The sequence below is a fragment of the Callithrix jacchus genome, chromosome 8 (assembly GCF_049354715.1).
Source record: "Callithrix jacchus isolate 240 chromosome 8, calJac240_pri, whole genome shotgun sequence".
NCBI lineage: Eukaryota > Metazoa > Chordata > Mammalia > Primates > Cebidae > Callithrix > Callithrix jacchus.
The window spans coordinates 86,274,584-86,418,762 of NC_133509.1; the positions used below are offsets into that span (position 1 = coordinate 86,274,584).

General features: G+C 39.6%; 1 protein-coding gene, 1 long non-coding RNA gene and 2 other non-coding genes across 5 annotated transcripts; 3 read left to right on the plus strand and 1 right to left on the minus strand.

Moving 5' to 3' along the window:
• Positions 1 to 19,218: 19,218 nt before the first annotated feature.
• On the plus strand, positions 19,219 to 62,883 carry FRMD6 (FERM domain containing 6). Of its 2 annotated transcripts, none has more exons than XM_035260510.3 (13): positions 19,219 to 19,404; positions 29,820 to 29,910; positions 32,717 to 32,820; positions 33,808 to 33,884; positions 36,472 to 36,658; positions 39,908 to 40,063; positions 43,339 to 43,404; positions 44,281 to 44,349; positions 47,259 to 47,433; positions 52,024 to 52,359; positions 53,444 to 53,575; positions 57,895 to 57,986; positions 59,860 to 62,883. In XM_035260510.3, the coding sequence occupies exons 1-13, from the start codon at positions 19,306 to 19,308 to the stop codon at positions 60,142 to 60,144; spliced, it is 1,869 nt and encodes a 622-aa protein (XP_035116401.3). In that variant the 5' UTR covers positions 19,219 to 19,305; the 3' UTR covers positions 60,145 to 62,883. The 2 variants fall into 2 exon arrangements, with proteins under 2 accessions (XP_035116401.3, XP_035116405.3); XM_035260514.3 differs by having other exon boundaries at positions 32,717 to 32,796.
• Positions 55,559 to 55,665, plus strand: LOC118145259 (U6 spliceosomal RNA). The gene has a single exon (XR_004730387.2). It is a non-coding gene; the product is annotated as a U6 spliceosomal RNA (small nuclear RNA).
• A 6,457-nt stretch (positions 62,884 to 69,340) lies between the features above and the next one.
• LOC118145233 (U6 spliceosomal RNA) lies at positions 69,341 to 69,447 on the plus strand. Its single transcript, XR_004730361.1, has one exon. It is a non-coding gene; the product is annotated as a U6 spliceosomal RNA (small nuclear RNA).
• An 18,443-nt stretch (positions 69,448 to 87,890) lies between these two features.
• On the minus strand, positions 87,891 to 92,108 carry LOC118145120 (uncharacterized). The gene is made up of 3 exons (XR_004730289.3): positions 91,895 to 92,108; positions 90,070 to 90,257; positions 87,891 to 88,045 (listed from the first exon to the last, which is right to left on the minus strand). It is a non-coding gene; the product is annotated as an uncharacterized LOC118145120 (long non-coding RNA).
• Between the last annotated feature and the right edge of the window lie 52,071 nt (positions 92,109 to 144,179).

Genomic DNA, 144,179 nt, shown 5'->3' on the forward strand with positions numbered 1-144,179 from the left:
ACATTTTTATCATTTCTCTTAAGGGCTTTTAAAACTGTATAATGTTTTGTCTTTAAAAGTTTATTTAACAACTTGTCTCCAACTTGTGTAATCATTGCAAAACCCTCAAGGGGGTGTTAAACAAGGACTTTTGTAACAGTAGAAAGTCTTGTTAGATTGTCCAGGGGAATCTTCCTTTTACTTTGAAGTCAGTAGATTGTGCTTTTGATCTTTTTTACTTTAAAGAGTACCTGGCCCTGGAGCCTCACTTTTCTTCATTCTGCACTTGTACTGTGTGTGTGTGTCTGTGTGTGTGTGTCCCACTACAAATGCTGCTACTTCGAGTGTGTCTGGGTAGCAGCATAATCTCAGCCACCAAATTTATGTAGGGTAAAAATTAGAGTCTTAGAATCTCAAAGCCCTTTTCTGGTGTCATAAAATTTTTCACATGAAGAAAGGCATCAGAGTAAAAGTCAGGTTTTATTAGCATTTGGGTATGTTTAGTGAGTTATTTTACCATGTTTCTTAACTTTCTATTTAGAAATATAAAATATGAACTTTCTGAAAAGAGACTAGATTAAGCTAAATTTTTTTTTACCCATGGGAACTTTGGAATATAATTTAGGAAGAACAATCCCATTAAGGAGAAGCACACCTGAGTCCTACGGCTGGCTCGGTCAGCACATCTCTCAAAGTGCCAATTTCTTAACCTATAAACTTAAAGGGTTGGATGAAGTCATCTGTAAAATCTGATACAGTGATAAACTTTTCATTTGATTGTACTTTGTTACATTTATTTCCAGTTAGGAATAGATAGAAACTCAGAAATTATTTTATACTTGTCACTAGATAATAAAAACTCCTGCAAGAAATCATTAACAATACTAGGAGCTCTAAGGCTTTTCTTAGTTTCACATCCCTGAAAGCAATCATGTAGTAAGTGAAGTAATATTTTATAAGTACATGGTATGTGGTAGTTACATGGTAGTTAAACTCTGCATAGGGTCGGTAATGGATTCATCTTACGTGAAATGTAGGCAGTTATAGCAGCATTTCATACTTGCCCTGCTCTATGTATCTTTTTAAAATTTAATTATCAGTTTGTGATTATTCCAGCATTTTCAACCTCAGTACTTCTGATGTACTTTACAGAATTGTGAAATATACACATAGAAGAGTGTTTGTAATATCTGTATATTTTAAACAATAATAGTGGTGAAAGAACACCATTGTATTCACTACCAAGTTTATGAAAAAAATGTTTCTCTAGAACCTTTGAAGCTCTCTGCTCCTTTCTAAATATGTCTCCTCCTATCCAGCCTCTCCCACATTATAATTTTGAAGTTAATCGTATCTTTGCCTTTCTTTACAGTCTTATCACACATATATGTATCCCTAAATGAATCATTCATTAGTTTTGCTTTCTTTTAAACTTTCTCTTTGTTTCTTTTTGAACCTGACATTGTGAACATATGAACTTTCTATTGAAAGAAATATGATCTATCATATATATTCTTGTGTTACTTGTTTGTTTGTTTTTTTTTTTGGTAAATGTTGTTTTTGAGATTCACACTTGTTAATATGTAGCTGTAGTTCATGATTTTTCACTGCTCAATTGTTTTAATGCACCATATTTTATTTAGTATGTTGTCAGTGGGCTTTTGCATTTCTAGCTTATACATTTCCTCATTGTTAGAAGCCATTTAATTACACAGAAAATCCTTCGGCAATGTTACCAGAAAGCTAGCAACTTCTCAAATATTTAGTTCAATCTTTGTTAGAGGCCTTATGCTCTCTTTGGGAAAAAGTATTTCAGGGGAAAATAAGTAAAGTTAATGTTAAGATTCATATGTTGCTACTACATAATGAGAATTTCACAGCAAAGTCATTTTCTAGAAAACGGCAGTTCCTGTGTCAGAGGGAATTGAGTGCAAGTCCCATGAATGAGGGAATCAAAGATTTCATTGTGGAAATTAGAAGCAGATGCTTCTACATTGGAGGATTTTCCCTGACAACAGCACTTTTTGTTGGCGATGTCATGCTAGAAATTCATCTTGGTTGAAAGGAATTTTTGTGCCTGGTTGCTAAACCTGATATGACTTTTGAATACAGATGGCTGTGAAAATAGTTTCTATGGTTTAAAATTCATGAATTTTACCATTGCCTTAGTTCTTGTTGGTTGCCTATCTAGCATCTCTTCTTATGACCCCAACTTCCCAGAGGTACCCAAGTTTTCATTTTGATGTCCATGTACTTCAGGGGAAGTTAACCCACCTCCAGATTTAGTTGTGGGCCCTAGGTGGCTTAGGTTAATTCAACTATTCCCAGTCCCTGTGCAGTGCTGAGGGGCTTGTGAACTCTCCAGTCAGGTAGAGTTTCAGTTTCTTTTTTCCTTCTACATTCTTGTTGCTTTGTCCACTCTGAGAGATGCCAGCCTTAAGATGGAACTGATTTCAGGGTGCCAGAAAAAACTAGGCTCTGTATGACAAAGTGTGCCACCACATCAAACCATCTATGGCCCTACCCATTTTACTTTAGACTCTGAGTTACTTTATAAATTTCCCTCATTTTATTTAACTAGTCCTATTGTTTAACTGCTAATAGCTAACACTTATGTAGTGTTTACCATATACCATCCCCTGAAGTACATGGACATCAAAGCGAAAACTTGGGTACCTCTGGGAAGTTGGGGTCATAAGAAGAGATGCTAGATAGGCAACCAACAAGAACTAAGGCAATGGTAAAAATAGGCATTTTGCTTTAGGCTCTGAGTTACTTTTTAAATTTCCCTTATTTCATTTAACTAATCCTATTTTTTTTTTTACTACTAATAGCTAATACTTATATAGTGCTTACAATATCCTATAAAGTATGTACTGTTATAATTTCCATTTTACAGTCATGGAAGCTGAGATAGGTCAGAGACTTGTCAAAGGTTATACAGTTAGTATTAATAAATAGCTGGCTAAGAGTCAGACCCAGGCAGTTTGGCCTCAAAGTCCAGATTTGAGTTGGATATGTTTGGTACTTGCAACTTAGTGCATTCCAACCAGTATGTCTCCTTATATATTTGCTTTCACATATGTTGGCTTAACCTGACACACATGGAGACTTTCGCAGAAACTGTTTTGTGGACAGTGTTGGGGGATCATACTCTTACATTATGTGCACTAAATTTGGAGACAAGAAAAACATGTACACATTTCCTCTGTAACTCACACGCAGAGAATATTCAAGAAGCTCTGACCAACACTGACTCCCATTGTGGGGGAAAAGTGTGTCATAAAGGAACATAATTTTAATCTTAATTGCTAGGGAGAATTTATTCACATTTCTGGTGAGTAAGTCTAAATAATATATTCAACAAGTCCTACTGGGTACCTATACAGAGCCATTACTGCCCCTGGCCATTAGTGACATAAAGATGCTGACAACCTACCCTTGAGGAGACTCTGGTCCTCAGTGGGAGCAGGAGAAACACCACTGAGCTGCCTAGGAATGTGGAGGTATGCTTCACAGACCAGCATCTTGAGTTTCCAAGGAGAATGAAGATACTTTGTTTTGTTCTTTTGGAGTGAATAGGTGGGTAGGATAATATGCAAGGGATAATATTCTAGACAGAGGGAACAGCATGATCAAAAGCAAAGAAGTATGAGAGCAAGACTCGTTCAGGGATCTGTGAAGAAAAGAATTGCAGCAATTCATAACATAAACTGGAAAATGCTCACACTGAGGAGTAATGGGACCCGATAGTGAAGGATTACTTTAGTGTTCTAGTGTTAGGTGTTGTCCTGTGGATGTGCTGAACCGTTAAAGAACGTGAGCAATGGTGTGATATGTATGATCAGATATGCAGTTTAAGAGGTCACCCTGGCAGCATTGTAGGGGATGGCTTTAAGGAATTAGACAAGACAGAGAACATTTAAAAATTTAGGTGAGAACACAGTGAGGTTGTATAGTAGAGAAGAAAGCTGTTAAAAAGGCTAGACAGAGGGAGGGGTTTTTTTTTCCTTACTAAGATTATATATATTTGCTATATATAAAATGCATATTATATAATACATATTATGCATATATAAAATGCATATATAGCATATGTATATATAGCAAATAATAGAGGGCAAATAATTTTCCCAACCTTTCAGTCATTGAGGACCACTTTCATTTGTTCTTCCCCCCACCTTCCCCAGGCCTTATGTTTGGAACGATTGTCTATCAAAACAAATTAAGTCATTTGTTTTCATTTTTTCTGCTTTGTCATGTAGAGCTAAGTGTGCTATCAAAATAAGTGCTTGAAAAATAATACTAGTATTATTTAAATGAAAGATCTTTTAATTTCCCTTGAGATATTCCTGTGGGAAAATATGCCACTTTTATCAGGCTTTTTGAGATACTTAAAGATCCCCATCACTTCTTTTATGAACTTCATTGTACTAGTTGATTAACAGAATTATACTTATTACTGTTCAGTTTAGAAAGGATATATCAGACCTGGGCTTTGGAGAAATATGTTTTTAATCTCTAATATAAGACAAGTGATGATTTCATTTTCCCAAGTACCTCTATTATCATTAGCCTTTGCTTTGCCTCTGTAATCAAATAAATAGAGTGAGTATGGTGGTAGCAGAAAATTATGCCAAAGAAGAAGAGGAAAGGCTGAGTCCAGATAGCACAGGGTGCAAAACCATGACTAAAGCTGGAGAAGGTGATTCATTGGTTGAGTTAACGAGGAACAAAACTTGGAAAAACAGTCCATGGCGTATGGTACTGTGTGCCATCTGAGCGAATCTTGTTGGAAGCCTCTCAAGGTACCGAAGAAAATGCCTTCCATTGCAGGAGAATTCTCAGTAACCAGGCTTTACATCTCTTCAGTCTGAGTTTGCATGGGGCAGCAGCACAGTCTCAGGCCTCTCCACCAGGGCCCTTACCTGTATTACTTTCCACCCTTGCAATTCTTTATTATCTCCACAACATACGTGGTGTTTCCTCCCTTCATGGAATCTTTCCTGAATGCCATGCTCCTCCCAGTTTTTAGCCTTTTCTCAAATCCCATAGCTTTCACTTTACCACACAGTTTAGCATTTAAGATGTAGTTGTATCACTTCCTATTTTTTCTACTGTATTAAATTTGACTCTTGAAAGAGGATATAAACTTTCTAAGGGCTAAAATTTAGAAATGGTCTTGAGAGATAAATATGCATCAACTAACACTTTAACAAGTGCTGGAATACTCAAATATCAGTTGGTTTATGCTTGTTCGTTGACTAATGAACATGAGAATACTCATGATCCTTTTCTTGCTTTTATTGTTTTCCTCCTTGATTTAGTAGCTTTCTTTATTCCTGCTAGTCGTATTCTCAAAATTATATAGTAAAACAGGGTAATTTTTGGCTGTAGTGGGTATTTGTGATTTAGGGGGGATGTGCTCAATAAATGTTTTTAATTATTGATGTTATTTTTTATATACTATAATTTACTAATCTGTTCCTGTCTTTTGACAATACTTTAGTGGATACTTTTATTCAGAAATGTTGAATGCTTTGTTTGAATTATTTTCTTCTTATACATTCGCTACAAGTGGGATTATTGGATGAAAAGGTATGAACAGCTCTATGACTCTTACTACAAGACAAAGCCAAATTGGTGTAGTGATTTACAATGCTAACTGCAGCTTTTGATTCGATTTCACTGATTTTTCTCCCAGTTTTTAGCCTTTTCTAGTATTTATTGCAATATTAAGTTCTTTGCTGGTCTTTTTATATTCTCCCTTTTCTATAGCCAAGGACTAGCCCCTTAATGTTTTTCATTCGAGTATGATGAGCACTACTTGGCACCAATTCAAGTCCAAACTTTAACTGGAAGGTTCTTTTTTATTCCTCACCCCAAGGTTAACCTCATTGGTTAAATACAGAAGTTAAGTAATCTGTTAACTGCCAATAGGAGAAAAAAACACCATTTATTTAGATCTCAAGATACAATAAAAAATAGCATAGATAGTGACCACTACGTGTTTGCAAACAACAGTGCTTCCACTTTCTTTACATGAAAGCCAGTTGTGTTTCTTGGCAGTAAATACAGTAACACATACTGTGTATCAAGCTCTGTTCTACGTGCTTCACATTTGAGTAACCCATTTAATAATCTTCACAAGACTCTCATTTCAAAGGTGAGCAAAATTGACACAAAAAAGTACAGAGACTTGCCCAAGGATATCCAAGTGGGAAGTATCAGAGCTGGGGTTCAAACCCAAGCTGTTTGGCTCTGGAGTCCAAGCTCTTAACCAGGATATTATATTGCCTACTGCCATAGAGTGTTTCGTCTTTCAAAACTTAGCCTTTCTGTTGATTCAACAACTAGCCTGCATTTCAAGTGACAAACATAGCCACTTATAATTGTATAGTATAATAATGTTATAGTCAGATTACAGTCTCTATTAGATTGCATTTGATAATTGGCTTAGTGGGTTTCCCCTTACCTAATTTATAAAATATGCTTAAATTAAAGCTATTTTTACTAAAATTGCTATGATTACACTGTTAACTGGTCAGTTTTTTAAATTTTACATCAACCATGCTTTCCAGTTATTTTGTTTGCAGTAAAACCATTTTCTTAACAGATACTGTAATTTATTACAAACATACAATACAATAAAAGCATATTCAGCGTGATTCTGTAAAAAACATATTGTGGTCTTTCATAAGAGAACTATTCACCCACACATTAGTATTCCAGATGAGATATTCCTTTGATGTTAAAAATTACTCTTATGAATTAATTGCCTAATATGCTTTGTTTGCCTTCAATGAATTTTGCATTATTTCCATAAATCATTTACTGTGCTAGTGATTTATTTTGAATTATTTTCTTCTTTTTTTTTAATTACATTTTAGGTTTTGGGGTACATGTGCAGAACATGCAAGATAGTTGCATAGGTACACACGTGGCAGTGTGATTTGCTGCCTTCCTCCCCTTCACCCACATCTGGCATTTCTCCCCATGCTATCCCTCTCCAGCTCCCCGCCGCTGTCCCTCCCCTATTCCCCCCAATAGACCCCACTGTGTAGTGCTCCCCTCCCTGTGTCCATGTGTTCTCATTGTTCATCACCCCCCTATGAGTGAGAATATGCGATATTTCATTTTCTGTTCTTGTGTCAGTTTGCTGAGAATGATGTTCTCCAGATTCATCCATGTCCCTGCAAAGGACACGAACGCATTGTTTTTTATTGCTGCATAATATTCCATCGTGTATATGTGCCACACTTTCCCAGTCCAGTCTATCATCGATGGGCATTTGGGTTGGTTCCAGGTCTTTGCTATTGTAAATAGTGCTGCAATGAACATTTGTGTGCATGTGTCCTTATAGTAGAACGATTTATAGTCCTTTGGATGTATACCCAGTAATGGGATTGCTGGGTCAAATGGAATTTCTATTTCTAGGTCCTTGAGGAATTGCCACACTGTCTTCCACAATGGTTGAACTGATTTACACTCCCACCAGCAGTGTAAAAGTGTTCCTATTTCTCCACATCCTCTCCAGCATCTGTTGTCTCCAGATTTTTTAATGATCCCCATTCTAACTGGCGTGAGATGGTATCTCATTGTAGTTTTGATTTGCATTTCTCTAATGACCAGTGATGATGAGCATTCTTTCATATGTTTGTTGGCCTCATGTATGTCTTCTTTTGTAAAGTGTCTGTTCATATCCTTTGCCCATTTTTGGATGGGCTTGTTTGTTTTTTTCCTGTAAATCTGATTGAGTTCTTTGTAAATTCTGGATATTAGCCCTTTGTCAGATGGGTAAACTGCAAACATTTTTTCCCATTCTGTTGGTTGCCGATTCACTCTAGTGACTGTTTCTTTTGCCATGCAGAAGCTGTGGAATTTGATTAGGTCCCATTTGTCTATTTTGGCTTTTGTTGCCAATGCTTTTGGTATCTTGGTCATGAAGTCCTTGCATACTCCTATGTCCTGAATGGTTTTGCCTAGATTTTCTTCTAGGGTTTTTATGGTGTTTTTAAGTCTTTAATCCATCTGGAGTTAATTTTAGTGTAAGGTGTCAGGAAGGGGTCCAGTTTCTGCTTTCTGCATATGGCTAGCCAGTTTTCCCAACACCATTTATTAAACAGGGAATCCTTTCCCCATTGCTTGTTTTTGTCAGGTTTATCAAAGATTGTATGGTTGTAGATATGTTGTGTTGACTCTGATGCCTCTCTTCTGTTCCATTTGTCTATATCTCTGTTTTGGTAGCAGTACCATGCTGTTTTGATTACCGTAGCCTTGTAGTGTACTTTGAAGTCTGGTAGTGTGATGCCTTCTGCTGTGTTCTTTCTGCTTAGAATTGACTTGGCTATGTGGGCTCTCTTTTGGTTCCATATGAAGTTCAAGGTGGTTTTTTCCAGTTCTGTGAAGGAAGTCAATGGTAGCTTGATGGGGATAGCATTGATTCTGTAAATTACTTTGGGCAGTATGGCCATTTTCACGATATTGATTCTTCCTAGCCATGAACATGGAATGTTTCTCCATCTGTTTGTGTCCTCTCTTATTTCGTTGAGCAGTGGTTTGTAGTTTTCCTTGAAGAGGTAGGTCCCTTACGTTCCTTGTTAGTTGTATTCCTAGGTATTTTATTCTCTTTGTAGCAATTTGAATGGCAGTTGGTTCTTGATGTGGCTCTCTTTAAGTCTGTTATTGGTGTACACGGATGCTTGTGATTTTTGCACATTGATATTATATCCTGAGACTTTGCTGAAGTTGCTTATTAGTTCCAGGAGTTTTTGGGCTGAGACGATGGGGTCTTCTAGATATACTATCATGTTGTCTGCAAATAGAGACAATTTGGCTTCCTCCTTTCCTATTTGAATACCCTTTATTTCTTTTTCTTGCCTGATTTCTCTGGCTAGAACTTCCAGTACTATATTGAATAGGAGTGGTGAGAGAGGGCATCCTTGTCTAGTTCTGGATTTCAAAGGGAATGCTTCCAGTTTTTGCCCGTTCAGTATGATATTGGCTGTTGGTTTGTTGTAAAAGCTTTTATTATTTTGAGATACATTCCATCAATACCGAGTTTATTGAGGGTTTTTAGCATAAATGGCTGTTGAATTTTGTCAAAGGCCTTTTCTGCGTCAATTGAGATAATCATGTGGTTTTTGTTTTTGGTTCTGTTTATGTGGTGAATTACGTTTATAGACTTGCGTATGTTGAACCAGCCTTGCATCCCCGGGATGAATCCTACTTGATCATGGTGGATAAGCTTTTTGATGTGCTGTTGCAATTGGCTTGCCAGTATTTTATTGAAGATTTTTGCGTCTATGTTCATCATGGATATTGGCCTGAAGTTTTCTTTTCATGTTGAGTCTCTGCTGGATTTTGGTAGCAGGATGATGTTGGTCTCATAAAATGATTTGGGAAGGATTCCCTCTTTTTGGATTATTTGGAATAGTTTCAGAAGGAATGGTACCAGCTCCTCTTTGTGTGACTGGTAGAATTCGGCTGTGAACCCATCTGGACCTGGGCTTTTTTTGTGTGGTAGGCTCTTAATTGCTGCCTCAACTTCAGACCTTATTACTGGTCTATTCATAGTTTTGGCTTCCTCCTGGTTTAGGCTTGGGAGGACACAAGTGTCCAGGAATGTATCCATTTCTTCCAGGTTTACTAGTTTATGTGCATAGAGTTGTAATATTCTCCGATGATGGTTTGAATTTCTGTGGAATCTGTGGTGATTTCCCCTTCATTGTTTTTTATTGCATCTATTTGGTTATTCTCTCTTTTCTTTTTTATCAGTCTGGCTAGTGGTCTGTCTATTTTGTTGATCTTTTCAAAAAACCAGCTCTTGGGTTTATTGATTTTTTGAAGGGTTTTTGGTGTCTCTATCTCCTTCAGTTCTGCTCTGATCTTAGTTATTTCTTGTCTTCTGCTAGGTTTTGAGTGTTTTTGATCTTGCTCCTCTAGCTCTTTCAATTTTGACATTAGGGTGTCAATTTTGGATCTCCCCACTCTTCTCATGTGGGCACTTATTGCTATATATTTTCCTCTAGAGACTGCTTTAAATGTGTCCCAGAGATTCTGGTATGTTGTGTCTTCATTCTCATTGGTTTCGAAGACCTTCTTTATTTTTGCCTTCATTTCATTGTTTATCCAGTCAACATTCAAGAGCCAGTTGTTCAGTTTCCATGAAGCTGTGCAGTTCTGAGTTAGTGTCTGAATTCTGAATTCTAACTTGATTGCACTATGGTCTGAGAGACTGTTATGATTTCTGTTATTTTACATTTGCTGAGGAGTGATTTACTTCCAATTATGTGGTCAGTTTTAGAGTAGGTGTGATGTGGTGCTGAGAAGAATGTATATTCTGTGGATTTGGGGTGGAGATTTCTGTGAATGTCTATCAGGTTTGCTTGTTCCAGGTCTGAGTTCAAGTCCTGGGTATCCTTGTTAATTTTCTGTCTGGTTGATCTGTCTAATATTGACAGTGTAGTGTTAAAGTCTCCCACTATTATTGTGTGGGAGTCTAAGTCTCTTTATAAGTCATTAAGAACTTGCCTTATATATCTGGGTGCTCCTGTATTGGGTCCATATATATTTAGGATCGTTAGCTCTTCTTGTTGTATCGATCCTTTTACCATTATGTAATGTCCTTCTTTGTCTCTTTTGATCTTTGTTGATTTAAAATCTATTTTGTCAGAGACGAGAATTGTAACTCCTGCTTTATTTTGCTCTCCATTTGCTTGGTAAATCTTCCTCCATCCCTTTATTTTGAGCCTTTGTGTATCCTTGCATGTGAGATGGGTTTCCTGGATACAGCACACCGATGGGTGTTAGCTTTTTATCCAATTTGCCAGTCTGTGTCTTTTGATTGGTACATTTAGTCCATTTACATTTAGGGTTAATATTGTTATGTGTGAATTTGATAGTGGCATTTTGATGCTAGCTGGCTGTTTTGTCCATTAGTTGATGCAGATTCTTCATTTTGTTGATGCTCTTTAGCATTTGGTATGTTTTTGGAATGGCTGGTACTGGTTGTTCCTTTCTTTGTGTAGTGCCTCTTGCAGGAGCTCTTGTAAAGCAGGCCTAGTGGTGACAAAATCTCTGAGTACTTGCTTGTTCGCAAAGGATTTTATTTTTCCTTCACTTCTGAAGCTCAGTTTGGCTGGATATGAAATTCTGGGTTGAAAGTTCTTTTCTTTAAGAATGTTGAATATCGGCCCCCACTCTCTTCTGGCTTGTAGTGTTTCTGCTGAGAGATCTGCTGTGAGTCTGATGGGCTTCCCTTTGTGGGTGACCCGACCTTTCTTTCTGGCTGCCCTTAACATTTTCTCCTTCATTTCAACCCTGGTGAATCTGACAATTATGTGCCTTGGGGTTGCTCTTCTTGCGGAATATCTTTGTGATGTTCTCTCTATTTCCTGGACTTGAATATTGGCCTGCCTTGCTAGGTTGGGAGAATTATTTTCTTCTTAAGCATTCCCAATAGGTGGGATTTTTTTGGTGAAATAAATAATTTATTATTATTTTAATCCAACCACCTAAATTTTTCAGCTACACAGATTTTATCCCCCATCTTCTCTGCTTATGGTGAATAGTGACTATTCTCCTTTTTTTGGATTGGAGAGAAACTAAAACTTACAGCAGTTTTTTTTTTTTTTAAGTAAATGTCAATGTTGGTATGGCCAGAGATAGTAAACAGTGAATTAATGAATGAATGTGTCAAGCAATCAGTCAGCTTCTTGTTTGGATGGGCTGTATTAAAGAGGACTTACTCAGTTGCAAGTGGCAGAATTAGCTTAAGATTACTTGCTGGCTCACTATATGATAATTTCTGTGGATGGTTTTTGGCTTCAGACATAGCTAGATACAGCAATTCAGATGATGCAATCAGGATTTTTTCTGAGCTTCTCTTTCCTTTGCAATGATGTCCTTCTCAGGAGATTTCTTACCATGTGGCATCAAAGTTGATCACAAATAGCAATTTAAAAAGAAGAGCAGCTCTCTCCTCAGTATTTTTATCACAAATTTCATGGAGGAATTCTGGGTTTGCTTGGGTTACATGTTTGCCATTTACACAAAACACTGTGGTTGGAGAATTAACCCTGTTGGGCCAGCTCTGAGTTACATCCCTCTCCTGCATCACCACCATCAGCCAGGGTGGGGACAACACATTGTGATTGATAGCCCACTGGAAAGATGGTGCCAAGCAGACTAAAACAGATGTCCTCTACCTTTCATTCTTGGTCAGCCAGCACACATTTCAACCCATACACCCATACACACTATTTCAATACATAAAATTTCAAAGGAGTAACCACCTAATATAATACCACTTTCCTATTTACAACCAGCAATATGCTTAACTTCCCTACCCAAAAATAGACTTCCTAAAGTTTAGCTGATTTGCGACATCTGGCTCTGAGGTCTAGATCTCTGTATGAGTGTATTATTGTTAATCATTTGTAGATACTACTTCTCATGACCTGGCAACTCACGACTATTTTTAAATTTTTTTATTTTTGAGACAGAGCTTTGCTGTTACTCAGGTGGAAGTGCTGTAGCACAATCATTGCTCACTGCAGCCTTGATCTCCTGGGCTCAAGTGATTCTCTTGCCTTAGCCTCCTGAGTAGCTAATACTACAGGCATGTGCCACCATGCTCAGCCATTTTTAAAAAAAATTTTCTAGTAGAAATGGGTCTTGCTGTGTTTCCCAGACAGGTCTCAAACTCCTAACCTCAAGAAATCTTCCTGTCTTGGCCTCTCAAGGTGCTGGGATTACAGGTGTGAGTCACTGTGCCTGGCTTTGACTCTTATTTAAGGAACAGTCTTTTCAACCCAAATAACCTGATAGCTAATACTTTATATCTATTATCTCATTTAACCCTCCCAGTAATCATAGGAGGCCAATACTACAGATTTTACAGGTAAAGAATCAGATTTAGAAATCAGGTAACTTGCCAAAGGTCACATAGCAGGTGTTGTGGAATCCAAATTAAGATCCAGATTTGATTGAGGAAGGGTTAAATCTGTCTTCTTAATCAGCATTCTGTTCTTGTTGTCTCTAAACATCCAAGGCTAAGGCATATCAAAAGTGATCTTAGCCATTCCACAGTGCATTATTTGTCCACCAGAGCAATGGTTGAAAGGTGGGAAAGAGACAGCAACAAAGAATCTGATGTTCTTTCCAGAGTACTTGGCTCCAGATGACTGACAGATGTCAACTACTTTCTTTATAGGTAAAACAGTAAGTGTAAAACACACCATAAAGCAGAGAGTGTTCAATTTACTTCTAGAGTGAGATAGTAAATCTGTGGCTCCTAAATGTTTTTTTTTAAACAAATAAATGACCCTTTAAAAAAAAACCCTTAAAACACAGAGTATGCAGGCAAATTAAAAATTAGGTGTCAGTTGTTTCCAGAACAGTTTTTATATTTTCAGATATTGTTTTCAAAATAAAGGACTCTAAAGGAGCAAGCAGTTGGGGATTATGGGAGTGTATTTATGTGAGAAGTTTGGCAATATACTGTACTAAATATTAAAGTTTTAAGAAGTTAAACTTCAAAGCTATTCCAAAGCCAGAGGCCACATACATTCAAGAGGGTAAAAATTTTGTCTTTAAAGTTCAAGCTAGATTTCTGAGTTTAGTACCCAATTGCTGACCTTTAGTTGGAAAATAAGTATTTAGTAAGAATTGTATTATTACTTTGATAAAAAACAGCTGGATGGTAAAAAGTAGCCCATAATGTCTATATGGAAACCTGTAGAGCACTAGTTCTCAACCATAGGTAATTTTGCGTCCAAGGGACATTTGACGATGTCTAAGGGAATCTGAGGTTGTTACAGCTGATGGGAGTGGGGCTCCTGGCACCTAGTGAGTAGAGGCCAGGGATGGTGCTGAACATCCTATAATGTTCAGGATAGCCCCTCACTACAAAGAATATTTGGCCCAAGATGTAAATAGTGCCAAGTTTAGAAAACTCTTTGGTAGAATCTTCATGTATAGTAAGCCAAACAACTAATGTTTAATGATCATATACTATGTGCCTGTCATTGTTGATTAAACATAGTATGTAACTAGTGAAGTGACCCTGTTCTGAGAAGAGCTGAGTAGAGACAGATGAGAAAAGTAACAATTACAAGTTACTGAAGTAAGTGTTAGTGTAGAGATAGTGCTTTGGGATAACAACTGAGGAGTACTTACAAAGAGTGTTGCACAAGTAGATTATTTACAAGGAAAATCTTCTTACTGAGCATGAGTTAGTCACAGGGGCAGCCCAGATCCAAGGAGAGGGGAAGTAGATCCCACCTCTGAATGGGAAGCATGGCAGTGAGTTTTCAGGTTTCTTTAACATACCATAGGTACGTACCACTGTTGTTAACAACAGTGCCTGGAACATATTAAGTTTGTAGTAAATGCTAGCTATCATTAACACTATTATTTTCTGTTTTCTGAACAATAAGTGAGTTTTGGCATGGAAAACTCTTTCCTGGGATGGATGGATGGATGGATGGATGGATGGATGGATGGATGGATAGACGGATGGACCTATGGAAGGAAATTACATCTCTTTCTTCATTTAGATATTTCCTTAAATATTGACTCATTAGAGATGCTTCCCTTGATTAATCCTATATGAAATAGCATCCATACCACAACCATATCTCTATCAACTCTCATCTATTCTGGGCTTATTTTTCTTCCTAGTACATATCACTGTCTATGTCGTATGCTTATTGTCTGTTTCTGTTAGAGCAGGGTATTTGTTTTGTTAATGCTGTTAGTGTACTCAGCACATACAGCAGAACTTGGCAAACAGTAGGTATTGAATGAATGAATGAAAAAAAGAACAAAAAGAAATGTTTTACTAAAGACATTTTGATAACACTTTTGTGATAGGATACTATTCATTAAAGATGATACACTGTTTATTCCAGAATGATCTTAGCTACATTATTCATAGCACAGTATTTGTATACTAATGCTATTATTCATTATATCTTCCTTTGAGTTTTGCATGAGAGTTGCCCATCAAAGTATGTGTGCTCTTAGAAATCAGGGGTATTACTATCATCTTAAGCTTCTTGGCAGTGATGTGTTCTTCATTAGATGGTGAACTCATAGGTAGAGGGGGAATATTGCTTTTGTATTCTGCTTTTCAGCAAGTAAATATTACGGTACTGAGTATAACATGAGCTATATAAATGTGTGATGATTAAATTAGAAGATAGGATTCTCTGCAATACAGTTTTCCAAGATAAAATTTTGCCTGGTAATAAAGATACCATGTTGACTGTTGACATATACCTACTTAGTCATGCTTCACTTATAGTAATCTCATGAAATTACCATCCTTTTGCTTTTTTAAAGAGACAGTCCTAGAATTGAAAATCCTCCTTTGCCTCCATTCAAAATGAGACTATATTATGTAGGTAGGAAATTTCTGGTGACCTACTTTTGATTTTAAAATTAAAAAAAAAATACCATAGTTTTAGATTTAGAGAAAAGTTGCAAAGTTCATATTGAGTTTCTGTATACCCACAGGCACCCAGTTTCCCCTGTTGCTAACATCTTACATGTTTGTGATACATTTGTTACAACTAACAAATCAGTATTGATACATTGTAACTAAAATGCATACTTTTAGGGGTAGTGACCCAGTTTTAAAGCTTATTTCCCACACTTCATTAAAAATGAAATCAGTATTGAATGCCCATGGGTGGTGGCTTCCTGATTCTTAAAAGAAACTGAGTAACTTTGTAACCATTGGGACTTATGAGGAAATAAGGGACTCATAATAATGTGGGCTTAAAACTCTAGTGGGGGAATTGTATAGCTTAACATATTTTTTTTGTAAGTTGGGTATTAATAAAGAGGCTGGGTGGGGTTTGATCACTATTAAAACTGGTTTTTTGTTCCTTGGAAAATATGTTACTACAACATGTTGGGCTAAAAAGGGTTGCCCTCTAGTAGGAAATGTGTCCTCCTGTGACTGAGTTGGAATTTAGTTTAGGATGCAGAATATGTAGCAAATAGCTGTGAGGGTGACTCCCAGAATTCAAATTGGTATAAATTTAATCTAATTCTTTTCCCTAGGACTGCTCAATTTAAGATTAAGTTTTATACTGGCACATGATAGAGATAGGGCTATTTTGCCATTTCAGTGGAACCTTTTAATCAGCTTTAATGCTGTCTTGGGTAAAGTAAAAACTTAATCTCTCTCTTTAAGGGCTTTACTAGTTTGCCATCCTCAAAGCAGAGAAAGCAGCAGTGAAGTAGCACTACTTCATGTAGACTCTGCTTCTATTAAATTTGCTTCAATAATCCTCTTGCAATCATCTTTTGTGCTGCATATTTGAACCATAAAATAAGTAAAAGTTGTACCCAAATGCAAATTTCAAGTTATTTTAATGAAGTTCTGGAAACATCCCAAAGCTTAGAAGATATTTTTCCTAGTTATTTTTTTTTTTTTAATTCTGGAAAGGAGGTCAGTAGACATACCCTGCTTTAATTGGTTTAATTAGAAGTGAAAAATGATAGGACTAATTCAATTTTAAGTATAGATTTAAATAAGAATTATACTGGGATAAATATTATTTAAGGGTTTGAATTTAAGATACATTTAATCAGAGCTTATAATTTCTTTTTGAAAAGATTTATATAGCAAAAAAGAAGACTAAATGTAGGAATATATCAATATATAGGGAAAAATTTTACCATGAAATATATTTGGTAAGAAAATCATTTTAGAATTGCATCTCTAAATGGTATGCCTAAGAATATTGTTCTGTAGGACCTTAATAGATATTCATTGGGGGAAAAATGTATTGTGTGCTCAAGTAAGTTTGAGAAATAGTGCATTAAATTTAAGAAGTTGCCTGCAGGTCTTCTCAGAGCCTTAAACACTTCCTGAATTTCTAAGAGAGAACATATATAGGGTACAGTACTTTGCAAACCTATTTGACTTGTAGAAATTTATACCTTTGATAATGTTGAGGACTTTTTTTCCTATTATGATGATGTAATATCATTCACATGTATTACTTTTTCCTAATTCTTTATCTTTAAGATATTTTTCCAGTGTATTATATGCAACCCTCTGCTCAGTGCCTTCCTTCTGCTAACTAAAGTGATGGTTTTCATCTGTTGCTACACATCAGAAATAACTGGCCCTGACCTTGGAGATTCTGTATGAGTAAAAATGCCAGAATTTCTATTTCTATACCTTCTCGGGATTCTGTATTTAATTACAAACATCTGATGCAGCCAATACTGGTCCTCCAACTGATGCTTTGGAATTGGTAAACTAAAAGCATGCATTTTTTCCAGATGAATGAGTAGATTAGAGTGTAGTTTGTGGTCATAGAACATATGGGTTAACCATTCATCCTAGTGAGAACATAGCACAGGCCTCCGATTACCCCACAAGGTGATGTGCTGGCTATAAGCTAACATAAAATGATTATTATTCTTTAAGAAAAGCAGAATACTTCTAAATTGGCTTTTAGCCACCTTCCTAATAATGAAGTGTACCATATATGTGATTACCATTTGTTTTTGTTTTGAGTGATTCTTTTATAAATGATGTTTTATTTATACTTTAAAAAGAATACTAGATTATGTTTTCTAAATGTGCCAACTATCTAAGAATATATTCTTTCCCCTCCCGCTGATGAGAGTTAGACATTTAACCTTAAGCAAATTGGCCAAGATTCTATCTTATTTATGCTTTGATTTATGTGAGTATTAATGTATTTGCTGTGAAAATTGTATAGTTATATATACTCTCCTCCTAGTGAAACAGTTCCATATTCCTGGAAATGGTCTTTTACATCCTACAGTTGTAGCTGGAAAGGAATAATATGAATACTAATGGTTTAAGAGGCAACTAGACTTGACATGTCTTGGTTGAACAGTGTTCTATTAGCAAAAGTACATGAAACACTAGACACACCCATTAAAAGTAGAAAATACCCACTTCTGTTTTAAAATTATTCTGCAAGGAGACATAAAACAGAAATAACTGGTGTAATTATTGAAAATTGGAGATAAAATTTCTATTACTTGCAAACAAAATTCTCTGTCAAAAACCTGAGAAATCAAATAATACAATTAATATGTTTAATAGAACTAATTAGATATGAGGGACGTCCAAAATCCATCACACTTTTCTGTACAAATATGATTTGATATATGCGGTCTTGTTTTATCTATATATTAGTTTATGAAATAATAAATGAAAAAATTAAGTTTGCGTTATCAGGTTAAAGACTCGGGCAGGGTCTGGGCATTGTGGCTCATGCCTGTAACCCCAGCCCTTTGGGAGGCCAAGGTGGGTGGATCATGAGGTCAAGAGATAGAGATCATTCTGGCCAACATGGTGAAATCCCGTCTCTACTAAAAATATTAAAAATTATCTGGGTGTGGTGGCATGTGCCTGTAGTCCCAGTTGCTCAGGATGCTGAGACAGGAGAGTCACTTGCACCCAGGAGGTAGAGGTTGCAGTTAGTCGAGATTGCACCGCTGCACTCCAGCCTGGTGACAGAGTGAGACGCCGTCTCAAAAAAAAAAAACTAACAAAAAAAACATCAGGGGAGAAAGAGTTATAAAAACTAAGGAAGAAGAATGTTATAAAGAGGGCTTAACCAGGATAAATGTTGTAGAGAGATCAAATAAAGTGATGGGCTAGAGGTCACGGACTTCCTTTAGCAGAGCCATGTTGGTGAAATGAAGGAAGTAGAAGCCAGACCACAATGGTTGAAGAATGAATGTAATGAGAGAGCCAAGACATTTATTTGAGTTTGATAGTAATAAAAAAGAAAGAGTATTTTCTTGTTGCTGCTGTTTTTGTCATTTCATATTCAAAACCCTTTCTTTATCTCCCATGTGGGACTGAAAACTCCTCCAAGACAGCATCTCTGTTTCTGTGAGCCCTGTAGTACTTAGTACATCCTTGAATGTGAGAGGCTCTCATTGGTTATAAGTTTAACTCCTGACTGTGGATGAAAGGTTTAAAACTTTGTGGGCAAAATACAGAATGAATTTAAGTGAGTTTTCATGTATCAAGGTGGCGCTGGCTGGAGACATGCCATCCTTGGTCCCTTTGCCCACAAGAATAGTAGTGCTGTGCTTATCTTCCTGACCCCTTCTTCACAATCTTCACCGCCTTTATTCAGGAGTCTCCCCTTTGGCTTTTCTACAGCTATGAAACCCACGTAGTCAAGCACCATGATGCTTCTCCTGCAGGGCATGTGATGAGGAGGCAAGCTTGGCTTTCGTGTGCTGGGAACCTGAGGAATTGCCGAGGACCTAGAGCCCAGCCCTGACCACCAGAGAGCCCAAAACACAATGAACAAATTGAATTTCCATAACAACAGAGTCATGCAAGACCGCCGCAGCGTGTGCATTTTCCTTCCCGACGATAAATCTCTGAACATTATCATAAATGTGAGTAGATCCAGTTTTAGAAATGTTTAAGTATTATGTTTTCACCAGTGACCACATTCAACTTATGACTTGATTAAGGGTGAAATCTTTACAGAATTAGGGCAATAATAATGTGGCAGAATTGGTCCGTACATATATTAACTTAGTCCGTACATATATTAACTTAGCTTTGTGGCTTATGTGTAGCTACCGTCAATATTCTCTCACCTGGGATAGAATTAAAGAATTGTGGTTACTATATTGAAAAATAAATATTTGCTCTTTTTACACTTTTTATTGAATTATATGAATTTGTGTCTTAAGTGCTTAGAGTTGTATCTCACACACATCATTACTATTAGGTTGGTGCAAAAGTAATTGTGGCTTTTGCCATTGAAAGTAATATCAAAAACTGCAATTACTTTTGCACCAGCCTAGATAGCTTTTTTTTTTTTTTCTTGAGACTGAATCTCACTCTTTCACCCAGGCTGGAGTACAGAGGCATGGCCTTGGCTCACTGCAGCCTCAACCTCCCAGGTTCAAGACATTCTGCTTCAGCCAGCCAAGTAGCTGGGATTACAGGCACACATCACCATGCCCAGCTAATATTTTGTATTTTAGTAGAGACAGAGGTCTCACCATGTTGGCCAGGCTGGTCTCAAACTCCTGACCTCAGGTGATCTACCCACCTCAACCTCCTAAAGTGGTGGGATTGCAGGCGTGAGCCACCATGGCTGGCCTTAGATAGCTTTTTAATATGCGTCTTGATTTTATCTTAAGAGTAGCTGAAGACTAGCCTATTTCCAGGACTAGGTGCATAGGCTGTGCATTTGAACACTAAGCTGTTGCTTATGGCCTGTGAGTCATAGTCAGCTTGCTTATATAAACTCAACATTGAGGAATATGATTTTTTTAACTTTAAAAAATCAAGTTACAATTTACATACTGAAAAATATAGAAACCTTATGTGTGCAGCTCAGTGAATTTTTACAATTGTACACATGCATGTAACCATTGCCTGCTTGAAATATAGAACATTTTCAGCACCCTAGAAAGATCCTTTGTGACCCCTCCTAGTCAATATCTTCCACCTAAAGGGCAAAAACTATTCCTATCTCTGTCACCAAAGTTTAGCTAGTTTATGTATTTCATGAAGCTGAAGTTATGTATATATTCTCTTCTGGCTTCTTTTATTCAACATTTGGCCTGTGAAATTCATTCATGTGCATCTATGTGACAATAATTCTTTCTTTTCCATGGTTGTGTGATATGCCATGTACAAATACACCCAATCTATTCATCTACTGTTGATGGATAGAATACTGGGTTGTTTTAAGTTTTGGGCTATTGTAAAACTGTTATGAACATTTTATGTGTATGTACATGTAGAAATATTTCTGGGTTTATATTGAAAAGTATATTTGTGAATCATAGGTTACATTATATATATCCTTGGTAGAGACTGCCAAACAATTTTATGATAACCAGTGTCATGTCTAACATTTTTCAACCTCCGTATTATCAGTGTTCATACTCTTGCTTTCATAGATTGTATTCTGTTGGAATTAGAAGAAAAATTTTCTTAGTGCATGACTTGAATTAGTTTTCTTTCCTATATGCTACTATTTTAATTAATTAATTTATTTATTTTGAGATAGAGTCTCTCTCTCTCTCTGTTGCCCAGGCGAGAAGAGTACTGTGATGTGGACTGCAGTGAATTGTCTCACTGCAGTCTCTGCCTCCCAGGTTCAAGTGATTCTCTTGCTTCAGCTTCCCAAGTAGCTGGGACTACAGGTGCCTACCACCACGCACAGCTAATTTTTGTATTTTTAATAGAGACAGAGTTTCACTATTTTGGCCAGGCTGGTCTCCTCACCTCAAGTGATCTGTCTACCTTAGCCTTCCAAAGTGCTAGGATTATAGGCATGAACCCCCACGCCTAGCCATGTTACTATATTTTTAATCCACTTGCTATATAAAACAGTATTTCCAAATGTTATGCTGAAATTTATATGACATTTAAATAACTTTATTAAAAACTTTAAGTTTCTGCTTATTGCCATGGTCATTTTGGCTTTATTCTTGGCACCAACACAATTTCTTAATTGACTCCTGTATTCTCATATTTGTATAGGGATTGCCTGAGCATCCAGTAGGCCTGCCTGTTGGGTGAACTTTGTCATCTTTCGGGCAGAATTTCCATTGATTAGCTACATTGCTACTCAGGGTTATCTATGATTGTTTTTGGATATGTGAAGTGAGGGGGTATTATTTTGACAGCATTTGGTTTTTTTAACTGAATAAAAATTGACAATATATCTCTTTTCAGGGTGGACACTAGCAAAATAAGTTATAATCTAATCCTACTTAACATGTGAATATTCTGTTTTACTTTTTATACAGTTATATAAAAGATACCCACCAATTTAAAAAAATATACATAATAGGACATATAGCATAAGCACTTAAGAAACTTCTCTCACTTCCATTTGTCTTTTTACCTGGTGCAATATGTGTGTATGTTCTTGTGTTTGTACCACACCTTACTAACCACAGTTAAGTGAAGGCAAGACTAATCTGACTTAGTGAAGAATACTGAAAGCTGACTATAATTTTCAAAGAAATTAATTTATACTAAAATTTCAACTGAGGAAGATAGTTATAGAGAACAGACTGGAAGATAAGCAGTTCATTTGCTCCTATAGATTAGTGGTTTTGAAACTTGAATGTACATCAGAATTATTTGGGGCAGCTTACTAATATTCAGTTTGTTGGGCTCCACTCCTTAGAAATGCTGATGTAGTCTATGGCTATACCACCCTGAATGGTCCCGATCTCGTCTGATCTCAGAAGCTAAGCAGGGTCTGGGCTAGTTAGTACTTGGATGGGAGAAATGCTGATGTAGTGAGTCTGAGGTAGGACGCAAGAATCTGCATTTCATAAAATCCCCTATGCTGGGTGTAGTGGCTCACGCCTGTAATCTCAGCACTTTGAGAGTCCAAGATGGGTGGATCACGAGGTCAGGAGTTTGAGACCAGCCTGACCAACATGGCAAAACCCCATCTCTACTAAAAATACAAGAGCTAGCTGGGTGTGGTGGCGCAAGCCTATAATCCCAGCTACTCAGGAGGCTGAGGCAGGAGAACTGCTTGAACCTGGGAGGCAGAGGTTGCCATGAGCTGAGAGGTTGCAGTGAGCCAAGATCACGCCACTGCATTCCAGCCTGGGTGACAGAGCAAGACTCCATATCAAAACAAAGAAAAAAAATAAGATCCCCTAAATAGATGCTATAGATAACTCTAAAATTTGAGAGAAACAGGTAAAGATCTATGTGCCAGCAGCAACTAGTTTCTTTCACTCTCTGGAATTCTGGTTACTTGATTGTGTTTTTGGCATGCATCAGTGGCCCAGCTCTTAGAACAGTATGTGATACATAGTAAGGGCAAAATAAATGTTGGTTGTTGTTAATAATAATATTACCATCACTGCTGAGGAAAATATTGTTCTTATTTTGACTCTACAATTTACTAGATTTGTGACCTTTGGACAAGTTTCCTAAGATTATTCACTGGTTTTACTTGTAAAAGCAACTTTCCCAGTACCTGGTACCTAGTGGGTACTGAATTTGTATTAGCTTTCTTTTTGTCTTCCCTTTATAGAATAAGTAAGGAGTAGTATGGAAGTGAAAAGATGTGGATATACTTAAAACACACAGACCTGAATTCAAATCTCATATCTGAATGACATTGGGAAAGTTAATTATACCTCCCTCAACATCTTCACCTTTAAAATGAGAATAGTACTTTTGCTTCAGGGTGATTGTGAGAATTCAGGGTTAACAGCATAATTTCTGATGCATCTATAATAGCTGCTGTTATTATTTTATTCCCTAGGCAGAGATAATTTATACTTTTTCAACTCTTTTACAATGTTAGTATAATAATCTCTCTAAGATGGTTATGACTATGATCGTAGACTGTGAAGTCATATATCATGATTAAGGTGGGTTTTAGAGTGAGAGGGACCTGGGTTGAAACCCTACTCCACAACTTACTTTGCAATCTAGGGCAAATTTTCTAGTTTTTGTTTTGCTTTGTTGCTTTGGTTTCCTCATCCATGAAATAGTGATAATCTTACTCTATGCAAAGGACATTGCAAGGATTTAAAGATGTCACATGCATGAGTACTTAGTGAAGTGCCTGGCATATGTGAATTGCTTCATAAGTGAGCCCTTGAGTATCAATTTACTTGTTTTTATTTCCTTGAACTGTTTGTTCATTTCATTAGTGTACTTTGTTAATGAAATGAAGATGAAGAGTCTGAATCCCATGTAGGCCTATAGGATTTCTTATTTCAGGGTAGATATAAGGTAGGACACAGGCATGTAGACTCTTGCTATGCCCAAACTCCTCTCTAGTAAGCGGTTGGACCAAAGGAGGGACTAGGTTAAGTAGGGTGGAGGCTTCCCCACTACCAGAAAAACAATTCATGGCTGCCAATGGGCTCTCCTTTTCTAAAAAAAAGTTATCTTTTTGTTCAGAAAATAGTAGTCAATGTGTACAAAGTTTGAGTGTAATAAATTAACTGTAGCAAAAATGATTTTATTAACTAATTCTTTTCATAATTTCTGCACATATAGTTTTAACAGTGCAAGTTTGTTCCCTGACTGGTGTGGTTGATAGAATGTCACCTTTTTGCATATGGAATAAATTTAGTGTTTTGGTTATTCTGAATTCCCTGTGAGTTGCATTAGTAGAAGATATTTTAAAGGATTTTAATCATCAGGCAAATATGGAAACTTAGGACAGTTTTGGAAGTAAAGCCATGGTAAATGTAGGAGCCATAAAGATTCGAGTGATATAAATTGTGGCCAAGAGCTTTTATGTCTTCACCAAGACTAAACGATACTTTTTTTCTAGAGTATATTTTAAACATTCTTACACAATAACAAACCATTAACACTTAGGATCACATGCTATTTTAATTTAAAAGTCCATATAGAAGCTGGGCAAGGTGGCTAATGCCTGTAATCCCAGCATTTTGGGAGGCTGAGGCAGGAGAATCACTTGAGGTTAGGAGATTGAGACCAGTCTGGGCAACATAGTGAGACCCCAATCTCTACATAAAATTTAAAAATTAGCCAGGCATGGTAGTACTTGCCTATGGTCCCAACTACTTGGAAGGCAGAGTTAGCAGGATCACTTTAGCCTGGGAGGTTGAGGCTGCAGTGAGCCATGATCGTGCCACTGCACTCCAGGTTGGGCAACAGAGTGAGACCTTGTCTCAAGAAAAAAAAGTCCATATAGAGTATATTTTTACATAAAGCTTTAATTCTGTTCTTAATACCTCATACTATGTAGCACTTTTTATCATTCTCATTGCTCCTGGAGATTAAGGAATTTGAGAAATTTTACAGTCAGCTAAAACATAACCTTTAAGACTCATAATATGCAAATACAGAAAACTCAGGCTTACTTTCACAGCAGGCAAGACCTCAGAGCCATGGCCTTATTTAACTATAGTTTTTGAATAAGAGCACTGCTTACTTGATATCTGATGAAGAGCTTTACCAGTAGGCGCCAAATACTTGATTTAAACTAGCAGAACACCAATAAATGTATGGGCTGCATGGAGGAAATATATAACATTATTTGGTCTACAGTCTCACAAGGTTAAAATAGTTTATTTCCTATACATTTAGTTTGTGGTTTGGAATTTTAGCTTCTTAACTGCATTTTATCTTGGCTGCTTCTTACCAAACATTTTTAAATACAGTCAAACTAAGAATTAAATGTTCTATAAACAACATAAGATTTTAAGTTGCAGGTTTGTAGTACATAGTTGAACTTAAGAATTTTATATGACATTTGATGCCTTCTCCTCTTTATCATTGTTTAAGTTTATTTGTAAAGTAGAGTTATGATGATATGGAACTCAAAACCCAGAGGCCTGTTAAAATGAATGTTGGAAATGACCTAAGACTTCTGTAGTACAGAGATCTAGGCTGTCAGGTTATTCAAGCTAGCTGTGCACAAAGAGAATGGTAATGATTTCCCATTGACAAATGTGTTCTCCAGTGGTGTTGGTGAGTGGGATTGCATTTATGCAGTTTTCCTAAAATGCTGAATGGCATGTTTATAAAATAGTTTGCTCAGTAATTCAGGGAGTGGTCTTGGTCTCTAGTCGTGGAACAGAACGAAAGTGAGTAGGATCCTACAGGGAATCAGCTTTCTGACTTTCATTCACTGAATACTTACTGAGTGCCTACTACATATCCTGAATATAAAATAAGGCACTGAAGGGCTGTTGAATTTTGTTAAAGGCCTTTTGTGCATCTATTGAGATAATCATGTTGTTTTTGTCGTGGGTTCTATTTATGTGATGGATTATGTTTATTGATTTGCTTATGTTGAACCAGCCTTGCATCCCAGGGATGAAGCCGACTTGATCGTGGTAGATAAGCTTTTTGATTTACTGCTGGATTTGGTTTGCCAGTGTTTTATTGAGGATTTTCGCATCAATGTTCATCAGGAATATTGGCCTGAAATTTTCTTTTTTTGTTGTGTCTCTGCCAGGTTTTGGTATCAGGATGATGCTGGCCTCATAAAATGAGTTAGAAAGGATTCCCTCTTTTTCTGTTGTTAGGAATAGTTTCAGAAGGAATGGTACCACGTCCTCTTTGTACCTCTGGTAGAATTTGGCTGTGAATCCATCTGGTCCTGGACTTTTTGGTTGGTAGGCTGTTAATTACTGCCTCAATTTTAGAACTTGTTACTGATCTGTTCAGAGATTCAACTTCTGGTTTAGTCTTGGAAGGGTATATGTGTCCAGCTATTTATCCATTTCTTCTAGATTTTCTAGTTTATTTGCGTAGAGGTATTTATAGTATTCTCCAATGATAGATTGTATTTCTGTGAGAAAGGTGGTGATATCCCCTTTATCATTTTTTATTGCATCTATTTGATTCTTCTCTCTTTCCTTCTTTATTAATCTGGCTCTAGCGGTCTATCTATTTTGTTGATTTTTCAAAAATAACCAGCTCCCGGATAAAAACACCATGGCATACTATGGAGCCATAAAAAAGGTTGAGTTCATGTTCTTTGCAAGGACATGGATGCAGCTGGAAACCATCATTCTTTTTTTTTTTTTTTTTTTTGTTACCCAGGCTGGAGTGCAATGGCGCGATCTCGGCTCACCGCAACCTCCGTCTCCTGGGTTCAGGCAATTCTCCTGCCTCAGCCTCTGGAGTAGCTGGGATTACAGGCACGTGCCACCATGCCCAGCTAATTTTTTGTATTTTTTTTTTTAGTAGAGACGGGGTTTCACCATGTTGACCAGGATGGTCTCAATCTGTTGACCTCGTGATCCACCCGCCTAGGCCTCCCAAAGTGCTGGGATTACAGACTTGAGCCACCACGCCTGGCCCGGAAACCATCATTCTCAACAAACTAACACAAGAATAGAAAACCAAACACTACATGTTCCCACCCATAAGTGGGAGTTGAACAATGAGAACACGTGGACACAGGGAGGGGAACATCACACACTGGGGCCTGTTAGAGAGTTGGGGGCTAAGCAGAGGATAGTATTAGGAGAAATACCTAATGTAGATGACAGATTGATGGGTGCCAGCAAACCACCATGGCACATGTATATCTATGTAACAAACCTGCACGTTCTGCACATGTATCCCAGAACTTAAAGTCTATTAAATATAAATAAGTAAAATAAAATAAGACACTGTCCCTGCATAAGTTCCTGGTACTTCCAAGTAGCTCACTTGGGGCCACTTTGGTATTAAATATCTTCTGCTTTTTCCAGTGGGTAAGATGCTTTAGGTTGGTTCCTATTTAATAAAAATTGTGGAAATTCTTACTACAATCAGAATTATCACCAGTTCTGAATTGTTTGACTTTCAGTTTTTCAAGGGGTCTTGGCCTGTCTTTATTTTCCTGAGTTCCATATTAAGATATGATAAAGAGTTAATCAATTCAGAGTCAAATTTTTAGAATTTATTTGTTTTATTTTGTTTTGTTTTTTTGAGATGGAGTTTCACTCTTGTTACCCAGGCTGGAGTGCAATGGCTTGATCTCGGCTCACCGCAACCTCCGCCTCCTGGGTTCAGGCAATTCTCCTGCCTCAGCCTCCCTAGTAGCTGGGACTACAGGTGTGCACCACCATGCCCAGCTAATTTTTGTATTTTTAGTAGAGATGGTGTTTCACCTTGTTGACCAGGATGGTCTCGATCTCTTGACCTCGTGATCTACCTGCCTTGGCCTTCCAAAGTGCTGGGATTATAGGCATGAGCCACCGCACCCGGCCCTAGAATTTATAATAATTTAAACTAATTGTCATCATTATTGAAAAAAGAATTTGTCAAGCAAATAGTACTAATATAGGGGGAGATGCCATATGTAATGTATATAGCTAAAATGATAAACAGGTTATAACTTTAATATATATATTTAATAAAGTATTTTAATACACAAATGGGCTGTGAGTTGCTGCCTTTGCCACTATTAGTGACATGACTTTAAGTTTTCTGAGTTTTATTTTCTGTTCCTATAGAATAAATAAATTGACCTGGGTGGTTTCTTAAAGTCAGTCCAAACTCTAACAAACCTTGATAATTCTGAAGTCAACAAGATAGACTCAGCAGAATTACTGTCCCCCATAATACTTCTTTAAACATTTGAGAAAGCATTATTATGAGATTATTATTATTATTATTGAGAAAGAAAATTGTATCTTTTAAAGACTGTTTTATCATTCAGTTTTTGACTTGTCAGAATAACTTACTGCCTGAATTCTAAATTAATATGTTTGTGATTGAATTGTGCTAGGACTCATAAAAAAGAATCTGGTTTAGGCACTAAAAATATATTAGACAATAACAATGATAAATTAAAAGCTAGGCAGACTGGGCATGGTGACTCACACCTGTAATCCCAGCACTTTGAGACTCCAAGATGGGAGGATTGCTTGAGGTCAGGAGTTTAAGACTAGCCTGGGCAACATGGTAAGAGAGACCCTGTCTCTACCAAAAAAAAAAAAAAAAAGTTTGTTGAGACCCTGTCTTTAAAAAAAAAAGTCTAGACTAACTCGTTGTACAGTAAATGAGTTTTTAGGATAGACTGTTAAGAGGAAAGCTTTCCTTGAAAAGATACTTGGCTCTTAGTAGACATTCCTCAAAAGAAGATATACACATGACCTGTAGGTATATGACAAAATGGTCAGCATCACTAAATAGCAGGGAAATGTGACATCTCACACCTATTAGAATGGCTATTATCAAAAAGACAAAAGATAACAAATGTTGATGAGGTTGTGGAGAAAAGGAAACCCTTATACACTGTTGGTGGGAATTTAAATTAGTACAGACATTATGGAATGCAGCATGGGGGTTCCTCAAAAAATTAAACATGTACTACCATATGATTCAGTAACCCCATTCCTGGGTATGTACCCGAAGGAGACAAAATCATTATATCAAAGAGATATCTGCACTCCCATTTATATTGCAGTATTATTCATAATAGTCAAGATACGGAATCAACCTAAGTGTGTACCAGTGAATAAATGGATAAAGAAAATGTAGCACATATACACAGTGGAACACAATTCAGCCTTTTAAAATAAGGCATTTGCAACAATGGATAATTTGCAATTTATGGAAGATGTTAGGTTTAATGAAATAAGGCAAGCACAGAAAGACAAATCCTGCATAATCTAAAAAAAGTCTGACTTACAGAAGCAGAGAGTAGAACGGTGGTTACCTGAGGCTGAAGGGTAGAGAAACTGGCGAGATGTTAGTAAAAAAATACACTATTTCAGTTAGGAGGAATAAGTTCAAGAGATTTATTGTACAACATGGTGACTGTAGTTAATAATGATGTATACTTGAAAATTGCTAGGAATAAATTATAAGTGTTCTCACCACAAAAGTGATATGCACGTGACATAATGCATATGTTAGTCTGATTTGTCAATTCCACAGTATATACACATATCGAAACATGTTGTATAGTATAAATGTATACAATTTTTATTAGTCAATTAAAAAAAACAAATGAAAAAAAGTTTTTTTTAAAAGAAACTGGCCAAATAAATATTTTTGGTAATCTGAGTAGGCTATGCTGCTTACTTTCCGAAATTCATTTATCATTTATCGTGCACCATGGTTTCAGAGTTCTGTCTATGTATCATAAGATCTGTGAGTCTTGTACTTTATTACCATGTTGTAAAAACTGGTACTGTGATTCTTGTTACTGAAACACAGGCCCAGGTTAAAGTGATTTTGATAAAGCAGCAGTTGTTTTCTAGTGTCAGCCTGTCCTTTCAAGGAGTACATTTATGATGCGTTAAATTGCCTGATTGTGGCTCTCCATGTGAACTCAGTTGAATTGCTATTTCAAGTCATGCCTTTTTCCCTACAGGTTAAGATTCTGTGTCACCAGTTGCTGGTCCAGGTTTGTGACCTGCTCCGGCTAAAGGACTGCCACCTCTTTGGACTCAGTGTTATACAAAGTAAGTCTTAGAACCCTCTCTGATGGATTTAGCCTATTATCCCTGAGGAAATGACGTCTTATAGCTGTAACTTAAATTGGGCATATTGTTATTAAACTGTGATAGTTGAAATACCCATGAACTGATCTTCATTTTTAGTGTAGGTATAGTATTTATTTTTAACCTCAATTACTGTGTATTTTTAATAATATTTAGGATTTTAGGCATGTATTTATTATAGTTTGAACTTAAAAATTGATTCTTCTTTAGGAATCTAGATTCTATGTGTTTACTCTTCCATGTTTTAATGAAGCTAGCTTGATTTTTGTTTCCTTGCATTCAGGGAGCAGCTGGAACTCTTAAACGTAATTTAATTTGTTTTATAATTTTTGACATTTAACTGACTTCTCTTTTCAGGTTTTCTTGCTATTAGTTGTATAGTATCACAAAGTAATTATTAATATAATCTTATTTTCTGTTTTTCTCTCTCACCCCTTCTCTTTTTTCCAGTCAGACTATATGACTTGGAAAGATTGGGTCAGTTTGTTCCATATTCTTTATGAGGAGAAGATTTTTAAGTAAAGGACTTCATATAAGCTATCTTTTCTCATAACACCTTAGTTAGAGTTAAATTTCTGGGACTTCTCTAAAGCCATTTATTATAAGCTTTCTTCCTTTAAATGATATTTTTTAATTTCTCTAATTTAGTCTTTCATATATCTTTGCTCATTTTGTCAAGAAGAATTTTTTTGGTGCAGTGTATTTAATTCTGTTTTATACTTGAATGTGGACTATTTTCTACGCTGGCATTGGTTTAAATTTAAAGGCTTAAGATATCTTGGAAATCTGGCAATACATGCTTACACCTGCCAAATTGGAAAGTATATCAGTATAGGGTTGGTCAGCTGATAAACAAGGCCCTTCCCCCAAAATGTAAACTGTTTTCAGTTGCCTTTTTAGGAGAAGCTAAAGAGTATGGAGCAGAAAACACATCAGGATCCTGTGAATCAGCCATTTGCTCTTCAGTTTCTTCCTGTGATAGTTAAAACAATAAAACACAGTTGCTAAGCTCTATCCTTGTGTTAGTGCATTCTTCAGTCATTCTTTCAGGGGAGAGTCTGAGAGTGTTAAGAGGCTCTATAGATTCTAAGCAACTTTTAGTAATCCATGCTCAAAGTTAATTCTTCTTAATACAACTACTGCTAGATGCTTGTTGTTCAACAAGTCAGTCCAATAAAACCAGTTTATAACTTCCTTAGGTTTCAAAATATTTTTAAGATGTCCTTTTTTAAAAAGAGATAGTAGTATGGCGAAAGAACATTGGAACAGGAATCAGTTGACCTGGTTCTAATTCTGGTTCCACCACTAACTAGCAGTGTGGCTTTGGACATGTCACTTGACTTTTCTCAATGTCAGTTTTTTCACGTCAAATGAAAATTACTACTCCATTGGCTTTGCAGGATTAATGTGTGCTTGAGAATTCTTAAGGTGTAAAGCTCTGGTCACACTGTAGGTGGAAGAGGTATAGTGGCAGTTTATAAATATATGTATGTACTATTAGGGTGAACAATCTCAATTCTGTTCATTATTTTGCTTCCTTGGATGAGAACTCAAGCCAAACACAAATCAGTTTTGACAGGAAGGTTGTCTGGTCATGTCTATTTCATGTTTAATCAGTGATATGAGAGATGGGAGATAGTGTTAGTTGACTTAATAACTAGATTTAAGTAGCATTCCTTTTTGTGTGTCTGGGATCTCTTTCCTATCCCTTTAATTAAAATTGGTTGACTGATACGTCATTTATAACCAAGGAGTAACTTTACCCTTCCTATTTTCTTCTGGCATTTTACCAGTCAAATCCAATTTGACTTGGATTCAAAATGTAGCAAAGTGTGCACATCTTTGGAGTAATCAGAGAGACACACTTCCAGAACAGGTACATTTTTATGCAGAGCTGTTATGAAGCTGTCTCTTTAGGGATAGGAGAAAGGAATTTTAAAAAAAGATTTAAAACTTTGTACAATGTAGGAATGCCAAAGACTTCTTTTGTGAAATATCTCTCTCTTTTAAAAGATTTATCTTTGGGAAATATGAAGGTGTTTATGTTTTACCTGTTTTCACATGTTTAGATCACTTTAGCCTAGGTTTTAGCAGTCTTATTTTCTGTTCACCTTATGAACATCATCCCTTGGAAGGGATATTTTGGCATTCATCCTTGCTTTTCATAAAATTTTTCTTCTTTTTCTGTGAAATTGATCCCAAAGGCAGTGTGAGTAATGGTTTATCATTTTGTCATGCTGTGTTTTGCTATGTGTGGAACACAGACAAGAAATAAAGATCAGTCTTCACAAAATATGGGTCATACTTCTCACTTGGAAATGAGCTGATATCATCAGTGTTTTCTAATTTCTTACATAGCAATTAAGATGGTGTTTCTGCCCTGTTTCATTATTTTGTACCTGTAAGAGCAGTCTTTGAGCAGAACAAAAGTAAGTTTTCCTAAGACCGATACCCACAATGTTAGAAGTTAAACTATAAGCCATAATGACCCTAGGAACTAAGAAAAAGCAGAAGTTGGAAACTAACATTTTTCTAGATATTATATATTTTAATAGTATGTGTTCTGTATTGCAAAAGCAAAATAATTCACAAATATCTCATTAAAATCTAGTTTACAGGGCCTTTTCTAATATCTCACTGGGTTTTCTTGGCAATATGTGAATTCAGACTACATTCACAAATCTTAAGGCTGTAAAAGAAACTTGTTTCTATATTCTTTTAAAAATCCTTTCTTTAGCATCTGGTCTCCTTTTTTTTTAATATACAGATAATGAACATGTATATATGGAGTTGTCACAAAAGCTTTATAAATATTGTCCAAAAGAATGGAAAAAAGAGGCCAGCAAGGTACGACAATATGAAGTCACTTGGGTGAGATTACATTTATAAGCAAAATTATTTTGATTTTAAAAAATTTTATTTTAGCTGTTATACATTAGAAGAAACCTGTAAGCAATACTTTGTATAGTAGAAAATGGGAAAAGAAAATTGTAAGTTCTGAAGTGTCACATTAATCAAGTATTAATAGCTTATAGCAAATAATAAATGAAATTTGGATTTCTCTTAAATAATGTTGGATAATAACTTTTTAGTAATCTTGGAATAATGCTTTGAAATAAAAAGTATGGAAAAATTATTTGCTCTTGTGGCTATGCTAGGTATCAAAAGTGCTGTTCTAGAAGTTATTACAAACTTTTAAATCTACTTTTGCTATACTTGCATTTGATACTTTGTCCTTTCATTATACTGGTGCTTTATTTCGCACACATTGATTTCATTTACGTGGGAGAACATTAATAGGGAATTCACTCGTGTTTCCAGAACCTCCATAGTAAGTGAGGAATGGTAATAAAAATCCTCTAATTTGTGTTTAAGAAGTCTTGGAATAATAGAAGGCTACTTCAAAGCCAACTACAAACTAAAGAACATGAATGTGTAAATAAACAAACAGCATATTAGAATTTGGTATGTGGAATGTCAGAGGAACAAGAGAACATTTGTAATAAGGAGCAAATGGTCACCACAGGGAACAGAGCTGAGCGAGGAGCTGGATCTCAGCTAGAAATTTCCACTGGCATTTATTTTTGTCTTCCCTTATGTTGTCATTGGCATTACAGTGAATGCAAATCGGATAGAGGGATGGTGCCCTGTTTTGCTTTATAACTTCCTAATTTTATATGAACCTCATATCTCTATGGGACAACTGTCTACCTACTATAAGCCCCCACTCATTATAAGTAGATAAAACTGTCAGCGTTTAAAAATTATCTTGCAAATAATTGTATTTTGGTTGCTTTTGAAACTCATTTTCAAAGTAACTAGAAATAGCTTGATTTGTGTGTGTGCTTTTGTTTTTAGGGTATTGACCAATTTGGGCCTCCTATGATAATCCACTTCCGTGTGCAGTACTATGTGGAAAATGGCAGATTGATCAGGTAAGAGGACAGGGAGAAATTCAAAACCTTTTTTCCCCATAGCCGTTTTTCTAACATACCAAATAAGTTACTTGTGTTTATTCTTTGTCTTCAACTGTTAAGATATAAACTCTGTAGAGCAGCATTTTTTTTTCTTTTTGATCTTTTTGTATACTGGTATGTCCTCAGTCCCTAAAACAGAGATACAATAGCCATTCAGTAAATATTTGTTAAGTGAATGAATGTTAGACTATTGATGAAAATGTTAACAGAATCACTGACTCACATTTTCTACACTCCACATTTTCATAAACAAATCAGTCTCCAAAAAGATACTTTTTTCAAGAAGAAACCAGCACTTTTGTGAAGAGTGAGGGGATTGATTATGTTCTTTTCCAGTGGTAAGGTGGGAGTGAGTCAGGGGCAGGAACTCTCCTATAAAAGTGGATGCTTGCCGGGCGTGGTGGCTCACGCCTGTAATCCTAGCACTTTGGGAGGCTGAGGTGGGTGAATCACCTGAGGTCAGGAGTTCAAAACCAGCCTGGCCATCATGGTGAAACCCCATCTTTAAAAAATAAATGAATAAATAAAATTGGATGCGTGTTTATATGATAGGGTTTGTTTTCACATTTGGGGTCTTGCTTACATTCTTGGCAGTAGCTTTAAAGCCAAGATTAAGCCCAGTGATGTTATCCTATCAGAATCTTAGGTGCAGTTTGACAAGGGCAGGTAGTTGATTCTTTTTCTGGAGTAGTGTGCATGATCAATATTAGGCTCAGAATACAGATTAAGAATTCACCATTTCAGAAGCTCAGTCTATGTAGGAGGATTCAGTGCTGGAAAACTTTCAGAGGTGACTTTCTTGGCCAATAAAAAAAATACCAGAAATATTAACTCTGTTTTGCTTATATATTTTTAAACTTTGAGAAGCTCCATGTGAAAGAAACAAAATATATTTGGCTAGTGAGTTACATGTAAAATTAGCTCTTGATATTTTTATCAGTGCCAAATGCAAATTTAAAAGTAAAAAATCCCATAATAATTTTTTTAACAGGCTAAGAAACTTCATTAGTTATTCTCAGTTTACATAAAATTTTTACTTATTTTACCTGCTAGGTGTGACATGACCTGGAAAGAAGGAATATATATATTTAACAAATAATTAGCCCCCTGCGGCTAAGTTTTAATGCATCCCTATGCTTCTGCCCCTTTTTCCCAGGCATGAACCAGTCCAAACTATGTGTCATTGGCATTATAAAAAGAAGCGCTTTGAGGCTGGGCAGGGTGGCTCACTCCTATAATCCCAGCACTTTGGGAGGCCAATGCGGGTGGATCATCTGAGGTCAGGAGTTCCAAAACAGCCTGACCAACATGGAGAAACCCCGTCTATACTAAAAATACAAAATTAGCTGGATGTGGTAGCACATGCCTGTAATCCCAGCTACTCAGGAGGCTGAGGCAGGAGTCTTGCTTAAACCCAGAAGGTGGAGGTTGCAGTGAGCCAAGATTGTGCCATTGCACTCCAGCCTGGGCAGCAAGAGCGAAACTCCATCTCAGAAAAAAAAAAGCGCTCTGAAAAGTGCTCAAAGGGGGAGAAATTACATAAATGCTTTATTTTTAAGCTCTTTCTACTTAAACATGGTCTTAGTTAAAATAAACCCATATGTGTTTATTGTTATCTACTAATGATATTAGCTGTGATACTCAGATAAACATTGAACCTGAAATAATGTAGAGGCAAATGAGCTCATTAAAATACATAAACACATTTTTACTTTGAGCAGAAAAGCATCCTATTTGCCAGTAAATGCTTTTTGGGGCTTTTACCATGTTTTTCCCAGTCAGCACTTCTTAATGTGTTTAATGCTGACTGTATTTGTTTCTGACCTCAACAAATTGTAATGAGTGCCCTGTTAGTATTTCCTTTTGTGGGGAGTATAATAATTGTCCTGACATGTGCCTATAAAAAAATACCACAAAAATAACATTCACTTAATTAAAAACCCCCAAAAAGATTTAAGGAATGCATTCATTTCATTCTTCTTAGAGAAGTTTAAAACAAGTATAAGAACACCTTCATTAAGCAAATTTTTTTCCAGAAGAGTATATATACAAACACTTATAAAAGTACTTAGAACAATTGCAGTGTGTTCTGTTAAAAAATAATAAAAAGAACAGCAAAACACTGAAGCAGGATTGCTCCTCAGATTTTTTCCTTATTTATGTCACATGTGCATCATCATTGTAGCAAAATTAGTATAGACAACACATGTCTAGCTTCTATTCTAATACTTGTTCAGTGACATATTTACCATTTTAGAGTAGAATGATTCAGACCTTTTTCTTCTCTGAACGAATCAAATGCTGTAAGCCTTAGGAAATGTTATTTTTGTTGTCTGGATAGTCTGACTTGGGGTTCTGACCCCCTGCAGTCTCTGAGGCAGCTCTTAGATGTTAGCTACAACTGCTCCCTTTTCAATGAGGTGGGAGGGAGGAGCAGAAACAGAAGGGCTCCTGTCACCAGATGGAGAGCAAGCTTTGGGTTCTGTTTACATGTCATTGGATTGTTCCATCAAAATGTGAGGTCTGTTTTCTTTTATTTTCCTAGTGACAGAGCAGCAAGATACTATTATTACTGGCACCTGAGAAAACAAGTTCTTCATTCTCAGTGTGTGCTCCGAGAGGAGGCCTACTTCCTGCTGGCAGCCTTTGCCCTGCAGGCTGATCTTGGGAACTTCAAAAGGAATCAGCACTACGGAAAATACTTCGAGCCAGAGGCTTACTTCCCATCTTGGGTAAGCACTGTTTTTAAATTCGAAAGAGGGTTTTCTCTCAACATTTCTAGTTTCTTGTGTTGCTACTCATGCTCTTTAAGAAATGGGAACACAGATGTTCTGTGGCCAAATTCTTCATGATTCCCAGATACAAATTTAATGCTTGAGAATATGGCGCACATCATGTCTTCATGTACTCAGTCTGCTTACGGTGAATGGGGAAGAGGATTGCCATCCATCCTGTTAATACAGTGGAGCTTGGAATTTGCCAGCCTCCTTTTGGCAATGACATGTCCTTGACCTTCTTGCCTACTCTTACTAAAGCAGAATTTTCTCCCTTTGAAGGAAGAATAACATAACTCTTTTAAAAGTAGGATTATTCTTAGTTTTCCTCTGCTGAGAAAACAAGTATGTCAACTTCTGGCTCACGCCTGCATGTCCTTTACTCCCAGTGGAGGAACTAATCCCTTCTTTCAGCAAGGAAACTGAAAATAAGTTCAGTTATTCCAACGTGAACTGTCTCAGCTGCCCTTTCTCCACCCCACTGTGTCTGTGTCTCTTCCCTTCATGTCTCCAGGTCTATGCTGTATTTTTTCTCTCTTCTGTATCATTAGCCCCTCCCCAAACTAACTCTTCTTCAGTCAGAACATACACAACATGTTTGGTTCTCACTCACCCATCCTCAAGAAAGAAATGGGGGAGGGAAAGAAGAGCTACTACTATTGCCTTTCCTTCTTAGTAAAGCATCTTGAAAATGTAGTATATATTTGATTATTTCAGCTTCTTTACTTCCCACAAGTGTTCTTCAAGCCATTTCCATCTGCCTTCTTTCCCCATCAATCTACTTACGGTGCTGTCCCTTAGGTTGCTCTTTATCGATATAGTAAAAAAATAAAGTAAAAAATTAAATATACATTACCTTTGCTTTATATTGACCACAATTGCTTTGAATTGACATATCCAGTAGACTCTTTTCACTGAATTTTGCTGCTGTACTTGACACTTAACCACTCACATCTTGGGAGACCTCATCCAAATTAATGCTTAGAACGATCACCTACGTGAAAGCAACTCCGAAATCTGTTTCTCTCCCCTATATCCATAAGGTAGCTATTTACCCATAAGCACTTCAAACTCAAAATGTCCTAAATCAAATTCATCTTCTTGCCACCTCAGTTCTACATATTCCTACCTCTGAGTACATGAGAGCCATACGGAACTCGGCCTTATCACCATTCCTTCTCCCTGTCCTGTCCCATCAACTGCAACACCCTGTAACTTATGTGCTTGAATACTGATCACCCAGCTTAAGAAATAAAATTCTCTTCTATTTTTGTTGTCATTATCTTTCCTAAATGTGCTGAGTCTCAGAGGACAAGAGTAGGAGTTAGCCAGGTGAAACAGAGAGGGGCTTCACTGGCTAAAGGAACTGCAAGAAGAAAGGCATCCCCTCCCTGTCTTAGCTCCTACCGTTTCTAGGTTCCTGTTCTCAGCAGCCCTGTTGCAGAAGCTCATCCCTGCTTCAGTCTTTACTCCACAGCTTGTAAATGAAATGATTTTGCTTCTGATTTAAACTTTCAGGGCCTCCTGTGTCACCTATGGAGTGAAGCTCAGGCTCCCACGCATAACCTAGAAACTCTCCAGGTTACAGTCCCCGTCAACCATTCCAGCTTTTTTTCTGATTGTCTTCCACCTTGACCTTTAGGCTCTGGCAACATCCAGCCATGGATTTGTCTCCATACCTACTGTGGTGTTTCATGCTTCTGGGCCTTTCTTCTTGCAGTTCCTTTAGCCAGTGAAGCCCCTCTCTGTTTCACCTGGCTAACTCCTACTTGTCCTCTGAGACTCAGCTCAAGTGTGGCTTCTTCTGGGCAGACCATCTAGGTGCCCTGTGCTCAAGAACCTGGCCATAGTGTTTTACATCTTATTTTCACATGCTTTATTTATTCCTTGCTCCCAGTAAACTGTTTCTCAGTATGTTCTGAAAGATGGACGTAACCTTAACCTTTTCTATTTCCTCAGCCCTTCACATTGAGGTACTCAGTAATTTTTTGCTGTGTGACTTACAGTGCTTCATTTGTTGAAGAAAAATCGCAGTATCTGTCAGACTATTCCTGTCTATAGCATGTTTACATTCTCTGGTTGTCATCAGCGGCTCATTGAATCTTGATTATTGAAATCCAGTTAGTATGCCATGGCAACCAGTGTGCTGAGATACCAGTTTCCCCCACTCTTGGGATCACCAAAACCGTCTACTCTAGTGCCTTTACAAACACTATTTTCAGTGTGTTTTTGATCTGAAAAAAAGGTTGACAAGTAGTGATTTACTGATTACCATGTAAAAGGAATCTGGAAAGAAAAATCTGTAACTTGAGTTCTTAGCAGAAGTTGACAACTGACTATTTAATTCATCATGTTTGAGTCTCTGTAAAATATTAAATAGGAAGAAACAAAATGTCAATATAAAGACATTTTAAAATAAAAAATTCTGTAATTTTTAAATTTAGATTATTTTAAACACTACTCTTTTGCTCACATTGCATAATGCTTTTCATCTTTTATAGTCCTTATGGAATCAGCTAAGACTTTAATCAACACCTTTCTCTTAGCCTGCAGCTGCTGGATACTATATATTTGACATCTGAAAGGCCAGACTACTGTCTGATGAAAATCTCAGTCACAGTGAATCACAGTGAATGTTTGAATGAAACGGTTTTCTCATGAGTATTTCCACAGTGTTCATATCAGCCTCTTATGCAAGAACCAAAAATGTTTTAGAGAATTTCTCCCAGTCCCCTGCCTTCTTTGGATTAACATTTAGAGCCTCCCACTCTGTGGCTGTAGTTTTCTTAGGAGTTAGGTAGGATCCAGAACCTGAAGATGTGCATACTGTAGATGTATTTCATGGTACCAAGTATACACTTGCAAGGATAAACAGTTGTGTGTACAAAATTATGAAAGTTTGTGTAGTTTTTTTTTTTCTTGGTGACTTTAAAGCAAAGATAACTTATTTTTCCTATTTGTTGTGATTTTTCTTTTTAGGTATTAGGTAGTAGAACTAAATTGACTCTGCAGCTTCTAGACTTAGCCAGTTCAGCCTAGTAACGTAACAGATGGTGAAAACAGAATGAAAGTGGGAATTTTCTAATGGAAAGCAACCAGTTTTCATAGCCTATTTTAGATTCTCATTCTTTCATTGTTTTGGGGGTCGGGGTAGTACTTACATCTCTCCAACAAATGTTGCATTGCACACTCCTTGTATCCCAACAGGTTGTTTCCAAGAGGGGGAAGGACTACATCCTGAAGCACATTCCGAACATGCACAAGGATCAGTTTGCACTGACAGCTTCCGAAGCTCATCTTAAATATATCAAAGAGGCTGTCCGACTGGATGACGTCGCTGTTCATTACTACAGATTGTATAAGGTACGAAACGGCAGCTAAGTCTTCAGCTTCTGAGAAAAAACCTCTTCTCAATAGGATTGAGAAGGAAAACCTTAGGATTTCACTTCCATTAAAAATGATTATTTTGCTTTTCACACACTTTGAAAAGAGTTTCCTTGAACTGCTTTTTGTTGGTGCAGGTCAATCTTGGAGAGGCCATGGTGCTTTTCCTCTGGCTTGGAAGCAGAATGGGGCATTTTTTAATTGTTCTAATAGTGAGATGACAAATGGCTATAAAATGTTAATCTGACTTTTTCATTGATTATGGCATTATTATTTCTCTCCTCCCCAAATCTGCTTTTCTGCTTTGGGGAATGACATTTATAACTTCTTTGATAAATAAGTTTTAATATTCCTCAAAGTAAAGCTATACCTGCATTGTGTCCCTTAATTACAAGAGCATTAACAGCAAGCAGTGTTTATGGAGTCCTGTGTTTACTGGGCACACTTTATATGTATTTTTTTAAATCCTCATAACTCTATACGAAAGGTACTTTAATTTTTGTTTTACAGACCTGGAAACTGAGGATTAAAGAGATTAAATAATTCACCTAAGATCACAAAACTAATTGGCAAAGCCAGGATTTAGTCAAGGCCTTCTTGATAACACAACCTGTGTGCTTAAGGCACTGTATTCCACAGGTTCCTCACTCTCAGAAGTTACTCTCCTTTGTGTCCGGTATATCTCTAGCCTCATTGTTCCATCCTGGGGCGGAGATCACACACTCAAATAACAACTGGGCCATGCTCTGCAGGGAATCACTCACAGTACTCTTCATCATCTCATCGCCTCTTCCCCTCCTCCTAACCCCTTTCGCTCTTCCGTAAATGCCACTTTTTGGTAAGAACTCCTGAATACCCACTTAAGTATTCAAAGGTATATTCTCAAACCAAATGGATAAAGTGGTTAAAATGAATTCAGTGGGGCCTAACTGCCTGGGGTTGAATCTCAGGTTGGCCTCTTACTATGTGACCTCAGGCAAGTTACTTACTTACCCTCTGTACTTCAGTTTCCCCATAGTTAAAGGGGACAGCAACATACCTTCCTTTTAGGATTGCTGAATACTAAAGAAATTGTTGGATGAAAACTGCTTAAAACAGTGCCCAGCACCTGTTAAGCATGATGTTAAGTTTGCTGCTGTTACCATTACCATTGTTAGTATTATGCTTTTTATCTCTACTATGCCCTTTGTGGTAAGATTAGCATAGCTAGACTATTGGAAATTGGGCTTTAGTTTGGATGTATTGCTCAGTAATCTTCTTAGCTGGTTCAGACCAACCGATGGTTTTTCTGTCTCTCTTCTATGCCCAAGAGATGCATTATTAATGTCCCATCATCCTTGAAAGGCATAATTGAGTTCCATAAGATCTCGTTGGCTAAAGTCCGAAAGGAATAAGTTGTAATTTTTTTTTAGCCTTAAGAAATGTCATTTGTGATACCTCAATTTATATGAGATGAAAATAAATGACAGTTTTGATAATTCGTTTATATTTTAAAATGTATTAGAAGTATGAATTATATGTTGGAAAGAGTAAGAGTGTGGCCTTGGAATCAGATGTCAATTAGAAACCCTATGTCACTACTTGCTATAGCTGGGATCCTAGGCAACTATAATCCTGAGCCGTCTATTAAGTAGGATGATACAATATGCTTCACAAGGTTGGGAGGCTTCAGTGAGGTAATGAATCTGAAATAATGAGATGGAATACCTGGCACATTAGTGAGTGCTCAATAACCATTAATTGCTCTTTGCTTTATTTGCTTGGGAAACTTGCTATTTTAAAGAATCCTATTATGACATAAGAATCTTTTATTGAAGTAGATATCCCCAATTTATCTTCTGTGTAAAACTTAATTTTCAAGTTTACTTAAAGTATGACACCTGTAAATTGCATAGAAAATGACTCTTATCTGCTATAAACAAGATTTTTGATAAAAATGTAACAGAAAGAAGTGGGGGGAAAGACATTATTGGCTGATGTGCAGTTTTTATTCTTTGGAGAAATTCAGTGGCAGGCATTAAATTTGCTTCATTTAAGGACTGGAAATAAGGTAGACAAAGAACAGGGAACATTCTGAAAAAAAAAAAAAGAAAAAAAACTGTTTTGTGCCCCTTTCCCACCAATATATACCTTATACTTGAAAATCAACATTTTTATGAGCATAGCTTTATTTCAGAAAGAACTATGTACAGCTTTGAAAGCAAAATTGACCAAAACTCATATAATGATGGATTAGTTTCTCCTCCTAAAGCTTATACGGTATGTGCCCTTATTCATGTAAAAGTATACTAGTTGGAAAGAAACAGCCTAAATAGTCTAAATAGGCTGTGTCTTATAATGCCAGGTGAGGATACATTTTCTAAAAATATTTCATTCCATGTTCATGGGAATGCTGGCACTAAGCCTATAGATCTGCACATATTTGTTGTGTTTATTGGGAAATCTCATAATGAAAATATTTACTTAGTAATTTCTTTTCTCTTCTATTTTGAACTTTATGCATTATATACTTATTACAGATGAACACTTAAAAGATGTGGCTGAATTTTAAAGTACATTTTTAATTGTGGAGTTTTTTCCCCTTATACTTGTTGTAGTTTATTTTCTACAATTTGTGGTTTGGCTGGTAGACTGTGTATCATATTGACAAGTGATAATTGAACTTATTAAAAATAAGCATTTCCAAACTAACTGAATACAAAGTTTTACAACTTTATTATCTATCCTCATGAGACAGCCTTGAATATTTAATCACTTGCCCCTAATTTTGGCTTCAGAGATGGAGGATTTGCCCAGTTTTAAACATATAAAGTCTTACACATCTCAGAATATAACTATTGCATTAGATTTAAGATTGTAACATCCGAGAAAAGAGTAATCTTGAGATGGAAGGTGAAAAAAATCAAACGATGCAAAATCAACAAAAATAGTCTTGTTTATTGGAGTTTTCAATAACAAGTATTTAGAATATTGTCAGATACAAAAGTGTATGTAATATAGTAAAAACACTAAAACTTTGAAATCTCAGGAATTTAAAAAGTAGAATATACTATTATTTATTTAATATGTGCCCATGGTTTTCTTAATTCTTGTAGGAAACTAGGTATTTGGAAAGCCTTGAGCAAAGTTATTTTAAGTCAAAAACTTTTCAGTCTTGAATTTCCATTCTGAAATGTTTCTTTGGTGCTAAATTGTCCACCATAGAAAAAAATATATAAAAACATTTAATTTTTTATCAAATCCTATTCCTGCAGGATAAAAGGGAAATTGAAGCATCGCTGACTCTTGGATTGACCATGCGAGGAATACAGATTTTTCAGGTTGGTAAATGAGAAATAAGTGTCAAATGCTATTGGCCATGTCTTAACGTTTACAGTGTACCTTTGTGGTCCTGCCATAGGTTCAGTAGTCCATTTTTGGCCATTGGCTAGTCATAATTTCCTATTTATCTAGCACAAATGTGGATGATGTAAGATGGATGAAGTGACTCAGCCTGGTTGTTCACAGTAATAAGTCCTCTATAACAGAAAAAAAAGAAAAGAAAAAGCCAAAGATTAGCCCAGGTTCATCACTAATAGATCACTGACAGATCGTTAATATCCAAACATTTCTCTGTGCGTCATTGATTTTAAATATTTTTTTATCCTCTGGAGCATTTATATATAAGTGAAAAGAAAAATAACATTTTAATATTGTGCCTGACCAGATGTGTTAATTTCCCTTATACTTTTCTGATAAAACTTATCCCTTAAATAAGTAGTAACTGTCACCCTTTAGCATGTGGGAGAGTATTATCCTGCAGCCATCAGAAAGGGAGACAGAATACCTCTTTCTGCAAGACACAGAAAAGTAGAAGGATTCTTATCTTTGATGTTGGCAAAATAACCAGTTAGGAAAATCTGAGTGCCTTATCGCATCTCTTGAACACCTGAGTCTTTCTGACCTTTTATTTAAATTTTGGGATAGGCCAGAAGGGTAAAGATTGTCTTGAAAGGACTAGTTAATACAGTTACACAGGAACCAAAAGCCACAGAATCACTAATCTTATAATTACTGTCTGTATTTCTCCAAAGAGATGTGGGAGGGTTTTTCAGATTTTAATTACTGTACTTTACTTTTCAGGGAAAGAAGTTAGAGCCATTTTACAGTATCTATCATTTTTCCCATTAACTCCATATGCATTGTTATTTTCACAGAATTTAGATGAAGAGAAGCAATTACTTTATGATTTCCCCTGGACAAATGTTGGAAAGTTGGTGTTTGTGGTAAGTTTAAAATAACTGGCTTAAAAGAAAAGTCTCAATAATTGCTTCGTTTGGTGGATTTTTATTTTTTGTTTTTGTTTTTAAACAATATTGTCTCAGGTACAAAAGCTGTTGTTTTTAAGAAGTTGACACTGGAGGTAATTTGCTTTCTTGTATTCTAATGCATGTGCTATATATTCATTGTCACGCATATCAGTAGTGATCTTAAAATCAAAGAATCTTACAGTAAAGAATCTTCGAGCAAAAGAAGTTAGTAATTTTAATTTATGTTTGGTCCCTAGCACATGACCCTAAGTTATTCTAATTGCAGAAGCCATTTAGTGTAGAGGTTAGCCAGTTCTTTTGAAAGTTACCTCTTTTGAGCAAAGAATAAAGAAATATATAAAAAGAGGTTTCTATTAATATTTGACTATTTAAAACTCATTATTTTAAAGAGAGGTCTACAACTCTTAACAGGAAAAATACTCTTACAATATTGAGAGTGATAAGCTTTTTTTGTTAGAGCAGCTTCTTGATTTTTTCCAACGATTTCTCTATTTTGCCAGCTATATCCATTTTTTAGTAGGCTTCAAATAATTATAGTTAAAAATGTGTACATTTCATCATAAAAATTCATAGTTCTGGCTGGGCATAGTGGTTCATGCCTGTAATCCCAGCAATTTGGGAGGCCGAGGTGGGTGGATCACCTGAGGTCAGGAGATCAAGACCAGCCTGGCCAACATGGTGAAACCCCATCTCTACTAAAAGTAAAAAAATTAGTTGGGCATGGTTGTGCGTGCCTGTAATCCCAGCTATAGGAGGTTGAGGCAGGAGAATCGCTTGAACCTGGGAGGCAGAGGCTGCAGTGAGCCGAGACTGTGCCATTGCACTCCAGCCTAGGCAACAAGAGTGAAACTCGGTCTCAAAAAAAAAAAATTCACAGTTCTGCTTTGTTCAGAAATTGTTGGAAAAAATATATGAAGAAAGGAAGGGAAGGATTTATAGACATGGGCTTCTCTCCTGTAAGGAAGAAGGCCTATATAAATAAAGGGCTATATTGCAGATAGAATGTGGGCATTGACTCTATGCTGCCTTGTAAATCAAAAGATGTGTTTCTGACTTCACAGTATTTTAATTACTTGGGCACAATTCAATATGATTTCAGTTTACTTATATATTACATTGGGCCTGACCTGTCTCATCCTAACTGGCTCTTTTTTGTTTCGAGCTATTTGTGAAAGGATCTGAGCTGTTTGAAAAGGAGCAAATTAGGCCGGGCGCCGTGGCTCACGCCTGTAATCCCAGCACTTTGGGAGGCCGAGGCGGGTGGATCACGAGGTCGAGAGATCAAGACCAACCTGGTCAACATGGTGAAACCCCGTCTCTACTAAAATACAAAAAAAAATTAGCTGGGCATGGTGGCACGTGCCTGTAATCCCAGCTACTCGGGAGGCTGAGGCAGGAGAATTGTCTGAACCCAGGAGGCGGAGGTTGCCGTGAGCCGAGATTGCGCCATTGCACTCCAGCCTGGGTAACAGGAGCGAAACTCCGTCTCAAAAAAAAAAAAAAAAAGAAAAGGAGCAAATTATGACCCACTTGCCCCTTTCATGTCCCAAATTAAGTAATAATAAAGTAAATTTATGAAATTGAGGGTTTTTTTTAGGGTCCTGGACTTGGTGCTTACTGATCTATTTGTGTATTGCCCTTATCTGAGGAGCTTTTTTTTAAGATACGTATTTTAGGGCCTCATCATCCTCCTCCAGGAGATTTTTGGCTCAGTGAGTCTGGAGTAGAGATGAGGAATCCATTTTGACAAGTTTCTCAGATGATACTTATTGCAGCCAACCCAGCCCTGCCTAGCTACATGACCTTGAGCAAGTTACATAAACTCTGTTTCTTGGTTTCACTCTAAAATGTGGATAATTATCTCCCTAGACTTGCTGTGAGGATTAAATGAGTGGATACATGCTTAGTGCTCAATAAACGTCAGTTGTTACTTTTTCAGTATTGGGATCCACTGGTAGTGCCTTTAAAATGAGGGAAAGCTTAGAGATTAAAAAAAAACGAAACACCACCACCTTATCCCTATTTGGGCTACATAAGCCCATACTGCTGTACACACTTCAAGGTGTATGGTTAGAATATGCCTCCATCCTTGCTTTACCTCCACCCTCTAGCTGAGAATCATTATATCTGAAATACTCCTTTTTGTATTTCAGTTGCCCTGTTCATGATTAGGAAAGTTAAGAGAATTCATAATATCCCATAACTGTAAGAAACTTTGTCAAAGCTTTGCCCTTAACTTAGGACTTTATCTTAATGATCTCACACTTAGAGAATGAGATTCCTTATATCTCTACTGATAGCTGTTCTTGTTCTTTCCCATCTCATCCCTCCAACTACGAGCTCTCTCTGTGTCCAGCTAGGGAAGTTTTCCATTTCTTCTAAACCCTAAATAGATATCCTGTCTGTCTTATTCACTACCTTTTTTTGTTTCAGTGCCTAGTAAGGTGTTTGGTACATAGTAAGTGTTCAATAAATATTTGACTGCATTAGTCTCTTCTAGAATTGGTGGTTTCGTTGCTGAGTTAGGGTTTGGGGATTACATTTGATGGTTCTTTTATGATGGACCTTCTCTTCTCCATTACACAAATAGCCTGCCCAGCTAGAGAAACCAAAGACACTCCTCAGCTGTTTTGGTTAGTCAGTGTTTACCGATAAACCCTTATGGCTGGATGCTTTCCTAAATTTTTGTCCTATGACATTTTTGAAAGGGAAAATGGTAATTTATCCCACAAGGAATTTTAAATGAAACTTTATATATTTCAGAATCTGTAATTTTCCTTACTAAATAGAAAATAAAGTGGACTTTGGCAAGCCAATCAGAGATTTTTTTCTTTCTGAATTTGATTCATGGTTTCCTTCCAAAGGGCAAGAAATTTGAGATTTTGCCAGATGGCTTGCCTTCAGCCCGGAAGCTCATATACTACACGGGGTGCCCCATGCGCTCCAGACACCTCCTGCAACTTTTGAGCAACAGCCACCGCCTCTACATGAATCTGCAGCCTGTCCTGCGCCATATCCGGAAGCTGGAGGAAAATGAAGGTATCGCAGGGTCTAGGGTGTGGAAGCAAATTGTACCTTTGCACCCATGCCTCTTACTCTGGGTGGGGGTCTTGAGCTCCTACAGAATTGGATTTTGGGACTGGGACTTTCCAGATTGAGAGCAGCATTTCTATTTACATCTCATTATGTTCCAGAAGGCAAAGGGTTAGGCTTCAGCTCCACCTACTGTAGCACCTATTCAAAATATCTTGAGGTGACCCCATTAAGCTAACTCAGTCTTTAAGGTTTTCCCATGCCTGACTTGAAAATCCTTGCAAAAAGCCACCTCATTAAGGCACAGGGCAAGGGTTTATCTGCAACTCAGATTTTATCTGCCTTTAGAGCTTTGTATATACACTGACACACCTTGGTGCTATTATCTACAAGTGGTCTGGAATTCCTTCCAATGTGATTATTTCTTAGGGTTAGAGTCACAATAAAGGTGGGTCACAGATGTGTCTCCAGCCTGTGATTAACAGCTGGGAGGCCCCCCAAGTCTGGTCTTACAAGAATGTCAAACAAAGGAGAGGGAAGTCAGCTAGTCCTATGGGGGCTTTGCTGAGATGCAGATGAAATAGACCAGTCTTTGGGGCCCCAGAGTACTGGACCTGGAAAGGGGAGAAAGTCAGAGTGGGAAAGAAGGCAGTAGGGTCTGTAGCATGAGGCTTCAACTAACATTAATCTAATAGCCTTTTATCTTCAGTTGTGGCACCCTGGATTTCCTCCATTTCATACACCCAACCCTAATCTCCAAAACTGCTACATTACATATTTGTTTTTTGTTTTTGTTTTCACGCTTTGGGGTTTTGTTTATGCTTTCAAAGGTTTGTTTTGCAAAAATTTGTTTTGCAAATTCATGTTGTAGTAATAACTAACAACAATATGATTAGATTGGATTTGGGGTATTTGTATGAACACCAGGGTGAAGATTCATATCTTAGGTTTATGTCTGAGATAACTTTTGACACCTCAGACCTCATTTTTCTTTTAGAAACAAGGCAAATACCCATCCCTTCTTAAACAAACAAAAGACCTTGTCGAAGTTTGTGCTTCTGATTGATTTCTCTCAAAAATTCTCTCTCAACCCAAATGAGATCTGGTTTGGCAATTCTCTTGTAATTTAGTAGTGATTAGAACATGAATCATTCCTCACTGTCTGCCACAAACTGCATGTGTCTTTGGAGAGAATTGGTATAACTGTCAGGTGTATTGGCTTCCGCTGATGCTAGACTGCCAGTTCTTCCCCACAATGACTCATCAGTGCAACAAATATATCTCTCCTATGCTGACATGAATATTAAAAGGAATTCAGATGGGGACAGGAGGAGGATGAAGAAGCAGGAGAACCTGTGAGGACAGGCATCTTAATTAGGTGCAGTGCTCATAATTTGCCAAGTCAGCTTCAGTCCTAAATGTCTAACGTGGTACCTTGAGAAATTCATTTGTTTTGTCAGCTTTCTGCCTGGAGCATTTTAGTACATTTTTGTTCAGATGACCGTAAGAGATCCCTTTAGAGCCTAAAAGAATTAATGACCCTCCTCTATAGGTTCTAAAGTTAAAATTACAAAGCATTTTGAGTTCTCTGAGAGGCAGGGCTTTGTTCATTGCCAAACATAGTACCAGGTATATTTGGAGGCTTAAGTGAGTATAGGTATCTTAATTTGTTTTGTGATGCCGTAACAAAAGACCACAGACTAGGTAAGTTCTAAAGAACAGAAGTTTTTTTCCTCACACTTCTGGAGGTTGGGAAGTCCAGGATTGAGGGGCCAGCATCTACCAAGGGCCTTCTTGTTACTTCATCCCATGGTGGAAGGTAGAAGGGCAAAGAGAGGGTGAGAGAGTAAAAGGGGGCCAAACTTCCTTTCATAATGAACCCACTACTGCAATAATGGCATTAATCCATTCACAAAGGCAGAGCCCTTGTAACCTAATCATCTCTTTAATCTCCCAGGTCTTACTGTTATGATAGCAATTAGATTTCAACATGAGTTTAGGAGGAGAGAACATTCAAACCACAGTAGTAGGGGAATGAAGGAATGAAAGGAGATGTAGACTAGATCTTTTATTTGGATGAGTGGAGGTAGATTTTGGAGGAAGCCTTTTTTTTTCCTTCCAAAGAAAAACATATGCAGTTTCTTCTACTTTAGAGGTTTTTCAGGTCTGGAAAAGGCCTGAAACTAAGTTTCTCTGGGCCAACTTTGGCCTGAATCCAATGATCTCACCCACATTTAAAGGCTCTATCATTTTAACATGAAGAGCCCTTTTTTGGGCATTAGTTTAACAAAAAACAGCATAAAGACAGTCTGTGTTTTTCTTAATTTAATTTTATTTAGGATCACCCTGTCTGAAAGACTATTTTAGCATTTTAGTAGAAAATGATCACAAGAATTTTTCTATAGGGTTTAAAAGAGAAATAGAAACATGCCTTGTGTCATTAGAAAACATTTTCAAGCCTAACTTTATTCAACAGCTGGAGCTTATTCTTAGGATAAGTGGTCACATTTACAGCATTATTTTCTGAAATAGTGTCTGAAAAACCTCATTGTGTCTGGGCTTTTACAACAGAGGGAGTAGAAGGAGCACAGGCATACTGATGATCTGCAGTGTTGACCCTAGTGATTATTAAGGGGATGAGAGGTTGCATTTTACATTTCTTACAATAAATTTCAGAATTGTTTAAATTTCTCTCAGTTTGTAACTGAGTGGTGTGAAGCTTCTTAAATATCTGGAGAGGATCTGATACAGCACTAGGAACAGAAGCCAGCCATGTGGAACACCCAGACCATGCTAACATGTTCACAGGAATAGGTAGAAAGCAGGCTGGCAAGTACTTGTCTTCTCATGAGCATACTAGTGAGTATAGAAGAAGTATAATGACCTCTGAACCTGTCAGAAAGTTGGGAGTAAAAAGGCTATGTGTAAAGATGCAGAAAAGCTTTTAAATGATTAGACCCTCAATTCCTAATTATGTTAGAGCAATGGCACTCCAACAACTTACAGACTTTTACTTTTTTCTCTTCATTTACTACTCATCCAAGGGCCATATGGCTATTATTGTGAAATCACAGTGAATAGAAACTATGGTAATTTTTGCAAACTGCTTCAGCTCTCCACCTTCATCTCACGCCTGCTGATTCAGAAGATAGGGATTCTTAGAACCTAGTCTGCTCTCTGAATGATGAGTTGTACATGGATGCATTTTTGTTTTGATGATGTGTGCATGGAGCTCTGGTGTCTGGTTTCATCCTACTTCCCGTGTGGCAACACATACTCACCTTTGAGTTTCAGCCAGTTCCTTAGAAAGATGTGAATGGGCTGGAACCTAGAAATGTGCACATAGCCTTCTCCAAGCATTTGTGCATCTTGCATCCTAAAAGGGGCATCTTTTCCTTCTCCTGCTGCTCATTTTCTCTGTAGGGAGCCTGTGTTGATTATATTTCCGAGCTGGATTCAGACATCAGGCGTGCAAGTATTTTCACTTAACCAAGAAACAAGACAATTAAAATCCATTAACAGGCCCCTGAGAACCCAGTTAGCCTACTAGTTAGCAGTTTCTAAAATTAGATCAACTTAACATTCTCCAAATGCACTCTCCATTTTTAATATTGTTTTATTGTATTGTTTCTCAAAAGTATTAAAAAGCCAAGGAATCTAAACTTCTTCCTTGTTTTACATTTCTCACCTGAAAGACAAAAATAATATTTTTGCGTCAGTTGAGTGGTAACTGGCAGCTGGGTTGTAACTTTGTGCCTTAGTGGAATGGTTAGTTTAGTATGTAATAAAAGGGACTTTGCCATTTGACTGAATTAAAGAAGAGCACTGACATGTTAAATTAAAGAACAGCTTTACCCATCACAGTTGGAAATCATCAAACCAGTAGTGATTACTGGTATTTCCTAAATAGAAGGTAAAGCCTCACTAATTCAGCCTAAATGGAGAAAATCAATCTTATATTAATGAAAATCCAAATTTTAGAATCTTCACAGGAAATTCTCAGAAGAATAGTTTTATTTTAAATTGTATTCAGAAGATAGAGCTAAGCTAACAATGGAACAAACTGAACAAATGAACAAATAAAATGAATGGCAATTAGCATGATTATATTAAGTAGTCTAGAGCAATGCTTCTGAAATTATCTGCATAAAAGGACCAGATTTTTAAAATATTTAATATGCTGTGGATACTTACACAAAGTACAAAATCACATTGGTGGCTGTCATGGCAATGTCACATAGCTGTAAAAGTTTCTAAATGTTCATTATCACTCACTGAACTTATTTCTCTATGGACCAGTAAATTTGCAGACAAGAAGTGGTCTGTGACTGCACTTTAAATACCACTCTTATAAGGCTTGGAGCTTTAAAAAAAAAACTGGGTAGTTTAAATATCCCCCTCAAATCTGTTGCACTGGTTTTATTCATTTTTCAGTCTTCTGAAGTCAAGTTCCTATCTAAATTATCACTACTTTCCAATCACTAGATCCTGAATTAGAAGTTATCCTTGTTCTTGGCCTGATGAGTCACTTAACGCTCACCAACTATTCCTTCTGTCTTGGTTGATGTCATGATGAACTTGTTCCCCACCACACAGAGAAGAAGCAGTACCGGGAATCTTACATCAGTGACAACCTGGACCTCGACATGGACCAACTAGAAAAGCGGTCGCGGGCCAGCGGGAGCAGCGCAGGCAGCATGAAGCACAAGCGCCTGTCTCGTCATTCTACCACCAGCCACAGCAGTTCCCACACCTCGGGCATTGAGGCAGACACCAAGCCCCGGGATACGGGGCCAGAAGACAGCTACCCCAGCAGTGCCATCCACCGCAAACTGAAAACCTGCAGCTCCATGACCAGCCATGGCAGCTCCCACACCTCAGGGGTGGAGAGCAGCGGCAAAGACCGACTAGAAGAGGACTCGCAGGACGATGGTAACAGTACTGTCCCTTCACTGGCTCTCTTTTTAGTCTTTCCCAGTTTTTTTAAGTATTGGCTCTATAGCACTGGTGTCTGGAGAGCACTGGTGTCTAGCACGTAGTAATAGAGCAGAAGAGGTGCCTTGTTGTCTTCCCCAGTGACTTGGTTGAGTTGTTTGTGTTTGGCTATGCTCTAGTTTTGATCCTTTGTGGCCACAAGATTAGATGGTTGTGGACTCAAAGTCTTAGCTGTTTCTATGAAGTAGATTCGAGATAAGTCCTGTAGCCCTTGTGTCTGTATTTCTAATTCCCAGAGTAAATAAAACAGTGGTTAGGACAACACAGTGGAGTGCAGTGACAGTAACAAAAACATCTTGAACTTCTCAACCTCTCCCCACAAAATAAAGATTGGAGCCCATGCCATTGAGTTACTTAGTAATGTTTTTCTTAAGTGCCTCCCATGTATCCAGAACTATAGAGAAGATAAATATAGCACCTGGCTGATAGGAACTTAGTGTTAAGGAGATAAGATGAATCCTCTGGCTTATCTCAGCCAAAGTTAATATTCATGTTCCTCTTTTATATTATTTTTCTGTCTCAAATAAGTGCTATAGCACTCAGGCTTGAGGGAAAAGACAGACTCTGTTAAAGTGCAGACCATCTCTTTGGTTTCTATAGAATTTGTGTGGATCTCAAGTCACTCAGTGCCCTTGAGAGTAGGCAACCATGGGACATGGGGGGCTTTGCGAACTTCTCATCTGCTTGTGTCAATGAGCCTTACTTTGGCATCAGGCAAATGGCCCATCAGTTTCGGTTTGTCCTTTGTTATTGCAGCAAGGTAGTATAGTTTTTCTTCTTAAAAAATACAGAATAATTGGCAAATTATAGTATTAGAAAACATGTAGATAATACAGCAATCCTATAAGAAAGAACAAGTAGCAGCTGTTGAGAATTGTCCCTGGAGTTTCCCATTGGAGTCTTATTGGCAAATTTATTTTCAAATATGAATAATTACCTAGCCACCCACAAAATATGGTTGTATATTATGGTGGCCATTTTCCTTTTTGTCATTAACTGTCTTTTCCTTATTCTGTGTCAGAAATAGAGATGTTGGTTGATGACCCCCGGGACCTGGAGCAGATGAATGAAGAGTCTCTGGAAGTCAGCCCAGACATGTGCATCTACATCACGGAGGACATGCTCCTGTCACAGAAGCTGAACGGACACTCTGGTGAGCTCTTACAGAAGTTCTTCTTCCTTAGTAGCAGGTTATCCAGGACTGAAAAACCCTGCCTCAGAAAATAGAAGGGGTGGGCTGGGTGCTCTAGATCAGAGACTGGGCTGCACTAAGAGCCTCTCCAGGTCAGTATCATAAGCTGCAGAATCCTGTGCCTTCTGTGGAAAAAAGGGAAGAGGAGAACCACCCAGAATTGGGAATTAGCATTTTCTTCTCCACACTTTGGACAAAAGGTAGTTGTACAATAGGGTTCTCTCTCTGTTAGGCTATGTTGAGAATCATATAATGTAGCTGGAAGGCCTGTAGACCTCTTCAGTCTGGCCTCCTTTCCTATAATTCAAAGAGGGAAAATTCTACATGGCTAGAAACAGAAGTAGGCCTCCGGGTTTGTTTTTTTGTTTTTTGTTTTTCCCACTCTGTTATACCGGTAGAGGAGTCTGGGAGGAAAAGTGTCAAAATGGGTTGACCTAAAGAGATACTCCTAAATTCCATATTTGTATAAATTCTTCTAGAAAACATGCATTCACTATAATCCTATTATAGTTATATAATATACAATATTCTGTCACATGTAAGATAACTATCTTTAAAAAATGCCAGTGTGAGTTTGTTTATAGACGTCAGCCGCATCTAGCTGCTGTTGTCACACATCATGAATCAGTCTGTTTTCTAGAGAAATATGCCTCAACAACCAACACTATTGATGGTTCCTTCCAGCTGCGATTGAATGAAGTTCCCCACTGGGGTGGCCTGTCCCTGCTCTGGCAAATCCGCAGCCCCGATGCTCATTTAGCCTCTTCCTCCAGGTGCCAGGCACTGGAAATCAGAGAGGAACCAGACCGATACACACTCAACCACCATTCTGGCACTTAGTCCTCAAGAGCAGGAGGCATCCTTTGTTTCAGAATTCCATTTGCTAACCCAGCAGAACCCTGGCCTCCAGATCTTCTGCCAGGAACATTCTCTGCCTCTGGCTGCAGAGAATCACTCTCTGACCAACACTGACTCCTCAGGCTGGTTGCTCTAAACATGCTTAGAGTTCAGATAGCAAACTTGGCCCCTTTTTGCCCATTTGCTTTACATTTTAATTTAAATTACTTATAACATTCACAATTATATGCACATTTTAGGTCCATAGATAGCTCTATGTATATATGTTTGTGGAAAGGAAATGGTCTAAAAACTGTGTGCCACAGTGCCTCTGGGAAGGGGAATATTAGGGAGGCTGACCTACATTTTGCATTTATATGTTTCTGCATTAATTTTTATCACTGTAAATTTTAAATAGAAATAAAATTTAAGTTAAAAGGATGACTGTTTAAGAACATTTATATATGAAAATGTTTATTGAACTGTTATTTTTTTTAAATTAAAGAATGTGTGGTAAGGCCAGGCTCAGTGGCTCATACCTATAATCCCAGCACTTTGGGATGCCGAGGCGGGTGGATTACCTGAGGTCAGGAATTGGAGACCAGCCTGGCCAACATGATGAAACCCCATCTCTACTAAAAATACCCCAAAAATTAGCTTGGCATGGTGGCACGGGCCTGTAATCCCAGCTACGTGGGAGACTGGGGCAAGAGAATCACTTGAACCCGGGAAGTGGAGGTTGCAATGAGCTGAGATCGCGCCCCTGCATTCCATCCTGGGTGACAAAGTGAGACTCTGTCAACAAAAAAAAAGGAACAAGTGGTTAAATTATCACATATTCATACAATCGTATATAACCATTAAATTTGAGATTTTCAAACAATATTTAATAACGTAAGATAGTTAAGGTAAGCAGTAGAAATTGTGTAAAATCTGCTTTAAAAATAAGAATGTTTGTGTATTTAAAAAACACATAAAACTATTAATAGCCTTTTCTTTGGATGTTAGGGTTGTAGAGATGGATTATTTTATTTCTTACATCATCCTAGTTTCCCACATTCTCTACAATTTGAGCATTTAAATGTTGCTTATAAAACATTCAGCTAAATGCTTGCCTTGTCAGCACATATACTAAAGTTGCAGTGATACAGAGAAGATTAGCATGGCCCCTGTGTAAGGATGACGTGCAAATTTGTGAAGCATTCCATATCTTTCAAAAAAATAAATAAGTGAATAAGCACCCTCAGCCTAAGACTGAGTAGTGGTGAAGAGTACCTCTCTGTCTTTCATTCTTACGGAGTTTGATAGGAGTTGGTTCAGTGTTTTGAGCACCAGCTCATTGCTGACTTTCCCAATGGTGGGTCTGGGTTTGGAGAAGACCCTTTACAGGCATGATACATGAGGGCACATTTACCAGGAAATCCAAAAGGAACCATGCCAATTGCCAACCAGTGCACACAGACCCAAGTCCACGTGTCTCTATGATGATTTGTTTTAATGCTCTTTAGAAGATATTGTTCTAGATCCTCTACTAAAGCAGTTTTTACTGACCCTTAACACATGAGTATCACCTAAGTTTCTTTTTCTTTTTTTTTTTTTAAGAGGAGTTTCACTGTTATTGCCCAGGCTGGATGAAGTGCAATGGCACAATCTCAGCTCACTGCAACCTCCACCTCCATGTTCAAGTGATTTTCCTCTTTCAGCCTCCAGAGTAGCTGTGATTACAGGCATGTGCCACCACACCCAGCTAATTTTATATTCTTAGTAGAGATGACCATGTTGGTCAGGCTGGTCTTGAACGTCTGACCTCAGGTGATCCACCTGCCTTGGCCTCCCAAAGTGCTGGGATTACAGGCGTGACCCACCAGATCTGGTCATCACCTGAGTTTTTAAAGTGTCTACTTGTAGGCTGGCATGGTGGCTCATGCCTGTAATCCCAGCACTTTGGGAGGCCAAGGCGGGCAGATCATGAGGTCAAGAGATCGAGACCATCCTAGCCAACTTGTGAAACCCCATCTCTACTAAAAGTACAAAAATTAGCAGGGCGTGGCAGCACACACCTGTAGTCCCAGCTACTTGGGAAGCTGAGGCAGGAGAATTGCTTGAACCTGGGAGGCGGAGGTTGCAGTGAGCTGAGATTATACCACTGCACTCCAGCCTGGCGACAGAGCAAGACTCTGTTTCGTAAATAGATAAATAGTCTACTTGTAAACCAGGAATGTCTTCATGTTTCAGTTGAACTAATTATTGAATACTTAATATATTGATGGCTTATGCTAGACACTAAGTCATTATGAAATGTTTCTAAAGAGTTAAGGGATTGAACACAAAAAGTCATTCTGTAGACTACTAGCAGTACTTGAATAAGAATCACATTACTTAAGGTTTTTTATTTTGGAAGATGGGGACGTATTTTTTTTTTTAAGTAGCCATTGGCTTTATGGTTCTAGGGCTTGACCTGTAGTACATTTGCTTCATCTATTGGCAAGAAAAATTTCAGCCATGTTCACGTACACCAGTAGTTCTTATTGGTAATTTTACCTTCTGAGACATGTTTTTCTAAATGCTTCACTCACATGCCAGTCACATAGGGGAGTGTCAGCCCTGGATTTCTGCTTCTGAAATTTTAGTGGGTTTCCGCCGCATGCTGAGGTGATTAGGGTAGAGGCTCTATTCTCAAAGACCCAGTACTGAATTTTTCACGTGGCCTCCTGGTTTGTCTCCTGCCAGTGGGATCTGCTGCAGGAGGTATGTGCCAAGTGTCCCATCAGCCAAAAAGAGCTGCTGTGAACTAAGTGTATCCATGTATAGTGACTGTACCTCACCCTTTCATGTGTTCACTGTGTAATCATTAAAACTAGCGGGCAGGTGTTGTTATTGGCCCCATTTTATACAAGGAGACTGAGACACTGAGAGGCTAAGTAACCAGCCAGGATATATGGCTAATTACTTGTCTGGGCCGAGATCCAGCCAGATCTGTCTGACTTCAGAGGCCAGAGCCCCCACAATTCATCACTATATATCCAAGCCAAACCAAATCTAGAGGCATGTGCTCAGTAAGGATAAAGTTTAATGCTGCTGCTGTATAGAAAGGGGAGGAGAGGAAGCTTTATGAGATGCAGTAAAAAGGCTGCTTTACACCTATAGTCTTTGCTTTTTATCTCTAACTTCATCATAAATAGCTTAATTAAAAGTTTGTTTTAGATAATTCAGACTCTAAACATCTTCCTACACGCTAACCCTACTCAATAACCTCTATTTACTGTAAGATGAGAGAGAGTGTGTGCTGTCCTGGTTGTCTGCCATCAGAGAGCCACAGTGAGACTTTTTGGTAATGGTTAATATTGGATTTTTCATTCCTGATAGCAATATGTCAGAATATATGGCAAAAGGTGTGAATAATTTGAAGTATTTGTTGTTTATATCTCTGTGTTTTATTTCAGGGTTGATTGTGAAAGAAATTGGTTCTTCCACCTCGAGCTCTTCAGAAACAGTTGTTAAGCTTCGTGGCCAGAGTACTGATTCTCTTCCACAGGTATTAAAGGAATTGAGAAACATAAATTAGGAAAATAAATTATAGAAAATTTTAAGTATTAACTTATACTTACATTTATACAAATGAGAAAAAATTAAAAACCCTAAGGAAGTGATTCTTCCTAGATACGTACATTCTAGCTTTATTCTGAATTTATTTCCATCTTATTTGCTAGTTCTGCTTATCTTTGAGTTGACTGATTTTTTACTTTATATATTTTGCTTCACACTTAATATGGTTGGGTAGCCTGTGATCTTCAGACCTCAAGTGAACCACATGTGCACACATGTATGTGTCTTTGTGTGTGTTGCTTGTTTTCAACCTGGGAGAATAATATTTTTGTCAGTGTGTTCTGGCAGAAATGTTTCCACACTCTGGTTATTCCATTCAGATTTAATTTTCAAAGTATGCTATGCCTAGAGCATTTGACAACCTGAGATCACTGGTTAAACTATTAAATGTCCAACAATATAGATAAAATACTATGAAACTCATGGTTTCAGCATTTGGATGTAATGTATGACTGATGGCTCTACTTCCAGAGCATGTCTTCCCTCCTGCCTTTCTCTCTTTTTTTTCCGTTCTGTGTATGTTTCTCTTTTTTCATTTGCATTCTGGCTCTCCTTGTCCCCTACTTTTCTCCTCCTCTTTCTTCCCTTTTTTTCTCTTACGTCTTTTCTTTCTTTTATTTCCACTGAAGTAACCATAATGTGAAAATGATGTTTATGAAATATTTTTCTGAAAACTCCAATGAATAATCTACTCTTAGATGCTTCTGGGGCAGAGCTGATAGTCAGATTCCACACCTACATCATGAGGAAAACATTGTGTGCCTTCCTTGAGGGTTTGTGGGAATGACCAGATGATTCTATGTGTGAAATCCCATTGGAGCCTTTAAAGACTACATCAACACAAGGGATCACTCAGATGTGACACTTCCTAGTAAAATGTGCTTCTGGAACTTTTACCTTTAGCAAAAATTGCATTTTATTCTAACAGGGTTGTCCTTTGTGGTGGTAAGCAGCAAAATTTAAGGATGTAATGGCTGGTTTCCTTAAATAACCCATTAAATATTTTCCATTCATTAATTGTCAGAACCACTTTTAACCCATTTCTATTTTCCATCAATACCACCTCTTGGAATAATAAAAGTCTGCCCCCTACTGTGTACAGCATTTGGCAGAATCCCACGCCCTTGTCTTGGGGAACTGAGTCCTGGTGCCTGCCTCCCAGCCTCTTCAACACCAAGAACACTATATATTCAGCCCAGCACAAAGAACACTTTATATTCAACCCAAGAATTCTGGCTTTTAAAAACCAAAACTATGTTTCTTAATGATAATTGGTTTATTTTCCCATTTCTTATTAAAATAATAACATCTTGGTCTAAAAGTATTGCCACATTGAATTGCCATATCCTAGTGAAAAAAAATAAACAAAAGAAACCATATCTTTACCTGTATGGCCTTATTTCAAGATAATTGCTTGATCTCTGAAATGCTAAGGTTAGTTGGACTCCTGTTACATTTGCATCTCTGTGCTTTGGATTATTTATCCGTAAAATGAGAAGAGCGATAGTGCCTGCTTCCTAGGACTGTTAGGAAGATTAAATGAGTTAATGGCATGCCGAGTGTTTAGGTCAGGGCCTTGCACATAGTAATTGCTTGGTAAATGTTAGCTGCTATTTCTGGTGGAGGTGGTGGTGATGGTGTATTTCCCCCTAGGGCCCTGAAACCACAGATTGGAAACCACTTTCTAACATATAAGGATTACTTAACCTTTTGTGGTTCTGTAGCATTTCTCTATACAAGGCAAATAGTCGAACCTTTCACTTTAGTCTATAAAGTCATTTCAACCTTCCCTTACCTTGCAGACTATATGTCGGAAACCAAAGACCTCCACCGATCGACACAGCTTGAGCCTTGATGACATCAGACTTTATCAGAAAGACTTCCTGCGCATTGCAGGTCTGTGTCAGGACACTGCTCAGAGTTACACCTTTGGATGTGGCCACGAACTGGATGAGGAAGGCCTCTATTGCAACAGTTATTTGGCTCAGCAGTGCATCAACATCCAAGATGCTTTTCCAGTAAAAAGAACCAGCAAATACTTTTCTCTGGATCTCACTCATGATGAAGTTCCAGAGTTTGTTGTATAAAGTCCATCTGTGTGCAGCTGTACAGGCAACTTACTGTTTGCTAGAGGATGCGAAAATCGTGGGTTCTTTACGTATTACTTGTGCCATATCTTCTTCACCCTAAGCATAGCTCTTTCTTTATAATATTTGTGATGATGGAAACAAAAGCCTTGAAACAATTGCACTTTAAGTATTACACAGAAGAAGAAGAACTACAGAAAATATACAGCAAGAAAAGTGCCCAGAAGCCCATTGCTCCTTTGGAAGGAAGTGCGTTTTACTGATTACGATGCCTTCAGAATATTGGAGTGTGGTACGTTTGCTCATCTGATGCTTTTTAGTTCAGCTACATGTAAATTACATTTTTTATCACATGAAAGATGTTAGATTTATTTGTTGGCTTGTAAATTTTTTTACCACTCCCTCATAAAATGCTCATGGTTTGGGAGAGGAAAGCAGGAAGATTCTTCTTTTAACAGAGAGACGGTTGTTCTATATAGCCATTGCTTCCTCCCTGAGGCTGTCCCAAAGTGAACACTGATGGAGTGGTCAAAATCATGAGGTTGTAGCAAGCCAAAGATACGTACATGATGGAAGCACCTATGCAGAGTCAAGACATGAATTAAGCAATAACCAGAAAACCAGAAGTGCATATGCTGTGATGCCTGTGATTCCTTCACCCCGCTCAGTGCCATGTCCTCTTCTGTGATCTTCGAGAAATCTCCAGGATTCAGTTGAGTTCCTCATCCAAGTAACAGATGAATTATGTTCATGTTGTAATGCATTTGGTGGAGTTTACAAAACCCGTGTCTGTTAAAACTATGTAAAATGTCTTAGAAAACATTGGTGCTTGGTGATGCTTTGTTTAATTATCAAGAAAAAATCATGGCAATGCTAGTTTCTGCTTTACCAAAATATTCTATGTATATATTATATATATATAAATACATGGGATTGTGTATGTTTATATGTGTTTAAAGCTTACTATGTCTTCATTTTGGCTTCCATGACTATCTTTTATACGTGGAATTACTTAAGATTGAGAATATGTCACTGAATGAATGATACCTGCAGACAATCAGTTGATATACATAAGAGTTAAGAATGACTGTTTCCTCATGTGCCTTTGGCCATGATTCTCAACACTGATTGTATAACAGAATGTGGCGTGGGGAGCTTTTAAAAAATAATGACTGAGTCTCCCACCAGTCTGATTATATCATTCTCTTGTGGTGGGACCCAGGTAGAATTGCCTTTTTTTTGAAAGTTCTCCAGATGGAGCTAATATGCAACAGAGTTGAAAACCACTGATCCCAGGGGTGTCTTTTGTTAATTTTGAAGTAAAGGTGTACAGAAGATGTAGTGTATGAGAAAGGGCCATTTTTAAGACAGTTACCTGCTGTGCTGCTGTAACAATACATAATGAAACCAAGTCAGGGGAGTGAATTTATCAATCTTTTGATGTACAGTAAAAACATTGCTCATACTTCAGGAGAGAACTTCATAGCACAATGTCTTTCTATAAGATATTTTTAATGATTTAGTATTTTACAACATTTGTTTACCATATTTTGATATACCATTTTTTTCTATCTGCCAGGTTTTATTAAAAGAAACTATATATTATTTTCTAAAGAAACAATCATATTTTTATACAAAGTTATGTTTTCAGGTAACCAAGTAGATTTAGGGTACAGCGGAACAAGCAGTGTTACCCGTGGCTGGGAGTCAGTATTACACAACAAATGGTGAGCGGGAGCATGCACGCCTGTGCTGCCTGCCCCTCCTGTGCTGGGTCTCAGATGTGTATGCAAAAATGCCTTGTCACATTAGGTTCACCTGACACTTTAAAAGGAAAAAAGTTGTGTTGAGTTCTGCGGTCACAAAACTATTTTGCTTTTATCAAATGCTTTAATAGAACCAAAGTTGCAGATACTGAAATGTATGGAAGTATCTCAGTCTGCATAAAAGGATCAAAGTATGAAAGGATCATTTAATGACTGTTTTACTTAAAAGTCATTAAGTAATCCACCATTTCTTATGGATGATGTTTAAGCCTGATGAGGTTGTACTCTAAGGAGCCCAGATCATAATGCAGTGCATTTCCTTAGCCCTTAGAGTTTCTTGCAAACCTTAAAAAAAAAAAAAAAAAAAAAAGACATATTTAAGAAGGAAAGATAAAAGGAAAAACATATTTAATTACTATAAACAGGTACTGCTTTATGCTTTATTTTCTCTCTACTTCAACCAAAATCAGATCTGTAAGGTTTTGCTGGCATTGTTGGTGGTTTTGCACATGCTCTTTCTAATTGGATTTATAAATAGTCCTGTTGGTTTTCAAAAATGAAACATGCTAAGAACACTTTTGCTTTTTGATCCACTGTTTGCAGCAGAATTATATATATGTATATGAAAAATCCACTTTGAATAATCCATATTTTGTATTTGGAAATTGTTTTTAAAAATAAAAAGGAAAAGAAAAATATAAAGCTGTTATTTATTCTGCATTTCTGACATATTATTGCTAGTCAGTATACCCATTTGGTATATATTGCCTCTGCAAACCTACATTTGTATTTGTAACAGTGAGCTTTATATCTACATAAACTGTAAATAATCCTTTCTGTGAAAGGATCATCATATCAAGATGATACCAAAAGTATGTAAAAAAAAAAAAAAGCTGCATTATTTTGTAATTATTTCTTATAGATGTTTCATGGTAAGACTAGTACTCAATAAAGTTACTTTTTTGCCTTTAAATTGCCTTTTTGATTGTTAGAGCTCTCAATTAATTGAGACGCATTAAGGAGCAACAGTGTGTTCTTCATGTTCTTTGCTGTAATGAGCACAGTAAAGGACAACAAGGTTCCATGTGAGAGAATTCCAGGCAAAACAGTCTTGGTGGCGATGATGGTAATAGCTGATGCTGAGTACTACCATGTGCCAGACCCAGTTGCACGTGTATTCAGATTGCATGTGTTAAGTCATTTAATCCTCATATCCCATAAGGCAGGTACTGTTACTATTCTTAGTTACAGGTGAATGAATCAAGCTTCCAGGAGGTTGTGGTAGTCAGTAACTATTCAATCCAAATTATGCAACTGAAAAAAACTCTTCTTTAAAAAGAAATATTTTCATTAACTACTTTAACTTACACCCTGGAAACCATCATCATTGGACTGTTAATTTAATTATAAAATAAACAAATGGTTGCATTTAAAAGCATGTATTCACAAGACTGAACATGAGGGCAGCATGGCATTAAGAAGAGAGCCCAGAGCTGAGAGTCAGTCAACAGGATTCTGAAAAGCTCCAGATCTTTTTCCGAAGGGAAATCCATTGCCTTCTCTTTGCTCCACTTTTCTTGGCCATAAAATGGAGATAATAATTCAAGGGACTGTTTGGAGAATTAAATAAGTTAATGGTTTGGTATGCCCCTGATGACTAGGTGGGAAAAAGGAGGGCTGTCAGATCTAACATTTAACTTTTGTGAAATAGACCATTTGGATTTATACAGTCTAAAACAAATGTTTTCCAGCTGAGTGTTACTCGTGAATTTTGCAGAGTATCTGGTAAATGCTGATTTGAGTCCAGGAAAGAAAATACTTGGTACCTACTATATGTCTAATATTCTAATCCTCAAAACCCTTCAAGGAGTTGTCACCCTCATTTCACAGCTGAGGAAACAGTTAAACTTGCCCAAGATTCTATAGCTAGTGACTGGTAGAGCAGAGTTTTAAACCCAAACTTTTCTCCAAAAGCCTTTCTTTCTTTCTTTTTTTTAAACTATATACACCTTGTTACCTACAGCCCTTAAAGATCAGAACATAACAGGGAAGACAGACTCAAATTTTGATAATGTAATAAATGAAATTTATTTGCTAACTTGGTAATTTTTTTTTTTTTAGCATCTACTGTGTGCCAGACATTTACAAAGCATATATATGCTCTCTATACTGAGAGGCAGTAAAGACCTGAAAGGTGAGAAAGGGGAAGCAGGAAGATCAGAGGTTTTACTGGAAAGACGACTTGCAACTTGCCACCTGCGTGGGGACTTCTGGCAGGATGGAGTAAGGCACAAACTATCCAAGCAAAAGCTTAGAAGGTGAAGATAACAGTGGCCAGTCAAGTACCTGCAAGAACCCCAAGGGGTTTTTTGGCTTGAGTAATCATGCTGCAATCTAGCCATGAAAGCCTTGGACACCCAAATGAGGACACTGAGTTTTTTTCTGGACAGCAGGGAGCCACTGAAGGGAGCTATAAAAGGAAGAGACATGTGTTTGGGGCTTGAGAGAAATAATGGGAGCAATGCTGACAGAAGGTTGGGAGGCAGTTGGAAGATGATGAGGGTCTGAACTGAGGGATTGGTAGCAGAGAGAAAAGGAAAAGATTCAGAAGCAGAACCAAAGGAATGTGTTAAAAACAAAAGGTCATTTCCTAATGCTACCAGAGAAATAGGCAATCTTCCCTTACTTGGCAAAGTCCTTGGGAAGACTAGAGTGAAGTACTGCTTTATAATATGAATTAAAGTCCACTCTTGATAAATGTGTTGAACGTTAAAAATTGGCACAATGGCCACAGTTAATCTACAGCAGTGGTTCTCAACCCTGGCTGCACATTAGAATGACCTAGAATGCCTGGGTCCCAGCCCCAATTTTCTGATATATTTGGTCTTCGGGTGGTTCTGTAAGTGATGCTAATGTGTATCAGGGTTGCAACCCTGGCTCTATAGCTCTATACCTCATGTTAGCATGGCTCTATAACATGAGTTTGAGCCATAGAGATCAGCCAGGCTATCTACCCTGAATTAGCATGATCTACAGTTAGGATGGCTTAGGTCTCCAGAGTGTCCAGGTATATGGCATTTTGTCAGAATGACATTGTTTTCTTTTGCCAATAAGGCTGTCAGAGAGTGGAGTAATGTTTGAGTGAGCCAGTCAACTCACCCTTTCACAAAGTCTGAATACCCCCACATTCTAGAGATCAGGGTGTTACATATGACTTTGGCTAAGTATGAGGGTGGGATAATGTGAGTGCAGTAAAATATTTCAAAATCTCCTCCCTATCATTCTTGTATTTGCCTTGTCATTTCTCTAGTGCTTTATACAAGTTGATCCCCACACAGAGGTATAATGAAAATAAGTAAGCTAAATTCCACCCAGCTCTTTGATTTCTAAGACTTGTATTTTGAGTTATTGGAGAAGCCTGACCTCTGAAAAGTCCTGCTTAGATGCTATGAGCCATTGTAGGTGATAAAGTTATATTTTCTCAAGAGATTAATTGAAGGTCTATGAACATGGCACAGCTATAATTAACCAACTCATTACTTAGGATGGGTGTTTACCCATCTACTGTCAACTCTAGTCAGCTGAGGGCTCCTCAATTTATTACTGTCATTACTGTGAGATGGATTTCATAAGAACATATAGTTCCCAATTTAGGAAGGAAGACTCATTTCCAACTTTGCTTCTAAATTGGTTGTTTGACATTTAGAACACATATCCCCAGCCTCCCTAATTAGCCCATAAATGCCTATTTAGCCCAGAGACATTATTAGAGATTATTTTTTTCTGTGTATTAGTAACCATCTGTCAAAGAGGCAGGCCGACAACATAAACAAGGTAGGTGGAGTGACACCACAACCAGATAGAGATGCTAGCACCCCCTGTAGATCAACAGTTCAGTCTTCAGGTTTTATTTCTCATAGTACATTCATGCCCTACTGTGGATAACAGTAGAAGAAAGCTTCAGGCAGCCATGCAACTTAAGCCAGCTTTCCCTTGGGGTTATGAGGGATGCATCCACTGCTTTCTCATCCACACCCTCTAGTCCAGAGCTGCTCAAGCTGCTCTGCCATTATGAAAAAGTAAGCTAGAACAGGCCCTTTCCCCCTGACCTGAAGAGGTAGGAGGAAGAGGATAGGTCTAGGAGTCACTCTAAGGAGCAGAAGCCCCAGGGTCTTCTTTAGACTCTATTCCTGAATTGCTAGAGTAAGAATAACATGCTTTGAGAGAGAAGCTAAGGAGCCTGTATTAGGGCCTTAAAATACAACATCAATAGGAATGTTTAAGACCATAAAGTCCATGGAGGATTTCAAAGAAGACTGAAACAAATCAGAAAACCCTATCCCTAAAAGGAAGAATGATAAGTGTCAAGTTTTCCCATCAATTCCAATGAAAATCCCAAATGAAACACTTCAGTCATAATGGAAGGATGGAGACTTTTACCCTCCCATATGAAATAACTAAAAAGAGAAAAAATATAAATGAAAAAAATTTTTTTAGACATTTGACAATAGGTACAGCAGTTCAGTAGTCCCCAGAGAAGGAAACCAAAGAAGGCGAACATGATCAATGCCCCCATCTCACAGCCTGAGAGTTTCCAGGCCACAGCACAGACAGGAGGAAATTAAATGGGTCCCAGTAGTCTCTCTGAATTGAGAAGGCAGAGTTGACAATTTAGGTGGGCCAAAGTAGCCAGAGTTGACAGGCCAGAGTACCAGAGAAAGAGGCTGTACAGAGTGAAGGAGAAGGTCATAAAGATCCACAGAAAGTTCCCCTCCAGCCTTTAGCTGAGTGCTGATCTGTAAGTACCTGAGAGGAAAGCACCAAGGCAGGGCGTGAACCAGAAGAAAAGAGCACAACCATCCCTGGAGCTCATGCAGGGCCAAAAACAATTTTAGTCCCTTGTACTACATAGGGCACCTCATAAAGGACTCAAGGGTATTGCTTTAGATTGCTCTGGTCCTGCCTAACAAAACTTAAAAAGCAATCCTTTTTAAATACTGAAAGAAAAGTGCTATCGACTGAGAATTTTATACCTAGCAAAAATCTCTTCCAAAAACAAAGATAAAATAAAAACTTTCTCATGTGAACAAAAGGTAAAATAACTCAATACCAGATCTGCACAAGGAATGTTAATGTAAGTCTTTTAGGCCAGAAAAAATTAATAATAAAAAGAAGCCAGATTAAAAAACTACATCTACACAAAGAATGAAGAGCCCCAGAAATGATAATTTGTGGGCAAACAAAACTTTTTTAAAGTACTTTAAATCTCTCTACAAAATAATTGACTATTTAAAGCAAAAATAAAAACAATGCATTCTGAGGTTTATGACATATGTAAAAAGTAAAATGTCTCACCACAATAGCAGAAAGAAAGAAATGAAAGTATACTGTTGTAGGTTTCTTATGCTATACTTGAAGTGGTATAATATTATGTAAAGGTGGACTATGATAGCTTAAAGATGTATACTATAAACTCCAGAGCAACCCCTAAGAATAAAACAAAGGGGCATAAGAGATAAAATGAAATAAAAAATTAGTAAACTAAAAAGAAGGCAGACAAAAAGGGAAAAAAGGGTCAAAAAACAAGTAGGACAAGTAAAAACAATAGAAACCTGGTACATTTAAACCCAGCCATATCAGTAAATTAAACGTAAAATTTACCCCAAAGACATTACAAGAAATAGCCAAGAATATTTTGAAATATAGACCCAATGAGGAGATATTTACCTTTCCAGATGCAAACACACTATAGGGTTCCTGTTATTAATGATACTAATACAACGATAGCTATTTAGGGCAAGGACTGGCAAAGTTTTCCTATAAAGGGCCAAAGAGTAAATATTTTGACTTCACCATCATACAGTATCTGTTGCAACTACTTTAACTCTGCCATTGCACCCTGAAAGCAGCCATCATCAATATGTAAACAAATGACATGGCTGTGTTCCAATAAAACTATTTTCAAAAACAGGCAGTAGGCTGGATTTAGCGCACAGGCTACAGTTCGCCAATCCCTGATTTAGAGCAATGTAACAGACAAAAAATCCAGGAACAGACTAATCTACAAATGGGAACTAAGTGTATGAAACAGGCAGCATTTAAAATCACAGAGTGAAAGATGGATTATGCAGTAGTTAATGCTTTCTTTTGAAAAATAAAACTAACCCTCAACCTTTTACCTTACACAAAAATAAAGAAATATTTTAAAATTAAAACTATCAAAGTATTAGAGAGTAATAAAGTTTAGGGTAGGGAAACTTTCCTAAGATTCATACATTACTCCCAAGTCACACAAAAAAGTTTGATAAATTTGAGTGCAAAAAAAAGGCTGAAAAACTATACCATTACTTGAAGATAGATGACATGGGGAAAATATCTACAATTTTTACAAAATACAAATAATTGGATCTATAGCATATTAAGAGATTCTGCAAACTCCCAAACAACACAGTAGAAATACTAGAGGAATCTATGAATGGGCAATTTCACAGAGGAAAAATTTTAAAACAGCTTATAAATATGGGAAATGTTGTTCAACCTTACCAGTAACGAGGTAACCAAACATTAGTATAATGACTTTTTTTGTCTATCAAATTGACAAGTTAAGGTGATTCAAAATATCTAGTATTTGTAACAGTGTGAAGAAATAGGTAACTTCATGTTTTATCATAGTGTAAATTAATACTGCATTTTTGTAGAACAGTTTGATAGTTTCTACCAAAATTTTAAATAAAATTACCTTGCAACTCAGCAATTTGATTTCTAAATATTTATCCTATAGAAATAAACATAAAAAAATTTAGCAGTATTGATTTGAAAAGAGAAACATGTTATATGATCTAAGTGTCAAATACTGGCACAGTCTTATTGTGGAGTTAAAAATAAAGGAGTTAAAATAATAAATGGTTAAGATGTACAGACATTAAAATATCTTCAGCATTCGTTATGTTCAAAAAGACAAAATACAGTTCACTAGTGTAGTATAAAAATGTCAGATACATAATTATATGTGTATGTTTAAATGTAAGTGTCTGAAAAATGACCTTGAAAGACATCTGGCAAACTAAACTATTGTTAAATCTGACGAAGGGAGTTTTAAAGAAAAGAGAGGAGTCCAGGCATGGTGGCTCACATCTGTAATCCCAGTACTTTGGGAGGCTGAGGTGGGCGGATTACCTGAGGTGGGGAGTTCAAGACCAGCCTGACCAACATGGAGAAAGCCCATCTCTATATTAAAAATACAAAATTAGCCGGGTGTGGTGGCACATGCCTATAATCCCAGCTACTCTGGAGGCTGAGGCAGGAGAATCATTTGAATCTGGTGGAGGTTGCAGTGAACCCAGATCGCCCCATTGCACTCCATCCTTGGCAACAAGACTGAAACTCCATCTTAAAAAAAAAAAAGAAAAAGAAAGAAAAGAGAGGAACGGGTGCTTGCTTCGGCAGCACATATACTAAAATTGGAACAATACAGAGAAGATTAGCATGGCCCCTGCACAAAAATGACATGCAAATTCATGAAGCGTTTCATATTTTTTCTGACCTTTGACAAACTGGACAAAAACAAGCAATGGGGAAAGGTTCCCTGTTTAATAAATGGTATGGGAAAACTGACTGGCCATGTGCAGAAAGCTGAAACTGGACCCCTTCCTTACACGATATACAAAAATAAACTCCAGATGGATTAAAGATTGAAACATAAGACCTAACACCATAAAAACAAACCCTAGAAGAAAACCTAGGCAAAACCATTCAGGACATAGGCATAGGCAAGGACTTCATTACAAAAACACCAAAAGCAATGGCAACAAAAGCCAACAAAATAGACAAATGTGATCTAATTAGAGCTTCTGCACAGCAAAAGAAACAATTAGAGTGAACCGACAACCAACGGAATGGGAAGAAATTTTTGCAACCTACCCATCTGACAAAGGGCTAATATAATTTCTTGTATATTTGTAGATTAACATATGAACTAAATTAATAAAATGAATAATAAAGAACTAAAATATACAAGAAAAAACCCCATCAAAAAGTGGGTGAAAATCATAACAGACACTTTTCAAAAGAAGACATTTATGTGGCCAAAAAACATATGAAAAAATGCTCATCATCCCTGGTCATTAGAGAAATGCAAATCAAAACCACATTGAGATATCATCTCATGCCACTTAGAATGGTGATCATTAAAAAATCTGGAGACAACAGATGCTGGAGAGGATATGGAGAAACAGGAATACTTTTACACTGTTGGTGAGAGCATAAATTAGTTCAACCATTGTGGAAGACAGTGTGGCAATTCCTCAAGGATCTAGAAATAGAAATTCCATTTGATCCAGCAATCCCATTACAGGGTATATACCCAAAGGATTATAAATCAATCTATTATAAAGACACATGAACACATATATTCATTGTAGCACTGTTTACAATAGCAAAGACTTGGAAGCAATCCAAATGTCCATCAAAGATAGACTGGATAAAGAAAATGTGGTACATATATACCATGGAATACTATGCAGCCATAAAAAAGGATGAGTCCATGTCCTTTGTAGGGACATGGATGAATCTGGAAGCCATCATTCTCAGCAAACTGATACAAGAACAGAAAACCAAGCACTGCATGTTCTCACTCATAAGTGGGTGATGAACAATGAGAACACATGGACACAGGGAGGGAAGCATCACACACTGAGGTCTGTTGCAGGGTGGGGGGCTAGGGGAGGGATAGCAGGGGGTAGGGAGATTGGGGAGGGATAACATTAAGAGAAATGCGTAATGTAGGTGACGTGGGGATGGAGGCAGCAAACCACCATGGCATATGTGTACCTATGTAACAATCCTGCAAGATCTGCGCATGTACCCCAGAACTTAAAAGTAAAATTTTTTTTAAAAAGAGAGAGGAAAGGGAAATTGCCTTTAAAACAAACAAACAAACAAACAAAAAACCTCCATCTTCTCAGAGAAAAAAAAGCAGAGATTATGCAGAAAGCAGAAAACTTTGGGAAAAAAACCTCATAATAATTGTCAGAGAGATAGAAAATATTGCACTTAGAAAATTGGTGAGGACTGCTGTATTGAGAGAGAGAGGGAATTATGAGATCTTCAAAATATAATAGCCAAAATAAATGTTCCAGTCGTAGAATTGGAAGGTAAGGGCAATCTCTCAGAAAGCAGAACAAAAAGACAACAAAATGGACAAGAGACAGGACAGACAGCGAGAGATTCCTGACATCTAAGGACAAATGTTACACATATGCTTACATAGAGGTAGGTAGGCAGCTTATGTACACAGTAAAAAATAGAGGAAAAAAGTCTTACAAGGAAATTCCTCAGAACTGAAAGCCATGCATTTCCAAACTGCAAAACAACAACAATGCAAGGAATGCCCAGAAAATGAGGAATAAAGACCAATCCAGGACACAGCATCATCAAATTTTAGGTACTAAAGATAAAGAAAAGTCATACACCTTTCACAGTCTTTAGAAAAAGTGAGAGGTTTTAGAGTTCTTTGAAAAAAGTGGGAAAAGTTGATGATGCCTACATAGAATAACTGAGCAAGGAAAAAGAGGAGGTTATTAACTCTGAGAACAAAATGTTGTGGGAAAACACATAATCATAGTATAATACATGGGTTAACAATGAACAGCACTTGTACAATCGTAATGTAAATGCTATTATAATGTCAACTTACTAAAAGTTACTATAGCTTTAAAAGTTACAAATTAAAAGTTAAAAATATAAATATGGGGAAAGAAGGGAAATTCTATGTGGATAGTGAGAAAAGAGGAAATGTGCGTAAAAGGGTATATTGCCATTTTCCATAGTAGGAAGTTTATAATGTCCCAAGTTGAAAAAGCATGAAAAAACAGTATACAAATATAAGACTATTACTTAGAAATATGGAGGCCAATCCATTTCTGCTAAAACCACTTTAAGAATTGAAAGTGTTAGTGGCTGGGGAAAGAGGGAAGAGAAAACTTTTTTTGTTTGTTTTTTTGAGGCTTTGTAGTATATTTGACTTTTAAGTTGTGTAGACATATTGGATAAAAATAAAGTCTCTTTTTATAACAAGAAGATAAAAACTATTTCAGTCACTAGCACAAACTCCTGTTAATAACCCTGGGTTCCTGGAAGCCATAAAGAGAAAAGGACCAACAAATGTAACGAAGTGAGGATGAGTGAGTGTTGGGTCTCTATTCTGAGAAGTGGGCTGTTAAATTTATCTTGAATGAACAGAGGACGTGGGCGCTCAGCCAGGAGACGGAATGGATGAGGGAGGCTGCTGTTCCTTTGGAGTGGGCTCTTCTGGGAGGTGTTAGGCTATTCATGAGAAGGCCTTGGGGAGCCGTCTGAGAGCTGTTAATAGTGAAGGCGCCAGAAGGTGAGGCGGATCCTCTTCCCCCTGCACTCCTGGACGTGTGGGGTTGACACCCAGTGAGAGTGATCTGACTCCCATTTCTTTAGGGAGAACAGCCAGCAGATGGGTGTCTGGTAACCCAAAGCCTTTGTTGAAACAGCCCAAGTCAATTGCTCCACCTGGCACTGGGGCTGGGGCTGACTCCAGTTTCAGCCACAGGCCTCTAGGGGCTAATGACAAAAAGTGGAGCAAAAGACTGACCCTAAGGCTGGTGTTCAGAGGGTGGGGTTGGAGACACAGAGTGGGGGAGTTCTGGAGTCCGGACGGGAGGAGAGGCTAACCAGGAGATTGTTGATCAGTCTAGTCCCTAGTTCTAAGGTTCATATACTTAAATGATTCTCAGAAGCTCCAGAGGAGCTTTGCCAAAGTATAGATTTATTTCCAGGCCTTAGCCCACATCTACTGATCAGAACCTCTAACGGTAAGGCCGAGGACTCTGATGCACCCATTCATTGTGTGACCACCCTTGGGAGCCAGCCTTGCCAGTTCCAGACCACCCCTGCCCATTTCCCAAGGCAATCCTCTGCCTATTTGAACTTTCTCTTCTTCCCCCTTCATTAGAATTTCAGATCCAAAGAGAACGTTCTGAAACCCAGGTGTCTGAGAGCATATTGTTAAAGATTTGCTTTTTGCTAGGGTGTTGACAGCACCTGTCATTTGTGAACTCATGCTGTGAGAGAAGCAGGTGCTTCCCAGGAGGGACTGTAGCAAAGCCCATAGGTTGTTGCCATTTTTATTCCCATCATTCATCTGCAGTGAGAACCTCTGAAGGTTCTCTGAGAATGAACTCAGAGGTTCAAAGACCAATACTTCTTGCTCCTCCCGCACCCTCCAAGGTGTGGAAGGTGTGTGGTGGGGAGCATCAAAGGGCCAAGCTGCTGTGCTTTTGCTCAGCACCAACAGATGCTACCAAAAATGAAGGTACCTGAACGGGCTGAATTCAGGATGGAAGACAGAGCTTTGCCTTTGGAGCGGAATTTCTTTTCCCTCCCAGAACACAAAAGACTTGGATACTATGAGGACAATGCTAGAGAGCTAAGAGAAACCTTTCCCCTCCAAAATGGGGGGAAGGTGGTAGCTGGATTTTAAAAATTTGAGCCACTAGATGTCATATTCAGTTGCCTGGGGCCTCCATTGCTAATTTTCCTGTGGGTTTTGGTATTTGTAGTCACAAAGCCCTTCCCACCAAAGCCAGCCTAATTCAAAATCCAGAATAGATTTTATATTTTTTTTGAGATGAGGTCTCACTCTCTGGCCCAGGCTGGAGAGCAGTGGTGCGATCCCGGCTCACTGAAGACTCAACCTCCTGAGCTTAGGCAATCATCCCACCTCAGCCTCCTGTAGCTGGGATCACAGGCATGTGCCACCATGCCCAACTAATTTTTGTACTTTTTGTAGAAATGGGGTTTCACCATGTTGCCCAGGCAGTCTTGAACTCTTGAGCTCAAGCAGTCCTCCAGCCTCAGCCTCCTAAAGCTCTGGGATTACAAGTGTGAACCACAGTACCTGGCCCAGAATAGATTTTCCATGATGGAGAAGATCCAGACCTTTAGAAATTGAAGGTCAGCAGAGCTTTCGCTTTCATTAAATAACAAATGCACCAGGTTATAAACTTCATGAGGGCAGAAGCCATGTCTCCCTTGTTTTCAGCTTCATCCTGAGGAGGTAGCCCAATGCCACATAGAAAGTGTGCCCAATAAATGTTGAATCAAGCAGTGAGTGAAACTTCTGCAGCCTGTGCTGGGAGGCCAGGTGAGCCTGGTGGGAACAACCACTAAGCCCCCCTTACTTGTATTCTTCATTCTAATTTCAGCTCCACGACCCCTACCTAGAAAGTTCTTCCATGACCACCCATTCCAAAATTGGTTCTCTATTGTGTCTCTACCACTGAACCCTGTTTATTTGTTAATACCACCAGTCACAACTCTGATTCACTAATCCACGTACTGATTATTCTTTGCATGCCTCCTATACCATAATGTGGGCCTGTGAAGGTGAGGCTCTTGTCCGTCTTGCTTAATCGCTTCTCCTAGGCACTTAATGAATTGGGGTTGAATGAATACAGTAACACTAGATCATTAGAAGAGGAGAGAAAACTTCCTCAATTCTAAAATGCAGTTTTTATCGATTCTGGAAGGGGGCTGCATCTTCCATTGGATGTGCATATTTCATGTACATTTCACTCTCACTCCTCTCTGAAAAGTTGCAGGTACATTGAGGTGCTCATGTGGTAGATTGTATCTTAGCACCAAGGAAAGACAACAAACAAGGATTATCCTGGGAAGGAGCTTAGCTTCCTCTAAATCCAGGATGCTTTTTCTGAGTAATGAGGATGGAGGTATATCAAAGGGGTCGGAATAAGGAAACAAGTGCCTAGAAATGATGAGAAGGCACGTGGAGTAGGAAGGCATCCAGAGATGGCAGGGCCTGTCTTCCATGGTCTTCATCCTGCACGGAGCAGCACGAATTTTCCTTCCTCCCAGCTTGGGAGTAGATGGGGCCAGGAGTAGCTGCATCACTCAGGTGCTCCAGCAAGCATGCATTCAATGACCTACAGCTGTGAGGGCATGTAGGCCTAATCCCGTCTGCTTGTTTGCGTCTCGGGGAGGGCACAAAACCAAAGTCTGTGCTTAGCAACTGCCCCAGGTTTGAGCAACTGCTTAAAGCATCATCTGCTCAAAGTGTAGCCTTGTACTACCAACGTCAAAACCTCTCGAAGAGCTTGCCTAAAACGCAGGGGATTGGGCCCAATTCCCAACCTGCAGAACCTGCCTTCACAAGCAGAGCCCTGAGTCTGCTTTTTAATCAGCTCCCTGCTTCACAGGATTCTTAGGTGAGTGGTTCTCAAACCTAATAAGTGGAAGTAGGGGATGACTCATTCAGGAAGCTCATTCTCCTCCACTGAGCCTCCTCCAGCCCTCTGAGGATGTTGTCTCTTCATCTTTCTTCTGCACCTTCAATTTAACACACTCCAGGCAGCCTCTGGTATGCCTGCCCATGTACATGACAGAGGAGAAAGGAATCCCACAGGCTCCTGCTGGGCGAGCTCGGGTAAGGCTGGAGGAGCTCCAGGCACGCCCGCAGAGCCCGGGAGGAACTAAGCCAGAGCTCTCCTTTGGGGCACCTACCGCCTGTTCCTAACTGCAGCCTGCCCTCTGGTGGTCAGAACGGAGTAGTTGGGTAGGAGGAACCCAGAAAGTTTGGCTTTTTGCCGTTGGGGGCTTGCGGGGAGGAGGAAATTAAACCCTTATAAACTCCATCTCTACTTGCAGAGGCTCCTTTGCCAAGCCTGGGGTTATCTGAGGAGCGGGTGGTGCGCGGCTTACGGCTCTGCCAAGTTCCTTGTTTTGCCTCCGTGGCACACTCATCTCGCCAGCTCCCCTGTCTCTGAACATTTGTGGGAGCATTTTAGCTGCATCGCTGCATTTCATTGAAGGGGTAGAGGAGAGAGAAGGACAAGGAAGGACATGTTGGGTCTTTTCATGTTTTTAAAGGTTATTTTGTTTTGTTTTAAGGCGGGGGACCAAGGTTGAAAAGCTTAGGAAGCAGACACAGCTCTGGAAGCTGTGCCTGTGGCCTCCATCATTCATGCCTCGGGCCTTCGCTAAGCAGCCGGGCGCCCACTCTGCCTCGCTCTCACCTGGCTGGAGCGCCTGAAACCACTGAGGCCTGAGCATGCGGGCTCCACAGCTGCTGCAGCCCTTTCGCTGCCCCACCAGGCCCAGGTGTGGCTTTTCTGGCATCCAGATACTTAACCTGGTCAACGTGCTAAAGCTCAGTCACCCAGAGGATGAAAATGGCCATAAAAATACTTAAAGCAGCCTCTCTGGCCATAAATCACCCTCTCCTTTTCCTTTTTCATTCTTAGGAGTTAATTAACTTAATAATTAATTACCAGAAGTAGATCACCTGGCTTCAATGATAATAATGTGCTTTTGCGTTTCCAGAACCAAAGCATAGTGCCCAGTGCTAGGAACTGTTATTCTTTTGCGTAGTAACCACAAATAGTGTAACGATGTTGGTAAACACAGGGAAGTTAAGGCTCCACCAAGAAAGGTAGTGGGTTTTGTTAGCATGGGAAGTGTGCAGTCTGGCAGTCAGGAGCTGGAGCTGTGGTTGGGTTGACTGCGATTCATGTATTCAATCCTTTAACAAACTTTACTGAGAGCCCTTGATGAAGCAGGTGTTGCACTGAATGCCAGGAAGACCAACAAAAGCAAGACATACGACCCCTACCCCCAGGTTATTTTCAACCTTGTGGGAGGCGATCAAAAGACATATAAACTGAAAATTATCCACTTATTTAGACCATGAGTCTGTGTGGCACACTTAGCTCTTCAATTTGCTGCATAGTCTTCATCACTGTCAATCTCCTTCAGAGAATGCATGGAATCTCATTTCATTCTCACAATAATCCTATGAGGGAGGTATTCTTCCCTACTTTATAAGGAAACTGAGTCCTTAGGTCAGATAGTTAGGCCAAGGCCAAATGGCCAGTAAGTGGTGGAGCTGGCACTGCCATCCAGGTCAGCCTGACTCCAGAGCCCATGCTGGTGGCCACCAGGCAACATGGGTCCCCAAGGTCTCCCACCTCTAATCTGCTGCTCTATTGCAGAAAGTCCACTTCCTGCCCTCTCACTTAACAAAGTCATCTCTACCCATCCACCCAGCCTGGTGGTCTTTCCTCCAGTCTCAGAGGACAAGCCGCACACCCTCCTGTGAAGCCCATGCTCCTCCACTGTACCTCCTCCAGCCCTCTTAGGACGATGCCTCTTCATTTTCTCCTGCACCTTCAATTTATCACATTCTACTTGTTTCTTCCCCACTCAGTCCCTAAATGTGTCAAGGGCCCTCCTGTTCTACACAATCCCACAAACACAACAAAACAAGAGCTGCTTTTGCCCCATACCCAGCTCAATCCTGCCCAGTTCCCACCCCACTAGCTCCACCTCACCAGCCCCACCCATCACCCACATCTCTCCTCTTCCTATTCAGCACCATGCAGAATATAATCGCCATCCCCATCTACTTCCCCAGCTTCCACTCACTCTTCAGTCCATTACCCTCTGATATCTGCAGCCTTCTCACTGCCACATCCCATGGAGAGCTTTCAGTCTTCATCTTGCTAGGCCTCTCCTGCTGTACTTGAAACTGTGGGCTCCATCTTCCTCAAGGGTCCCTAGTCACTTGGTGTCTAGGGCAACCTTTATACCTCTCTGACCATCGCTTTCCCTCTCCTTTGTGGACTTCTCTTCCCAACAGCTTCCCTCTGCTACTTGTCCCTTAAATGTTGATGTTCTCAGAGTTCTCTCCTTGACCCCCAGCTTTTCTCCCTCTTCACCTGCTTCCAGGGCAATCATATTCACTCTCCTAGTTTTCACTGCCCCCAACCATTGGTGTCTCTCAAATCAATGTCTCAAGCCCAGGCCTTCTCTCAGGCTTCTGCTGTGTCTATCTACCTGCCTGCTGGTCTCCCCACCCGGAGGTCCTCTCAGCATCCACAAAACCAATTTCATCACCAGGGTTCCCTTCTAAACCAACGCTTCCTTAAACGTCTCTATTTCAGGTGGCGATGCCACAATCTCCTCAGTCCTTTAAGCTAGAAACTTTGAAGCCACCCTTGACACTTTACATCCAACCAGTTGGTGGGCTCTTCCTGAGCCGGCTCCTAAATTCCCCTCTGTATCTTTTCCCCATATCCCAGCTCTGACCCTTTTGTCTCTTTCCTGCATTACTGCAACACTATCTCCACTGGTTTCCCTACTTACAGGAATCACCTTCCTAAATATCTCCCCCATCTTAAGGGTACAGCGATCTATTTGAAATACGAACTGTCTTCATCAAACCCTTGGGTGACTGTCCATCTCCTAGAGCAGGAGACCTGGCTTTTGTATGGCGTGCAAGGCATCCTTTGGTCTAGGAACTGCCTATGGGAAGAGCCTCTCTCTCTGTTACTGACTCTCCGCACTTCACTCTCCCGCAGGACAGAGCTGCCCGTGGTTGCTTGCTTGCAAATCACTGTTTCTCACTTCCACTCCTCAGGAACTGCTCTCTGAGAAGAATGTCTTTCCTCATCCCAGAGCCCTAAGCTCCACCTAAGCCTTGCTAAGCCCTGCTCACTTCTTCATTAGGAATCATCGCTAACCAACTCTCCCCACCCCCTTCAATTTACATTCCGATTATCTATGTGCCTCTACCACATTTTCTCAAGACCTAACAGTAAAGATGATGATACTCAATTTAAAGACAGGGCTTCTCGTTACTTTAGGTAGTGACAATATTCTCTTGCTTGCAACGTGAGGTTTATGAAATCCCAGCATTTCAGAGGCTGAGGCTGGCAGATCCCTTGAGGTTAGGAGTTTGAAACCAGCCTGGCCAACATGGTGGAACCCCATCTCTACTAAAAATACAAAAACCAGCCAGGTTTGGTGGTGCACGCCTGTAATCCCAGCACTTTGGGAGTCTGAGGTGGGCAGATCACCTTAAGTCAGGAGTTCAAAACAAGCCTGGCCAACATGGTGAAACACTGTCTCTACTAAAAAAAAAAATTTCAAAAAAATTAGCCAGATGTGGTAGGCGCCTGCAATCCCAGCTACTCAGGAGGCTGAGGAAGGAGAATTGTTTGAACCTCAGGCAGAGGTTGCAATGAGGCGAAATGATGTCACTGCACTCCAACCTGAGAGACAGAGTGAGACTCAATCTAAAAAGAAAGATTTATGAGTTCCCGCACTGGAGTTTAAAATGCTTTAGGTGCTGCGCTCTGCCCTTTACAGGTGTTTAGAGTCCAGGTGAGAAAGAAGAACTTGGAAAGAAGGTGAGAACCCATCAGCAGAGGGCTACCTGGGGCCGAGGCACTGAGGGTAGCCAGCACTGCTTTAGTTCAGGCCTTGGTGTGTCTGAGGTGAGATGGAGATTAAAATCCACTCCATCTCCTGATTCCGGCATAACCATAACAATAAATGATGTCCGAAGTGGGTGTGCAGCAGCAGAGAACATGCAGAGAAAAGTCAAACAAACAAACAAACATACCATGCCCTTGACATTATGGGAAAAGAAATAAGGAATACACTCACATCTTTATGGAAATAGAGGAATTCCGAATTTTAAAGTCTAGTCAAGGCTCAGATAGACTCGATCCAGGGTAGAGACCCCTAGCGTAGTTCATTTTGGAGTTATGAGCTCTGGGAAGAATGTGAACAAAGAGGACAGCAAAAAGGCCTAGTGCAGACACCGAGGAGGCATACCTTACAGCTGCCAAGCATCTCTACAGGGTCTGTCTACTCCAGCCTTCCCATCATCCCTCATCCTCATGCCTTAGCAGAGCCCCCTTTTGTGCTCTTTGATTTATGCTTACCATTTGAAGGGTGATGGAGGCAACTTTTAAAAATAAGTACATTTTCATATTATTTGAAACGTTCCAGGTTGCAAAATTCCCGTTGCAGGGTTCTCTTCTGAAAGAAGAGAGTCGTGTGCTGCCATCTTGTGGTTGAGGGCCTCCACAACAACAATTATGTACTCCCAACATCCCGCCCAGTTCAGTGCTGGGGTTTCCAGATAGAAAGCTCTGGAAAGGATTCTTCTGCAGGGGCAATAGCAAACAGGGAATGACCAGTGGAGAGACAGGTGTCACACTGGGGACTGACTTGGTAGTAATCAGTAGACTTGGAGTAGGGTCCAAAGGGATTTTTCCTGGTCCCTCAACCAGTGTGATTTCATCCCTAGGTCCCATCCCCCGCTCCCCGCCCCCCGGCCCGATTAATAGCTATTCGTTAGTGGTGATGTTTAAAAAATGACCTTGTACAGTGGCAACAATGCCAGAGTGAGAGCTAAGACAGCTAGTTTCCAATTGCCCCTCTGCCACAGACTACTCAGGTAAACTAGCAATAGAGGATAATAGAAAAATTATTGACCTGAGACCAGGAAGTTTGAATTTAGGTGTGATCACGATCTAGTGTGTTACCTTAGGAAAGCTGTTTTGCTGAGCAGCATCCTATGCCAGGTACTGTCCTACGTATTTTACACAGGTTGCTTTGTTTTTCCACTTCCTTACTCCAGGATAGTGTTTTACAAATGAGGAAACTGAGCCTCAGCAGGGTTGAGGGAGCTGTCCAAGGTGTCACAGGGCCAATGAATGAGTCAGGATCTGATTCAAGGTCTGACTATAAAGCATATGCAGTTTATTTATTTATTATTATATTACTTTTTGAGACAAAGTCTCACTCTGTTGCCCAGGCTGGAGTACAGTGGTGCAGTCTCAACTCACTGCAACCTCCACCTCCCGGGTTCAACCGATTCTCCTGCCTCAGCCTCCTGAGTAGCTGGGACTACAGGCACACTCCACCAGGCATGGCTAATTTTTGTATTTTTAGTAGCGACAGGGTTTCACTATGTTGGCCAGGCTGGTCTTGAACTCCTGACCTCATGATCCGCCCGCCTCAGCATCTCAAAGTGCTGGGATTACAGGTGTGAGCAACCGCACCTGGCCGCAGTTTATTTTTTTTTAATGTATTTTCCTTTCATAATTGTGTATCATATGGATATGATACATATATTCATGTGTGTGTGTGCAGGGGTTACACATAAAGGCCAGATGGCTTAAATTTATTGTGTCCCTTGATGGTAGGGCAAGCCCAATTTTCACAAGTGCTTAGCTTTTTTGAGCAAAAAGCAAAAAGCTACTGATACAGTGTTGCTTTTTAATTTCCTGTGTGTTCTCATTTTTCTCCATTTATAAAGGCATTTAAGAGATCTAACGACTCTAGCTTCAAAAGTCATGTCCTTTGATTTCTGAAGATGAGAGAGGGAACACTGCCATTCTGCTGAGGGATCAATCGGAAAGTTAAATCTTGACAGAGAAGACAAGACGCTCTCGGTGGAGTTGATTTAGTGCTTTTTCAGGGCTGTTGCCACAAGATCTTGCCTGGCACAGCAACCTTGTGAGGTGTGTGCTATTATTCTCTTTTGATTCTTGAGGGAACTCAGGTGCAGAGAGGTAAAAACACCTGTTCGAGATTACACAGCTGTGACTTGAAGGCAGCCCTTTCTCTTAAATAACTTTGTTGAAGTATAATTGACATACGATAGACTACATGAACATATTTAAAGTACAAAATTTGATCTTTGATCAGTTGGACAGTATAAACCCATGAGACCAGTACCGCAATCAAGCTAATGAACAAATCCTTTATCCCATCACCTTCCTCATGCCCCTTTGGAATTCCCCAGTCTCCACTCCCATGCTGCTATCCCTGGGCAGCCATTGATCTGCTGTCACTATAGTTTCATTTTATACAAATTTTATATAAATGGAAACATACAGTGTGTATCCTTTTTTATCTGGCTTTACTTAGCATAATTATTATGAGATTCATTTATGTTGCTTTGTATATTATTCCATTTCATTAGGGAATATGGCTTTATATGGGTATGTCACTATTCATACTCTAATGATTGATAGACATTTAGATTATTTCTACTTTGGGGCAATAATGAATAAAGCTTCTATAAAAATTGATGTGAAAATATTTGCAGCAGACCTAAGTTTTCATTTCTTTGGGGTAAAAGTCTAAAAATGAAATGTCTGCATTATTTGATCAGTAATTACTATATGTTTAGATTTTTCACAGACAGCTAAACTGTTTCCCCAAAGTGGTTGTACCAGCATGTATGAGTTTTTCAGTTTCTCCGTATCCTTGCCAACACTTGGTGTGATTAGTCTTCTTTTTAGACACTGTAGTAGGTAGTAACATCTCACTGTGATTTTAATTTGTATTTCCTTAATAACTAATGATGTTGAACATATTTTCATGTGCCTGTTAGCCATTTATATATCTTCTTTAGTGAAATGTCTGTTCAAATCTTTTGCCCATTTAAAAAATTGGGTTGTCTATTGGCTTATTACCGAGTTTGTGAATTCCTTGTACATTCATATATAAATATTTTATCAGATATGTGATTTTCCAAATATTTCCTCTCATTCTGTAGATTTCGTTTTCATTGTCTTAATAGTGTCTTTTGAGGACTGGATGTTTTAAATTTTAATGAAGTACAATTTATCAAAATTTGGGGGAATCATATTTTTAGTTCTATATCTAACAAGTCTTAGTAACCCAAGGTCACAAAGATTTTCTCCTATATGCTCTTCTAGAGGTTTTGTAGTTTTGGTTTTGCTTTTAGGTCTATGATTTATTCTGATGAATTTGTTATATGATGTGGGATGTGTATTGGAGTTTTTAAAATTTATTTACTTTTTTCTGCAAATGAATATCTAATGTTTTTCAGCACCACTTATTGAAAAGACTATCCTTTCTCCACTGAATTTCCTTTGAGCCTTTGTTAACTGTCAATTGACCAAATATATATAACTCCATTATTATCATCTCTCGTCTGTTCTATCGATCTATTTGTTTATTTTTAAGCCAATTCCATACTGATTACTACAGCGTTATAGTAAGAAATCTCGAAATCAGGTAGAGAAGCCCTCCAACTCTGCTGTTCTTTTTCAGAGTTGTTTTGACTATTCTTGGTCCTTTGCATTTCCATACAAATTTTAAATCAGCTTGTCAATTTGTATTTTAAAATTTCTGAGATTTTACTTAGCATCGCACTGACTCTATATATATTGTAAGGCTCACTGCAGTTTTTACCATCTCTTTGTTTCCTATTTTCCATGTTTTAAAAAACATTCTTTCATTTTTTTCCCCTGAGTTTTGTGGTTGTTTCAGGTAGGAATTTTAAATCTCATTCCTGTTAATTGATCTTGGCTGGAAAGAGCAGACTCACAAACCAAGGCCTTTAGACCCGAGATCCCATGTTCTTTCCATAAGTAGCCTCACGTGAGGAAAGAAGGGTTGGGCCTCACCTTTAAACAAAGAGAAAGATTTTATACGAAGTTAAGTTTTACCAGACTTCAACTAATATTTAAAATGCTGATCCCTAATAAGACTAAGTTGCTACACACCAATTTAAAAATTCTCAAGTTTTGATTCTCAAAGATCAAATCTTACTTTTGTTCAACTCTTTATTATGTAAAGCCACAAAAAACTGATCTCATGGCAAATTTACTCATTTGGAGAAGATGGACAGGGTGCTGTTTCCTCTGTAATTCTGATAGTTCCCAAGTGGTTTCATAATATATGAAATCAGAGGATATGGCTTTGTCCTCTGTATTTAAAAAGAGGAATTCATTTTTCTGAAAAATCCCATTGTGTCCTGAAAGAGAAAGTGGAATCCAAGACTATGGGATATTGGTGTTTGTAAGCAGAAGACCTAATGATCTACCACATATGCTTAGCTTGACTTCATTAACTTTTTGAAAATGAACCTGCTGGGAAGACAAATCTAATGTCATCCATTAAATAAGAAAAATAAAAATTAGATCATAAAAGTGGATGTGGCTGGTGTGAAGGCAAACAAAATGAAAAAGTTTTATTACATTTCCTTATTTCAAAGCAACCTTTTAATTAAGATTTTTTCCACCAGGAAAACTAATTTGATAAGTTTATGTAGCCAGCACATTTCAATTTACACTTTCAGAATGTGACTCTTTTTCATTATAAGGAACTTATATACAATCTCCAGGAAGGAAATAAGGATAAAAGCAAAGGGACACACCTCCAAGTGGGATGTGAGGATTCTTCCTGACCAGGTGAAATAGAGTGAACAGTAACATTTTCAATTTCTTAGATTATATTTTATCCTGTTTTTCTCATTTCTAGCTATTCAGTTGGTGCAAATGTAATTGTGGTTTTTGCACTGTTGAAATTTGCCATTTGATATTGGAATACATTCTTAAAATAAATGTGGTTATGTTATACATCATTTCAATGTGCATTTCTTGCATTATGTTTTTTCCTAATGACTTATTAGTTGCTGTTTATTATATATTTAACTTGGACTATGGAAATACTGTTAGACAAACAGCAGATCTGAGCAGTTCTCTTTCTCAAGTTCAAAATTGGTCATAAAGCAGCAGAGACAACTTGCAGCATCAACAACACATTTGGCCCAGGAACTGCTAACGAATAGACAGTGCCGTAGTGGTTCAGGAAGTTCTGCAAAGGAGAGGAGAGCTTTGAAGATGACAGCATAGGGGCTGGCCATTGGAAGCTAACAACGACCAATCGAGAACAGCCATTGAAGCTGATCCTCTTAGAACTACATGAGAAGTTGCCAAAGAACGCAATGACCATTCTATGGTCACTCGGCATTCGAAGCAAATTACAAAGGTGAAAAAGTTCAGTAAGTGCGTGCCCCATGAGCTGAGCAAAATTTTCTTTAAAATCATCATTTTTGAATATCATCTTCTCTTAGTCACAACAACAAACCATTTGTCCATTGGATTTCTGACATGCAATGAAAAGTGGATTTTACATGACAGCCAGTGATGACTAGCTCAATGGTTGGACTGAGAAGAAGCTCCAAAGCACTTCCCAAAGCCAAACCTGCATCAGAAAAAGGTCATGGTCACTGACTGGTGGTCTGCTGCCACTCTGATCCACTACAGCTTTCTGGAAAAAAAAAAAAAAGTAAATTGATGAGATGTACCAAAACCTGCAATGCCTGCAGCCAACATTGGTGAACAGAAAGGGCTCAATTCTTTTCCACGACAACGCCCGACTGCACATCATACAACGAACGCTTCAAAGGTTGAAAGAATTGCGCTGTGCAGTTTTGCCTCATGCACTATATTCACCTGATCTCTTTGCCAACCAGCCACCAATTCTTCAAGCATCTTGACAACGTTTTGCAGGGAAAACGCTTCCACAACCAGCAGGATGCAGAAAATGCTTTCCAAGAGTTTGTCTAATCCCAAAGCACACATTTTAATGCTAATGCTACAGACATAAACAAGCTGATTTCCCATTAGCAAACATGTTGATTGTAATGGTTTCTATTTTGATTAATAAAGATTTGTTTGAGTCTAGTTACAATGATTTAAATTCCACGGTCCAAAACCGCAATTACTTTTGCACCAACTCAAGAGCTTAATAAATACCGTTGGAGGCATCAGGCTAGCTCTGGATTTTATCCCTCCTTGGAATTGTTGATGGCAGTAGTGTTCTGAATACCAGTAGCATTTCCAGTTGCCAGTTTCCATGAAAATGGGGCAGTGTAAGTTTGATAACTGCTCGAAATATCAATTCAACCTTTAACTTGGTAGCCAATGATCACTGGAACATGCAGTACTGACCCAGCTTCTCAGCTCTCTTAGAAGAGACTTAATTACACAGTTGAACAGCTGCTAGAATCAGCCAAAGAAAGACACAGGGGAAAGAAACAGTTAAAGGAGAAACAAGGCAAGATTAATTTGTGGTCTAACTCATTAAGACCTCCTGCTGTCCTCTTTTGCCAAACCACTGAGCTTTCAGCTTTTTAGAAGATGATCACATACCTCTAGCTACTCTTATTAGTTCTCTTGATTTTGCAGAAATCACAACCACCCCTGGGAGTCATTTAAGGCACCTGGAGCATGTAATTCGTTCAAAGTGGGAAAAGCCTTCCCAAAGAGACAAGGGACCGGTCCACAGGGCTTTTGCCCTTTTCTCTGATGGTGGTTCCAAGTACCTCTTGCATTCTTTCCATTCTTCCCTCCTCCTTCTCCTACTTGCTTTCATCTTCTTTATTCTCTCCACTTTCCATCTTTTTCCTTATCCTTGTCCCCCTCTGGCTGCCATGTTGAGGCTAAAGATGGGGTATCGGGGATAGATCTGCAGCTACTTTCAATGTTCTTATTGAGCAATCTGTATCCGTTATCTCACTTAATCCTTACAATAACCGTGAGAGGAGGTATTTCTCCCGTCATACAGGTATAGGAATTGAAGCTTACAGAGGCTGTGAAATCTACCTAAAGTCATTGTACTGGTTGTTAAGCTGTTTTCTTTCTGTTTCAAACCCGCCCTTTTATACTCTGCTCTGTGATGCCGAGGTGGGGATTCTGCAGACTACATTTCTGCGTGGTCAGCTGGCTGTGCTTTGTTGACATGCCAGGACACTGAGGCTGGATGGGAGAGAGGAGACTTGCTCCCTCCTACTTGCCTCCTGTTTCTGTCAGCAGCATCTCAATAATGGCTTTTCACCTCAGCCACAGCCGTTTTCTTTCTTTCTTTTTAAACATTTATGTTCAAGGGTACATGTGCAGGTTTGTTACCTAGGCACACTTGTGTCACAGGGCTTGCTGTACAGATTATTTCATTACTCAGGTACTAAGCCAAGTACGCAATAGTTCCTTTATCTGCCCTTCTCCATCCTCCCACCTTCCACCCTCAAGGAAGCCCCGGCATCTGTTGTTCTTCATTGTGTCCGTAAGTGCTCATCATTTAGCTCCTGCTTATAAGGGAGAAGATGTGGTATTTGGTTTTCTATTACTGCCTTGGTTTCCTAAGGATAATGGCCCCCATCTCCATCCATATTCCTGCAAAAGACTTGATCTCATTATTTTTTAAGACTGCCTCATATTCCATGATGTATGTGTACCACATTTCCTTTAGCCAATCAGCAGTCATTTTCTACCCTCCCAGAATGAACTCTTTAGAAATACTAGCACCAGTCCACCAGCACCTACTCCCCAGAAATCCAGGTCCCAGCTACAAAGGGTTTCTACTCCAAGCCTCTAGGTTCTAGTAATTTCATCCTCTTCTCTTTGTTCCCCTGGCCCTAGTGGCAGTAGCTGCTTCCTGGAGTTACAGTCTCTATGGTGGCCCACTGTCCCCTTTTTGGTTTTGATACAGTTTAACCAAGTCCCTCTATTAAGTTCTTTTCTGTGGAGTTACTGACTTGATTTCTGTTTTTCTAATACAGGAGCAAGAGGATTAAAAAATGAGTATGTCTGACTACAAATCCAGGCCCTTAATTCCTACCCCTTTCCCATTTGCAGCCTGGCACTCAAACAACACTTTAAATCAAGTATAATTAGGAAATCGAGTTATGTTCTTTGTGTGCACTCCTTGGGGAAAACCCTAAGCATTGTCATGTTGGTGACTGAACGGTCTATCCCCTGTCAAATGGCTTGGAAAGAACTGACATGACAGTATAATAGCAATCAGCCAAGGAAGATGGAGCTCTGATTAACATATTCCTAAAAAGATCACAGAGAATACATGCAGGCATGGAGCGGCAGGTGGGTGCAGGACTGGCATGGTTATGGGCTGTGGGGCAGAAGAACAATTAATTCTGTTTGCTGTGTGGAGAGTGGATTGGAAAAGAGGAGGAAGTGGGAGTCTGTGTGGGAAACTGTTGCAGAATCCTAGGATGCTTCCATACCAGTCTCTGGGAGCCAACCAGAGAATAGATGACCAGGTACTTGGTTAGAGACCTTAGCTGGGAGAAGGTACCTGGAAGGAAATTACAGAAGAGATCAACATGGAACAGAAGCCCCAGGACAGCAGGAGAAATCTCACCTGCCAAGAGGTGCCCCAGCGGCCGGCTGCTGTGGGCCACGGCCCTCATGAATGTGCGGTTCTACCTCTGCCCTGACCGCTGCTTCATTGCCCCTCAATGGTTCATGGCAGATACCAGGCACTGTCCCTGTGGTCACTTCAGGATAGGACAGAGTCAAAAACTGCTCACCTGGACTGCCCTGTGAACTGCTGAGAACAGAAGTGAGGCAGGTGAAGCCAGCATGTCAGGGAAGGAGCCGTGAAGAGAATGAGGCTGGGTTCACTTCTGGTCACCATCATTGTGTTATTCCACTGAACACAGAGTCCTCCAGCTCCACCTGTGCTGCCACAAATGACAGAGCTTCATTCTTTGTTATTGCTGAAGAGTACCCCGTTGCATCTATGCACCACATTGTCTTACCTATTCATCTGTTGATGGATGCTGTGGTTGATTGTGTATCTTGGCTATTGTGAATGCTGCTGCAGTAGTCATAGGGTTCAGTCTGTGGGAAGCAGCATGCACCCACTGTTAGGAGCCCTGTCTGCTCTATGTTTCTACCCTCGAGCTCAATAATCTCAGGTCTGGGCCAGGCGCCATGGCTCATGTCTGTAACCCCAGCACTTTGGGAGGCCAAGGTGGGTGGTTCACGAGGTCAGGAGATCGAGATCAGCCTGGCCAACATGGTAAAACCCCCTCTCTATTAAAAATGCAAAAAAATAATTAGCTGGGTGGAGTGGCATGTGCCTGTAGTACCAGTTACTCAGGAGGCTGAGGCAGGAGAATTGCTTAAACCTGGGAGGTGGAGGTTGCAGTGAGCTGAGATAGTGCCACTGAACTCCAGCTTGGGTGATAGAGCAAGACTCCATCAAAAAGAAAAGAAAAAGAAAGAATCACAGGTCTGGGACTTTATCCTGATAAAATAATCCAAAGTCAGAAAAAAAGCCAAATGTATAAAGGAGCGCTATAGTGATCAAAAACTAGAAACAATAATTTTAGGGGAATGGTTTATCAAAATAGGGTCCAACCACTTGACAGAATACTCTGCAGCCACTGTGCAGTTAGGATCCCATGTGGTAACATAAAGAAAACCTTGTGATGATAAGTGAAGAAAACAAGACACAAAATTGTATACTATACTATTTTCGACTGCAAAATTATGCATTTATGTAAAAAACACAAAAATGACAGAAACTGAGCTACAGTGAAAGGGAAATTATGGATAATTTTTTTCCTGTTTTTAGAACTGATGGCATAATACTGATTTTTTAAAAATTATTTTTAATTGATACATAATAATTATACTATTTATGGGTATATACTGGTGTTCTGATACATACAATGTGTAGTGATCAGATCAAGACATATCCATCATCTCAAACATTTATCACTTCTTTCTCTTGGGAGTATTCAATACCCTCTCTTCTAGCTATTTGAAAATATATAGCAGGGCGCAGTGGTTTGCACCTGTAATCCCAGCACTTTGGGAGGCCAAGGTGGATGGATCAAGAGGTCAGGAGTTCAAGACCAGCCTGGCCAAGATGCTGAAACCTCATTTCTACTAAAAATACAATAATTAAACAGGCGTGGTAGCATGCACATGTAATCTCAGCTGCTCTGGAGGGTGAGGCAGGAGAATTGCTTGAACCCGGGTGGCAGAGGTTGCAGTGAGCCAAGATCACACCACTGCACTCCAGCCTGTGCAATAGCACAAGACTCCATTTCAAAAGACAAAAAGAGTATGTAATACATTGTTAACTATAGTCATCTTGCAATGCTATAAAACACTAGAATTTGTTCCTTCTATCTAGCTGTGTCCTTCTATCTAATTTGTGTCCTTTAACAAATCTCTCCTTATCCTTACCTTTCCCCTACCCCTGCCAGCCTCTAGTAACCTCTGTTCTGCTTTTTATATCTGAGTAAACTTTTTAAAATTTCTACATAAGAATAAGAACATGAGGTGTTAAACTTTCTGTGCCTGGCTTATTTCACTTAACATAACGTCCTCCAGTTTCATCCATGTTTTATGAATGACAGGATTCCATTCTTTCTTTATGGCTGAATAGCATTCCATTTTGTATATATACCACATTCTCTTTTATCCATTCATCTGTTGATGAATACTTGACTTGATTCCATGTCTTGGCACTGGAATAAACATGGGGCGCACATTTTAAAAAATCACAAAATTGACATATTTGTGAGTCATAGATGTAATGGGAACTTAGCTCTCTGCATTTCTGCTGGAAATCTAATTTCTCTAAAAGCAGAACATAGATTTTTAACCTTTTCTTATTAATTATTTTGCAGAACGAAAAGGAAGAAACAAAAGGAACTTCTCTCCTGGATTTAATTCTGACCTACCGGGAAGAACCGGTTATTGAAGCAGAAGTACTGGAGTCTCAGCAGCCAGTGAGTCAGAGTGTCTTTCAGAGGGGGATTAAAATGCCCAAGGAAAACCATTCTGGAAAAGCTCTGATGTGGGTTCTAAATGGGTACATAGTTCTCAGAAGGTCAGAGGAAATTGCAGCTTGATCCCATAATCAAACAATCTGAAAGAGAAAACAGAATAAGAGGGATGAATGGGAGGATCCCCAAAATGAAATCCTGAGGACACAAGAGTATCAACCTTGATAAGAAGTAAAAGAGTTTGGCTTCAAAAACACCAGTGTGACTAGCAGAGAGCAATTTAATGAGCTTAATTTGTCAAAGGGCTGGACAATACATGGAAGACATTTACAGCAGATAATCTGTGAATGCCTCTTTGTTCCAGGAACTCTAGACATGAACAACACAAGCTGCTGCCTTCAAGGTCCTTGGCAATTTCAGGCTGGGCGCCCTAGCACATGCCTGTAATCCCAGCACTTCAGGAGACTGAGGTGGGAGGATTGCTTAAGCCCAGGAGTTCAAGACCAGTCTGGGCAACATAGGGAGACCTCATCTCTATTTTTTTTCAAATGCCAATTTCTTTTTACCTTTTTTTTTTTTTTGCGATGGAGTTTCACTCATCACCCAGGCTGTAGTGCAATTACGTGATCACAGCTCACTGCTACCTCCATTTCCTGGGTTCAAACAATTCTCCTGCCTCAGCCTCCCAAGTTGCTGGGATTATAGGTGCCTGCCACCATGCCCGGCTAATTTTTGTATTTTTAGTAGAGACGGGTTTTACCATATTGGTCAGGCTGGTCTCAAACTCCTGACCTCAGGTGATCTACCTTCCTCAGCCTCCAAAATTGTTGGGATTACAGATGTGAGCCACTGTGCCCTGCCTTAAATGGCAATTTTTTCATTTGGTACAACCTACTATATTGTCAGGAGGGTGAGATTTGACACAAGGAGTAAGAGATGACCTCTCAGAAAGAGTGGCATATGAGCAGAGCCCCAAATAAAGTGAGGGAATGAGGCACGTGAAAACTGAAAAGAGTGTTCCAGGCTTAGGGGAAAGCACATTTCAGGAATGTAGGGTGCAAATGCTGGGTGTGTGTGAGGAACATCCAGAGGTCCAGTGTGGATACAGTAGAGGGACAGGGACAAGGGATATTAGGAGCTGAGACAGGAGTGGCTGCCAGGAACAGATCCACAGGTCATGACGTAGACTTCAGGTATTTTTTCTGGGAATAAAATGAGAAGCCCTTAAAGGGATGAGAACAGGGGTGATTTGATTGGATTAATATTCTCAAATTCTGGGACCCCTGTGGAGATGAGACTCAGAGGGCCCAGTGAGGAAGCCCTGCAACCACTGATGGGACCAGGGCAAAAATCCAGGAAAGGTCTGATAGTGACATGGGAAGGTTGTCAGCAGTGAAGGAGGTGAGAAATGGTAGAGGCTTTAGGGTGTATTTTGAAGGTAAAAATGACAGGACTCGCAGATTGAATTAAACATAGCAGTTAAAAAAAAAAAAAGGAGTCCAAGATGACAATAAGAATTTTGGCCTGAGCTACTAGATAAATGGTAGAGCCATTTACTGAGCTGGAAAGAGGGGAAAAGATGAAGATTTACTTAGGTAGAAAAAGTCAAAAGTTTGCTTTTAGATACGTTGACTACCATTCTTCTCAGGCATCCGACTTGGGATAGTGTGTAGGCAGTAGAATCAACAAATTCAGAGCCAGAAAAAAAAAGACAAGAGACTTACATTTGGGAGTTATTAGCCTACAGGTTTATTTAATACATGGGACTGGTAGAACTCACCTGGGAAATGAGGTCAGCTGGACCAGAGAAGTGGTCTTAGGACAGGGTTCCAGGGCCGTCCAACATTGAGAAGTTGTGGGGAAGGGGATCCAGTGCAGGAGGCTCAGGAGGGGCTGGCAGTGAGGACAGGACATCACATCAGGTCTGACTCCAACTCCCAGTTTTTGCCACAGCCTTATTTGGAAGAGGAACCTGCCAGAAGGCATGGGGGAAGCTAGGGAAGACTCCTCCATCAGCATCAGTTCAAATAAACATAAGTGCGCCATTGTAGAGAGCCACGTCCTCCAATGAGAATGAACCCCTGCGCTAACCCACTTCTTCTACCTCCTATTCCTCACTCCAAGTGACATGGTCAGTTCTCCAAACCAAACATGATTAAGTCTCTCAGCCCTGATATTCAAGGTATTTAAAAACCTCTTGTCTTTCAACTGGCCACAACAATTATAACTAATAAATCCTGATCAAATGCTCCTCACTTTCGGGAATGTCCTCAGAAAGCAACTTACCTCCCAGGGTGTGAAAAGGTCTGAGTACCAGGAAAGCCAGAGGACAAATTCTTAGAAGTGATGTTGGCAAAAATACTAAAAGACTAAAAAAAAATTAATTAGAAGAGAGGAGGAGGAAGAAAAACAGGATAATCCAACTAGATTATCAGAAATGGGTAACTTAGAAATAGAGGGCCATTTTTGGCAGTTGTGTTTGGGGACTTTCTCTAGAATACATGGATACTTAAAAGAATAAGAGACTCACAGCAAGAGAGGAGCCAATTAGGTATATACCAATCAAAACTGCCTCCTGATTCAGGATATTTTCACCAATTGCAAATTAAAGTTTTCATTCTAAGTATGTCTGGAAATGGAGAGTTAAGTAGACAGGATGGATAGATAGATAGATAGATAGATAGATAGATAGATAGATAGATACAGAAAAATAGAAAGATAAGTGCAGGTTTTGAAGGTTATAGGATTTGTATAAAAGCTATTCAGAGTCAATGGGTTTAAAATCTAATGTTTGCCTTGTGCATTGCTGATAGGAATGTAAAACAGTGGCGTTGTTGAGAAAAATAGTATGGCAGTTCCTCAAAAAATTAGCCATGGAATTACCACACAATCTAGCCATTCCATTTCTGGGTATATAGCCAAAAGAAGTGAAAGCATAGCCTTGAACGGATATTTGTATACCCACGTTCATAGCAGCATTATTCACAATAGCCAAAACATGGAAGCAACCCAAATGTCTAGTAATAGATGAATGGATAAACAAAACACGGTATATTTATACAATGAAAAATTATTCCACCTTAAAAGGAAAGGAAATTCTAACCCATACTGCAATATGGATGAACCTTGAAGACATTATGCCAAGTGAATTAAGCCAGACACCAAAGGACCAATACTCTTATTTTTTCACAGGCATGTGGTACATAGGTTAGTCAAATTCACTTTCATAGAGTCAGAAAATAGAATGCTAGTTGCCACGGGTAGGGGAGGGTGGGTAATGAAAAGTTATTGTTGCTAGGCACAGCGTTTGAGTTTAGGAAGGTGAAAAAGTTCTAGAAATGGATGATGGTGACAGCCATACAACATTGCAAATATACTTGATGTCACTGAATTGTACACTTAAAATGGGTAAAATGGTTTTGAAATGGTGATCCAAATTATACAATTAAGAAAGATCACTCATTAGGTGATGATGTCTCTGAAAGAATTAAGATTGCTTAGCTGTAAACAAAAATTACATTAATATGAAACAGGCTGTCTTTTTTTTTCTTTTTTTAAATTGCATTTTAGGTTTTAGGGTACATGTGAAGAACATGCAAGATAGTTGCATAGGTACACACGTGGCAGTGTGATTTGCTGCCTTCCTCCCCTTCACCTATATCTGGCATTTCTCCCCATGCTGTCTCTCCCCAACTCCCCCCCCACCGCTGTCCCTCCCCCATTCCCCCCAACAGACCCCAGTGTGTAGTGCTCCCCTCCCTGTGTCCATGTGTTCTCATTGTTTAACACCTGCCTATGAGTGAGAACATGCGGTATTTCATTTTCTGTTGTGTCAGTTTGCTGAGAATGATGGTCTCCAGTTTCATCCATGTCCCTACAAAGGACACAAACTCATCGTTTTTGATTGCTGCATAATATTCCATGGTGTATACATGCCACATTTTCCCTGTCCAGTCTATCATCGATGGGCATTTGGGTTGGTTCCAGGTCTTTGCTATTGTAAACAGTGCTGCAATGAACATTCATATGCATGTGTCCTTATAGTAGAACGATTTGTAATCCTTTGGATATGTACCCAGCTGTCTTTTTTTAAAAGTTCCAGGTGTGTATATGTGAAAATTGTTGTATATGTGTCAGCACATGACAATTTTTGTGTGGATTACCTTCAGAATTCTTTTTTTCTATTTCTTTCCTTTGAGTATATGACAGCTCTAAATTCATCAGTGAAAAATTATAAATCTCAATATAATTCTGATAGCTGGAGGATAGTGTATTTTCAGGTTTACTGGAGGAAAAAAACTGGACTTTAAATAATTAAGCCAAAATGATTGTATTAATTAACTTACATCCTTAATCACTAACTTCATTTTTTATATTTCCCTTGACTTTTGGGGGAGAAATAGTCTTTGTCTCAAAAGTGGGCTTTAGTGACCTGTGGGTTTGATAAAGCAACCAGCGATAACGAGGCAAGGATATTTAAATGGCAACATGCCAGCGATTATTATTAGTTAATTAAAAGCTTTTATGATTTTGACCTGGGGCCAATGTTTTTCCCCTCTGCTGGGTTATCCTGTGGGTAAGGGAGAGAAAAAGGTTTGTTTCACTTTTTAAATGAAAGTATTAAGTAACCTTGAAATTTTTATAAAATTAAAAGATAGTAAAAACAACTATTCTAACAGAATTCAAAACCTGTTATGCTTCAGTTGAAAGATTATTCAAGATAAGTCCATGTGAAATTGGGAGAAAATTTCTACTGGTGGAGTTTGTCAGTGATAGCTATGCACTTCTGACGAAATGCAAAGTGGGAGGTATGGGCGCGTCATATCATCACGGTGCAGATATGTGGATGTGGGCATCCAAATAATGGCAGCCTAACTTGCCGTGCTGGATCCAGACAAAATACCTGAGACCACTCAAAAAGAAGGTGAAAATAGTCTGCAAAAATATATGTGAAAAATACTGAGCTAATATAATGTGAATGTGGAATTATAAGTGAGGTATTGTAACTCGCCTACAGATGCGTTTTTTTGTAATCAAAAAAATTTATGGACTCAGACTACACTGTAAAAGCTTACATAGAAATTATTCTGTGTAAACTTTCCAAGTATGAAAGTAACTTGTATCCGTTTTCAAGACTGTATCTTTATATGCATTTAAGTCACATTTCCACATGCCTGATAGTAATAAAATTAAGGTTAATTTGTCACAAGAAAGATGCAAATTAAAATCCCATTGCTATACCATTAAACACCCAGTAGTGTGGCTAAAAAGAAAAAAGTAGAAAATATCAAGCACTGGGGACACTGTGGAGCAAATAGAACTCTTTTACAATAATGATGGGTATGTAAAGTGGCACAAACACTTTGGAAACCTGTTCGGCATTATACTCTACTAAACCTGAACACTTGCATTGTTTATGACCCAGGAATTCCACTCCTGGGAACCAAAAACAATGCATATATGTGTTGCATGTGTTCACCAAAAGACATTTACAAGAATATTGGTAGCAGCACTATTTGAAATCACCCCCAAGTGGAAACTGCACAAATGTTCAACAGTATGACGGATAAAGTATGGTATTCATGCAATATAACAGCATGCCAGATGCCAATATGCATACCATTTATGCACATAATACCATATATATAATCCCATACTTATGCATGTGATACCATACGGTATATTTGTGCAATATAATACCCTACAGAAACAAGAGTGAGGGATCTGCAAACAAATATGCAACTGTACCAATGAATCTCACAAATATAATGTTGGGTGGCAGAAGCCAAATGCAAATGAATACATGCTGTATGATTTCTTTGTTTTAAATTAAAAAAAATCAGTCACACACCGTTACGCTGTTAGAGGAGAGTGAATTGGTCAGGAGCAGGGGTAGTAACAGGAGGTGTGCAAGGACTTCTGGTTGTTATGTTCAGTGTCTCAATCCAGGTGCTAAACAGGTGCACTCGAGATATTAGAATTCATCAATTTGCACACTTACAATAGATGTACTTTTCTGTACGTATATTTCAATATAAGTACATTTATAAAGTAAAATGACAAAAAGACACAATTAACAAACATGACACTATTAACTGTTATATTAAGGAAAATATAAAAATGAGTTCTCTAACAGGGGTTCTCCAGGTCCTGTGGTCATGCTAAGGGCCATATGTGCTCAAGATTCTCATTACCTTTTGGAAGGAGGTTGGGCTGGCTCGCTTGCTTGCTTGCTTTCTTTCTTCCTTCCTTTCTTTCTTCTTTCTTTTTTCTTTTTCTTTCTTTTCTTCCTTCTTTCTCTCACTCTCTTCCTTGTTTTCCTTCTTTTTCTCTTTCTTTCTCTCTCTTTCTCCCTCTCCTCCCCTCCCCTCCCCTCCCCTCCCATCCTGTCATGTCCCCTCCCCTCCCCTCCCCTCCCCTTCCCTCCCCTCCTTCCCTCCCTCCCTCCCTCCCTTCCTTCCTTCCTTCCTTCCTTCTTTCAGTCTCACTGTCTCCCAGGCTGGACTGCAGTGGCACCATCATAGCTCACTGCAGCCTCAAACTCCTGGGCTCCAGTAATCCTCCTGCCTCAACCTTTCTGAGTAGCTGGGACTACAGGGGTGCACCACCACACCTGGCCTTGTCTTTCTTTTCTGACAGCTGGTGCTACTCACTGATAGGACCAACCAATATATCATAGACCTCTGCACTATTTGGATTTTATTCCAGGACACCTGAACTAAGGGTAGAGAAGGAAGAAAGAAAGAAGAAAAAAGAATTGCATGACCACCACACTCTCCTGTGAAAGTTCCACCTAATGGATATGTTGTTTATGCATCACATGAATCAGCCTATAACCTAGAATGAAGCCACCTGTGCACCACAAATGCTCTTTTATGGGGTGGGGTTAACGTATGCAGTTCTGGGCAGCATTGTAATTTGAATACAGGATTTGGTGTGATAGTATATGACAGCAAATGTCAAATTAGGAAAGCTGTGTACACACTATTTCTATGTATATATAAGTATGTATGAAAGAGTTGGAAACTTACCTGTGTAACAAGGTATTTTAAAACAGAGAAGGACGCAGAGCAGGTGGTTGGAAGCATCAGCATGGGCTGGTGCCCCATGAACCTTGCTCCATTGCTCATAGGCATGTTTCCAAAGCTTAGCCATTCAGAGCTGGATAATGCTTTGTGGTGGGGGCTGTTCTGTGTATTCCTCTACCCACTAGATGCCAGGCATGCAACCCCCTGTTCAGGTTATTTTAGAGTATGTGTATGAAAGTTCAGCTGTTACGGAAGCAAGCCCAATTCCACAGCTTCAGAAAGTGGGTGCCTATGAATCAAGAACTAACTACAACTCAGCAAATTTATTTCTAGGCTGGGGGAAGGAAGCTTGAGAGTTGGACATAAGAGTCAGTACTTAACCCCGAGTACATCCAAAACCAACCTTCCCTTGCCTCCAAAATAGCTTCTAGCTTCTATCCTCAAGAATATCCTCCATTTTTTACCATTGAGATAAGGGGTAAGAAGACAGTAAAACATTCTGACAACCTGTGGGGATTAGCGCAGACTCCCTAGAGAAACTCTTGACCAGAAGGCTGTAACTTGCTTTCCAAAATGGGTTTTTGGTGACTACAGAGTATATGTTACATAGTAAACACGGACATTATTTATGTCCCTGGACAACGTCCATTTGATCTTCCTTTGGGAAATTCATCCTTATGTTTTGGTCACATAAGACTTGGTTAAATGACCTAGTCTTCAGTTCTAAAGGATTGCTTTAAGTCAGTTAGCACCTTCCGTCTTCTCTGGCCACAGTGAATAGTTCAGAGATGAGTGTGTTGCCCAATGCAAACCAATGAGACAGAGTAAATACTAGGACTTGTTGAGAAGGTGAGGATTACTCAGAATGTGGTAGCAAACTGGGTGTTGCTGAGTGAAGTCCTGAGGTTGAGAACTGTGGCAGCCATGTTGCTGCTGTGAAAGGAATGGGCCTCGTGGAAAGGAAGCACTAAGAGATATGACCAAGATTTCATTCCTGGATCAAACTGTACCTGGAGTCAGGGCTCAATCTGGACTATTCTTTTAATGTTTTTATTTTAAAATTTAAGCCAGGATACGATTTTCTATCACTTTTAATATAAGGGGTCATAAGGAATACTATATAGGCAGAAAAATTTCAGAAGTATGTATAGATGAAACATGAAACTCAACAATACAGTTACCTCTATGGAGAGGCCCTGGGAGTCTGGTTTCCATCGTGTATTCAAATGAACTGTTTTTATTTTTTTGTTTGCTTTTTACTGTATGTGTAAATCTTTTTCAATTAAAAAAATGTCACTAATTTTAAAAAACAAATATTTGCCAAATCGGCGTTTGCCAAATTTAGGACTAGTTACATCCAACTCACCTTCAGACCTGCCAAATCAAATTCTCTGGAAAAACCTCTCCTGAAGGATCTGATTTGGCAGGTCTGAAGAGAACCAAAGAACCTATATTTTTTTAATTTCTCCAGCTGATTCCAATAACTAACCAAATTAAGACATCATTCTATGGCATAGTTCTCAACCCTGGTCGCACATTAGCATTCCCTGGGAAACCAGAGATACTCACAGAGCTTCCAAAGATAGATCCTGCCCCAGAAAAATTTCATAAGACTTCAGGGAGTAGTATCTTATCAAAGCTCTGGAGATTAACATTTTAAAAATTGGATAATACCAACTGTTGGTGAAGTTGTATGAGAGCAACTGGAACTCCTCTGCATAGCTGGTAGAAATATAAATTGATAGAGACATTTTAGAAACATTTGGCAGTATTTACTGAAGCTAAACATATGCCTTCCTTATGGCCCAGGCATTCCACTCCTAGAATTGAGTGGATATGACATGTGCAAGATTATTCACAGCAGTTTTATTCATAATAACCAAAAAATGGAAATAATCCACATGTCCACCAATAGTAAAATGAATAAACTGCTGTATATACATTCATTAAAATATTACACAGTATATATTACATATGGTATATAGAATATAAAAGTACAAACTAATTATATATATGGTACCAATGAATCACACATACATATTCAGCAAAAAACGCAGATGTATAAGAGTACAGATTGTATGATCTGATCCATATGAGTTCAAGTGCAAGCATAACCAGCGCATGGCGACTGAAGTTAGAACGGGGGTTACCTGCGAGGAGGGCTTCTGGGGAGCTAGAAATGTTCTATATCTTGATCTGTTAGTGTCTCCAGGTAGGTGTAAATATTCATCAAGTTTTGATATAAAAATTCATCAAACTTTACACTTAAGTGCACTTTACTGGATATATGTCATATCTCAGTAAAAAGTAAGAAGCAAATAGGGAAAAAAAATGACATGAATGTGCAGCCAGAGTTGGAAGCCCCGTTCTAGAGCCTCTGGCATCAAAAGGGTATTTAACAAAAGGCCACACTCTGCTTGGTTTGTGGAATGTACCTTGTCTGTCTTATTTCTCTGAAGTCCTTCTTTCAGTGGTCTGCCATGAAAACGCCTTCCTGTGTCGTTCATGCCCCCTGGCTTGGGGGCAATGGGAAGGAGTGAATTAAATGCTCTAAATATTAACATACTTGCAAACTTCCATTTTTACTTATAAGAATTTCTTATGCAATAATACCACTGGAAAAGATAATTCAAATCCAACATTTATCTGTGTATCTTCCTTTCCTGTGATTTTTCTCTTTTTTTTTAGCCAGAGTTTCACTCCTATTGCTTAGGCTGGAGTGTAATGGTGGGATCTCGGCTCACCACAACCTCCACCTCCTGAGTTCAAGTGATTCTCCTGCCTCAGCCTCCCAAGTAGCTGGGATTACAAGGTATGAGCCACCACGCCCAGCTAATTTTGTATTTTTAGTAGAGACAGGGTTTCTCCATGTTGGTCATGATGGTCTCGAACTCCCTACCTCAGGTGATCTGCCTGCCTCAGCCTCCCAAAGTGCTGGGATTACAGGCGTGAGCCACCACACCCAGCTCGCCTGTGATATTTTCTAAACTGTAATACAGATAATACATTGCTTTTTTTCATATTGTACAGCGAAGAGGTTTCTTGGCATCCTAGGCTGAAAGTGAAATTCATTTTAAAATATCTCCCCCTGCCTTCAAATGATGGTCACAGCTATCTGACTGGGAAGCCAATTACATTACAGCCCTGCTCCAGTACATCTTAATAGAGTGCTATACCTCAGCAGGGAACCAGAGTGCGGCTGCCACACTGGCAGGCTGGCAGAGGCTTCTCAGCCCTACCCAATGCCAGTATCTGAAATAAAAGCAAGCAGTTAAATCTTCCCTTCAGATTGAAGGTTCCCATCCAGTTTCTAGAATGAATTAAAATCCCACTCAAGATTGAGATTATACAATTATTAAGATTTCCAGTATTTATGTTGGAACCTTCTTTTTCAAGTAGTGGGTTCATCTCTGATCCTAGAAAATACCCTTTTCTTTATTTTGACAATAATAATCACAAACTACTCTTTAGAAAGCAAGATTTTAAAGCAAGTTAAGGTCCAGCTTTTATCCTAATGGGATTTATCAGGGACACATGACATCTGCAAAAGGAAATACATTATGGTACAAACTACATCAAGGGTATATATATATTTTTAAGGGAAGTTCAAACAAAGTGGCCTGAAGGTTCAGAGTGGCTGGGATCACTTATGATTAGGAGGAGAAATAACCAGACACCCCCCTTGCCAGTCTCTGCCCATGCCATGTTTACATAAAGAACAGTTAGAGGGCAAGAATGATGGAAAGCAACTGAAACCCCATTGGATCCTCTGGGAGAATGTCAAGGGAAATACAAGGAATTGGCTGCAGCGAATCCCATCCTCCTCCATTTCTCTCTATCTCCCATGCACTCTGGCTAGAGAGTGGGAGAGGCTGCGATGACCCCAGACCAATTACTCTTGTCCTGTAACAGATGGCTTAGATCAGCCTCTACTGTAAACCTTTGATGTTTGTTCCTCCCCCTTTCTCTCCATTCACCAAAACAATAAAAAGTAAGATCTGGAGATAAGATGGTACTGATGATGTGATTAGTCTGAGCATTGTATCTTCATTTAATTTTCATTGCCACCCTCTAAGTTGGATGTAACTCATGTACAAGTTACAGATGAAGAAACCAAAGCACTGAGGAGTCAAGTAGCATGCCATATTCTCAGAGCTGGTGTATGGCACACCCAGAACCTTATCCTGGACTCCAAGCCTATGCTGAGATTGTAAGTGTGAGCTCCATGGAAGCCCAAAGACAGCCCTCCAGACTAGCTGTCCAGGGCACTGCTGCTGAAGAAAGACATCCATGACCACAGGAGCTCATGCTTAACAATCCATACTCTCACTTAGCCTCAAAGTATTTGATGTTAGTATGTTGTCTTCGACTTTTATTTATACCTATTCATGTCTGTGTGCCTGCCATCTCTTCACCCCCATCATAAGCTATTGAGGACAGAGACTATGACTTCCAGGACCTGCTAGGAATCTGATATAGTCAGGCTGCCTTGATCAAAGTATGGGTTCAGTAAACACCTGATTCCCTTTCCCATATTCCCTCTTGCCGCCGGTACCTAGCACAGTGCTATACACATAATTGGTACTCCAAAAATATTACATAAGTTGAAGACAGGATACAAATTTATTTCAGAATTTTAGGCATAAGTTCTACACATCACTTTCATTTCTCTATATTTTGCATATTTTGTGCTGTAAAAAAAATAATAAATAATGGCAGGAAGGCTTATTACAGAACTTTCAGATGAATTATGGCAGACTAATAGCAATCTTGCCCCAAAGCATCATCTGATCTAATGCATTAGTATTAAATCACTCTCAGCCCTTGAGTGACTTTAAATCATGCTTTTCTTTCTTTCTCTTAGTAAGAGCAATCATTAATCTGTTCATGGAGCAAGACAAATGGAACTGGAAAAATAAGACTCACATGCCACAGAATATGACTAATGATCAGAGACAGAGACTAGCAATACCCACAGAGGTCTGCCCTCAGCTCACAATTCATTCCCTTAGCTCATCCCCACTCGCCCTCACCACATGGTCTGTGTGCTTGGGGATCTGTGCTCTGTCACATGTAGCAGGAGCTGCTGGGTTTCCTGCCCAGACTCTGCTGCTGTAAATCATTGCTCCTCAGAGCAGAGTGTTGTGTGCCAAGATTGGAATTGCCAGTATGCAGAATCCAGCAGACAAGCTTCTGCCTTAGACTTCTCCTTTGGATCTGAAAAGTGCCCTTGTAAAAAGGGTATTTCAGTGTTGGGAGTCCAAGGCTTGATAAGAGGAGGGTTGCAGCATCATGACTAAGTCAAGTAAATGGACCCTCAGATGACCATGAGATTAGCTTCCAGGGCACGGGATGTGGGTTCCCACTTTACAGAAACAGGGGTTCTATGATTGGAGGAGCCCTTCAGAAACTAAAGAAGCACTTAGACATCCTCCCCTGAAATATTCCTTGTTGATCAATTAAGTCAAGGCATGTTGGTGCAATGATGATTCCTTAGGGATTATATATATTACTTCTCATCTCCTCTGCCCTGCAGCCTAAACCCTAGGCCTCTCCTGATTTCTTGGTGTTTTGCACCAAAGTAAGAGCTAAATCCACCAAATACTGCTACTAATTAACATGTATGAAGCACTTACTAAAGCCAGGCACTGTTCCAGCTCTTCGTATTAGCTTATTTAATTCTCACAACTACTCTGTAAGGCAGGATGTATATTTCCCTCTAATTTATGGTTGAACAAATGGAAGCACAGAGAAGTTTGGTAACTTGCTCAAGCTCAAAGAGTAGGTAAGTAGTAGAGTTGAGATTCAAACCTAGATAAGCATAGCCCTGGAGCCCACTCCTTAAACTCTGTAATATGGCTATGCTGAGAAAGAACAGTAGGTAGAGATGTCAGAAGACTCAGAGGCAGAGGCATGTAAAGAAAGGGAGAGGGAGAAGATTGCCACAGCTTCTAGTAGCCACTCCTCGCTCCCAAAGATGGAGTCCATATGGGCTGGGTCTGTCACTTGCTTTGACCAATAGAATGTAGCAGAAGTGAAATTGTGCATGTTAGAGGCCTAAGCTTTCAGAAATACAATAGCTTCTGCTTTTTCCCTTTAGAAACCAGTTTAGGTTATCCTGCTGGAGAGAGAGGCCATGCGGAGAAGCCCTGGAGGATGAGACAGCTCACAGAGCAAGAGGCCATGTGGAGAAGGCCTGGAGGTGGCATGCCTCATGAGCAACAGGCCACACACAGAAGGCCTAAAGGGTGAGTCACTTTGTGAAGTAAGAGGCCACATGGAGAAGCCCTGGAGGGTTAGACGCCTCGTGGAGCAAGAGGTCATGTACAGAGGTCCTAGAAGTGAGACGCCTCATGAAGCAAGATGCCTCGTGGAGCAAGAGACCATGTGGAAGAACCCTGGGACTCACCAGCTGACAGCACAAAGATCCCCTTTGTGTGTGAGAGAGGCCTTCATGAACTTCGCGTCCAGCCCAGCTGTAGCTACATGGAACCATATGTGTGACCGCAAGTGAGACCAACAAAAGAACTGCCCTGTCACCCTGAGAAGTGTTAGAAATGCAAGGCACTAAGTTTTGGGGTAGTTTGTTACATAGCAGCAGATAACTGATACAGATACTTTGAATTACTTGACCTCAAAGATCTTGCTTACCCTGAAAGTTGATGGCTCAGTAAAGTTGAAATAAATATATTTGGCTGAAACAGAGATGGTGTCGGAAAAGACCAGAAGGTAAGGGTAGGGCAAGATAAGAAGGGATTTCAGTGCCACGGTAAGGACTGTGAACTTTGACTGGTAGGTTCTGAAGCTGTCCAAGGAGGAAGTGCATGGGAAGATAGTTTTTTAGGAGGACCCACATCGCAGCAGCATATAGATCAGACATATGGGCATACAGAGCAGATGTGAGAGAGAAGGAGGCATGGAGACCTGATTGCTGAGCCAAAAAGATGCAGCTGAAAATTATGGAGCAACAAGCTACTGAATGCAGAATTAAACATTCAGTCTTCAAGACACAGATGTAAGCTGCTTTAACTACAGCCTTCTCTGTATCAACTCTTCATTTTTTCCAACTATGATGTTTTTACTTTGAAAAATCTGTGAGAGGATATATGGTATGTGGTTAAGAGCCTGAGATGTGAAATAAAAAAAAAAAAACCCTAGCTTCAATCCCTTCTCTCGCCTTCTAGCCATGTCACTCTGGGCAGGTTACTGAACCTTGCTGTATCCTAGCTGCTTCATCTGTGTAATGGATGTAACGATACTTGTCTCACAGAGGTCATGTGAAGATAACAAGAGACTATGTCTGATGCGTCTACTTTTGATAAGTGGCTAAGTGCTCAGGCAACACAAATACTCAGATGATTACTTGTGTTTCATGTAACAGTCCAGGGTGGGAGTTTCAGGTTGAGGGTGGGGTAGCTCTTTTTCACATCTTCTTGAAAGAATTCATGGTAAGAGCTGTCTTCAGTGTATCCCTTCCAAGGTTATTCTGACCACTGCCATTCCAGAAAGAAGAGGAGAAGACAGCATAAAGGAGTCCACCTAAAATGTTTTATGGGGTGGGCCCAGAAATGGCACCTGCTTCTACTTGCATTCCATTGGCAAGAACACATGGCTCAACAGCTGCCCACGGGGCTAAGAATCCCAGCTAGAATTCCATCCAATAGAAGACAAAGGGGAGACAAGAGCGGGGTATTGGTTAGCGTCACAGAGTTGCTACACCAACCTGATTGCACGTATCTACCAGCAGACCGCATGCCATTCCAGTTCAGTCATCATCCCTTGGGGTGCGGCCTTGGCATCATAATTTGTAAAATCTCCTGAAGTCTAATGTGTAGCAAAGTTTGAGAACCACTGGCTTAAGCCACCATTAATTATGTGGGTTTTCTGTTGCTTGCAGCTGAAATCATTTCTGACTTATAGGTTTTCAGGGGTGGTACTTCTCAACCTTATATGAACATTAGAATCACCTGAAAAGGTTTAAAACCATTCAAGCCTGGGCAACGAGGTGAACCCATGTCTCTACAAAAAATTAAAAAATTAGCCTGGTGTGGTGATGCACCTGTGGTTGTACTACTTGGAAGGCCAACGTGAGAGGATCATTGAGACCAGGAGTTTGAGGCTTCAGTGAGCTGTGATCACACTACTGCAGTCCAGCCTGGGGGATGGAGCAAGTTCTTGTCTCAAAACAACAAAACATTTTAATGGCAGGCCAGGCATGGTGGGCCAGTAATGCAGGTATTACTGTTGTAATCCCAGCACTTTGGGAGGCTAAGGTGGGAGAACTGATTGAGATCAAGAGTTCAAGACCAGCCTGGGGAACATAGTGAGACCCTCAACTCTTTAAAAAAAATTAATTAGTGGGCATGACATTTGGGAGGCTGATACAGGAGGATCAGTCAGAAGGTTGAGGCTGCAGTGAGCCATGATCACACTACTGCACTCCAACCTGGGCAACAGAATGAGACCCATTCTCTAAATAAATAAATAAACAAACAGACTTCAATGCCCAGGCTGTACTGCAGACCAATCATATCAGAGTTTCTAGGGGTGGGACTCAAGCATCTGTAATTTTTAAAGCTCTCCAGGTGATTCTGATGTGTAGGAAAGTTTAGGAACCATCATGCTCAAAAAATGGTCAAATTGTTGAGACTTACCTCCTGCACACCTCTCTGTCTTACGGGTTAAGACTGCACTTCTCAGCCTCACACAGTGGCTCACACCTGTAATCCCAACACTTGGGGGACTGAGGCAAGGGGATCCCTGGTGTTTAGGAGTTCGAGACTGGCCTGGATAACAGTGAGACCTCATCTCTACAAAAAATTTTTTAAATTAGCCACACCTGAAGTCCCAGCTACTCAGGAGGCTAAGGCAGGAGGATCTCTGAGAGATAGAGGCTGCAGTGAGACATGATCTGGAACCCAGACTCGTGATAGAGCAAGACCCCGTAAAAAAAAAAAAAAACTACACTTCTCAAACTGTAATGAGTATAGGAACTTTCTGGGGTCCTTGTTAAAATGCAGGCTCTGATTCAGTAGGTCTAGGGTGGCACCTGAGATTCTGCATTTCTAACAGGTTGTCATGGGAGGTTGACCTACTCGTTTATGGTCTATACTTTGAGTATCAAGGGGTTAAGCAACCATAAGGAGTTCTGTAACTCTAAGTTACAACTTAGCAGTTATTTACATGAATAAACATGTTTGATAAGCAGTGAGGAATATACTTTGTTGCTCTTTCCTTCAAAGGAACCATTATCCCATAAAATATAATGAATACTTGTGTATTTCAAGTTGTCTAGAGGGCTGTTCAAATTAGTCTATGAGATATCTCAAAAAAGAAATAGTCCTCTCTCAGTACTCAAGGGGAGTTGGTTCCAGGACCTCCATGAATACCAAAATCCACAGATGCTCAAGTCCTGGATATAAAATGTTGTAATATTTGCATATAATCTATATACATCTTTCTGTATACTTTAAATCATCTCTGGATTACTTAAAAATACCTAATACAATGTAAGTGCTATATAAATAGTTGTTATGCTGTATTTTGTTTTTATTTGTATTTTTTATTGTTGTATTATTTTTTTTATTAATTTTTCCCCAATATTTTTGATCTGCAGTTGATTGACTCCATAAATGTGAAACTGGTGGAAACAGAGAGCCAGCTATATTTGACAGATATCTTCTCTTTGAGGAAAAATGCCTTGATCTTTTGTCCAAGGAAGTTAGAAAACCGTAGGTGGAGAAAGTCTGTGTCATCATTTTTTTATTTTAAACTAAATTTTCTCACTTTAACACTTTTATCTGACTTTAATAGCAAAGTGCTGACAATAAGTTCCAGAAGAAAATGCAGGAATGCTTTCTTAAAGGGGACACAAAATGAGTACAAACCATAAAGGAAATGCATACATTTCACTATCCTGGAATTAAAACTTCTGTGCATCTAAAGCTGGTCAAAACTGAAAACAGAAGCAATATCAATTTTCTCTTGTCCCGTTCGTTCTTGAATTTCCTCCAGGCTTGAGCTTACCAAAGTCTGATGACCTGCCCTTTGAGAATCCCAGTGTTTTTTTTTCGTTTTTTTTTTTTAATTAATTAATTTATTTTTTTTAATTGCATTTTAGGTTTTGGGGTACATGTGCAGAGCATGCAATACAGTTGCATAGGTACACACATGGCAGTGTGTTTTGTTTGCTTTCTCCCCTTCACCCACATTTGGCATTTCTCCCCAGGCTATCCCTCCCCACCTCCCCCTCCCACTGGCCCTCCCCTTTTCCCCCCAATAGACCCCAGTGTTTAGTACTCCCCTCTCTGTGTCCATGTGTTCTCATTTTTCATCACCCACCTATGAGTGAGAATATGCGGTGTTTCATTTTCTGTTCTTGTGTCAGTTTGCTGGTGATGATGTTCTCCAGATTCATCCATGTCCCTACAAACGACACAAACTCATCATTTCTGATTGCTGCATAATATTCCATGGTGTATATGTCCCATATTTTCCCAATCCAGTCTATCATCAATGGGCATTTGGGTTGATTCCAGGTCTTTGCTATTGTAAACAGTGCTGCAATGAACATTCGTGTGCATGTGTCCTTATAGTAGAATGATTTATAGTCCTTTGGATATATACCCAGTAATGGGATTGCTGGGTCAAATGGAATTTCTATTTCTAAGGCCTTGAGGAATCGCCACACTGTCTTCCACAATGGTTGAACTAATTTACACTCCCACCAACAGTGTAAAAGTGTTCCTTTTTCACCACATCCTCTCCAGCATCTGTTGTCTCCAGATTTTTTAATGATCGCCATTCTAACTGGCGTGAGACGGTATCTCAATGTGGTTTTGATTTGCATCTCTCTGATGACCAGTGACGATGAGCATTTTTTCATATGATTGTTAGCCTCATATATGTCTTCTTTTGTAAAGTGTCTGTTCATATCCTTTGCCCAATTTTGAATGCGCTTGTTTGTTTTTTTCCTGTAAATCTGTTTGAGTTCGTTGTAAATTCTGGATATCAGCCCTTTGTCAGATGGGTAAACTGCAAAAATTTTTTCCCATTCTGTTGGTTGCCGATTCACACTAGAGACTGTTTCTTTTGCTGTGCAGAAGCTGTGGAGTTTCATTAGGTCCCATTTGTCTATTTTGGCTTTTGTTGTCAATGCTTTTGGTGTTTTGGTCATGAAGTCCTTGCCTACTCCTATGTCCTGGATGGTTTTGCCTAGATTTCCCTCTAGGGTTTTTATGGTACCAGGTCTTATGTTTAAGTCTTTAATCCATCTGGAGTTAATTTTAGTGTAAGGTGTCAGGAAGGGGTCCAGTTTCTGCTTTCCACACATGGCTAGCCAGTTTTCCCAGCACCATTTGTTGAACAGGGAATCCTTTCCCCATTGCTTGTTTTTGTCGGGTTTATCAAAGATTGTATGGTTGTAGATATGTTGGGTTGCCTCTGATGCCTCTGTTCTGTTCCATTGGTCTATATCTCTGTTTTGGTACCAGTACCATGCTGTTTTGATTACTGTAGCCTTGTAGTATAGTTTGAAATCTGGTAGTGTGATGCCCCCCCGCTGTGTTCTTTTTGCTTAGAATTGACTTGGCTATGCGGGCTCTCTTTTGGTTCCATATGAAGTTCATGGTGGTTTTTTCCAGTTCTGTGAAGAAAGTTAATGGTAGCTTGATGGGTATAGCATTGATTCTGTAAATTACTTTGGGCAGTATAGCCATTTTTACGATATTAATTCTTCCTAACCATGAACATGGAATGTTTCTCCATCTGTTTGTGTCCTCTCTGATTTCGTTGAGCAGTGGTTTGTAGTTTTCCTTGAAGAGGTCCCTTACGTTCCTTGTGAGTTGTATTCCAAGGTATTTTATTCTTTTTGTAGCAATTGTGAATGGCAGTTCGTTCTTGATTTGGCTCTCTTTAAGTCTGTTATTGGTGTAGAGGAAGGCTTGTGATTTTTGCACATTGATATTATATCCTGAGACTTTGCTGAAGTTGCTTATCAGTTTCAGGAGTTTTTGGGCTGAGGCGATGGGGTCTTCTAGGTATACTATCATGTTGTCTGCAAATAGAGACAATTTGGCTTCCACCTTTCCTATTTGAATACCCTTTATTTCTTTTTCTTGCCTGATTGCTGTGGCTAGAACTTCCAGTACTATACTGAATAGGAGTGGTGACAGGGGGCATCCTTGTCTAGTGCCGGATTTCAAAGGGAATGCTTCCAGTTTTTGCCCATTAAGTATGATATTGGCTGTTGGTTTGTCATAAATAGCTTTTATTACTTTGAGATACGTTCCATTGATACTGAGTTTATTGAGGGTTTTTAGCATAAAGGGCTGTTGAATTTTGTCAAATGCCTTCTCTGCATCAATTCAAATGCCTTCTCTGCATCAATTGAGATAATCATGTGGTTTTTGTTTTTGGTTCTGTTTATGTGGTGATGAGTGTTTAATGCAAGGTTTCAGACAACTTTCCTTTATTCACCTAAAGCTGTGTTCTCTCGATTTACAGAATATCTATCACTGCTCCTTTATTACCTTTTTAAAAAGAAATACTATATGCAATACTTAAAATTGATTTGTATTTAGGGACTTGTAAATGAAAAAAACAAAGCTCATTCCTGCTCCTCACCTCTTCTGATGCCTGTTCCCCAATGACAACTGCTTTCCACTCTTTAGCTTTTTCTTCCAATGTTTAAGTGAATAATAATCCTTTTAATTTTTGGGTGGGGTGTGGTGGCTTATGCCTGTAATTCCAGCACTTTGGGAGGCCAAGAAAGGAGGATTGTTTGAACCCTTGAACCCAGGAGGTAGAGACCAGCCTGGGCAACATGGTGAGACCTCACCTCTACAAAAGATACAAAAATTAGTCAGGTGTGGTGATGCATACCTGTAGTCCCAGCTCCATGCTAGGCTGGGGTGGAAGGATTGATTTAGCCTGGCAGGTGGAGGCTGCAGTGAGCCTTGACCAGACCACTGCACTCCAGCCTAGGTGACATAGTGAGACTCTGTCTCAGAAAAAAAAATTTATTTACTTATCACTTTTAGATATCTGGCAAAGATAGGATCTGCCACATCTCCTCCTTGTTATAGGAAAGTCTTTCTCTTTGCAATAAATAAGTATTCTGTACAATATTATCTGGTCTCTCTGCAGCCTGTCGCCTGTCACCTAGTAAGTAGTTTTAATGGCATTCATTGGTCCCTTCTTGCCTTAATCAGTTATTACATTGTGGTTGCAAATGGTTATTTTTCTATCTATGTTCACATTTCTTATCCAGCATGTTTTCTTTCATTGTTTCTATTAATATTAATCAATATGTTGGCATTCATTGTACTGATTATTATTATTATTATTTTTGTCTAATGGGAGCCCTTTGAGCTGGTTCCTGTAACATTTTGACATGATCCCATTGGTTCTTGAGTATTTCCTTAATTTCTGGAACAATAAGATGTAAAGACTCACCTGTAATCTACCTGCCCTAGATATAAACCTAGCCACTTCCACCAAAGAATCTTAATACCTTTTAGTGGAGAATGCTTTTTTGGTTTTCTTATTATAAAAGTAATGCAAGCTTATTGTAGAAAAAATGGAAAATATAAAGAAGAAAATAAAAACCATATATTTCTCTAGCATCTAGAGCTAGCCTCTTTTAATTCAGTGTACTTATTTCCAGGCTTTTTTTTCTATTAAAAAAAATAGAGAGTCCTCCTCTTCTACTTCTTCCTTGCTAGGTGAGCATGGGAATGTTATTTAACTGCTCATAACTTACTTTTCTTATCTATAAGATGAGATTAATAGTAGTTTCTCCTATCTATATAGGAGAAACTATACAAACTATCTATACATTGCTTTGGCAATTAAATTAAGTAATAAAGTGTCTACTACAGAGTCTAGCACATAGTAAGGTCTCAGTGACACTATTAGAATTTTCATGTCAGGCCAGAATGGTGAGTAGGATTTGAGCTAACGTTAATGGAAAAGGAGGATTTAGACTTACGGTAGTAAGACGGAGGGGCGTTATGAAAGAAAAAGTCTAGCACGAGGTCTATTGAGCAAACCTGTTGAGCCAGAGTTACAGATTAAATAAAATTGCTGTCATGGCTGGGTACAGTGACTTATGCCTATAATCCTAGGATTTGGGGAGGCTGAGGTGGGAAGATTACTTGAGCCCAGGAGGTCAACACTGCAGTGAGTCATGATCACGCCATTGCAGTCCAGCCTGGGTGACAGAGCAAGATGTCTCAAAAAAAAAAAAAAAAACAAAACCAAAACATTGCTCTTGGCCAGGCATGGTGGCTTATGCCTACAATTTCAGCACTTTGGGAGGCTGAGGCAGGCGTATCACTTGAGGCAAGGAGTACAAGACCAGCCAGGCCAACATGGCAAAATCCCATTTTTACTAAAAATGCAAGAATTAGCCAAGTGTAATGGCAAGCGCCTGTAGTCCCAGCTACTCAGGAGGCTGAGGTGGGAGGATTGCATCTATCTGGTTTCAAACTCTCCTTACTCTGTGTCCTTTTTCAGATCTAATAAATTTAGTTTTTATTTTATATATTGATTTATTCTTAGAGACAGGGTCCACTGGGTCTCCCAGGCTGGAGTGCAGTGGTGAGATCACAGCTCACTGCAGCCTCAACCTCCCAGGCTCAAGTGATTTTCCTGCTTCAGCCTTCCAAGTAGCTGGAACTACAAGTGTGAGCCACTATGCCTGGCTAATTCTTTTTGTGGAGATGGGGTCTTGCTATGTTGCCCAGGCTTGTCTCAAACTCCTGCGCTTAAGTGATCCTCCCATCTCAGCCTTCCAAAGTGCTGGGATTACAGGCATAAACCATTGCACTGGAACCAAATCTGATAAATTTCTTAAAGGTACCCTGAGCACATTAACATGGTTATAAGGTGTCAAGCATGTACATACAACACTTCTAGCTGTGTGACTGCAAAAAAAATGCTTAACTTTCTTCATTATTTAGAATAAGAATTACAGCAATATATATATATATATATATATATAGTATAAGGTCATTGTAAGAACAAGCGCTATGTCATGTATGTAGATCCTAACACCATGCCAGCCAGTCTTATCTGCAGGACAAACAGCAAACAGTAGTGTTTATTTACAATGACACAGCTGAGACTGAAAACCTTTCTAGTTTCAGCATTCAGAAACCCCTTGCCCCACCTCCCATCACTGTAGTGTTTCTTATTAAATTTGTAAGCTAGAATCTCCATCAGATACATTGCCTTAAATGTGCAGAACATACATATTAAAAAAGAATCTGCTGTCTGTTCCCACCACAGGCATCCACGCAATTCATCCATTTATTCCTCAAGCACATACTGAGCGTTTGACTACGCTTCACAGTGTTGGACTGGGCATTCACAGAAGATGAACACATCTCACAAAAGGTGAAAATGTTTAAATCATCTGGGATAGAGAACATTCAGCGTTGAAAGTCAGAATACATGTTTGGTTATAATACTTCTCATTAAGCAAGTAGAAAATTAAATACCAGAATTCAGCCCTTTAAGAAGATGTATCTTCTAGAGAACCTCAAAGGCAAGGTGGGCATTTGATGGCTTTATCTAGGACCATACACTCCGGGTTCACGGTGAGCAGATGAAAGACATGGCTACTCCTCTGAAATACTGCAAGTTCATTTTTGATGGATTTGTCCTAGTGAAAATTTCCCTTAACCCCCTCACAGGGCATGACAGGGGAGTGGCTCCCTTCTTCAGTGTCCTGCAGGTCAAACCCCTAGGACAAGCATGCAGAGGGGTAGGTTGTGGCGAGCGTGGGCTGCAACCCCATGGCAGCATCTAAGGTTGAGTGTTTACAGTCCCTGAAACCCCAGTGGGCCTGTGTTAAACAGTGTGTTCTTTTAGCTCAGCCATCCGCATGCGGCTTGTGTTCATCAGCTCAATTAGACCCTCTGCCTTATCACAAGGACAGAGGGCTTTCTGTATCCTGGGGTTCTTGCCTAGTGTACTGGAAAAATCTGATCATACATCGGCTTGGAGAACGAGTGTGAGGTTTTTTGTTTTCGTTTTTGTTTTTTTTGAGACGGAGTTTCACTCTTGTTACCCAGGCTGGAGTGCAATGGCGCGATCTCGGCTCACCGCAACCTCCGCCTCCTGGGTTCAGGCAATTCTCCTGCCTCAGCCTCCCGAGTAGCTGGGATTACAGGCACGCGCCACCATGCCCAGCTAATTTTTTGTATTTTTAGTAGAGACGGGGTTTCACGATGTTGACCAGGATGGTCTCCATCTCTTAACCTCGTGATCTACCCGCCTCGGCCTCCCAAAGTGCTGGGATTACAGGCTTGAGCCACCGCGCCCGGCCCGAGTGTGAGGTTTTATTGAGCATTGGAAGTAGCTCTCAGCAGATGGGTGGGGAGCCAGAAGGGGGATGAAGTGGGAAGGGGTCTTCCCTGGAGTCGGGCCGCTGGGCACCTGCGTGGTTCCACCATCGACGGCCTGCCATTGTATGTCGGTGTGTTTTTCTGCCAGCGTGTTCCTCTCAACCCCAGCTGCTTGTGTGTGTGTCCACTAGGGTCTCTCGGGTTTTTATGGGCACAGGACTGGGGGGCATGGTGGGCCAGGGTGGTCTTGGAAAATGCAACATTTGGGCATGAAAACAGGAGTGTCTGACCTCACTTAGGTCCATGGGAGGGTGAAGCCCTCACCAGGGTCACCATCCTTCTCTACCCAGCACCTCCTTGCCCCCCTCCTGTATCAAAAGCAATGATGAAAGACTCACGTGGCCATCTTTTCAGGAGCATGTGGCACAGTCTCCATGACTGAAGCCAATGGTAAATGTTTAAGCTCTGGGTCCCCAAGCAATATTTTGGGAAGGACCCTCCTCTATCCCACAGTTTCTAAAAATATTCTGTGCTTATAGTATTGGCTCAGGTTTTGAGGACGTGTTTCTGGGATAACTCAGTGACCTCAGACAGGCTACTCCAAGTCTCCCTGGACCACCGGCATAGTTCAACCATATCCAGCAATGAGCACTAAGAAAAAGAATAACTATAACTGGGATGAGAGGAGAGAAGAAGAAATAAAAATGGTGTTTTGGCCTTTCTAAGACAATGAGCTAAGCCGCTCGCTTAGCCCCCTTCACTTATCTGTTAAACACAAGTTTTAAGTCCTTTTTACAGCCTAATGAACCTGCTGCATCTGAAGGCATTCCCCTTCTTGGGACAGTTATTCAGAGAAACAGAAATAATGGCTCCTGCCAACCACAGACCATGCACAGAGGTCTTCACCTTTGTGATCCCAGAAGGGACTGGGAGAGGGTTGGAGGTCATGGAGGGCATCATGAAACAGCAACTGCAGCAGCCCCAGCTCCTATCATGAAATAATCCACTGTCTGTCTTCCTCAAGTCTTACTGGAAGTGAGAATATTATTTTTCATTGGCTCATTTACCCTAAGATCCCATGAGGGGAAAGATAATCTGGTTATTGGCTCGATTTCTGTACCCTACTTAGGGACACAAGTTTAATAAATCAGGGCATTCTTCTAGTTGGGTCAGTTTGACCAGGATAACAAACACTTGCTTCAGGACACATTTTAGGCTAAACCGTGATCTGTATCGAAAGCTTCTGTTTTCAAGGAAGAAGAAATATCTTCATTTTCTGTAAAGATACTTTCAGGGATGAGTAACACAAACTTCAATTCAAACTGGATTAAAAATAAAGAATTTGGCGAGGTATTGTGGCTCATGCTTGCAATCCCAGCACTTTGGGAGGCCAAGGTGGGAGGACTGCTTGAGCCTAGGACTTTGAGACCAGCCTTAGCAACATAGGGAGACCCCCATCCCTACAAAAAATTGAAAAATGATCTGTGCTTGATGGTGCACGCCTGTGATCGCAGCTACTTGGAAGGCTGAGGTGGGAGTTTCCATTGAGCCCAAGAGGTTGAAGCTGTAGTGAGCTGTGATCATACCATGGCACTCCAGCTTGGGTGGCAGAGTAAGACCCTGTCTCAAAAAGAAATAAATAAAAATAAATTTACATTGCTTGAGAACAGGAAATACAGGGGCAAGGCAGGCATCAAGGCTGGCTAATTCAGTGCAGCAAGAATGTCAACAAGATCCAGGTTATTTTTTTTGCCTCTTCACCCCACCATCTTCTGTGTCAGCCTCATCGTCAGGGAAGTAGGATGCAACAGTTTCACATAGCAAACCTGGACACAGCAATATCCACAGGAGGGAGAGAGAGACAAAACTCTTACTGCTGCTGTTTCATGGGAACCTTGTCCCTGATGCCCATCAGGTTTCATCCTCCCTCCATGCTTCACTGGTTTCTTAATTCAACACTGGCATGGGAAATTAAATTAAATTACCCTTGGCCAACAATGCCACCCTCAACCTAGAGATAGGGTCAGTGTCACATGAGGCACCTAGCTGAGTGAGAAAGTCATGGAGGGTTGAAAAAAATTTGGATTCTTCTAATGTGGACGTCATGGGAGTGGTTGCTGGCTGGGTAGATTACATTTAGTTGCAGGAACAGAAATCCTGACTTACAAGTGGCTTAAGCCAAAAAATTATTTCTCTCTCATAAAATAAATTATTGCCTTCACTGGCTGCTTGATGATGTCATGGTCAGCAACCTGGGGAGGTTCTTAACTTTTCCCTCATTCTTGTAACCTTGTGGTCCCAAGGTGGGCTTCAAGTTTCATACATCATGTTTGGATTCAAAGCAGAAAAAAGGGGGAAAGGGGTATGGACTGTATAAAACATTATGTAAAATGTGCTGGAATCTGAGGGGCATATGCAAAAGTAGATTTAATCTCTCCTCCTTACAAGGGTTAACTATTTACATGGGGAGGAAAAACACACCCCGCAACTACACCCCAATGTCAGTACCAAGAGCAGTATGCAAACGACTATTACAGGTACTCAGAAGCATCACAATAGAATGGAAGTTGCAGCTGCCTATACCAACATCTGGCCTACCTGCCTGCTGTGTCACGGTCTGGCTGCATTACTGGGTTCACTTTAGCACCAAGAAAGCATGCAGAACTCATGGTGGACACACTGGAAGTGAGCAGATCTGTGTCTATTTGTCCTTTAAGTGGACACCACTTTTCTGTTAGGAGCACAGATCAATGTGTCAGACAGAGCTCTCGGATGACAATATTGTCCTGGCAGGGATCCAGGGCAGCTGGGGATAGAGAGCATTTAATGGGTCCAGCACAGAACAGCTGAGGTGTGACTGGATGTGACAGAGGACAGCACCTCTTTGACAATGACATTATCTGAGCTGGGGTGTGCTCTCAGCTCAGGTTTCAGATGTCCAGGCATCTGTTGCTGGCTGCCATTCAGTTGACATATTACATTTTGTCAAGATAAGTTTAGAAGAAGTTGATAGAAAAGTAGGTCACTATTTGAGTGTTGCTGTGTTTCCTGTAACATTTTAAATTTGGTTCAGGGCAGAAACGATCTCTGCCTTTCCTTTATATCATTACCCTAATCCCTGGCACATGGTGGGTTTCCTCTTGACTCTAGTGGAATGTGCCTAAACCTTAACCCCAACAACACCACACCACTCATGCAACCCTGTATTCTTCCCCATCTCTCCAGCTGGCATCCTGCCTTGTTTTCCCCTCACACAGATTTAAAAGATGCTCTGAGCCCCGCAGTGTGCTTCGGTTCTATTCTCTGCACTCGCTGTGGCACCTGCCACCATTAACTACAGCTCTCTCTGCCTTGACTTCTGCACTGGGAAGTTACTATCCTACTTACAAATCTTTAAAAAAACATCACTTCTGACCATTCTGTTAATTTTTATTTTTCACCTAAAATAAATGCTGAGATTAAAGACTTCAGCATTTTTAAATTGTCATTTATAAATTGGCTTTATATAATAACTTGTTTATGCCCTTTGGGATATTATTTTTTATAGAAACGTTACCATTTTCCATAGCGATTTAAATAAGTTCTCAATATCAAAACATTAACTTTTATTGATACTTGTCAAAAATATTTTTCCTAGCTTAGTGTTTACTCTTTAATTTTCTTAATGATTATCTTCATATGTAGTAGATTTTACTGTTTATGTAGACAATCCAATATTTTCCTTGATGGTTTCTTCTATTGATTTTAACCTTAGAAAGGGCATCTCTGTCTATAAATCAAATATTTACCTACCTTTCCTTTTATTATTTTTATTTTTTGTTGTAATTTTACATTTAAAGGTTTTATCCACTTGAGTATATTTTGGCATGTCATGAAAATAAAAAAAAAAAACCTAACTTGGTTTTTTTCTCCTGAGAGTTAAGCAGTTGAGTAAGCATCATTTTTATAACATTATAATATTTTGCACTGAATTGCATTTCAAGACAAGATTGCTAAAAGGAGGCCAGGATAATGTTTCTGATGAAGTAAACCTTATAATGTAATTTAGGACATGGGTAAGGCTATGGCATCCCAGGGGCTGGAAACAGGGTGGGCCAAGTATGCGTTAGGCCTTGGAAGCAGGAATGAGTTGTATTTCTGGAAATATCTTTGGCTGGTGCAGGTGCAAATAAAAAAAAACAAAAAACAGGAGTGTGGTTATGGAACCTCTCAGGCCCAGGAGCATTCACACATACAAAAGATTGATTTAGCAATGCCTAGATATGATGTTGCCACTTACATTTCTGTGGAGGTCTATAAATACGATGAGATGGGAGTCAGAGAGAGCAGATGGGGAAGATGTTATTTTAATTTGCATCATTTCATACCCAGACCTCAATCCTGACCTTATGTTAAACAATGACTCATTTCTCTGCAAATTGCTGTTTTAAAGAATATAGAAACTCTATATAAACGGAATGCAAATTTATCTGCAAAATTCTAGGCTGCCTTAATTAGTGTGTGCAGTTCCTAAGTTTACTCAAAAGTCAGGGGTGACTTTTCAGTAGGAGAGGAATCACTAATGAGGCCATTGCCTTCACCATGGGTGTAGACCAAGAGTGTCAGGACGCATGACGGTTTGTCTGCCTTTGCTTAACAGATCTGGATTTTGTCTGGAAACTCAAGTACACGACCTAGCACCACTTGCGAAGGACCTCTGCTTTGCTTTGGTAGGCCATGGTAAGCTACCGAATGCATGGCCCCAGGAAATACACCTGGTTCCCTTTTTAGTTATAATACAATGACTTTACTTCTCATAATATCAGCATTGCCATGCAGAACTGAGGACATACAGGAAGAAAAGAAAAGAGAGAGGGAGACAGAACATATTGCAGCTGCACACACACACACACACACACACACACACTTGGCTCAGCTTTACAATGAGATCTTGACTTAGAAATGAAACCATCTTGTAATTCACGCAATTTATGAAACAGACCAAAAGGCATCAATAAATAAGTAGTTGTTACAGAAACATAACAAATCCTTAAGTTACCCAGCCACAGCCTCTCTGTGGCTATACAGGCTGTATAGCCTATGCAAACAACCAAGATTTATCTAAAAAAAAAAAATGGTAGAATATTCAAGCTGGAAGCAACTCAAAACCATATTGCAGTGCACTCCTTTGTGTTACATTTTGAGGTTTTCAATTTGATTTCACAACATTTTTCTTTAACATTTACTACTTGTTTCCTAATGACCATTTCTCAGCTTGTTTTTGTAGCCAGCTTACACATTCCTTGAGCACAGAGGCTGCGTCACCTCCTCCTGCCCACAAGCCTGGCTCATTGCCTTGCACACGAAAGATGCTCATGCAGAGCATTGGTGCTTCACATGCACCTTTCGGTGCAATCCCTGACAAGAAAGTACCGCCAGTGCATTCATTCTGTATTTTTTGATGGCCCTTAAGGATGAGCAAGGCAAGCTTGAATTATAATAATACATGATGCTGGCAAAATTAACTGGCACCAGGCAAAAAAATGAGTTAGCTGCCTTGTGTTTCAAGAATGACATTTTATTTGAGGCTTGTCCAGGTCTCCGGCTTTTCTCACCTTGGGAAGAACAAGTGAGAACAGAGAAATGTAGACTTTTTGATCTGGGGGTTTATGCCAGTTTCTTGTAGCAGTCTGTTCCAGCACAGGTTGAACATTGGCACGAACTTCTCAAAGCCCTCCAGAGCCTCTTCTCGCAGAGTGTTGTCTTTACCCATGTTTTAAAAATAGTGCTTACAAATGGAAATTTCATTCTCTGGTGATTTAAAGAACTATGAGCTGTTAACTTTTTAAAATAGTTCTTATTGAGGTATAAATAAAATAATCCAGCTTTAGAGCAGATCTGTCACCTCAAAATGTATCCTCATTGCCTGTTTGTAGTAAATCCTGGCTTCCACCCCCAGCCCTAGGCAAACGCTGACCTGTTTCTGTCTCTACAAATTGCCTTTCCTGAACACTTCATGTAAATGGAATCATACATACGACATGCTGTTTTGTATATCTGGCCTCCTTCATAGCATAATGTTTTTAAGGTTTACTCCAGTTGTAGTGTGACTCAGTAGTTTTTTTCTTTTCAATTGTTGAATATTATTTTGCTGTATGGATTTACCACATTTTGTTAGTCAATTCTCCAGCTGATGGATATTTGGAAAGTTTCCAGTTTGGTTTATGATAAGTCATCCTCCCATGAACATTCACATCTGTGTCTTTATGTTGTAGATATGTTTTTGTTTCTCTTGTAAAAATTCCTAGGAGTGGGACTGTTGGGCCATACAATAAGTTTATGTTTAACTTTTTAAGAAACTAGCAGGCTGGGCGTGGTGGCTCACACCTGTAATCCCAGCACTTTGGGAGTCTGAGGCAGGCAGATCATGAAGTCAGGAGTTCAAGACCAGCCTGGCCAGTATGATGAAACCCTGTCTCTACTAAAAATACAAAAATTGACTGGGCATGGTGGCATGCGCCTATAGTCCCAGCTGCTCAGGAGGCTGAGGCAGAAGAATCACTTGAACCTGGGAGGCAGATGTTACAGTGAGCCAAGATCCTGCCACTGCACTCCAGCCTGGACAACAGAGTGAGACACCATCTCAAAAGAAAGAAAGAAAGAAAGAAAAACAAAAGAAACCACCAAACTGTTTTCAAAGAAGCTGTATCATTTTGCATTCCTACCAGCAATGCACGAAGCGTCTAATTCCTCCACATCCTCTCCAATATGTGGTATTGTCTGTCTGATTATGGCCATTCTACTGGATGTGGAATGGCATCTCATTGTGGTTTTAATTTGCATTATCCTAATGACTGATGATATTGAACATATTTTCATGCTCTTACTTCCATTCCTATATCTTTTTTGATGCAATGTCTACTCATGTCTTTTTCCCATTTAAAAAAATTGTTTTTTTTCTTATTATTGAGTTGTAAGAGTTCTTTATATAATCTAAATACAAGTTCTTTATCAGATGTGTGATTTGAAAATGTATTCTCTCAGTTCATGGTTCATCTTTTTATTTTCTTAATGGTGTCCTTTGAAACACAAAAGTCTTTTAACTTTGATAAGATCCAGTATATTATTTCTTTTATGCATCATGCTTTTAATACTATTTATATATGTCAAAGTAAGAAATTTTATATAAATACCATATTTAATATTATGTATAATATATAATTTTATATGAATATGTTCATTATTATATTAAGTATGCTACGAGGAAAATTAATACCAATGTTTTCTCCATTATTCCTCCTGACCTACTTTGTATTTTAATTTTGTTTTTGTTTTTTGAGACAGAGTCTGGGTCTGTTACCCAGGCTGGAGTGAAGTAGTGTGATCTCGGCTCCCAGTAACCTTCACCTCTTGGGCTCAACCCATCCTCTGGCCTCAGCCTCCTGAGGAGCTGTGCACCACCACACCCATCAATTTTTTTTTCTTTTTGCATTTTTGTTATAAACAGGGTTTCATCATGTTGGCCAGGCTAATCTCAAACTCCTGGGCTCAAGCTATCCACCCATCTCAGCTTCCCAAAGTGCTGGGATTATAGATTGAATCCACTCTGACAGGTGGGTGGGCCACATTACTAATAATGCAAGCACACTTCCTATACAAAATTTTATTTAATCATATTAGTTGAGCAAACAGAACTACACCAACACTTTTCTGTCTGCCTTGTTTCTTCTTGTACTCTGCTTCCTGTTTGTGTTTTTGTCATTTTCCTTTGTGTGTGTGTGTGTGTTTGTGTGTGTGTGTGTGTGTGTGTGTGTGTGTGTGTGATTTGCTTTCCTGCCTTTGCTGGAGTTGTCACCATGTGGATTGGAGACCCTCAAACCCCCAGACAACTGGTTTCCCAAAGGGTTGCTGGATTTGTTGCTTTTTCATTGTGCTGACAAGAGCTATGTGCCTCCCTTTGTTGAGTGGTAAATATGTGTTGGAAGCAAAAGCATCACAGATATAATGCTTTATGCTGTTGCTGGGGCAGCTTTCTCATTAGTGCCTAGCGCACTGAGCAAAGAAGCCGGGTTCCAGAAATAAAGAGAAGTGTGCTGTTGACAGCATGAGCAGAGTCCCCTTTTTACATGGCAAGAAAGAGAGAGAGAAAGATCTTAATTCTGAATACCAAATTAAAAAGCCTTTAAAAGGAGGCATCTGGAAAGATTTACTCCTCCTTCTGAATCAGCCATCAGTGGGCAGCAGGCGCTGACAAATGATGGTAGCTTGTGTATAAGAGAGTGATAGGAAAAGGGGGAGCGTTAGAGTCTAGTGAGGCTGAGGGTTGCCAAAGGGGCTGCCGAGCCAGCAAGAGCAGATGGCTAAAGGTACCGTGGCCCTTCCTATCTGCGGGTTCCCAGACAGGGATCAGAAAATAGATATAAAATAAATAACGACAAGACAACAATTTAAAAAATACAAATTCTGAAAAGGGAAAGTAACAACTATGTAAGATTAACCTTGTATTTGGTATTATAAGTAATCTAGAGATTATTTGAAGTAGTTGGAGGATGTGCATAGATTATATGCAAATTCTAAGTCAGTTTCCACCAGGTACTTGAGCATCTGCAGATTTTGGTATTGGTGGTTGGGAGGCGGGGTGGTCTCCAGAACCAATCCTCCACCTCATGAATGCTGAGGAGCAATTGTATGCATGCTATTAATCATGCTGAGTGCAGTGACGCAGGCAGCAGAATGGAGGCAGTGACCTGAAACAGAGACACCTCATCCTCTGAGACAGAGGGATAAGAGGGAAGAAAGGGTGTGGCTACAGATAAATTAGTTACTTGGATGGAGTAAAATATAGAAAGAGATCACAACTGATGGGACCAATTTTACTTAGTGAAGTAGGAGATGAGATATTCTGGAGAGTTCAAAAGGGTTAATTAGAATGGCAAAGTTTTGGAATTATCAGTGAAGGAAAGACACGAGAAACCAAGGTCAAAAGACCCATGAAGAAGCACTGCTAGGATTAGGCACAGAATGAAATGGCTGTGAAGTTTTCTCCAGCCATACTTGATATCTACTACTTAGGCGCAATGAGAAGATGAGTTGACACAGATCTGAGGTTTCCTGGGGGAAAGAGTGAGGCTGACACAATGATACAGGTGGGAGGTGTAGTTCAGGTAATTCACCACGCCTTCCAAGGCAGGTAGGAAAGGAATGGAGGCTAGAAGGTGACAGCAGCAGTACCCAAACTTATCTGTATGTAGAATCATCTGGGGATCTTTTAAAAGCTTCAAAGTCCAATGTTGTGAACTGAATGCAAGCCCGGGAATCTCGTCCAGCGAGAGCGTCCAAAACCTGGAAGAGAACGTGTGCGGAAAAAAAGGAGAAAGAAAAGAGCGGGGTCTGGAGGACTGGATGAGCTATGCCCAAGCAGCAATTTTACTTGTGCAGCAGGTTCCATTATATACTTTTCTACTTAATGTTGTTCACGTCAGATCAAAGCATTTCTCAAATAACAAAAGAAACAAAACAATTCTGGGGAACTAGTAAAAGGAACAGCACAAGGTAAGTAAGTTACACCCAGTAAGTAAGTTACGCCCAGTAAATACTTAACAATTGTAAATACTGAAGTGAATATTTTATAACTAATGTAGCAAGGATCCAAAAATGAACACAATGAAGCAATAAACCATAAGGAACCGAAAGTGGACACAATGCCTCCCAAGGCCTCATATCCATAAAGTAATGTCTGTTAATTATTTTGAATAGCATAGTCCCTCTCTTGGTTCCTGCTTTCCCTCAGCTCGACTCCCCCAACCAGGGATCTGTGTCCGGGCTCAAGCTCACCGTATGGTTAGGTCCATTTCCTAGGGGCCTCACACAGGAGCATTCCCCACAGTCCAAGCCACATCCCAAGTGAATTAAATCACAATCCTTAGGAGTAGGGCATGGGCACAGATGTCAATACTCTTCAAAGCCCTCTAGGTAACTCTAACATGAAGACAAGTTTGAAAAATATTGGGCACTACACTAGAACAGTGTTTCTCAAAGTGTAGTCCCCAAATTAGCAATATCAGTATCACCTGGGAACTTGTTAGTATTGCAAACTCTTGAGCTCTGCTCTAGACCTATCAAACCAGAAATTCTGGGAGTAGAGATTCAGCCATCTGGCTTAACAAGCCTTCCAGGTGATCCTGATACCTACTAAAGTTGGATAATCACTGAATTAGGGGGAAAAGAAGGAATCCCGGTCCCCATGATCCCTCTGAGAACAGATGTAGTGAGAAAGCTGGTGGTATTTTTTGATGTCATGCAGTTCCAGGCTGTAACTAGCTCAGCTTTGAGCCTTGAAAAGGTCAAGGAATTAAAGCACTGATGAGTGTGCTGGATGTTCATCCACACATATGTCTAAATATCCGGGAATTACACACAGTGGAAAAGCAGCAGTGTGGAGCTGGGTGAATCCTGAGTCCAACCTGTGCCTCTGTTATAGCGGCATGCAGGGGAAACAGCAGCCTCCAATGGAGAGGGAAGGGAAGAGAAGGTGTGCCTTCAGGGAAAGGTAGGCTTCAACGGATGGTGGTGGAACGATTCTGCAAAGAGAAAAACGCTGAAGTGTTTATTCTCTGTGGGGTGGTGGCTTAAGAGGGAAGGGCGGAAAGAGTAAAGAGCATGGAGAGAGAGGCTGAGAGTGGGAGGACTCAGGAGGGAGCATAAAGCTGCAGAAGATGAGAGAGTAATCCGGGATAGACGTTTGGGTGTAGAAGGTGGGGGAAGGCAAGCACCATTTGCCTTGAGGGTAGTGGCCTTGTTTTCTCGAGATAAGAGGCCTTGGTAGAACTGACTAACTTCCTCACCGTGAGTTATTTGGTGCCATTGTGGCTGATTGTGCCAGACAGTCCTGCCACCATCCCCAGGGGAGCTGAGTCACTGTGTGGTGAAAGCCACAGTCTCCAGCAAGGTGCTTTGTGCTGGGCAGGGAAGCTGCAGGGACTGGGGAAGCCGCCTCAAGGTGAACAGGAGGTGACAGAGCCTGGTCTGCGGTGAGCGCTCTCAGGCGGGCAACTTTCCCACTTCCCAAAGCTCCGGGTGGTTTCCTCAGTAGGGAGCTGCGCCTGCCTGAAAATGGTTCCTGGGCACAATTGTTACCATAAAGGAAAGCAGGACCAGAAGAACCTTCACAGCTTTTTGATATTGCTTATCCTAGCTCTGACTGACAAGCGGGCAGGAGGGAAAAAGGAGGAAGGAATAAATCAAGAAGTCACAAAATAACAAGGAGATAATCACAAAAGCAGAACACATGTCCTTTTCACCGGCTGAGTGGTTGGCTTATGATTTCTGTCTGACTTATGGCCACACTGATGATTCTGGAATGCATTTGGCCCAGGTATGAGCTAGGCATCCTAACAGCTGCAAGATGTAGCTTAGTTTGCAGACCCATCAAACCACTTGGGCTGGTCTAGGGCTGGGCTGTGAAGCTGGCAGAATTTGCTTCTGACTCCACTGTTTTCAGGCTGCTTCGTCTCCTCCAGAAATTCTTCTCCTTGGTTTCTCCTGACCCTATATCCCTGCCCTCACCCTTCAGGAACATCCCAGGGGCTTAGGGCTGGGGACAGCAGAGGCTTAGCCCCACTACCCGCCCCCTGCCTGGCAGTGTGATGTGCAGGCCTTACAGGCCCCTCTCTCTGAAGATACTAGCTCTCCTCCACCTCACACTCCCCAAACACTCTTGTCACCATTCTTAGAAATGCCAAGGTCCATAGTAATGATGCTTTTGATTCCTTGTTGCTCAGGAATAATATTTACAATATATAACAAGTGGGCAAAGGCCCTGATTGGTAGAGCAGACAGCAGCTGTGAACATCTCAGTAAAGCAGCAAGGCACTTGCTGGCTGAATAGCTGCAACCTCCAGTGACCTGGTCTTCCTCTACCTCAGCTGTCCCCTCTGAGGGATGGATATAGCCTAGACTTGTTACCATCCGTGGTAGCCCTTTCTCAATCATCATCTGCTGGCTTTCCAGCTTATGTCCCCAACTCCAAAAGTTCTTTAAATCCAGCAGTTCTTGGACACATCTGCAAGCTATTGATCACACCACCTTTCATTATCCCTTACAAGGCCCCCAAACCCTTATTCTCTCCTTACCAGTAATTATCCCTTACAATGCCCCCAAACCCTTATTCTCTCCTTACCTGTAACTATCCCTTACAAGGCCCCCAAAGCCTTATTCTCGCCTTACCTAGCTGATTCCAGAGCTCATCATCTTTACCACATCCTCATCTCACTTGCCTTTCTTCTGCTCCAGGGTACTCACATGTCAACCCCCATCCTGGCTAAACCCCATTCATCACCTACTACAGACCTGCATTTGCATACCTGCTATTTCCTATCATCTTTTTTTTTTTTTTTTTTTTTTAAGAAGGAGAAGGCAACAGGGTGGGATTGGTGGGGGCTGGGCTCGGCTTGCTCGCACGAGGTGCAGTGGGCATGGATTGTCCCCTCAGCTTTGCCCCATCCCAAGACCAGGAGCTGGGCTTCTTTTTTTTTTTTTTTTTTTTGAGGGAAAAAGAGAAAAAGAAGGGGAAAAAAAGAAAAAGAAGGAAAAAGGAATATTACTTCATTCCTAAAATGGGTTTCAATAATGGCCGATCAATATTTTGAGTGTTTAAAGTGGTTAATGCATATTTTATGTGTTTAAAATGGAGACCTCTATTGTGTTTATTTGTTCTGGCTCTGAGTTCAAGTCCTGGATATCGTTATCAATTTGTTGTCTCATTGAATCTAAATCTCATTATGTGTCTTATATATCTGGGTGTTAAGATCTCTTATTGTTGCATTAATCCTTTTACCCTTGCATCCTTGTAGCTTTGAAATCTATTTTATTAAGTGTGAGAATTGCAACCCCTGCTTTTTATTTATTTATTTTTGCTCTTCATTTGGTTGGTAAGTTTTTTTCCATCCCCTTGTTTTGAGTCTTTGTATATCTTTAGATATATCGTTAGATTTTGTGGATAATGTATATTTTGTGTGTTTAAAATGGAGAGCTCTATTGAGTTTATTTGTTCTGGATCTTAGTTCCAGTCCCGGGTATCGTTATCAATTTTCTGTCTCGTTGAATCTAAATCTCATTATGGGTCTTATGTATCTGGGTGTTAAGATCTCTTATTATTACATTAATCCTTTTACCCTTGTATCCTTGTAGCTTTGAATTCTATTTTGTCAAATGTGAAAATTGCAACTCCTGCTTTTTATTTATTTATTTTTGCTCTCCATTTGGTTGGTACGTTTTTTTTTTTTTCCAACCCTTTATTTTGAGTCTATGTATATCTTTGGATATACCGTTAGATTTTGTCTGTATCTTTTGATTGGGAGATTTGGTCGATTTAAATTTAGGGTTGCTGCCGTTTGATATTAACTGGCTATTTTGTCCTTTCGTCGATAAAAATTCTTCTTTATGTTAATACTCTATACTTTTTGGTGTATTTTTAGAAAGGGTCATACTGGTTGTTCCTTTCTGTGTATAATGCTTCTTTTAGAAGTTCTTGTAAAGCAGGCCTGGTGGTAATAAAATCTCTGAGTACTTGCTTGTTCCTAAAAGATTTTATTTTTCCTTCAAATGTAAAGCTTAAATTGGCAGGATATGAAATTCTGGGCTGAAAGTTCTGTTGATTAAGTATATTGAATATTGGCCCCCAATCTCTTCTAGCTTGTAGGGTTTCCGTTGAGAGATCTGCTGTAAGCCTGATAGGCTTACCTTTATAGATAACTTGATCTTTCTCTCTGGCTGCCCTTAATATTTTCTCCTTCGTTTTGATCTTGGTGAATCTAACGATTATGTGCCTTGGGGTTGGTCTTCTTGAGGAATGTCTTTGTGGTGTTCTCTGTATTGCCTGGGGTTGAATAGTGTCCTGCTTTGCTAAATTAGGAAAATTTTCCTGGATAATGTCCTGGAGAGTATTTTCCAGCTTGAATTCATTCTCTTCGTCACATTCAGGTACACCAATTAAGCGTATATTAGGTCTTTTCACATAGTCCCATATTGCTTGGAGACTTTGCTCATTCCTTTTTATCCTTTTTTCTCTATTCTTGTCTTGTCGTTTTGTTTCATTAAGTTGGTCTTCGAACTCTGATACCCTTTCTTCTGCTTGATCCATTCGGCTGTTTAAGCTTGTACATATTTCACTAAGTTCTCGTGTTGTATTTTTCAACTCCATAAGTTCATTTGTATTCCTCTCTATATTGTCTATTCTTTTCAACATTTCATCTAACCTTTTTTTCCAAGTTCTTAGTTTCTTTACATTGGGTTAGAACAAGTTCCTTTAACTCCCAGAAGTTTCTTATCATCCACCTTTTAAAGCCTACTTCAGATAATGGAACACAGTCCTTTTCCATCAGGGCTTGTTCCGTTGCTGATGGGTTCTGATTTTGGGTATACTCGGCCTTCTTAGGCTGTTTTTTTCCCTTCATTGTAGATGAACCGCCTTTCCAATTAGGTTTCTGAGTCGACGTCGGATTTATTGATTCCCAGTGCTGGGATCCGAGCAACCCACTGTGGCAGCCTAAATAGCAGCGATAAGACTGATGGTGCTCTTCTGCCTGGGAATCTCTGGTCTGGCTTCCCTCTTGAGTCCGCAACAAGCGGCTCTGACTTCCCGGAGCTCCAAACTCCGGTCAGTAGGGGAAGCCGTCCCGTTGGCTCTGCGTGAAGAGCTGCTGCGCCGAGATGCCGGCAAAACCGCTGCGGCGGCCACAAGAGTCGCGCTGGCGACCCGTGGGGCTCCTCCACTGGGAATCGACTGATCGGTGAGTGACGAAAATTCGTCTAAAAGTGTGGCATCGTCTCGTTCTGAGTTTTCACTGGGAGCTACAATCCTGAGCTGTTAGTGGTCGGCCATCTTGGATCGGTGGTTCTATTTCCTATCATCTTATAAGTAAAAACCCTGTCTTGATCCCCTGTTGCCCTCTACAGACCCATTCCCCTGCTCTCCTTTACATAAAATCCTTGAAAAGAAGTATCTATCTACACTGTCTCCAATTCCTTCCCTCCTATTCTTCATTAAACTCATTCTTATCAGGCTTTCATCTCCACCCCTCCAACCCTGCTCTCATCAAGATTACCAGAGACATCCACTGCTAAACCTAATGGTCGCTTCTCAGTGTCTACCTTAACTGGCCTATGTTCCTAGTTGATCTTCCCCTACTTTTTGAAGCACTTGATTCTTTTGACTTTTCAGGATTTCTCACTCTGCTGGGTTTCCTTCTCTACAATTAACCATTCCTTTGTAGAGTTTTTTCTGAGTCTTTTTCATCTTATTGATTTCAAAATAGTGGAGTACTTCAGAGCTCAGTCTTAGGACCCTTCTGTACTCTCTTACTGAGCTCATCTCCTCTCGTGGCTTTTAATACCACCTTCGTCCTCATGACTCCCAAGTTTATATTTCTGGCAAAGACCCTTCATCTGGACTCCAGTCTCAGATGCCAATTACCTGTTGGATGTCTCCACTAGATGGTTCATATTTAACATGTCCAAACTGGTACTCCTGATCTTACCTTCAAACCGTTCCCCCTGCATTTCTCCCAGCTCAGCTAATAACGACGGTATATATCCTTCCAATTAATTACTCAAGCCAAATCCATGTCTTCTTTTCACTCGCAGATTCCACATCGAATCCATAGCAAACTTTGTTGGCTCAACTTTCAATACATATTTGGCCACTAACAACTTCTCATCACTACTTCTACTGGTTCAAGCTGCCAATTCTGACCTGAATTATTGAAATAGCTTCTTAATAAGCCTTCTTGATTTCATCATTGCCCCCTTTCCAGTCAAGTCTCATTCCCTCAGCAAAAGTGCACGTTTTCAAACATGAGATTATGTAGTTCCTTCTCTCAAATCCTCCAAAAGTTGTCCATTTCGTGCAAAATTTTAGTTCAAAAGCTAAATAGTTGAAATGGCTGATAAGGCCGGACAACACCATCTGTTTCTCTGCCCTCTTCTTCTCTGACCTTCTGTCCTACCTCTGTCTCCTTTACTCATGCCACACAGTGGCCTCCTTGCTAGCCCACAAATGCACCAGGCATGCTCCAGCCTCAAGCCCTTTGTATACTTGCCATGTGCTCTGCCTGAAATGCTGCTCCTCCAGATCTCTGCATTGCTAGTTCCCCAACTCCAAAAATTATTTAACTCCAACAGCTTTAATGTCACATTCCCGGAGGCCCCTGCATTTAACATTCCTGTAAACCTCCTCCTCCTTTGTGTTAGCACAGCCTATCCTCCTTCCCTTTAAAAACATTGTTTGCCAACACCTAATATCTAACATACTGTATTTATTTATTATATGTCTCCCCCAATAGAATATAATCTCCAGGAGGACCAGACAGGAATGATTGCCTGTGTAGATCCCTGCATAGTCCCAGTACTGACAACAGTGTCTGGCACATATACCGTGCTCAATAAATATTTTTCAAATGAAAGGATGACATAAATGAAAAGGACAGCAAGGCTAGCCCTGATTCATAAAATCTAGACTATCAGTATCAGAAACCACAAGCAATAGGGAGAACTACGGTAATAAAAAGGGGTCACGAAAGAGCAGTATGTGGTTTGGGCAACCAGTTCTGAGAGAAGGAAGGGAAAAACTCATTTCTTTGTAGTAGTTAGAAATTATCTGGCACTTTTTCCTTCTCATCTCATGGTCTGTAAGAAAGTGGACTTCAAAACAAAATTCACATTTGATATCACTGGAGAAGCCCTGCTATAATTGAATTACTTTGTGACCAATGCTAGCATAATGTTATTTTCAAAAATAAATCACAGTCTAACATCTAAAATGTAATTTAAAATCTTTGATGAACTCTCATAAAAGTCTCATATCAAGGGGAAATACATTATAAAATATGCAGCATAATTCCTGAAGGTTCTCTTCACTGTCAAAAGTATTTTCAAAATTTAAAAAGAGAATTCTTATACAAATACATAGTGAGCAAGTGTCAAAGTTTTATTTTAACTCAATAAAATGATAGGGAGGCTGGGTATAGCAGCTTGTGCCTATAATCCAAGCACTTTGAGAGACCAAGGTGGGAGGATCACTTGAGCCCAGGAGTTTGAGACCAGCTTGGACAACATGGCGAGACCCTGTCTGAAGAAAAAGCACAAAAATTAGGTATGGTGGCATACATCTGTGGTTTCAGCTACTTAAGGGGTGGTGGGGGGAGGATCACTTGAGCCCAGGAGTTCAGACTGCAGTAAGCCATGATTATGCCACTGCACTCCAGCCTGAGCAACAGTGAGACCCTGTTTAAAAAAGAAAAGATGTTGAAGCTACTTCAAATGATGATAATGAAATATATGTATAGTCAATAAAGGCAAAAATAATTGCAGAAATATGATTGTTAATTAGATATAAAACTATTACAGGGCAATAAACTATCTTTGGGGTTACCTTTTCTACTTTTAGAAATAATTTTCATCTCTATAGGGTAAAAATTATTCTCTCTTAGTATCTTAGCTGGGCTTCTATAACAAAATATTATAGACTGGCTTGCTTGAATAATAGAAATTTATTCTCTCACAGTTCTCAGAGTTGAGAGGTCCAAGATCAAGGTGACAGCATGATCAGTTTCAGTTGAGGGTTATTTTTCCGGATTTCAGATGGCTGCCTTCTCCCTGTGTCCTCACAAGGCAGACAAGGAAAGCAAGCTCTCTGATGTCTTTTCTTAAAAGGGCACTAATTCCACTATAAGGTCCCCAGGCTTATGACCTCACATAAACTTAATTACCTCTCAAAGATTTCATCTCCAGTTACCATCACATTGAAGATGAGAGCTTCAAGATATGAATTAAGGGGTTGTAGACACAGAGCATAGCAATAGGCAAAAATGGTCTAATAAATACCTGTTAGTAACTCAGACAATTTTACACACTTCTGAATTCAGATGTCCCTTAGGCCTACTAGACAGGGTCCTCATATAACAAGGAAGGTACACAATCATCTATTTTGCCTTTCAGAGGTTGGAAAAATTTTCTCAATCTTACCAACTTATTTCTCTATAGACCTAGTCAAGATTCAAGTTTATGGGGCCTGAAGCTTATACACTTTGGGGGTGGGGCGATTGTCTGCAAGAAGAAGGATATATAATGAATATGTATATTCATTCTGTATCTGAGGTCTGAGGGAAATGGAAGGGGTCAGTACCAGTGAGAATTTCATGGAAAATCCACCTCTGGTACATCTTCATTGTAATTTTCATACCACCCCCAAATCTCTCATCTAAACATTCTATGAAAATCTTCATCTTTAATGGGCTCTTTCCTCTTTCAACTTTTTCCAGCCCCTCTTGGTTTATGAATTTCTTCTAATGTAAATCACTTTGCCCTCTCTAGGTGTCTGCTAGTTCATCTAGTTCTTGCAACCCATTATCTTTTCAGGACGAGGCAAAGAGTCCTCCTTAGAACCTATAGGAGGGTGAGACTGTGAATACAAATATATGACAGTATTTGCTCCATTACACTTACTCTTTAGGAAAAGTCCAAATGCCTGTTCACACTAAGTTGGAGATGTCAGATAACTCTTAATGAGGACTATCCTAAGGAATTTTTAACAGTGCTCAAGAGGGACGAGCACTGTTAAAATCAAAGGGATGAAAATTGTAATTTGCCGAGTAACAGGCAGATAGAAGGATGTGATTACTAGAGGGGCATAAAAATGGTAATACTGATTTTTAGAAAAGCTACGGGAACTCACATTCTATAGACTATCACTCACCTGTCGCTATGACCAGTTCATCACAGTGGTATTGCTGTGCACCATCTGCTGCGCTGATGAATGAAATTACTTTCACATCAGAACCACCAACTTTCCCTGCCACTTGCTTTTTCCTTTATAGTGATGTTGGTGGCCATATGAGTAGTAGGGGACATACAGTGTTTCCATAGCTTACAGTAGATGTCTTGAGATCTTGAGATCCATTCAACAATAGCATCAGACTGCCCTTTAGACAGCCTCATCATGCAATACCAACTGAGTTAGTAAACATGGCTTCTGCTCTGGGGATAATTTCTAGAAAAGACCAAAAAACAAAGGCAAAATGATTGGCAGGATGTTGGCTTCATTCAGTAACTGCATAAAATATATAATGCATTGAAGCTTTTGGGGATGGGGGAAGAAGGGCATTTTAAAGACTAGCAGGAGAAGGAGAGTTGGAATTGCCTCAGAGGATTCCTGTCTGTTAACTAGTACAATGCAAATGCCTCCTTATCTATACATTAAAGTCCCCCCAAAATGTACCTAGCATTCAGCACTTGGTCCCCAAACTGTGATGGCTGGGTACCAGCACTGAGATGGCCTCCATCCCTGCACTTACCTGGCTTCTGCCTGCCACAGGCTCCCCTGTCGAAGTCAGAGCCACATGGAAGTGAGGCCTTTCTTGGTGACTGAAAACAGAGCTTGTCGACCAGCTGGGAGACAAGTGTCAAGTGCTGGGTAAAGGTGACAGATGAAAGGCTGGCGAGACGCTAATGCTATTCCCTCCAGAGGGTGGCAAGTCAGAAGACAGCTGCCTCTGTCTTGTGCTCCTGTGTTCCGTGGACACCCGTGCCACTGGATCCTGTATAAGGACAGGCACTTGCCCTCTCAATACCGAGGTTGCTAAAGCCATGTTTACTTTCCAGGAGAATCCTTTCCATGGGTAAGAAGGAACACATTGGAGAAGTCACTTAAGTGAGCTTGGGAACACATCTAGTGCTATAATGCATGCAAAGTTGTTGAATACCTGGGCTGAAGTGCTCATTAACAGAATGCAGATGTTCTGGAAATGGATTTTCTTTTCCATTCCCTTCAGGGCATTTGATTTATTTCTGCTATATCCTGCTCTGAGTTAGAATACTTTATTATATACCTGGTTTAAAGATTCTCTAAATGTCTACCCCACTATATAAATGAATAAGGATAAAATTCTGTGCTAAAAGAGCCAAGGACTCTGAAGGTCAGCAGGGTCTTAAACAAGGTAGCAAAATATAACTTAATAGAAGGAGAAGGATGTAGAATTAGTCTTCAGACAGTGGCTCAGCTCTTTTCATGCCCTCTCTAAGAAACTAGCAAAAGAGGAGATAAGAGATAGCTACTAGGTTAACCTGATGTTTATGAATGGCCCCAAGCTCAGTTGGGGTGAAGAGTGAAGCTGAGAGTCAGTAATTACTGTAAGAAGCAAGCAGCAGCAGTGAACTAATTGGATCAGAGAAGAGGCATGAAGGGCCAGAAAACAGGAGATGAAGAGACAGACTGGGCATCCAGGCTTTTGATTATTTTAGCATCTAAACCTACACTCTTACTCCATTTCTTTTATCTTGAGGAGGAGAAAAATTACTATTTATATTCAGACCTCAGTTCTCTTAGCTGTCTAGCTATATTTCAGAGGTCCCAGGCTATACATTGGGGCTATAGACTGAAGGCTATATATTGAAGATAGCTATTTTCAAACTATCCTCTCCACTTGCCTCTCCCCACCTCTCAACTTCAGCAAAAACCCACACCATCACCCACCTTTAGTTTGAGGTTTGCTGACCCAGCACATCAAAGTCTAACCCACTCCTCAATCCCATGTTCTGTGCGCCTCTACAAACACTCTAACAGATGCATCTGAAAAACCATTACAAGGTAAACTTACAGGATCCTTCACTGCTGTCCAGTTTTGAACTTGTTAAAAAACTCACTCACTAATTTATTAAGTGACCTTGAACTCTTTGTGCCAGTATTCTATATGCAATGGAAGAATATATTTTATGATGTTGCTTTATGAGTTAAATAAGAATGTATATGACAATCTTTTAAAAATATAAAAAGTCACAAAGTTTTATTATCAATTGTTAATATACCATCTGCCTCATTAGTGTCCTGTCCCCTCGCCACAACTGTGGCAAACACCAGTGTGCCATTTGCCACTGGTTTTGCATAACCTGACTGAAATCTATTAAGTCTAACACGCTTCTCCGTCCCCTACTCCATTCTCCTCTACATACCCTTAAACAAATGCGCCTGGAAAAAAAATTGGAAGGCAAATTTATAGGATTCTCTACTTCTGCTCCATACAACTTCCCAGTTAAAAAAAAAATTAACGCTAACCTATCATGAAAAGTTTGTTTTTGTAAATGCAATAAAATATTTTCAGTATTATGATTTTAAGTGAAATAGAGTTTTCTTCTGTCACCCAGACTGGAGTGCAGCAGCATGATCTCGGCTCACTGCAACCTCCACCTCCCAGGTTCAATTGATTTTCCTGCCTCAGCCTCCTGAGTAGCTGGGATTACAGGCACCCGCCACCACACCCAGTTAATTTTTGTACTTTTAGTAGAGACAGGGTTTCACCATGTTGGCCAAACTGGTTTCGAACTCCTGACGTCAGGTGATCCGCCCACCTCAGCATCCCAAAGTGCTGAGATTACAGGCGTGAACCACTGTGCCTGGCCTGATCTCATCTTAATGTTGATGAAATAAAACAAAAATTAATTGGAAAATCAGTTCTGAAAGAAACATACCTCATTTAATATTGTTTCTCATACCTAGATATAGAAAGGGAAATTTGGGAGGAGAATAAAAGCTAAAATTTATCCAACAATTATTATGAGCAAAACACTCTGTTAATTATTGCCAGATACAAAGTTAAAAGTATGACTCAGCCAGATATGGTGGCTTATGCCTGTAATCCTAGCACTTTGGGAGGCTGAAGCAGGCAGATCACCTGAGGTCAGGAGTTGGACCAGCCTGGCCAAAATGGTAAAACCATGTCTCTACTAGAAATACAAAAAAATTAGCTGAGTGTGGTGTTGCGTGCCTCACTCAGCTACTCAGGAGGCTGAGGCAGGCGAATCTCTTGAACCCAGGATGTAGAGGCTGCAGTGAGCTGAGATTGCCCCGTTGCCCTCTAGCCTGGCTGATAGAGTGGGACTCAGTCTCAAAAAAAAAAAAAGGGTGACTCATTCAAATATAAAGGGAGCACAAGTCAAAGGTATTTTAACTTGTTAATGAGGGAATCAGCAGGCAGCTGAAATAGGAAAAATTGAAGTATTTATAGAGGCTGAAAAACAAAGAAGAATGTTTGAATAAGATTCATAATTTAGATACAAAATTGGTTCATGTCCTAGAGGGCAATAATAGTGTAACTTTGGAGTGATATTTCCAGCCAAGATATTTTTATCCCTCTGCATTGCTTTTTGATGAGCATTATTTGCATTGCTGTTTCCTATGAGTTAACTTTTATATTTAGAGTTGTAAAATATCCTCGTGAGTAGTAAACAGCAAGTCAAACAAAAGTACTCACCTGGAGAATCAGATAATCACCCACTCAGGTCCACGCACAACCCCACTGACACTGAAAAAACTTGCTAATTTCCAAGTCTTGGATAACTGTTAACACTACTTTATGCATATTGTTTGGCAGAATTTAATATTCATTATTTTATGAGATCTATACAATTCTGAAAAGTAGTTATTAATGCCTGTAATCCCAGCACTTTGGGAGGTGGGCGAATCGCCTGAGGTCAGGTGGGAGAATCACCTGAGATCAGGAGTTCAAGACCAGCCTGATCAACATGCTGAAACCCTGTCTCTACTAAAAACACAAAAAGTAGCTGGGTGTGGGGGTGCACACCTATAATCCTAGCTACTCAGGAGGCTGAGGCAGGAGAATCAATTGAACCTGGGAGGTGGAGTTTACAGTGAGCTGACATTGTGCCATTGCACTCCAGCCTGGGCAACAGAGCAAGACTCTCTCTCTCTCAAAGAAAAGAAAAAAAAGGTTATTAATCCCATTTACACAGATAAAGAAACTGAAAATCAAGAAGATCAAGAAATGTGTCCAAATCTGACATAACAAATGATTACCCAGATCTGTTTACTTAGGAAGTCCTTGTTCCACTTGCTACAAAGTACATATTGACAAAAAGAAAAATGTTTTAAATTTTTTATTAAAATATAGCATTCATATGGTAAAGTGTAATATTCCTTAATAAACTCCTGTTTATATATATATATCTCCTATTAGTTCTGTCCCTCTAGAGAACCCTGGCTAATACAGACCTCATCTATATAAAAAATATAAAAAATTAGCTGGCTTGGTGGTGTCCATCTTTAGTGCCTGATACTCAGGAGGCTAAGGTGAGCAGATTAGTTGAGCCTGGGAGATTGAGGCTGCAGTGAGCTGTCATCATGCCACCACTGCACTCCAGCCAGGGCAACAGGGCAACAGAGTGAGATCCTGTCTCAAAAAAAATCAAGACACTCGGCAACAAATGACCCACTAGTGTGTACAACACCATGAATGAATCTCCAGTACAGTATGCTGAGTCAAAGAACTCAAACCCAAAAGGCTACATATTGTAATGATTCCATGTATTTGACATTCTGGAAAAAGCAAAAGTATATGGATTGTGAATCCCAAATATCTGAGACAGGTCTCAGTCAATTTAGGAAATAAATTTTGTCTACGTCAAGGACACACCTGTGACACAGCCTCAGAAGGCCCTGACAACATGTGCCCAAAGTGGTCGGGGCATGGCTTGGTTTTATGCATTTTAGGGAGACATGAGACATCAATCAACATAGGTAAGATGCACATTGGTTCTGCCTGGAGAGGCGAGACAACTTGAAGCAGGGAGGGGGCTTCCGGGTCATAGTTAGGTAAGAGACAAATGGTTACATTCTTTTGACTTTCTGATTAGCCTTTCCAAAATGAGCAGAAGGATGACTTTTTGAGTTCTGTCTGTCCTTTTCTTCAAGTAAATTCCTTGAGAGGGAGTTGTGTAGATTTTTGATCTTGGTAGCTATCTTGTTTGGCAATAGAATGGGAAATATGTTTGCCCTACACAGTTTCCAGCTTGACTTTTCCCATTGGCTTAGTGATTTTTGGGTCCCAAGATTTATTTTCCTTTCACAAGAGAAAAACAGATTAATGGTTGTCAGACGCCAGGGGTTGGAGGAGTTAACTGCAAAGGAGTGTGAGAGAATTTTAGGGGTGATGCAGCTGTTCTATATCTTGATCGTGGTGGTGGTTACATGATTGTGTTTGTCAAACTCACGTAACTACTTTAAAAATGGTAAATTTTGCTATATGCAAATTATACTTTAATTTTTTTTTAATGGAAAAAGAGCAAGATGTACCAAAACATTTGTACTTTTTAAACAAGCTTTAGTTTTGGTCATTCAGTGTAAGTTTGGAGTCCCGGAATATATGCAGAACCATGTCTAACTTCGTGTTACTACAATTCTAGGGGTAGATCTCCCAACAGTCCTGCAACTTCAGCTGTTGTAGGATGCTCCTGGGGAACTGGTCTTTGATGAACTCTCTTGCAATAAGCATTAGAAATGTGTTGTAGTTTTGTATCGGTTACTTGCAGGGTACTGGGAAGGATTCCAGAAGATATAAAATACCTGTAAGAATGGGCAGAGGTGAGTTTCTCATGTCTAGTGAAATTATGACTCCACCTGGGCAGCTTCATCAATAGCTAGACGTCATCGTAGGAGCTGGGAGTACGGGAGCCTGTACCTCGGTCCGGGAGCATGACACTTTGTCTTCTCCTTTACTGTCAGAACTTTCTTTATCCCTTATTTTATCATTAAGACACTTTATGTTCCTGTACAGTGTCTATTGCATCTTTCCGTCAGTCATGTCCCCTGTGACATCTATAAAAATGTGCAGCACAAAATCTACCTCCACCAGAGAATCCAAAGTAGCTCCTTGAGCCTGTTTGTCTTCCTCCCTCTATTGGGCACATTCTTCTTCTCCACTCTGGATGTCCCTACAGTTGCCCAGTACCCAGTTTATTGAGGGATTTCTCCTCTCTGCAAACATCTCACTTCTGTTCTCCCTCTTCCACTGGTGCCCCTAATCTCAAACTCTCTGCATCTTAAATTTTGCTTCTCAGCCTTGTGCCTGGATTGTCACTCATTCAGGTGCCTGAGGATATTTCCTGAGGTAGAGCCTAAGGTGGTGGTGGACTCAGTGAGTGGATAAAGAGAGAAACAATCTACTTCCTTCAATTTGCCCATGGGCCAAACAACGAGGAGAGTAGCCTGACCTTTCAGAGCCCTCTGCCTTTTAGCACATCTGCTATGCTTATATACCAGAGTATATCTTTCCTTTCTTTTTATATCAGTTAGTTATGTTAGATAAATGAATCACTGAAGCTTCTTCTACCTTACAATATTCTGAGCCCTAAAGCTAGGTTCAGTCTCTCATAAATAATGCTAAAACAATGTATTACCTCTCACCACAGCAAATCTAGATTAATGGGAGCCTTCATGTATCTGGTAATTTTTTTTTCCAAGAGCAGAAGTAACAATCACACCATGAGGAATAACCACAAATGCATAATATAAAACCCAAGATCAATAAAATACTATGATTGGTCGGTTTAGCCAGTAAGAAGATGGGTAGTTCTACGTAGGTCCGTAACTGGCAGGCAAAGAAAACCCCAAACTTAGAAAATGGAGGAAAATGCAAGAGAATAGAAGGGGAAAAGCAAGGACAGCACCCCAGGAGACCCCCACATTTTAAGTAGTGGTTCCCAAATGTTACTCCATGAGTCAGCTGCAACAGGTCCCTCTCCAGACTGAATCAGAATCAATGGCAGGGGGCCCAGGAATCTAGACATTAAAATTCCTCCTCAGGTGATTCTGATATTTGACCAGGTTTGAGAACCCTGTGTTTAGAGGCTCCACCAAAAAGAAAGAAAAAAAAGAGCCTGGAACTGTTCTATATGAATTCATATAATCCTTGAAGGTAGATACTATTTTTCTCTCCATTTTACAGACAAGAACCCGGGAGCACAGAAAAGTCACACAGCTAGTTAAGCCTGGATTTGAACCCAGGTAATCTGGTTTTGAAGTCCACAATAATATTTCAACAGAACCATGAAAAGAAAAGAAAATAAGCAAGCAAAACATTCAGGCACATGAAGAGAAAAGAGTAGGAAGTGATGAGAAGCAGATGAGAAAAATCACTTTGTAGGAAATAGGAAATTATTGCGAAACAGACATGACATGACTTCCAGCATATAGAGGTAGGTATAGATGCAAGGAAATGCTTTTCTTTCGGGGTGTACAATGACAACTGTGATCTTAATGACAGTTCCAGCCAATGCATATGCCATCAAGAAAGAAGAATAAAGTGTTTCCAATAGTCTCTGCATGAAAAATATATTAATAATAATATATTTAAGAAAGATGTTTAATGTAAGTTGACTGTTTACACGCAGCTACCCAGAAAATCCCATCAAGGAAAACAGGCTGCTCTCTGAACATCCTGTCTAATGAAGTTTTTAATTCACTGTATCTTATTTTCCTATTGTCAAGAGGGCCTCTTTTTTTAGCTCTCCTAGATGGGTACCATGATGTCATGCTTTATTTGCCCTCTCCTGACCTAAACCATAATGAAATTGAGATCCTTGAAAAATCCTCCTATTCAGAGCCAGAACACTAAAAGCTTATTCAGCTATGAGACTATTGTCCTGATAATATCTAGTCTAGACATAAGGATTCATGCAAGAAGGTACAATTAGAATCTTTTTGTCTGGCATTGATGTCTTGAAATATATTTTCTAAAAATTTGATTTTAATACATGTTATTTTGTAGAGAGAACAAGGAAGCATCTTTTCAGGTCTTCACCAGAATAGTTCATTGTGTTTCTTCCTTCTGCATCCTCTAGAGCTGTCCGAGTCGTGCACACCAATAATGGAACCTGTGATTGGCAGGCAGGATTTGTTTTGAAGCAGCCACAGGGTTCCTCACACTCAAACAGAAGTACCAAGAAGCTGGGACACCCACTGTCCCAGGGCCACAGTAGCTTTTTCTGAGGTCCCACCCCAATGGTCACAGACCTGTTCAGGGTCCAGAATGTATTTAACAAGATGGTTGGTTGGCCACAAATGGCCTGTGTGTGACCCTTTTTCAGAGAACAGTTATTTGCTGGAATTGTGGTTTTGTTTTTGTTTTGAGACAAAGTCTTGCTCTGTTGCCTGGGTTGGAGTGCAGTGGCACCATCTCAGCTAACTGCAACTTCCGCCTGCTGGATTCAAGTGATTCTCATGCCTCAGTCTCCCCAGTCGCTGGGATTACAGGCACATGCCATCACACCCAGCTAATTTTTATTTTAGTGGAGAAAGGGTTTTGCCATGTTGTCCAGGCTGGTCTCGAATTCCTGATCCCAAGTGACCTGCCCACCTCAGCTTCCAGAAGTACTGGGACTACGGGCATGAGCCACCACACCTGGCCTATTTGCCAGAATTGAAGAAAAATGTTCTTCTCCCTCTGGAGAACTCTGCTGTTAATCTTGTTGCCACTAAGGTAGCAGGCTGCGATGTTGCAACCAAAGACTGCAGAAGAGACTAACAACCCCATTAGGTTATAATTAGCTGAACTATTTCAGGTGTTTTAAATCAATGCACTCCTTACTGTAAATCATAGGAAAGGTCTTCAGGGGAGAGGAAAGAGACGATGCTTCTATATTAATGCAAATAAACATTTGTTGAAGGGCTAGATGAAGGCACAACCGCCTACGTGGTTGTCTTACTCTTGGGATTAATGCTGACCTCCTCTTTCTTGCTCTTCTCTCCCTGTTACCTCCTCATAGACCTACCCAGACACCTGACTGCCAACTGCTGTAGAAACCCCTCAAATAGAACAACGAGAACACATGGACACAGGGAGAGGAACATCACACACTGGGGCCTGTTAAGGGGTGGGGGGCAAGGGGAGGAAGAGAGTTAGGACAAATGCTTAATGCAAGCAGGGCTTAAAACCTAGATGACAGGCTAATAGGTGCAGCAAACCACCATGACATATGTATACTTCTGTAACAAACCTGCATGTTCTGCTCATGTATCCAAGAACTTTAAAAAAAAAGAAAAAGAAACCTCTCAGATATTTTGAGTGTGTCCACTCTGCTCTCACCCTCCACCCTACTTCCTTTCAATGCCTATCCCACACTGTCATGGGTAGTCTTCCCAACGTGCAAACCTGGTCACATCAGTCCTCTTGACTAACATTTTTAATGGCTCCTCATTTTTCCATTTTGATTGAATTGCCATGGAAGATACTTCCTCAGTTAACCCTAGCCCACCTCTTCAGTCCACCCCACTCACACACCCTGGCCTTTTGGTCCCACTATACCAAGCTATTCATGGCTCACAGAATAAACCATAAACTCATGCCTCCAAGCAGCCAATTGCCTCAGCCTGTAAAGCCCCCTTTCTCTTCCCCAGCCCTTGGCCACCACATTGGTTCCAACTTTGCTCTAAAGACTCTCCTGGTGACTCAGGTAAAGGAAATTCAGCTCCCTGCTGTGCGTCTCCTGGCTGTGTGTCCTCTTAGTTCTCTCTGCTCCTCCCTACTTTGTTCACATGGCTGTCTCAGAGACTTAACAAGTTTGATTGAAGACATTCAACTTGTGGAGGCAGAAATAAGGAGCAGTTTAATCTTGCAAATGGCTGCCACCAGCTGCACGTTCCTGTCATTGGCTCTCCTTTCCCTCTAGGGACCCAGTCCCCTTAACAACATTTGATTCTATGTCATAACTCTTAAGTCACTTGTGTTGTTAAAATAATCTGGTCCAGTTTTCTGTCTCATATGTGGTTCAAACCTCTTTCTCTCCCCAGGGTAAGCTGGACTAGGCTGGATAGGGGGCAGATCCTATGTCTGAGACTGTCCCCTTCTTATTCATGATGTGATAATAGAGAGGAAGAGGAGGAGGAGTTTCCATAAGTCATTGTTTTCTTCATTGGCTTCAGTGGTGCTAAGGTTGCTGGTGACTCTGCTGTTGTTCACAGTCTTGTGTGTGTGTGTTGGGGGGTGGGGGAGAGGAGTGTTGTATGAAGAGTCAGTATGGTCAGATTGAAGCCCCAAGATCTCCACTGAAGAAGACTCAGTTCCAAGAAGGTCCCCTGAGCATTAGTTGCTCTTTCCCAGGAGAACCTAACATAGCTTCCGGCTGACTCCCAGGTGGAGGCACCACACCATGGCCCTTGGTATCTGATCCTCTTTACCTCCTGCTACAACTTTTGTTTTTTGAGATAGCATCTCACCTTATCACCTAGGCTGGAATACAGTGGTATGACCTTCACTCACTTCAACCTCCACCTCCCGGTTCAAGTGATTCTTTTGCCTCAGCTTCCCGAGTAGCTGCAGTTATAGGCACATGCCACCACGCCTGACTAATTTTTTGTATCTTTAATAGAGATGGGATTTCACCATGTTGGCCAGGCTGGTCTCAAATTCCTGACCTTGTAATCCACCTGCCCTGGCCTTCCAAAGTGCTGGTATTACAGGCATGAGCCACCGCGCCCAGCCCTCCTGCCACAATTTTTATTGAAACAACTTGGTGCTCTTGCTTTGATTTAAAATAGGTAAAAGACACCGAATTTATTGTGAATTTTTTTTCTCTTGGCTCTCTTAAAAATCTTTTTCTCTGTGGGCTAAATTAGTGAATTATATGGGCCAAATCACTTTTTCAAATTGTGTAATTTTCAATCATAAATAAAGACCAGGTGCAGTGTCTTACACCAGCACTTTGGGAGACCAAGGCAGGTGGATTGCTTGAGCCCAGGAGTTCGAGACCAATCTGGGCAACATGGCGAAGGCCCATATCTACAAAAAATACAAAAATTAGTCAGGCATGGTGGCACACATGTGTGGTCCCAGCTACTCAGGAGGCTGAGGGGGAAGGATTGACTGAGCCCAGGAGGTCAAGGCTGCAGTGAGCTGAGATCGTGCCGCTGCACTCCAACCTGGGTGACAGTGAGACCTGTCTCAATAAATAAATAAATATCCATGGATCTTTAAATTATCATTAGATCTCAGAGACAACCTGGCCCAGCATTTCTTAAAGTATACTCTGAAGACCTATGAGAGATTCTGGGAAGGCAGTGCTCAGTGGTCAAATATGTTTGGGAAATACCACATTCTTATTCTGTAGAACTCGCTCTCAGAGAGTCATCCCAGATACCAAGATATCAAAAGCCCTGAGAAGTCCTGTCGTAAATAAACCTGGTCAACATTCTTGAACCTAAGGTTTTGCAAAATGATTTGAGCTCTGAATTCCCCATCCACGCTTTTCACCCTGTTTGCCACCTATTGATCCAGTTTGGGATATACTGGCCTGAGTGACAGGGCTGTGGTACATGCTGAAAATAATACTGAGAAATGGCAGTTACAGGGCTGGATCTGCTCTCTTTGTGTTCTGCAGTCCTGTGGGCACAAAGCTTTGTCTCTTGGCGCCACTGCTCCAGCACCTATAAGACATGGGACACCCTAGTTCATTGCAGCTTCCACCTTTGACAAGATAGGCGTTACAAAACGACCTCATGATTCAGCTGCCAAAAATTAACAGTAAAGCACCAGTAACTCTGTGTGAATCCTACATAATTCAGTTTTTAAAATGTATAAACCATTTGTCAAAAGACAGATGTATTTTGGAAAAGGGAAAATAGATTAATTTTAAACCATTTGACTCAGATATAATCATGAGACAATCAAGGAGATATCAATCATTTTAGTTTTTGTATATATTTGGAATAATATAGAATATATTTTACATATAATTTTTTTCACATATGAGTGCTCTTCGTACATATTACTAAAGACAGATAATACCCAGGCTATGAAAACCATAGAAACCTGGATTAATCAATTTTTGCTCTATGGTTTTATCAGGGTGTTACAAATCAATTTTT

What these genes read in the sequence shown, in the direction of transcription:
- FRMD6 (XM_035260510.3), top strand. Translation starts at nt 19,306, where the DNA reads ATGAACAAATTGAATTTCCATAACAACAGAGTCATGCAAGACCGCCGC. An exon ending in CTCTGAACATTATCATAAAT is followed by an intron (nt 19,405 to 29,819) that starts GTGAGTAGATCC and finishes TTTTCCCTACAG; the next exon opens with GTTAAGATTCTGTGTCACCA. An exon ending in GACAATATGAAGTCACTTGG is followed by an intron (nt 32,821 to 33,807) that starts GTGAGATTACAT and finishes TTTTGTTTTTAG; the next exon opens with GGTATTGACCAATTTGGGCC.